Source organism: Lytechinus pictus, chromosome 14, assembly GCF_037042905.1.
Source record: "Lytechinus pictus isolate F3 Inbred chromosome 14, Lp3.0, whole genome shotgun sequence".
In the NCBI taxonomy this organism is placed as follows: domain Eukaryota; kingdom Metazoa; phylum Echinodermata; class Echinoidea; order Temnopleuroida; family Toxopneustidae; genus Lytechinus; species Lytechinus pictus.
The window spans coordinates 13,791,848-13,915,132 of record NC_087258.1 but is presented as its reverse complement, the minus strand read 5'-3'; the positions used below and the strand labels follow the sequence as shown (position 1 = coordinate 13,915,132).

Below are 123,285 nucleotides of genomic sequence, written 5' to 3'. Positions count from 1 at the left end.
TTAATAATGCGAGCGCAAAGCGTGAGCAGAAATTTTTTAATATTCTGATCTGAAACTGGATATATAGGCTCATAATGATAGAGAACAAGCTGCGTTTCTGAATAAACATACGTGCGCGTGTTTCAGATTTCGATCTAGAATCTGGGCATTCTAAAATACCTTTTTTTATCATGAAAATCAATAAAGCGAGCGCGAAGCGCGAGCTTAAAATGTTTGATATTCCGATCTGAAAAGGGGGTCAATTTAAGCTCTGTATTTCAAGCACTTTGTAGGAAAATTGTGAGTGATATCAATCACAGTTAATAAAAAGATCTGATATGTTTCATTATTTTTACTTTGAGTTTTGACGTAGGACAGGGACATTCTAAGAACATTATGTCATGATATGAAAATGATGACTATCTTCCTATTTCTCTTCCTAAGCCTGAGAGCGCAAACTTGCCGATATTCCATTCTGAAAAATGGACAATTTGATTATCAAATCTATATCTTAATTATTTATTCATCTAATAAGCCTAATGAGAGCGCGAAATCTGTTAACTTATCATGGCCTGAAAACTGGACATTTAAAGCACTTTTGTAATTATGAATAAGATGCATGAGTTAATATATTTTCAACAATCAATGCGAGCGCAAATCGTGAGCCGAAATTTTTGATAAACTGTCATGAAATGGGAATTTTAGGTATAGTTTATTGTTATAGAATTAATATTTAGATATACATATCAAATCACCAATCAAAATGCGAGCGTGCAGCGCTAGCCCAGCTGTTACGTTTTGACGATTTGACCTGAATAAGGATATTTGAGAACTTTATGGAATAAAGGAAAATGATAGGTACTTGACAAATCAAATTTTGCGAGCGCGCAGCGCGAGCAGAAAATTTTAATTTTCAGAAGATAAAACATAATGTTTTACAGAGCACGTTTTAAAAATCAATTTGTAAATCAAACAAAATATTGAAAGTTCGATTTCCGAGCTGAAATGTGTTTTGTATATTGACGTCAAAATTTGATATTTATAAATCACCTAAAAGGCAATGCGAGCGTGAAGCGCGAGAAAAAAAAATTGTAATGTAAAGTGACATGAAGGTCTTCCCCTCATCCTATTTTATTCACTCGTCTTCCTCCTCTTAATAATTTTGTTTCCCCTTCTTTTTTCTCCTCGCTTTTCCCTTCTTTTTCTTTCGTTCCCCCCTTTTTTCTTTTTTTGCTCCGCCAATAGGGGGGCCCGGGCCCCTCGGTCCCCCCTGAATCCGCCTATTCTTTTCGAGACCCCATGGTCGCGCATATCCACTCGTCAATGGAAGTGGCCCCCGGGGTTTAGAGTCCGATTTGCGTGAGGTGTGGCCAGGGGGAGGTGGGGGTAGGTAAAGGTGAACCGACGACCGAAGTCCGTGACATAAAACAATTAAATCACTATAGTTGTTTAGGGGTTCAGTTCAGAGAATACTTGTCAAGGGTATCGTTTTGTTTCCATTACTGGTTAGGGTTTTACACGCCAATAGGCCTACTTGTTAAGAGGTGTAGGCCCTATTTTCAGAATATGGAAAATACTTGTTAAGGGTACTCGAGACCCCATCTGGTCGCGCATGGTATCCACTCGTCAATGAGAGTGGCCCCCGGGATCTATCGCTTAAAGTTGATTTTACTTTTTATTATTATCTTAATTAGGGAGTATGACTATATTCATAATGACTGAAGTTTTAAGCACTTTTAAGCTTTAATTTTACAAACAAAAGATTTGGTATTTTAAATAAATAATGCGAGCGCAAAGCGCAAGCTCAAATATTTCGAGAATTCATGTATACTATTCAGACCTGAAAAGGGACCTGTCATTGATTGCTTGCAGTGACTCTTGAAGAGGATACAATAATCTCACCAATCAAAATATATGCGATCACGAAGCGCGAGCAGCATTTTTTTTTTGTCTTTGTTCCTTGTTGTTATTGTTGTTTGCTTGTTTTTGTTTTGTTTTGTTGGGTTTTTTTTGCTTGCCGATAATTGATTTGTCGTTCTCGCCATGTCACGGTGAGCAAAGGTCAGAGGTTCAACTGATGTCCTAGAGGTGGGAGATATACTTCCCACCCCTGCACACACTTTCAAGGAGATCCACCAAACACACATTTATCGAGAAAGAGAAAACATTTTATTTATGCATAATATAATAATTTTATTTTTTATGTCACTGTAGTCATTGTGTTGTTGCAAACGATTTAATTGGGCATTTTTTTAAAGCGCAGTACATAATTAATAATGATAATGAATGATAACAATAATTTATATTAAAATGTTTATCGATAAAAAAAAAGACACGGTCACAAACCCACGACACGAAATTTCTTGCTCGACGGTACTCCCTCGCTTGATCCAATAATCATTTTTGGATCCGACAAAACCCTAATTTAAAGAAGGCCTTGTTGCAAAGGCTGATCATGAAAATATTGTTCAGTGGATCATTTTATCAGAATATCTATATAGGCTTGATCACTAACTTGCTTAAAACAATGGAGAAACGTATAACAGCAGTCGACGGGGGGGGGGGGGGGGACCCGGTGGCTTCACCGTTTTCCGCAGGTGTCACGGGCCTCACCTTTTCTTCCTCAATTCTACTAGAAGCCAAGTAAAAAATAATTTGGTAAGCACCCCCCCCCCACTCCTCCGATTGCATTTATAATTATGATTAGTTATATGGGCCTACATTAATTAACCTTTTATTTTTCAAATTGATTTCTCCAATATAAAGATTTCTCAGAATGTGATGGATGCTTATGGTTTAATGAACAGAGTACATATGTGTTGTAACATTTAACACTTGCAGGGGCGAATCCAGCTTTTGGCAACGGGGGTAGGGTGGCGGAGAAATGATGTATATCCATATTACCCCCGATCGGCTGCTACTAAAGCTGATTTTTTTTTTTTTGGGGGGGGAGGGGCGTGTTTTTTTTTGGAATGGGTAGCCCTAACACTAATTTCTTAGCTTTATTTTTATAAACAAGATAATTGCATCTCTTAACCACTAATTAAATAATTCGAGCGCGAAGCGCGAGCTCATTTTAAAAAAAATTAACGTATTTTGCTTTGAAAATTGAACAGAAAGAGCTTTATGAAGAAAATGTGCGAGCTGAATTTTTTATACATTCAGATCTGAAACTGCTTTTCAAGCACTTTTGAACAGGATAGGTATGTAAATATGGAGCACTCCTCTTTGTTTTATCCAGCAATATGATGGGTTTCTTCCTATATAGTAAGTGAAGTGTGCGAGCGCGAAGCGCGAGCTGATTATTTTCGATATCCAGGTCTGAAACTGGGCATTTGATACATCGGTCACATTTTCCCTACGACCGCCGTATACAGCGAGTTCAAAGCAGCTAATAGCTCCAAAGAATGTTAATACGACCGTTTTCGACTCGCTGTACGGCGGCAGTAGTGGAAATGTGACTGAGGTATATAAAGTGCATGTGTTTTGAATAAAGAACAAGCTGTGTATCTCAATATAAACAGTGCAAGCTGTTTTTCTTTTTTTTTTCCCTTAAAAATATAGATTTAGACCTATAGAAACGGGACATTCTTAAAAAAAATTGTCATCATGAGAAGGATGAGTACCCTCGTGTACTGATGCGAGGGCAAAGCGCGAGCTGAATATCTATCCCGATCTGAAAAGGGGACCAATAATATTGAAGACTATATTTTAAGCACTATATATATAGAAATTGTGAAAGAGGATAAGGATCGCATTTAATAAATCATGCGAGCACGAAGTGCGAGCTGATTTTTTTCCTTCAAACTTAGACCTATAGAAAGGGGCATTCCATCAAGATTTTTGTCATTTTAACAGACATGAGAGAATGGCTATTCCATTCCGTTTCCGGCGAAGAGCGGGCTGATAATTGTCGATATTCCGATCAGAAAAAGGGATAACAATTCAATGACTATTTGCAGGACTCAATTCATAAAAAGGATATGTATCTGCATTATTCAACTAGGCCTAATGAGAGCCCGCCCACTGGATCCGCTTAGTACGACTTGAATGAATATTCCAATTTGTTTATGACAATTTGGGATATATGGGGGAAGGGCATATAATGAATGACTTTAAAAAAATACCCCCGGCCCAATGCATTTATATCTTCTCCATGCATGCATATCGAGGTTCACCTGGACTTCCATCCGAAAAGAAATTTAAGCCGCCCCTTCCACACCACATGGGGAGCTGATCGAGTCATATACCCTTCTCGTCTCCCCTCTGATTTTTTCCCTATACCCTTTTTTCTCTTTTTTTTCCTTCTTTGTTTATGTCTGATATTTTTTTCCTCCGTTGGCGCATTTTCTCTATCTCTCTTTTCTTATTTTAAGTTCCCTTTCCCATTTCCTTCCCCTTAATTTTCTTCCCTTCCCTGTATCACATATATTTTTATCTTTCCTTCTCGCGAACTCTCCCATCAAGTACGCTTGTCAATCACCGATTCGCCGGGCCATCTCCCTTGGACTTTTCATCACTTCGAGCAGGTGCCACCTCGGTTCCATAAAGAGGCAACTTAAAATTCAAAACTTTTGCAGCTGCCAATACCGGTAATTTGCTTTGTTGCCGAGGAAAAAATTACAAAGGGTTTTGTTTTAAAATGTACATGCACAAACTCCGTTGAAATAAAATCGATTTGAATCGCATGACTGAACGGGGTCGGGACAACTCGGACCACGGGACATCTCGGACCGCGGGCCGAGTTGTCTCACCCATTACGAGATTTTTTTCCCACAAATTTGCGTCTATTTTTCCGTCATTTCGAAATTTCTTGTAAAGATTTTCTAGAGATATGGTCTGATGGTAATGTTCTTCACTTTCTATTACTTTTTTTTCGCTGAAATAAATAAAAAAGTGTAATTTTAGGCGTTTTTCGACAGATCGCGATTCCCATAGGCGCGCGTGTATTAACTGTGTTGGTGCTCGGCTCGGCCCCGCTCAACAACTGACTTGATTTTGTGATCATTTCTCCTCAAGTTACCACTTTTATCGCAGAAGATGGACTTTCTTGTGTTCCTATACAAAATGCCCCCCGGCCCTGTAGGGAAATTTTGGATCCGCCCTTGATTATATTTAAAATGGGAATAAGACCGAGTGGCCCTAAAACTTGATTGAAAAAAATGTTCACAACTGCAGGGCAAGGCTTCAGTCTCCAAGCTCACGACTGTGCAAGTACATCCACTTCCATTAGCAATTCCGGCTGAATTCCACCCCGGCAGCCTGACATCCACCCTTACCAAGAAATAAAATTAAAGAAAGTAAATCAGAGAAAAACAAGGAATGGCACAATGAATTTCATCAATTTATCTTAAATTCTGTAAAAAATAAAAATAAGTAATAATTAATTTAATTAAAAATAAGCCCCCAAATGAAACATTTTTTTATTGATGGCTACCCATAGCCTGGCATGCCCACACAGATACACCTAGAACATTTTTACATTTCGGGGGCAGGAGTGAAAATGCTCCGATCCCCACATGGCCACATAAGTATTTTTTCTGTGACTCAAACATCCACACCACAAAGTCAAAGAAATTGAAGCAGTAGCATATGTAGGATTTTTTAAAAGGGAGGGGGGTTCAAGCTGAATGAAATGTTGATCAACAAAAGAAAAAAAAAGTTCTTTACCCCCAATTTCAGGTCGTTTCCTCCAAAAAAATTGACAAGCAAACAAACCCCCCCAAAAAAAATTGGGGGGCCGGGTGATGGGTATAAATTTTTATTTAGGGTGTTTGAACGCCTGTGACCACCCCCTGCGTACGCCACCAAATTGAAGCATAATTATTGCAACTTAAATCTCAGCTCTACACCAGCGAAACTCAGTATAAAAAAATAAAAATAAAATGTATATAAAAAATAGACCGAAAAATAAGTAATTTAATAAAAAATTAAGCCCCCAAATGAAACATTTTTTATTGATGGCTACCCTCATCCGTCAAAGAAATTGAAGCATATTAATTACTGCAACTTAAACTCAAAATAAAAAGTAAATGTAAAAAAAATATATAGGCCTAAAAGTAATCAATTTGATTAAAAATTAAGCCCCCCCCAAAAAAAAAAAATTATGGCTACCCTCAACCCGGCATGCCAACACATTTACAACGCGAATATTTTTTCACATTTCGGGGGCAGGAGTGAAATCGCCCAGAGCCCCCACCCACGTAAAAGTATTTTTTGTGCGACTCAAACATCCACACCACAGTCACACTCAGTCAAAGAAATTAAAGTATATTTAATTATTACAATCTTAAAGCTCTACACCAGGGAAAATCAATATAGAAAAACTAAAAAAATATATGTATATATTTACACACAAAAAAAGGCAGAGCCTATATATACGACAATGCCAGCGCCAAGCTTCAAACTGTAGTTCACTCTCTCTCACTCAGTCAAGCTCGGCTCTTTAACTGTGCACGCCCACTTCCATTGGGGATTCCGGGCTGAATCCCACCCCGCCAGTTTAGGCGGCCGAGCTACGTAGAATTGCGATGAAGAGCAGCGGACCGTTCATCGGTTGTTCGCTTCTTACGACCAGAGAGAAAAGGTGAAAAACTTTAAGAAAATCGTGCAAATACTCCAAATTTTATCCTTTTGATGAGAAAATGGAGTTAATGGAACACAAGAAAGTCCATCTTCTGCGATAAAAGTGGTAACTTGAGGAGAAATGATCACAAAATCAAGTCAGTTGTTGAGCGGGGCCGAGCCGAGCACCAACACAGTTAATACACGCGCGCCTATGGGAATCGCGATCTGTCGAAAAACGCCTAAAATTACACTTTTTTATTTATTTCAGCGAAAAAAAAGTAATAGAAAGTGAAGAACATTACCATCAGACCATATCTCTAGAAAATCTTTACAAGAAATTTCGAAATGACGGAAAAATAGACGCAAATTTGTGGAAAAAAAATCACTAAACGGGTGGGACAACTCGGCCCACGGTCCGAGTTGTCCCGTGGTCCGAGTTGTCCCTGATTCGACTGAACGTATTTCGCAAATTAATTAGTTCACGAACTGTTCTCTGTTAGCCAATGAGAGTGCTGTATTTTTGACACATGTAGTTGTATTGTGAAAATAATTCCGTTTGAAATTTCCAGCGGCAATAATCGATCACAAGAAAATAGTCTGCTAGGTCAAAACGCCCCTATTGTGCCTAGCATGCGTGCAGTGGATGTTGGATTTGCGGTTTCTAAACGGAAACTCGCTACTTTTTCTTGAGATTCAATACTGTTTGGTTTGATCAGATCTTACAGAAGATTTCAAGGGACAGGTTCGTTATTTTTTTTTAAAATTACACTCGAAAATATTCGTAAAATATAATCAAATCTGATCGAAACAATTCTCTCATCATGTCATGATTCATGATCACCGCGAAACTTGGGCGGTACGGAACGGTAGGACAGTGGCTGTCTGCCCCGCTGGGTCGGGGTGGTTGGCTGGTGGAGCTTGGTGGTCGGCTTTGAACGTGTTTGTATTTGTTTTTTTTTGTGATACTTGATTTACGCCTTACAGTACTATTTGTGATACATGATTTACGGTACTATACCCAGGCTAGACAGGAATAACCGTCGTTTCTGGGGATTTATTCAACAATTTCTGACATTTTACTATATAATTATAATTAATATTATTACTATATTTAGGTCAAAGGTGAGTCACTGAGTGACTGAGCCAACGCAGTTCAGCGGAACAACCAAAATACAGAGACTGAAGCTTTTGGTCTATACCCAGGCCAGATGTGTGTGTTTTAGAAAGTCATTTGGAAAAATTTACAAGCGAAGTTTCATCAATAATTCAATTTTACTTTTAGTACAAAATGTTACTGTTAGGAAATTATTAAAGAGAACAATTGAATTCATATTTTTAGTGTAATCCAAAGACAAAATTGTCAAAAAGGCTTCAAAAATATAAAGCCTCTGGACACCGGAACCCCCATCGTACTACAGTACTGGAGACGAGTGTACATGTATGCTCTGAGTAACTCAGTAAGACTCAGTCTCAGAGCTGAGTAGACTTACAAAATACAAGACACTGGATAATTGTTCGAGGTCAGTGTCATTTCATAATTTGTATTTATGGTATCCTATTCCTAGTATGGTAGTATCCTATTGGAGTACCGTATTACTGACACCATTATTATTTCACTTTTTAATTTTAGTGCGTTTGACAACTAACAAGAGGAAGTTGAGTCTAGACTCTACATTCAAATTCAATGTCTGTCTCTTGAGTCTTGACATAATTTCAAGAAAAATTTGCACTTGCTTATAGTTAGTTGCTATTCCAAATTATCAAATATGAAATTTGTGTAAGAATGAATCAGTGGGATTTTTCTTCATATTATGCATAAGTTTTTTTTTAAAGTTTATGTTTGCTTTTTTCATATTTAACCTGAGCAGATGTTGTGATTGTTGGTAAATAAGTTTGTGTTTGCTAACTAACGTTAATGTTAGTTGCATATTCCATATCTTTCCATTATCGTTTTTGACGCTCATCAATTTCTAACTTCATCGATGGTTGTAATACTAACGGTATAGGTAAACCATGCACACGTTATGTACCATGAGTAGGGCCTGTAGTACAGCCGTTGACAATCATACTAAAAATAGATCTATTTTAATACCACACCTCTCGGCTCTCAACATTTTATCGAAGGCGCGGACGAGATTGAAATTCAGCAAATCAGGCCCATGTTTCCATCAGATATTTATATCAAATGTTAATGCAAAACTTTGTCATGATATTTTAAGGTTTAAGCATTTTCTGTCATTTCAGAGATCTATAAATAGGATAAAAGATTTTTTCCCTTGTTTCTGCAATCTCGTTCCATACTATTGATTTTTTTTTCTATGGTACAAAATTGTTTTCGTACGCAGTATATGCGTCCAGAATCATGATAGTGTCAAGTAATACAATACATGACTACATGTATTATGTACAACCATGTAGACCTCTCCTAGTCCTACTCCTAATCCTAGAAGGTAGCCCTACAATGTAGTAACACCATGAAGCCAGCAGGGGGAAAAAGCCGGGGGAAAAACAATAATATCATGACATGAGAAACATTCCAGTGAGTAGAGGTAGACCTATCTATAAAATTAAGGCCAAGGCAAGGGCATACCTAACCCAGGGAGCTCCCGCCCGCGCAGCGGGCGAGAGCCCAGGGGCTTACCGTGTATTTGACCATAGTCACCGAACTAGGGTGATTTATGGTCTAAATATTTCTCCAAATGAATTGTGAAAACAGGAAGTATACAATTACCACGATTATATGGATGAAGGTCTAACGAGTGGCAGTTTCCTGACATCTGGGCACAGACTGGAACCTCAAAAAAACGAAAAGTTCTCTCCTTCTACCCCCGTCTCGATCGGCCATTTTTGTTAAAAATCGTAACAAAATGGCCGATCGAGACTGGGTAGAAGGAGAGAACTTTTCGTTTTTTTGAGGTTCCAGTCTGTGCCCAGATGTCAGGAAACTGCCACTCGTTAGACCTTCATCCATATAATCGTGGTAATTGTATACTTTCTGTTTTCACAATTCATTTGGAGAAATATTTAGACCATAAATCACCCTAGTTCGGTGACTATGGTCAAATACACGGTAAGCCCCTGGGCTCCCTGGGTTAGGGCATACCTTGCTGCACATAGCAGCGGGTTGCACTTAAAAAAAAGTATTACAGTCACAGTCATTGCATTTTTGTTTGGTGTTAATATACATGTATATATGCTTTTGATGCATAACAAAATCTGCACATTCTTCCCTTTAAAATAGATGTTAATGTTATCTCTGTCAATATTTGACGTCATGAGTTGGTGTAACAAATTCTTTTCCTTATTTTACACAAGCTTCAAATGGTACCAAATTCGTTGGGATTCCTTCAAGATTTCAAAAAGTCACTAGAGTCACATCTCGGATCTCCCTACTCAAACAAACCTTCTATATATTTTTTTTTACGTCTATGTCGACTCCCTGTCGTTTGTTGTAAAGTTACCTATTACAATACAGTAATAAATAATTAACACTTGTGTATCCCCTCCTTTGCCTGCCACCCCCGTGCATATTAGGATTATAATTCCTCTGTTTTTCCCTTTCTTTCATTATGCTTGGTTTTTTTCCTCTTTGTAAACTGGGTAAGCCCTTGCCCTGTTTATGGTAATCAGGGGGATAGACCTCAATGGGCCAATGGCTTACTGTCTTTCCCCTTACAGCAGAGATCATTGTTCTTTACTATCTCATCTCAATTTCATGAGCAATTTATAGATATGGTGAGTAATTATGAGCAAAGAGAAAATAAATTACAATATGGATGTTCAAAAATCATATTCGTGGACCTAAAAAGTCAAACATTTTCTCTTACATTATTAAAATGTAAAGCAGTTCACCCTACCTCATTATTTTTAATGCCATTTTTCTGAATCCTCATGAAATTTTCTTTTCAGAAAAAGTATACTTTTGTACGAAAAAGTAAATATTTTTAAAATTATGACCATTTTGATACCAGTAGTGTGCTCTTATTAGATTTGGGTGATGTAACACAAATGAGGAGAGTTCAAAATGCATATTAAACCAAAAAGAAGCAATTCTGTGGAATGAGTGAAGTTCAGTGAACAATAATGATAAAAATATGTCATTGTTTTATGTGGAAATGTACTATTTTTATAATAAGAAGCTATCCGACCCAAATTAAATCATGAAGAGCATACAGAAATGTAACCCAAATCAAGAAAGAAAGAAAAGAAAAAAAAACGAGACAAGATCAGATTTGCCTAATTTGTCAGTGTAATCATGGACCTATGAAGAGATGGACGATTAACGCGAGCATTTCTTTGACCCAATGATAGTCACCGTCACCTGGTTATGCGCATCTTAATGAGAACATACAGGTGTTGTAACAATAGCAATTACCATGACTACCAAGGGTATCTGATCACTCAAAGACGGAACAGTTTCCCGGTCTTGACTTTTGTTGGCTGATCCCCTGTTTCAGTATGTGCCTTTCAGTCAATTTGCTTCATATATGGATCAGCAAACTTGAGAAGCAGACGATTTTTATGATATAAAATATGATATTATTCGATCCGCTAACTACCGCTCACACATAAGGACCTCAATAACATTGAAAGATACACGATCTACACATGTTATGTGCCACGTATATCTGGAATATTATGGAGAAACTTGGGAAAATTGAATTTTAAATGGTAAACAATCAATCACAATATTGCCTCTATATCAAAATATGCAGACATTTCCCCAAATAAAACACATGGAACTAAGATTAACAAAGGTAAACAAAAACTGCACATCGATTATCCATTATTTCATTGATTTTCTATCAACTGCGCATATAATTTGTGAAATATAAATGTCCAATAACGAACTAATTCAGTCCCTTCTCACGGTGACGATCATAGGACCAAAGAAGACTAGTATGAAGAGAATGTTATTCAGATGACAATTACCGTCACCTGTTAGTGAATTCATTATCTAAGCGATGAATGTCCATCTCTTCATAGGTCCATGGTGTAATGCAGAAGTCCTGCTTCTGAATATGTACTGGTACATGTAGGCCTACAATAACTACTCATTCATGTTCAACAATCAGAAGAGGTTCTTTTTTGTTGTTGCTGTTGTATATAATTATGATGAATAAATTATTTTGTATCTGGGTCTTAACTTTTCAGGGCAATATAACAGCTCAAATAGGGAATAGGCACACAATGCACAGTATTTAATGCCAATTTAAGGGCATTGATACCAACAATACCCAAGGTCATGGCCCAGAATTTAAAGGGGAAGTTCACCCTGACAAAAAGTTTATTGTAAAAAATGAAAAAAATATTGCTGAAGTTATGAGAAAAATCCACCAGAGATGAAAAAGGTTTTTATTATTAAATTTTGATTATTTGATTTGTGACATCATACATGTATGTGAGCAGCTTTCCTACATAGTGCATGGTAAAAATCAATGAAATGCAATTTTATCAGAACATTGAAAATGTTTTTTACTGTACCTTCACTATACATGTACTGTATCAATAGACAAATAATTTCACCAACCATTTCTAAAAAAGAAAACAAAAATAAGTCATCATGAACCATTAAGAATTGAAATTTATCCACTTTATATTACATATGGGGCAGCTGCTCGTTTATGACATCACAAATCCCAAACTTAAAATTCTAATAACTTCCTTAATCTTTTATTGATTTTCCTCAAGCCTTCAGTCCTTCACCAATATTTTTTTATTATTTTTTCCGATATATTTTTAAGCCCTGTTATTACTATATTTTTTTTCACTTCACTATTGTCTATCAGAGAATAAATCCCAATGATAGTTTATTTAACAAGAATAAAAAAAAACCATGTGTACATGTATCTAGTCAAACAGATGAGACAATGAGTTCAACACTGGTAAATGATTCTAGAATACCTGAGTGATGAATGAAAATTGTTTACTTTTTATAATACATAGATGTACAAACATGTACATGTACATGTACTGTACAATGTAAAGTTTTTCATAATTTATAATTCCATTTCTATAGATCATGGTCACTTGCTCAAATGGGAAAATCAATATTTTGGCGTAATCTCTATTTTCAAGTGTCCTTCAAAATGACAGAGGATACAACAGATCAATATATAGTTTTCCTTCTCAGTATGAGTAAAAAACTGGCTCTCGACTCCTAGTATATCATAATGTAGTCCTTTAAGCTCTGTGTGTAGTTTATTGGAATAGCGCCCTCACATGATTCATGATAGAATGCTTAGAGTTTCAGACTGGGTCAATTATCTCCTTTGTCTTATTAAGCCAATTGGAGGGTTTCTAAATTTTTGTTTCATATTTTGATGTATGTAAAAGTTCAAACTTGTACTTAGTTTTAGAAAACAAGGTTGCTCATATTTTCAAAATATTGTATAAGATCCCTATATATTTTGTAAGTTGCCCTATTTGTTTCACAGAGGTATAGGCAGCAATAAATACCAGTATTGTGAAAAAAATCAATCAAATGATTTGATTGACTTCACAATACATGTACATTGATAAAGAAGAGTTTGTTTGGTGAGTTATCTTTTATATTGCATATTGCCTCATTCTGAGCATAATAAATGTCATGGGAAAATAAAATTCACACTGCATATGTCAAGGTCAGGAGGAAATTATGATAAAATAAAGCGGAAAATCTGAAAACTTGTGTGCAAAACAAATGGAGGGTTGTCAAAAAAAATCAGCCATTTTGAAGCATGTTTGCCAATTTGAGGATAACCATAGAAAGTACAACAGGACTTTTTGAATGTCGATAACTTGCCTATTTCATAACCGATTTTGATAAAACTTGTTTTAAATTGTTCTTTTTTTTTACTCTTTCCAATATTAAGTTCGCTTCACTTCTTTTAAGTTTTGGTTTCATTTAAGAAATAATCCACAGTGGGTTTTTTTGTATGATGTGGATATGCATTGATAATTTCTTTGCTGTTGTTTTCTGCTCCTTGAAACAAACCACAAGCATCATTGATCATTTGCTTTTGTTTTTCAAGTCACAAAATACAAAGCAAATTGATTTTGGTCAGTTTTTTAACCTTAAGAGTAAACAAATCAACAAAACCGCTGAAATAATCAATATCATTCTTTGTCTTTATACTCTTTAAAAGCCGCTTGCATATTCATAAACAATGTAATGTTATGCCAATTTCTATCTCTTTAAAAGTACTCTACTGTAATTAATTAAACACTGCAAATCCATTAGTTTTCATTTTAAATTCTATCAGCTGCTTTTACCTTCACCCTCAGGTGTATGCTTATTGCTGGATGTTGACATCATATTCATTTGGAATGAGAGACTTTCTATTAATTCATGATTTGGGGAGGGCACCTAGAATACTAAAAAATACTAGAAATGAATCGAAATACTCATGCAAATGGTATTATATGTCTTACATGCATTGGTGGCGGAAGCCAAAAAATTTAGGGGGGGGGGGTCCACCTGAAATTTTGGGATGGGCACAGGTAAAAAATTTGACAAGCAAAAAAGAAAAAAGGTTATCAATCAAAATTTTTTGACAAGCAAAAAAAAAAAAGTTTATCAAACCAAAATTTTTTTTTTTTTTTTTTTGGGGGGGGGGACGCAGGAAACAAAATTGACATAAAAAAAAAGTTATCAATAAAAAATTATGGGGGGGACCGTGTCCCCCCCCCCCCGTCCCCCACGCTTCCGCCACCTATGCTTACTATGTAACACCTATTTCAAAGAAAAAAAAACACCACAATAACCTGAGTGGAATGTGTAGAGATACATTACAAAGTATCAATTCTAATCGTAAAACACAACTGTTGTCTTTTTTCCAGAAACTGCCTTGGTGTTTATAGTGCGGTAGCCCGATGCTTATTCTTGAAGTATTATTTGATCAGTTGTTCTTTACTCATATGTCATCACAACTCCCATTAAAGTTAACCTCTGGTCCAGCTCTGGATCACACTTGGCAATAACCTTCCTGAAAAAAAAATTCATGTTTTTTTTTATTTTTTTGGGTTCACATAATATTGATCCACTGGAAAGTATGGGCCCTACCATGTCACACAATGTCTGAAATGGTTCATAATCAATTTCAAATTTTCAAGTCAAGATTGATTGAACTCTCAATCAGTCATAGTGCAGTGATTATGTTTTCAAAATCTAGATACAACAGTTTGATTTCTTGTGTACAAAATATGTTAATGAACTTCTCAATATTGATTTTCATACTTTGAAAACATATTTATACAGGGTGTATATTTGAAATAAACATTTGTGCTTTCTTTTGCAGTTGCAGGTGACAGCCAACTTCAACTATTGTGTAAATAAATGTAAAATGACATTTGCCTAACAAACTAGTGAGTGATACTTTAGTATACATGTAGGCCAATGCACTGCTCTTAGAATACATTTTTCATGGATGGAAATTACATGAAAAAGATTCAGTTTAAAAAAAGAATGATGAGAAAGAAAAAAGAATAAACTAGATTGTGAAAATCAATATTTTCTAGAACTTCTATTAAAGTCATGATGTGGTCTGAAATAGGAAATTGAATTGCTGCCATTTGATTCCTTCACTCTCCATACGTTTCCTTTTATTATAAAAAGTTACCTATTTTGCATTAATGAGAAGTAAGTATGAAGTACTGAAAGTATTAAAGCTAATGGTACAGTGAAGTTATAAAAAGCAATTTTTGGATCCTCTCTTTGCACTTGAATTTTCTTACGCAATGACTCTCAAAATATCACAAATTGTAAATAAAATTCACCTTCACTTCAGTCCTCTCTGACCTGTAGTTGAACGCATTTTCATTGATTCTCAAATTAATTATTTACTTGACATCGTGCTATTAAAAGTCAACTACATGCGGTTACTGACCCTGTGCCAGTGCCTTTTTGAATGGGAGGGATTTATACTTTTGTTTCAGAAAAGAAAACATTGACTTTTTAATTTATAATGCTCATTCTGTACCATGCTCCATTTGAATGAGTACCAATTTGACCAATAATCATTGGTGGTATATTAGTGGTGGTGTTGTGGGGGATCAGTTACAGAGAAGGGACGCTATCCTCTTTTGTACTCGAAACCCCACAAGGCTAGCGTCCAACCTTACCAGACATAAAACAAAACCACACTACCTTTCCTCTCCTTGGCCAAAACACTCAATGAGAATTCTGATCAAATTCAGCTTGCTTTGTATTTATCTGATTTGGATAAAAATAAAAATGTATTTTTCTTCAGCTTTGTTTTCTTAAATCTGCCTAGAACTGAAAAATCTGTTAACAACATCTGTTGGACTTACATGTTCATGTAGGTGAAATTTAATCTACCACCGAGCCACCGTACATGTACCCCCCATGAATATCAACACTAGCAGTGCACGCATAGATTTAGACCAAGAGAACACATTGTTCCTCCAATTTTAAATTTTATATTAAGAGATGGAGTGAAACTAAACTAGTATCACCCCCCCTAATTCACCCCCCTAAACCGATGTGTTGGCTCAGTTGGTAGAGCGTCCGTCTCACAACCGGGAGGTCGGGGGTTCAAACCCCGGCCGCTTCAGACCAAAAGACGTTAAAAGATGGGAGTTGCTGCTACCGTTTGGCGTTCAACGATTAAAGGGATAGAGCCTCGTCGATCTGGCGCTGCACAACGGCTGCTGGGCCCACGATCAATCGGGCAAAGCAAATTTTCGGAGTATTTCATTTCATGTCTATTTCGAAAAATAAAATATGGATAGATGGAATTCAATTAGAATCTTTCAGGAGGACAGAAGGCAGTCAATTATCCAGGGGTCCATCCTTAATGCAAACTGCTGGGTTGGCTTCATGTTGCCATGACAACATCAGCAGGTAGGCTTGAGTTGCTCTGGCAACGCAAAGCTGAAACCTTCACATGGATTTGTGAGTATGAGTGTATCAGGGCTGGTTTGATTGGAAATTACTGATGGGTGGTATGGGGATTCTGGTTACCCCCCCCCCCCTATACTGAGCCCTGTATGCAAACCCTTCATTCAAGAAAAGTGGTCTGAATACTGTATGCAGCCTAAAGTCCATTCCAATGATTGAGTATCTAGGTCCCTCTCTTTCAATCCAAAATTGAAACAGCAAGTTTTATTTGTGCTAGTCTTTTGTGAAGACCTACTTCAATCAGGGTCTGTGTCTGCAGGGTGGAGTTATTCTTTTTCACATTAAAGACATGTGCATGTACCACAATCTTATTACCAACTTGCACTGGATGATCCCTAGGGGCGAAAGAGAAAGATGAAAGAAAGAAAGAAAGAAAGAGAGAGAGAGAAAGAAAGAAAGAAAGAAAGAAAGAAAGAAAGAAAGAAAGAAAGAAAGAAAGAAAGAAAGAAAGAAAGAAAGAAAGAAAGAAAGAAAGAAAGAAAGAAAGAAAGAAAGAAAGAAAGAAAGAAAGAAAGAAAGAAAGAAAGAAAGAAAGAAAGAAAGAAAGAAAGAAAAAAAGAAAAAAAGAAAAAAAGAAAAAAAGAAAAAAAGAAAAAAAGAAAAAAAGAAAAAAAGAAAAAAAGAAAAAAAGAAAAAAAGAAAAAAAGAAAAAAAGAAAAAAAGAAAAAAAGAAAAAAAGAAAAAAAGAAAAAAAGAAAAAAAGAAAAAAAGAAAAAAAGAAAAAAAGAAAAAAAGAAAAAAAGAAAGAAAGAAAAAGAAAGAAAGAAAAAAAGAAAAAAATATATTGGATTTATGAAATTCAATAGTCAATATTTACTACAGGTACATAATATTGAGATTTTAGCATAGTTTTTCATTCAAAGGTAATTATTGAGCATCTTAGAAACGAAAATTATGAAAATTACGTATTGGTTGGAATTCAAAGTTGTATTTTAAATCTTGGGTCAATGTTTGTGAAAAAGATCTTATGTAATTGAAGCATATCCGTCTTTCCATAAAATGAAAGGATTAGGCCTTTTTATATTGATATAATAGACAATTAGACGTTGAGAAATCCTGATTTGACTATTTAAACTCACATGCATACAGTATATGGAATAAATGTCAATCATAGTATCATACCTACAATGTAGCATCACGGTGGAGATCTAATAAATAGAGTTTGTTCCCAACAGATTAAAGGTTGAAAATTAAGCCAAAGTACATTTGCATGATCACTCACATTGTATTTGTTATGTTGACAAAACCTTGAAAAGGATAAGAATTTAAATACAGTCTTATGTGAAAATGATTGCATAGATTGTCTACTATGTCAATTATAAGGAAAACTAATTGTTTTAAATTACTATGCCCCTTCAAATGTGAAGAAAATAATTCCAGCATTACCTTTGAAATTTAACTGACCATCATCTAGTATATTATTTTGTAGATAGGGATTTAATATTTCAGAGACATGTATGTGCCAGAGCAGACCATACAAGTGTTTGATCAAGTAGCATCAAGAACCTCCGTCCTTCTTGTAGCTCTTTGGTTTTATGTTTGATATAATGGGTTGTGTGAAGATTATTTAATTATTTCTTACATACATCGTTGGAGGTGGAAAATATAATTTATTTATTTTTCTTTTAATATTGGTTTTCCTTTTTATCCTGACTGTCATATGTTCTATGTTACATAGTTATGTATGTGAGAATCTACACATTTTTCAGTCAAATATTAACAGTAGATATTGAAGTATTGAATTAAAATATATTTCTAAAAGAAACATCTTTGATTGCATCATTTGATACAAACCTCCACAAGATTTTTAGAGTTTTTATCATATGACAGCACATGATGTACACGTATTTCGGTTTTGTATCATTTAAACTATGCATTTAGCTGTTTTATAACTCTCTGCTTCCAATTCAAACTTTCCAAAAATGATTCTATATCCCTGAAATGTGACACAATAGTGAACCCCAACCTCCCCTTCTTCTGTAGTGTACTTTTATTTGTTTTGATCCCAAACTATTTGCTTGACAAACAACTGGTAGCGTCCCCTTTACTTTGTTTATTCTTCCCGTCTTTACATCAGAGATGCCCAGCGTACATCTATAGGATCTCAATGTTATTTACAGTAGAGAAGTTGCTACTGATCAAAGATTTTACAAAGCAATGTGCATTTCATTATTATCAGATTTGGCAATCAAACTAAAATACAGTATAGGGAATATCAGAATGCTTTCAAGATTTGAATGAAAACAAAAATTGATTATTTGTATGCAGGAATTTGATGTCATTTCTAAAAGTAGTTTATAACCCATATTCCATGATCAGTGCTAATCAGAGTGTTTTGATCAGTATTTCAGATTTAGAGATTGTTACAATACATACTTGTTACCAAAATAATATTTGTGTTTGTAAATACCTCTTGATAGTTGCCTATTAAAAGCCAATAGAAGCTTCATGGTCACTAGAGTAATACTTTTGAATTATGCTTATTTATATCCACTGAATCCCTTTTAATCTTCCATTATCAAAATCAATTAATATTGGTTTTGGTAGTTGCCCATTATCTCACCAGTGTGTAGTAATTTAAAAGGACAATTTCACTTTAAAGCCTGCAGCTCTCTATTAATGGAAATATCTGTGTCAAAATATGTATGGATTTTATTGGCTGTCGGCAAAAAACAATTAAAATTGAGTGATATATGTCCATTGATAGTGCAAGGCTTTTCTCATCATGCATGCATGGGCAATATTTCTATCAATACCCAATCAGTTATTGACTATGTAGTCTCTCAGTCAGACCTTATAGTATGAGCTATCTCTGTTCTGACTTCTGAGTATTCAAATAAATCCATAGGCTATATACATTTGTATAAAAGTCTCTGAAATGATCATAAGAACTACATTACTAATTATTGGACAAACTTGGATACACACTTTTGACCACATAATAATGGTATTTACCCAGGGTAGCCACTTTAGTTCCGAAAACTGTTCTCCCAGCTGGCCCTGCTATTATTATCTACACTTTTTAGACTTAAGTTAGAGATCGATCAGAGGATTGGACCGCAAATAATTTTTTTGCTGGTTTGGAATTTGACAGGGCTGGAATCATTGCTCAGATAACTAGTTTGGACTGTTTGAAACTGAATGATTTCAAGAAAATGAGGAGAGACCTCCTAGACCTACACTCCATTTCTACAATGAGATAACAAACTGGATGTAAGAAATGGAGAAAACATCCCCTCGGGTTTTTCTCCTTTATGATCTGGGGTTTTGATCCTCAAAGTTAGACTGTGCAATCCTTTTTAAGTATTTTTGTTACTGTTTTTATATTGTTCATAAATGTCAAACTTTGATATTTGACATGATCCATCCATAAATGCTGTTAGTATACCAATAAAATAACATTATTTATAATTTCTAAACAAAATTGTCCCTATGGTCCTTGCCCTCAGTGGTGCGATAAAGGGACTTGCATACCAGTAAAACTATGTATATCCGCACCCCCCCCCTATCCATCCATTTGCTGCAAATAACTACACAAATAAAATGAAAGCAGTTTGAATTTTGAAAAATAAATCTAATAAAATTGCCCCATCGGTCCTGACACCCTGGTGTGATAAATGGACTTCCACACCAGTAAAACAATTTATTTTGCTTCAAATAATGATTTGAAATTAACACCTCAATTTGAATTTCTAACAAAAAAAATTGATGAAATTGCATGTTTGGTCCTGACCCCCTCCTCTTGGTTTGATAAATGGACTTCCACACCAGTAGAATTCTAGCCCCTCTTTACTTGTATACAATCAATTTATTTTCCTGCAAATAGTGATACAAATAAGTACCATCAATTTGAATTTCTAAAAAAACAATCTAATAAAATTGCCCCCCCTGGTCTTGGCCCCACTAGTGTGATGGATTGACTTCAATACCAGTACATATATGCACAACTCTAGAACCCCCCCTTCTCCCCCATGCAAGAGGTGTCAGGAGAAGGGCAGATTTTAAAATGTGTTGATGGATGGAAGGTGTTTGGTGTATGTGTGGGGGGTAATCCTAAACCCCTTGAATGAAACCCATGTGAGGGGAAAGATTTCATCATGCATGACCTTTGACCTAAACATGAATGGAATTGAACTGCGGCATGTTACAACACTGCGGCTGAAACATGAGAATACTCATTAGAAATGACTGCATAACCTGATTCGACTTATCAAATCTTTCATCTTGTAATGTATGACATATTTCATATTCTTTGTTGCAGGAATTCTTTTTCATTTAAAAGAAATTGAGTGCGAGGCAAAGATTTTCATGGATGTAGTAAGTTGATAATGGGCCATGATAAAAGCCTGTAAATGATGGCTAGTTTGCTCCAAATACTTGTTAATCATTTTTACGTTTGTATTGTATAAAGAACTATTTTTGTTTGAATGTGTTGCATTTCCCACTTATCCGCTCTCTGAACTTGACTAGCAATTGTAGGTTGAGGGCCCATTGTTTTCCTTTATATCAACATCCTCATGAAACTAGTTTCCATTTCAGAAATCTGTCATAGACCCCTATACAGTTCCTGTTCAATGATTCTGATCATATTTCATTATACTCTGAAAGCCTGGACGCAGAAAACAAATCTCCATCCTGCCTAAAGATGATATACAGCTAAAGGACGGCAACAACGCTTTGGGGGGAACTTGCCAATTGCATCCATTGTCATTCTATTAAACGTAGCATAATGTGGGAGTAAATATTATAGAGGGAAACTAGTCATCTGAAGGACGTATTGACTAGATGAGTGTGTGTCTGCGGAAAATAAAAGGATGAGCTGATATATTGTCAAAAATCTGTGCCTTTCGGAGGAATAAACAGTTTCTCCGAGTGGTATAGTACTTCCAGGGTTTGTGACATCACGATGACGGGTTATCCATGAAGACACCTCCGTTGACGGAGATGGGACAAACTCAGTGATTATCTTCAGGTGTGCTGCTGTTGTTTCACAGGTGATGCAGTTTCAGGGCCTGTGCCACTTGATCTCTGTCATTCAATGTTTCCTTTTTGTCAAAGAGGATGTCATTATCAATGCATGAGATGTGCATGATGGGATTCATCGAGTAATCGTGTTGCAGTATATAGAAAGTCCTTTTTCATGTTTTGTGCTGCCTTTAGGCTCTTGGGAATGCAGATTCTAAAATTGCTGGGACTGAGATCGATTACGTACAACATTTAAGTGTTCAGTGATAAATTCTTTTGACTTTGGCTCATGAAAACATTTTTGTTCATGGTGAGACAATAGGATTCATGATCAGGAACATAATCATGCCTAAATATGGAGGACACCCTCTACAGGCTTATTCTGGACAGTGTTTATGCTCTGTGAAGAGATGCCACTTTTCACTATTTGCATAACAATGATTGTAAGTAAATGTGGCAATTATCATTTGATATGTAATATTATCCTATGAATTTTAGTGTATATAGGTTCTTTGTCTCTGCTCACTTGAACTGTAAATTGCTTATTTTCATGTTGTAAAAATGTGTCTTCTGGAAAATGAATAGATCAAAGCAATTGCAACTGTGGATAATGGTCATTTATTCAGCAACATGCTAAAAAGTGAATGTTTAATGAGCAACTGAAAGGTTGGAGCAGTGACAACCTTTTCCAAATGTTACATAATTGAAAACATTTTAATAGTTTGATCCAACACTTTATAGTTGTTGGATTCAGCTCCGGCAAGGTAATATACTTGTCCAACATTTCAATTGCTGATCATATATTATTTCAGTTTTTTGTGTGAAAGTACAACACTTTAAAGTTCATCTCAACAATTTAAAGTTTGAGAAAAGTCCTTTGTAAATTATTTCATTATTTCATTAATATTGTTTTCATCATGGCAGAGTTTAACACAGGATTGCTGCCTTTCTATTATTCATTCCCAAGGCATGCTGATAGCTGCAGTTTTAATATTATAATCCATTTCTTTAAGATGAATCAGATATTAAGTTTACTTTAATAGTTGGTCTAACTTCATATTTTGTTAATACACGCTGACCCTGAATTGTGAAAAGAGTGTGAAATAACCATGATAACAAGAACTTGAGTTTACTTTCCCAGCAAAAGATTTCAAAGACACTCTTCTCTTTGACAGCCTTGGGCAGTTATGGGCACTATTGACCACCGGAAATTGAGATAAATTTACATTATGGGAAAATGTGTGGAATAAGGAATATATCTATTACTTAATAACATTTGTTTGAATTGTTTATAAACCTATTCAAAGTACCTGTTGTATGTGATGTAATCCTCCATTATATTTTTAATTGTATTTGATATCTCATTGCACTATAATCCTTAGAGGCTTGGACTATCACATATTAACATGTAAAGATCCAAAATTGAATCAATTTGAATTTAATTTGTATTGTGAAGTTATTTTCTTTGAAAAGTGTTTTTCATTTCTTTCTCATCATATCCCCACTTCACAATATTCACTGAACTGTAAATTCATCCTATAGTGTGCCAAGGCTGTGTATTATAAAAGTGCAAACAAAGCTTGTATTGTACTTTAATAATTAGATGGCAAACAAATATCTCACTACTAATGAACAGTTTTTACTCTGATGTGCCAGCACATAATAATAGGCATTTGCATGTCGATGACTATATAAAGTAATTTGTTCCAAGACACACACTTATTATTAGTAACCAGCCTAAGGCTGGAGCTGTAATTTCTAGTGATCTGTGCATTCAATGAAGTAATCCAACAGGAGTTCTCATTCACAACACAAAGTTGATTAACCTGTGGCTGAAGGAAATATTTGTTGTACTATTTACTACAATAATATTAATAGTGAGTCTTGATGATGATGATGGCAGTGGTGAAAATAATGATAATAGATTAATAATGATTATGATGATGATTATTATCATTATTATTATCATTGTTATTATTACTGTTATTAATTATTATTGTTATTTTTCATTGTTGTAATTATTATTGAATGATGATAATTTTGTAGATAATTTTGCAGAATAAGTTTAATTTCACGGGAAACACATACATACATTTTTTTGATGAAAATAAGAAAATTACCACACCCCCTGAAACAAAAGTCTTGAAGTGCAGCTAAACTAGGTGAAAAAAAGAGTGCATGTCATGATGGCTAAATCAAATGTGAAAATTAATAATTTTTAGTATTAAACACTTCCCAGATTTATTTTTAAAAATGACTATAAATGAAATGGTTACGCAGAGACCCAATAAAAGGTTTCCTGCTCCTGTAATCGTACACCTTCTCTCTTGAATATTGGGTATCCCCCCCCCCCCCCATCCACTGCAGTTTATCTCATCTTATAAGTCCCTCTCAGGTTTTTGAATTGCTTTTAGATTTATTGCTTGAAATCATGTTTATGTTGCCACTGAGCTACCCTTCGACCTAATGTTGCAAAATGACACCCGTTTTCCCACTAACAATATTCCCATCGTATAGCCTTGTACTGCCCCATTCTATTTACAGATGTACAGCTCCTTATGAATATGCATGAATCAAGGCATGAAGCTGAGATTAGAGATAATGTATGGAAAGATGAATGAAATGGTGAAAATGGTCTGTTTGGGCTTTCCATTTTTTAAATCAAATGCTTGGTAGATATCCATCTCGTTATATTAATAGCCCACCTCGATTTCTTTTGGAATACGTGTGGATTTAGATAACTTTGTTATCTCATTTTTGTGGCTTTACCATACATGCAAGTTTATCTTTTTAATTCTTTTTATCCCAAATGCTAAACTGTTGAATGTCCCGTTAGATTTACTTTTGAGCTCAACGTAAGTTGATCTACATGTTTCTGCATAAAACGTTGGTAAATATCGTTTGCTATCCGGCTTCTGCCAATCTATGCTCAAGTTCTTAACTCGTTGCCATGCAACGTAACGCTTGAATTCAAGAATCTGCTGGGGGCCGCGTGGGTACCGCCTACCGTAGATCAACCTTTGACCCGACGATTCCCCGATATTTCGTCGATCGTCGCGTCGCGATCCAATGCATTGCATTGCTCATTGCACTCACGTTGGTTATTTTTTACCAGTCCGCGAGTGCAAAGAGCGTGGGAAAGGGGGTGATTCGCCAGTATTTTTGTTGATACCTTGCGTTCACCGATGAGTATTCTATATTTTTTCCGTTCATCGGGATACAACGATTGCACAGGATTTTCAATCCTCATCACGACCATATTCAGTTACATTTGAGAGGATTTTTCATTCCATCAATCGGTGTACGCTTTTGTCTCCCATCGGTCTACGGGCCAGTATCTCCCCGCAACTTCCCCCGGTGTTGACGTACCGGATGTCGGACAGCTGCTAGCATCTATTTTCCTCACCGCGGAGGTGCATGAATTGATGTGTATTTTGACCGGGCGCGGGCTTTATCGGTGTTTATATAGTTTACAGGTCATCATGCCCTGTTGAACATTTGACATTGGATAGTTTGGTCAGTAAAGGCCAATCTTGAACTATCTGGAGAAAATAGGAGAGAAAATGTCGGATAGAGAAGAACGACTCGAAAGAGTAATTCAGGTAAAATGCGTCTGCTGTAAATTGAGTGTGTGGTCCCGATCGTGCATTTTTGTGTTTGTTCACCCAGCTCAGCCTCTGGCAGAAGAGAAACGAGATTATTTGAATGTAATATAAAGAAAAATGAGTCATAGAAAAATATCAAGATTATTTTTGGCCTTTGTTTTGTAACATGACTATGAGAACTGAACCAATGAATGTGAATATTTGTGCATTGGCTACGCCTACGTTTTGACTAGACTAAGACTGTCAAGTGAGACCCACACAAAAAGTCACAAGTTTTTTCATAAGTTTATCACTTTACTCATCTTTTCTACCATTAAACGACAAAAAGTAAATTAGAAATATTTAAATTGTGCTTTTGTAAATTTCATTACAAGTGGCAAATTTTAGTGTAGTATTGTTAAACTGAACTTGTGACTGTTAGTAATAGTAGGGAGTGTTAGATAGAAATATTATTTTAATTAATTAATTTAATTGGCTTAATTCAATGTGGCAGCTACTGTATCTGGTTTTTTTAAACCAGTTTGGAAGTCCATATTTTAGTTGTTTGAAATCTGGTGAAATTTAGCCCAGTTTAGAGCTCTGTATATATCCAACAAAACCGATTTTGATGTTGATATAATTAAATGATCTCACTCAAAGTCAAACTTACAATCTTTGTGATATTTGAACTTACAATCAGCTACACGTACAGTAGTGAAAGTTCTAAACCCTGTCCCCCCATTTTCATATTTTAATTGAACTTAACTCTACTTTACAGATATATTTTGATGAAACAGTAATTAACTAATTTGGAATGTTTTGGTAAACTTTTTTGTAATATCCAGTATCTAGAGTACATGTAGTACTAGTCATGTGCTATAAATCATGCATTGCTAGTTTTATGTATCATTACATTTTCTACATTGTTGATTTGGTTATTTTTTATTCTGAAAAAGGAAATAATGATTAAATAATTTTAATCACACATACATGTAATGAGTTGGAAAGACACCAATTTCATTGATCCAGCCTAAGGATAAGCCAGTGATCATTGTAAGACTTAACATTTTCAGTATCATTTCGAAGAATAAAATGCAACTTTTATATATCTACATACATGTATAGATGGTGAATTAAAAAGAATAAATCATCATCAAAACATTTTAATAGTCTACCTCCTGCACTCAAGTAGAATCATGTAGGTGCATGTTTTTGTGTTTTATTAGGGATGCGAAACGTCTAGAAAAGTCTTTCTTTCATAAACTTGCAAGAAACTGGTAGGGAGTTCTATGAACAGTGTACATGTATAAAAGCCCCCCCCCCCCCCATCCTGTACGGTGTGTTCGGTTTTGGATCTGAGCATCTCCCATGATCTGAAGGTGGTATCCCTGCTGTACAGAGTCTGACATATCATGTACACTGTAGATGATTAATCCCCATAATCAGATGTGATCATTACAAGCATTCGCTCACTATTTCTCATTTACACATAATGAGTTGGAAAGACACCAATTTCATTGATCCAGTCTAAGGATAAGCCAGTGATCATTATAAGAATATAGATTTACTACAGGCATCCAACCATGTACATGTAACTGTAAGCTTCTAATCCTAATCCCCAGGGTACAGTTAAATCAGCTTAAATTAAGTAGTCTGCTGATTCAGACAGTGTTTGGGACTTTGTGGTATCCAAGTGTAATGTTTGCAGACATGTAATGTAACACAGTAGATCATGGATGTTAATTCTTCATGACCCCCATACAGTATATTGCTGCGGCACTTCTTGGTAGAAATTTAATTGAATATTGCAAATGATGTGTTTTATAGATCCGCCTACATGTATGTGGGTATGTAGATTTACATGTATACCTCAGTACAGTATGCATGAAAACCAGTAGTGTATCAATCATGCTACATGTATTTTGGGTAAATTGCCGATTCATCTACTGCCAACTCGTCCACTCATCACTTTGTCTACCTTCATTTAGTCTTATGCCATTCATCCATCAACATTTCGTCTAACAGTCATTTGGTCCAATAACCATTTGGTCCTATAAATGTCTAATCACCAGTTCGTCTATGACCATTTCGTCTCATAACCAGTTGGTCTAATACCCATTTTCTTTTCAATCATTTTGCCCAATAACACTTACATGTAGTCCAATTAGACCAAATGGTATGGATATTGGACCAACTGATTATTAGATGAAATGGCAATTAGACCATGTGGATAGTGGACGAACTAATGGTAGACCAAATCATAGTAGACGAGTTGGTCATGGGACAAACTGGAAATAAACCGTATTTTGTACACTACAAAGTTGTACATTCACTGTACATTTTGGCATAAATATTACAATTTGTTTGGATGGTATTTTTGCAGTACATAGTAGAATGAGTTGATAACAGTAATTTTGACATAAACTTGTGAAAAAAAAAACCTTCAAAACTCTGATGGGTCTGCACGCTAGAACTAACCCAAATAACTAGATTCCAATTTTATCAATGAAACCCTTTACTCTACAAATACTTGCAAAGTACACAGAGGATTTGTAGTTCACTACAGCTCCTCTTAAAAGGCTTCTAGGGGTAATGTGTACCCTATTATTTACCATGGATTAAAGGTCCCTTGTTATTCAAGATTCTTGTATTGTTTGAAAACTTTTCCCCATGTTGACAATACAATGTGTGAGAGCATCATTTGTATGGATTGATTGTGACTTTGATGTTTCATCTAATAGGGCTGCTGTCTTTTGTATTCCTGAGCTTGTTTTGTCACTATTATTGATCTCTCACAGCTGGCAGAGAGAACATGAATGGAACATACTGAAGTAATTAATTATTCATGATAATGAGGTTTATTCAACAAGCATGATGACTATCAACATTGTTCACCCAAGGCCCTTCATAGGGTGTACAATGTCTGTGCATATATTGCATGTTGTACCTAGATGGTAATTTGATCTTTAGATTATTATTTTTTTAAATAAAAACAGTCAGTCATTCCTTTGATCAAATCGAGAGTTAGTTATTAACTCTCAGAAAGTGGACGAAATTAAAAATTCAATTTCATGAACTTCATGAAGTGTTCTCAATGACAAAACTCATTGTACATGTAAATCCTGTATGCATTTTTTGTGTGTGAATGTGAAGTACATGAAGGAGCAAATTTTAGCTAATCTCTGGTTTTAGTGTATATTGGTCAATTGTGTTATCATTCCATTCCCACATCAAAGAAGCAGTAAAATTCTAATATCAACACAAATTTGTCTGAAGTTGTTTGCTTTATCAGCAATCTTGTTTGACAGGCAAGTCAGGCATACCATTGTTTCTAGCCTGGCTGGAAACTCACAGTTGGAGAGAAATGTCGTTTATCATTGTTGCCATCGGCAACCCATTCAAATTAACATTTATTGACACCTGATGCACAGCACAGGTGGTACTGCAGTGTTGCTTCCTATAAACACTATACAGGCTGTATGTATTTGTAAATTATAATTTTCTTCATCATTACATGTATGTTTGTCACCCGTTCTATTGAAAATTTTCAGCATAATTTCTATACAGTAAGGCACATTAGAATTTATGTTACATAAGTCATGAGATATGAAGGTTTGATCCTTTTTGCTTCCATGGTTTGACCTTTAAAATACATGTAGCTCAAAATTTTGGCCAGCCCCAAAATCATTTTGGCTGGCCAACAAGGCGGTCCATCTTCATATTACTAAGAAGTGGGCTGGCCTGGTTCATACATGTAAATACACCCTGATGTCACAAAATGTGTGTGGATCATGTGTATAATTTTAGAAAGTTGAAATGCTAACTAACCCTTTGTACCCATTCTCAATCTCAAATGGAGTTCCTGGTCGGACTGAGACAAGCTCTATGCCAGCCACGCCAGGGCAATTGTTTAGGCTGACCACATTGTTTTCACCTCTAAACTTTGGCTGGCCAAGAGGCTCTTCATTTTATAGTCTTGACCTAGTGTAACTTTGAATGTCCGCATGAGCAAATTTCTCACCTTGGGTTATTTGACATCTTGTGATTGCGCAGCAAAATAGCTTTGTTTAAATGTACACTGTTAAGCACACATAGTACTTGAGCAACTTGCAGTATTCCTGGCATCCCCCAAGGCTCAAGTTTATTTTCCTTAGGTAACATGACAACCTGTCTCCATATCGTTTTAGTTGAGCCAGTAACAGTTCCCTGGTTTGGGAATAACGGACTACGTATACAGAGTAAACTGCAGATCTGTAAACTGAGTGAGGAATTCTTTTCATGTGTATTTCGGCTATGATTCTAGAGTTTCACTCCGCTGCATTATTCCCAATGTTGGCTCCAAATTAGAAGACAGGATTATTATTTTATACAGTATATGAAGCAATATAATCTTTTGTATTCAGAAAATTTTTCTTTGTAACCAGCTTTAATAAAAATCATGATTATTCTTCAAATTTTCTTTTCCCCTCCTAGAAATTGGAACAAACTGTCCTTTCCCACGAAAGTAACAACGGAGATCTGACACCACCTGTGAAAGGAGAGGGGGACACCACCACCAAGGTCCCGGCCCGCATCCGGGAGATCGTCACCAAGAACCTTGCAGCCGACGAGGACTTTGACGACGGGATGGCCGGGAGGAACCCTGCCCTGGGGAGTCTCCAGGAGGAGAATCGGATGCTGCAGAATGAGCTGAGTAGGGTTGAAGATCTGCTGTCTTCCAGCAGGGCAGATAGGGATGAACTGGCTATCAAGTACCAAGCACTCTCAGACAGGGTGAGTAATGGCAATGCATGGATAACACAAGATGATTATGAAGAAGGATCCACACTATTGGCCCATGTGGGATACTCATTGATCTTTTCATTCAAAATACAATGTGTGTACATGTATGCTGCGTAGATACAGACCGAGTTGTAATTTGCTATTGATATCTAATTCATTTCATTATTTCAATGCGCTGTGAAATTCATTTGGAATTTATTTACATAAAAAGGCATCCATAATATTCCCACCCCCATAATAGTACTGTACCTTCAAAATCTTTCTGAAAATCAGACTATTTTGAAAAACTTTCCTGTAAATATGACTCTTGCCCAATTGTACTACTTCCTTTCCTTTCTTTACTTTGCCATGAGGACTCATGACTACTGGCACATGACAAATGTACATTATTAATATTATTACAATTATTATTACTGCTATTGATGGGGGCGTCATGGTCTAGTGGTTAAGTGGTCTTTCAATCTGAAGGACGTGGGTTCGATTCCAAGCCATGACGTGTATTCCTTTTGCAAGAAATTATCCACAATGTGCTGCACTCAACCCAGGTGAGGTACATGTATGGGTAGTGGCAGGAAGTAATTCCTCAAAAAGCTGAATGCACGGGAATCGGTAGACTAGCTTCGTGATATACAATTTAGGAGCACATTGAGCACCTAGCAAGGTGGATACGTGCGCTATACAAATCCTACAATGGGTTATTCCACGGTTACTCACGTTACATTTGGAGACACCTTGACTCATACTTGGAGCTGTAACTCCATTATCACAACATAGTACGCAGTCTGACTATCCTTTGTATAAAAACAAAACTTGGGAAATTTCATTATGCTCCTGGCAAATCTTTGAAATGTGTCGGTTACTCATGTTACATGATTTGGACATGCATAAAATGAAAAGTGTCCTCATGCAAGGCTTTTATGAAAGTTGATTATATCCATTTCAAAGAAGTATATTAGGGAGACAAATTTGTATATAATTAAAAAATAAAGAACACATGGTTTTTACAAGGGGTGCAGATAAAGTGGTTATTCACGTTACGGTTCAGATGGGCTATATGTACAAAGACACATTGAGCTCATGTCCACCATCCTATGGAATTGCCCCAATGTATATTATCATTATTATGCAGCCAAGAGTTGTTGAATGCAGTAGAAGTTGTAATCAGGGGAGCTGACATTTGCTCAGAGTTTAATTACATTCAAGGATATCAGTGATTCAGTGGCTTATCACAGGCAATGCTTCCAAAGGATGGGTACCTTTTATTAGTGGTAAAATGTACTATTAATGAAGGAAAAAGATGTTTTAATACTGGTTTAAAGTAGCCTTTTTACACTGTTTGTAATTAATTAAAGAAGGAGAAAACAGCAAGAAATATTTTTATTTTTATTCATGAATACAAACTGTACAAATAGCTTTTTACCGTACTTGTACTTTTTTCTTCTACGACATTCATGGGCTAATTACTGCCTCTTATATGATGAAGGCAGAAGCACTATCGTTCTGTAAAGATAAGTTTATCCACGTAAATGTAGCTATTATTGGGTATTAAAGCAAACGTAAGCTCAAGATCACCAAATATAAACTATACTCTTTCTAACTTTTAAGACATGTTATTTTTTGAAATTTGATTTCCTTTAATAATAAGACCTTTGTAGATGCAGACATTTCACTAGTTTCAGCATGGACTTATTATTAACTCCAGAGTTTCAGTTCCAGTGTTGTACACTTATTACACATTCACAGCAACTACTGTACACACGTATGTATACATGTTCATATAGGAAATCAAATCTAATTTTGGATGTATTACGAGCATGTCATATTGATAGTTTTCACATCTGCAGTTTTGTATTTCTCTGATTGAAAGTTGAATTTCCCAGGTCAACTTGCAAATGCTCCAAGTAATTTGTCTTCATGCTGAATAATGTTCTCGTCTCGAGTCACTCTCTAGATAGAAAGTTGTTGGACCGTTGATTTTCTTTATTCAATGAAGATGAACTGTTAAAATAAAATTAGAAAAAAAATTAAAAAGGAGGAAATGCACAGTACCATATCTGCTCAAGAAAAAATATTTTATGCTGTATATCTCCCGTCTTTCTCTTTTTCATTCCAATGAATTGTGTGAACCTCTTTCTGTTTTAGAGATGTGGCATTTTGTATCTATTTTCTCCCCAAAAGTTTATTTATTGTTTTGGTTGCCATTTTCTTTGAAGTTGGTTCACATACATGTACAGTATGTAGGCCTACTTGTAGGGCTATGTAAAGAAAGAATTTTCATTACCTCACACAATAAAATCTATTTATTTGAAACGATTCTTAATGCAGACATTAATGTGAATATTTGTTCGAATGGTCATTATTAAGTTAACTTTCTGTCCTGAGTAGCCAGTTCCTGTTAATTGCACTTTACAAACCTGCCGCCAGAATTCACTTCCTGAGGTTGATTGCGAAAGCAGGAAATACCTTATATTATCTATGTGTCACATACAGTTTCTGTATCCTTTTAGCACTTCGTACTATCTTATTAAAGCGTGGGATGTGTAGCGTGTAGGGGATACGCTGAACTTGTACATGTACGTACATGTATTGTTTTGTGATGTACGTGGCAGCCTTGAACAGTCTCTTCCCTTTGTAAACTTTTCAAACTCTCTCTTGGAAATTGGAATATACATGTACCACTGTGCCTAGATGAAGTTTGAAATCTACCAAGATGGTAAGAAATGTTTTCTTGAATTTTCGAAAAGGAGTAGAATTTTAAAAGGTGGGAATATTTACTTCTAATCAGCTCCAGGTACTTCCTTTCATGGTAAATATGGTTGTCCCGGTTTAACTTTCAACAAAATTGTACACGTGTAGTTTGACAGTTAAAAAGTTGACCTTTGTGTTGGTTTGTTGACATTTCTTTATTACTAATTGTACAGGTACAATGTACGCTACATGTAATGATGCTATCACAAATTCCCAATCACACATGGGGCAATTCTGAATGGGTTTCTGAAAGACATACAATAGTTTTGTTCATTTTCACTTTTATACATGTACATACCTGTAGTCCCACATACTAGCATGCAAATGAAATGCAGTATACAATTGCTTTTCTTGCATTTTAGGGGAGCATTAATACGGTACTATTTCATTTCTAATAACAAAAATTACTCCATTAAAATGTGCCCATGTCAGGATTCACCCGTAGCCCCAAAAAGTGTGTGCTTTGTAGAATAGGGGAGGGGGGGGGTGTTTATGAAAATATGCTTTCTTTGCAAAGTGAAACACACTTTCACATCCACCGAGTAGTGAGTTGTTTAATGCTTCTTCTTTTCAAGGTTTGTCGCATTTAAGATTATGTTGGCCCTAAGATTAAAATTTAATTTTTGGGGCTACTTTTCACAGTCTAAAATCTGCATCATTGGATACAACATTGAGATGGATAGGGATTTTCCAGGGTTATTTATTTTTTACCAGGGCTCTTTTGAGCCGAGCCCCTGTGTAATTTTTTTTCCCTGTTTGGGAGGAAAGGTCAAAATTTGGGCACATACTTTCTGAGAATTTTGTTATTCAGGGATCTCAATTAAATCAGAAATGTTATTATTGGAACATTATATTTTATGTTGCTTTTCAAAGGCTTGTCTAGAAATCAACTTCTAATTTGGTACAACTCTAATCGCTGATCGTAGACACCCCTTTTCGTGAGTTTGTGCTCATGAATTTTAATGCAGGTTTTAACCCAAGAATGGGAAGCAAGGATGCACCCTGTAAAGTGTCCTTGGAGAGTTGATGAAAAACCATCCTTGAACATGTGCATGTTCCACAGACATTGTTTCCTGTCATTCATTCAGACATTCAGAATCAGCTACAAATTGCTACCTGCTGGGTTGCCAGGGGGAACACTTGCACTTTTAGGACCTGACATTACCCCAAGGGGATCAAACAGCCAACATGGATCAAGATCTGTGTTCTAGTCTTTGAACCTTGAACTACATGTATTAATATTTTGGGATGAGAGTTTGTCCTGGAAAGGGAATCCATTGAAAATAGGGACCAGTTTTATCTGACCCTTCTTCCTCAACTTCCCATAGTCCACACATAGAACTGATGCTTACATTTGCCCATGGATTGATAAGATAAGATTTCAATTTTTTTTCATCCACAGTGTATACATTGTATGTCTGTACACGTACATGTACATGTAGGTGCTACTGTACCGCATCCACCTTTAATCTTGCCAGTAAAAAGCAAAGTACCCCTGAAAATCATTAATTACAGTTGATACTTATAGATTTTTCTCAGGGATATATCTTCATGTTGGCTGGGATTTTGCATTGTGATATAATAGAACGATTTTAATTTGTAATAGTGAATTGGGGGCGTCGTGGTCAAGTGGTTACGACTCTTGTCTTTCAATCAGAGGGACGTGGCTTTGAATCCAAGCTTAGGCGTGTTTTCCTTCAGCAAGAAATTTACCCTCATTGTGCTGCACTCAACCCAGGTGAGGTGAATGGGTACCCAGAAGGATTTATTCCTAGTTGAATGCACCAAGCGCGTTATCAGCTGGAGCTAAAGCCGGGCAATATATAGTGTGCCATTGACTAGGCAACTACTAGTATATGTAGATAGTCAGCGCCTCATAAATGCTACAATGTACAGGGTGTATTAAGAAAACTTTTCATTTGAGGCAAGGAGAACAGGGAGTTTAAAGACTACTCTGCATAAGTCTTTTGTATAGCATATTTCTACATAGGACTGTACATGTACATTACTTTAATAGTTGAGAGCTTTTCTCTTAATATGACCAAATGTGCTATTCAAATAAATATTTGTAAAGCAAAATTATTCCCTGGAGAATGCATCCTAGGGTTGCGAAAGTCTGTGTTGCTGCTGGCTGATGCATTGTACACTATTAACTACAATACTGTACGTACAAGAACTTTACTTGGTCAAAAAAAGTGCTTGAAGTGATGAAAGTGTAGCCTACAACACAACGTTAGAGATTTTCACTGTGAGGACCTGTTATAAGCTACTGATATCCTTAGATCTGATTGGCTCAGACCAAATTAGTCCATGAAAATCACAAACAAGATGCTTTATGAATCACTCCCTGAAAGAAAAAGAAAAAAAAAAACCACACTTTATAGCTGCCCTTTCTCTTTTTGGCCTGTTTTGGGGGTTAATCAGTCCCCGGGGGGGGGGGGGGGGGGGGTACTACCAAAAAAGTAGTGGGTATGTGCCACGGGCGAGACAAAAAACGGGGGCCTTGGAGCAGGCTTATTGTAAAAAGGAGGGTCCTCGGAATGGGCTTCGGAACTACAAATGTTTGTGAAAACGGGGGTCCTTGGAACGGGTCGCCTTCGTGTGAGTGCGTATATGTATGCATCCCTATGGAACGTGCATGCAGCTAGCCCGGCGGCACGGGCGCCGGGTGCGCTAGCGCAGAGGCGATGGTCGGACAGCACTCTGCGGCCGCTTTTCACCAAAAATGCGGCTTATTGTAGCAGATCAATGCGGACGGAAGATATGCGAAGCTTTGGAGCGGATTTCTTTCTTTTGTCTCGATAAGAAGAAAATGCTATGCTTTGGAGCGGCTTTCTTTGTTCTTTTTCTCAATAAGACAAAAATGCTATGCATTGGAACAGAAATTTGAGTGTGAAAATGGGGGTCCCCTCCGTGGCACATACCCACTATGCATTATATACTGAGTGCCCCCTCCCCCCCCCCCCCCCCCCCGGATCAGTCCCCTACCAATTTCCTACTCTTAGAACCTCTATACATGCACAGGTCTCTTCTATTATATACTGAGCCATGTTTTCTATTCATGTTAATCAAGAACAGTTCACACCCAAACAATAACCAATCCCCCTGCCTTCAATCAATTTCTCCCCTATTATCAGCTTTATTTGGAGGGTGAAACTGTTTCATTGTTGGGTGCCTGTTTGCCATTTGCCTGGATGAATAGCTGTGAAGAATACAGAACCCTCCTCATTTCTTTCTGGTCAAGGGGCTATCATAATTAAACTTCTCTACTTTACACATAAAATTAGGATGGAGATGTAGTGCCTCCTCTCATTCTTTATTTCATTCCACATCAAGTGAGTTCATTACAAGTAGAATGGATTCATACTGATCCTGATACTTTGACCAACTGATAACTGTAAAGGTACATGTACATAATTATTTCAAAATGTTTTTGATAGAAATTTATGAAAAAAGATCAAAAATTATTACATAACTTGTTATTTTACATCTGATTTTGTGCAGTATGCTTGCTTGCCTTTTCTCTCTTTTTTTAATATTCAAATCATCTTCCGTTCGGTTGGCTTGACCTAAAGTACTGGAAATAAGCATTTTTTAAACCAGGCTACTGAAGGTCAGCTGTCATTTGAAATATCAGACCTTAATTTCCCAATAATTTTAGACCAAGGCCTCTTTTTACAGGGCATAATTCTGTATTCCAGCTCAAGTGAAAAAATAAAAAGGGGGACCAAAATATTTGAAGGCACAGTGGCCCATGCAGGAATTGCTGCCGACAAGTAGGTCATCCTACAATGTAGACCATAAAGTGACCCTTCATTTTAAAAAGGCAGGTAGATGTGATATTTTGCATTATCTCATATTAATTATAGTCCTCCATTGTATGATGCTAGGGAAAGTGCATTGGACTCAAATTGTCCATGGATAATACATTGAAAAGTCCACCACCATGACCATTGCAAACTTCAAATGCATAAATATTCATCAGATGAAATGACTGATAATTTAGCCAATGAAATTGCCTGTAGGCAATTCACAGGGCTGCTTCTTCATCAGATTGAGCTTAAAGCTACATGCATATCTTTTTTTATTTCTGATAACATGGATTGCACCAGAGTAGCGTTTCATTCAAGGAATTGTCAGACATTTTGTCCGACAAGTCCCATTTTATCTGACAGTTTAATACCATAATGCTTCTTAGCCAATCAACATCAAGGAAAGTTGTCAGATCTGACAACTTGTTGGACAAAAATGTTGATGAAGTATGAAACGCTCCCCTGGGTTCCTTCATTATGCTGAAGAGCAAATTAGTTTGCTGTTGCATTCGATTGAAGTCACCCAGATCTGGAAGATTATATGCAGACTTAAATACATGTACAGGTACATGTAAAAGTGTTATCTTAAACTTCAAGAGCTGAAGTACTCAATGCCATACAAATGTTTGATGTACAACATATATGGACATTGAAGTTAATTTCAAGCAGAAGTCAAGATACATAAAAAAAATCAAGCTTGAGCTGAAATCTGTCAAGCATCAGTTGAGTACATGTGTGGCTAAAAACATTAAAATACATGAGCCCTTTACATCATTTGCTGAATAGTATTGATCTTCAAATGTATGCTGAAAGTTGCTGAAGTTTAGTGATCCAATATTGATAGGAGGCCTGTCCTTCTTCAACATACAATGAATAGTACACTCCTTCTGATGTGAAATGATGGTTCTTAATCAGATATGTTCAACCCTTTTGCAAGAAGTTGAGGTAATCTGAAAAATCCTATAAGAGCATAAGAGAACCATCAGCTAAAAAGGCGAGGATTAAATAAAAGTACCAAGGCACTTGAAGGTTTTGCAGTGATGAAAAACCTGCCCCCGAAAGGAGGTAATCTATACAGAATTGCCATAAGGGGGCAAGACTAAAACTGTTAATTTTGTTATGTTGAGGTTCTAATCCTATCTAGATCTGTTTAAACTAGAAAAGGAATGAGAAACAAGATTAGGCCAATGCAGTACCTACAAGACCATTTAATACAGAGCTCTTGGTTTTTCTGAATCTGTAAATGAAGGAGCCATTGCTGTCCAGAATATCATCCTCTACGAGAAGTGCCTGCAGAAATATTCCAATAATGCAAGGATTCCGATAGTGAACTGACAGTGCCCTCTTTACCCTGTTCAAAACAATTTTAATGAATGGGCATTGTGCTAACCGATCCCGGCTGATTTAAATAATCAATATTCCACTATTGTCCCCTAGTTGTAGGGGACGCTACTTTATTGGAATGACTACCACACGCATTAACAATATTACGTTTGACTTTAACTGCTTGCTTTTATATATTTAATATGATAAACAACGAGGACATATCGCAATTTTTTTCATGCATTGTGCAGCTTTGAACTTCAGTTTAGTCTGATGTAGGATCATGAAGCCGATTGGCCGCCGTTTTTATTATTTTATGACCGAGTGGAAGAGTTAATGGTTTGGTAACTTTGGTTATCCAGTTGAAAGCAAGATGGATCAAAGGGGTGGAGCAGCTGATATGGAGGAGCAAGGATGGGTCAAAACTAGGATTCAACAAGCAAGTTTGATTGTGATTTTATTTGCACTTCACCTTTCTTTTCTTGTGATGGACTAACAATTATTGCACACTTAAAAAGTTGTGGACCTTTATTTGTTTCTTTACTTTATTAGAGGTGATATCTCCTTGGTATAACTGTGAGTCTATGTTGGATGATAACATTACATGCTTTGAAACATGTGGGACATCAATGCACATGTGCAATTTTTTTTTCTGCTTGTGTGTGCATGAAGTAAACATGTACATGTATGTGATTATTATTTGTTGTGTTTTAATAAAGTCATTTGTTTTTGTTTGTGTGTTTATAATTTAATACCTAATGGTAAATGTCTTTTGATATTTAATTTGAACATTAAAATAACAGACACAGGATAGGAAATTAATGAAATGGAAATTATCAATATATGTATATTGCTGCACTCGCACTTGTTACAGTACTTTCCCCCTGACCGAGAAATATGCACACAATTATTCAAATCTCTTAAAATTCCACACAAGATTCCAGGTAGCATTGATGAATTTGAGAGGAATTAATTTCATCAGCAGAGTAGGTCAATCATAAAGAAAACTTTCAGACACACACTAATTCATTGCTAGTTTACAAGAATATTTCTACTAAAATTGCAATTAAAAATGTCTGCTGCAGTTTATTTGTTTTTTATCCTGATTACCAGTTAACCACCATTACTTGGAGATAGAGTTAATAATGACACTATTAAACTTTGCACATCATAGAGAAAATTAGTACAAGAGATATTATAGATTATTAATATTTCAAATTTCTAATATCTTTTCCAAACTGTTCATACATGCAAGTTCAGATTACAGCATTTAAAACATTTAACACATAAAGCGAACATACAACACATTCATGAAGCGAACATCCATGTAACAAAATACATGTATTAGTTTCAGACTTTCAAACATAAAGGCTTTGATTGTACATAATTTGAAAGTTGAAACTGCACAAGTGACATTCTTTTTACATTAATGCACTCTTCTAATAATGATACTTGTATAGATGAGTGCACAACTGTAAACATATCTGCTGATATTCTGCACAAGATACATGTAATCCAGAAGTTATAGATTACTATCATTTAATGAAATATCCTGCCTGCCTCTGGATTCTTTTATATTTTATACCTGCTTCAATCAACTAACAGCTGCATAACAACTGATTCTTATCCAAAGAAACACACAAACATTGTTGCAATCAGAAATAAAGTAAAACGAGGCACAGCTCACTAATGCTGGATTGGTTAAACAAATTATTTTGCAGTGTGTGGTCACTAACAATGAATCCCAACATTGTTTGGGTATTTCACCAAAGAGAAAATTTGAAATGCAAGTGCAAAAGAGTTTTAAGATCAAAGGCAAAGTTTGAAAATGAAAGAAGAAGTGCTTTATAATAGTTGAACAACCAGTCATACAGAATGTAGAGCAAAATGTAAGAGCAATCATCATGCTTGAATATTTTTAGTCTACATTTTCCAGACATTTAGCTAAAATTAAATAACTTGAAAATAAAATTGGTGTAGCCTGAAAATGCAAAAAATCAAAGGATTCTTTTATTTTTTTTAATGAAAGGTATAGAAAATTCAGTTTATTTCAGTACCGGTACATATTGCATTTCAGAGTTTCCTTTTCTCATAGTGAAATCTAATATATTCTACTATTGAACACCACACACATGCACCCACAGTGGGAAGACACCATCCAAAAGACTGACCCAAATTACGCCGATGCTACCGACGAGGAACTCACCGAACGGGTCAAACAGCTTCTCGATCGCCATGGTTACTCGCGACGTCATTCCGACTACAGCCTTATGGGCTTCTCCTACACCCCAAGCTCCACAAGCCCCTCCCCTCCCAGCCAGGGGAATTCCCCTCGGAGACATTCAAACATTGCAGGGTATGTTCCAAAGATGCCTATATATGAGGAGGGCAGGATGCGCTCCATGGAACTCCCAACACCCCGGGAGGAGGATGAATTTGAGGAGGAGGAGGAGTATTCAGGGGATGATGTCAAGCATGAAGGGGGTAGGAAAGGGGAAGGATGGAACGAAGAAGAAAAGGAACAAAACTATGATCAGTATATTAGTTATGAGAATGAATACCCCATTGACGATGATTGGTACATTAAGACGGAACCAAGGGCACCCCACGAAGGGGTCGATTTTGATGAAAATTCAGAGGATGCCATTTCTGAAAGGCTACTTTTTCGCGAGATGGTTGATGCCAGCTGCGACACTAAAGAGGTGCTTACAATTTTGTTTCCTTTTTTTTTGTGTTGACATATTTTCCTACAGTTTGTAATGTAGAACTTAAAGAATACCTAGGTTTTATACATGATCCTATTGTAAATACAGTATGACATACAACATTTGAGTTCCAAGACCACGTTTCTTCAGATTTTGAAAGGGGAATGGAGTATTGAAATGCCTTAATAAAAACAAAATGCAAATTCATGACATCCTGCCAAAATCAACTTTTAATCTTGGATGTACATTAATTACACTGCCAATATTATTTGTGTTGTGTTCTATGTTGTGATGTAAAAGCATTCTGATCAATAGCAGGATACGTTATGAACAACAAAGACAAAATGAAATTGAAATTGCATTTGACAATGATATTATTCTTTTCATCAGCAAGTTTTATGCTACTTCTATAGCCATTTCTACTCATCAGTTTATTACCTGATCACAAAAGTCATGGGTATAATAAAGACTTTTTTGATGTGGTTTTGATGATTGGATGACGATCAATCATTTCATTGAAAATATAAAATGTGATGAATGACAATTTCCATCTGTCTGTCAGCTGAAATGAAAAGAATAAATATTGGCCCCTCTCCATTTTATTTCATTATGAACTTTGAACTTTATTAAAAATCTATATACTGTACTTCAATGATTTTTTTGTGTAAGTTTCTCCATGGTAATGATCAGTTATTGCTCCCCTGTCCTCCTTTATTCAGTTACCATCTAGTGAACATATTCATATTCTCCTTCTTTCTCTTTAAATGCTCTTCTTTTATCTCCTTGCATTTTCTGAAAGCCTACGTTTGTTCAATAAAAATATATTTATGATATAGCTTTTTCAACTGATTTATTTATTGTTTATACTTCTCTACATAAATCGTCTGTGTTATGTTTGAATTTTTATTGTTTTTTTCTTCCCATCTTCTTCACTAGTTCAATTTCTACTCCAGCTTTTGACGTATGATTTTTATAGAATCTTGATGACCATAAAAATGCAATTTCGTTTTGGAGAATGTTGTTGATGGAAAGGGGAGGGTGGCCTTTTTTGCCTTATTACCACTTGATATGAAACAATTTTAGTTGCAACTTTTTTGCAGAGTATACAATGGTTGCATTGTATACTTTCTGAATACATTATTAACAAACATTCAGGGAGCTTTTTTATTATGTCTCCTTCAAAATCGCCTTTAACAATGATACAGCAACAATGCATATGAATGACAATAAAGGCAATTAGATATGAAAACTCAAATTTCCAGTTTCATTTTCACTTGGCTATTTGTGAAAAAGTTGCTTTGGTCTTTACCCCCTATTGTCAAGCAATATCATTTGCAATTTCATAATAGTGTTTAACCTTGGGGGAAATACAGGAGGAGCTTGTATATGTAGTACTAAATAGGAAATTAAATTTATTTCATCATTCAGTACTAAAGTATCAGACAAGCTAGCGAATAGTGCATTGACGTTGTCACCCATTTTGAAATAATGATTAAAAAGGTGTACTTTTTTTAATAGTAAGTACATGTAATGTTTTATTTGTCCATTTCTGTTATCAACCACATTTAAAGTCATAAATCTGAATGTTTTTATTTAAACTGCATTTTTAAGCAGCATTTGATTTTTCTTGAAGTTGGAGAGAACTCTTTTACTTTCCTCATATGATAATTTCTTTAGTGGAAACCATATTTTTGTTTAAATTAATTCTGTGATTCAGTCATTACCCATTCACACAATCTAGATTCAAGGATGAAAATTTGTCGTAAACCACACGTTTTAATCGTTTTCCCCAGGCGTGTTGGCTTGTGATTGGAGGCGTGCTCGATATGGCTGAAAATAATTCATAAGTTCCATTTTAGCACGGCCTTGCTTGGTGGGTAATAATCTTTCAATTTTCAGTCCAAACCCTGTAAGGGATGGGCATTCACCGTGTAAAGTTGGCTTGGCTTTCAACGGATCATAATCCCTGGATTTAATTAATTAACAGTAATATCTAGAGTGGGCACAGCCAAGGACAGTGCTAATTGCACTCTGTGGAAACGCTCGATTAATGTACTGAATAGGGTTGGACTGGAAAATAGAGCAAAATTGAAGTACATGTATGATTTTTTGGTGTGTCTTTAGATCGTTAATCCGTCTTGGTTTTATCTTCATACTATATCTTCGCCCATGATTTGGACCATTCATTACGCTGCTGGTCTCTCGTTGGCTGTACTTGTGGAAATATTGTGCAAGATTTGAGCTCTTCATAATATCAAACTGAGAACGTATCAGTCTAGCATTTGGCTGTGATTATATCCAAGACGTTCTGTGATAAATTTTTGTGATGTATCTTATAACTTTTAGAACATTGGCGGAGGTGAGTGTCAAGGAGTGTGATTTTAATCATCTCAATGAAAATATCCTTACTTTCATACACAGAATCAGATGGGAACAATGTATTTCATTATTGATTGCTCTTTTTTCTGCCGCTCCCCCCCCCCCCCCAGATTAAAAAAAAAAAAATTCAGCAACCTATGGGAGGTCGCCTCCCTCCCCTGCTAAAATGAAATGTGAAGAATGTGCATATATCATATTAATATGACTTGTTAATGATTAAACTTCATCATTCGTCATGGCTTGTTATACTGGAAAGGAGAGAAAAGACACTTGATCAACAATTAATGAGATTAATATGAAGTTTCAGTGGTACTACTCATTGCTGTTATTATCGCCGATGAGAGAAAGCATTTTTTGTTATGCATGCCATCAGATGTTTTGTCAGGCTTGTTATTTTACCGTCTGACATGTACAGGATCTCTCAATCATATTCTAGTAGCAATAAGAACAATAGAAATATTAATGTTCTTTTACTCATGGTAGCCACTTCATTTCCAAAAACTGTTCTCCCAGCGGGCCCTGCCTTAAACATGATTGAAGTTTGATTTTATCTCATGTTCCATTGTTGGAAATTCCCTTTCAAAGTGAATGTCAGTACATGATCTGTGTAGCATGCTCGCTTGAAAAAAGCTTGTCTGAGTGGAATGGTTCCCGAGGAGTGGGGTGTGTGCAGTATTTCTAGAATAGTGAATAGTGGTGAATATGGTTTATACTCGCCTCTTTTGAGGACTTTGACTTCACCTTTGTGAAAGAATAAATTATTGTACTACATTGAATGATAGAAATAAACTCTTTTTATTCTATAACTCTTATTCTAATTTCAATCATGAAGTTCAACGAATGTGAAAATTCATTGGAATTTAATTATAGAATGTAATTTTAGAGATGACTGTACAATTGTAATTATTTCTATATAGTATTAGTATGTATTATATCAATACACTTGTCTTTTAAGTATTAAGTTGAAGCAGAGTTTAATGTACAAGGCAGATACCGGTATCAAGCGGGAGGATCAAAATAGTAGACTGGACTTTCAAAACATTTTATAGCTGAGGCAGAAGCTTTAATATGAACACAGTGGCTATTTTATTTGTATTTTAATGGTTATTTAATACACTGTTCTTTAATCTTATTTTATTTCAGTTGGAGCAGAGTTACAAGGCGGATACAGGTATCGAGCGGGAGCGGGAGGAGCAGAATCGTAGTCTGGTCTCTCAGAACGTTGAGCTGAGGCGGAAGCTTGAAGATGAACATAGCAGCTACAAGAGGAAGCTCCAGGCGTACCAAGATGGCCAACAGAGACAAGCTCAGCTTGTACAGAAGCTACAGGCAAAGGTAAGCCTTGTTGTCAATAGGAAATGCTGATTTTCTTGCTTGTCAGCATATCAACTTCGAAAGAATGAGAACAAAGATATTGAAGGGACCTTAAACATTTTTTCAACAATGTCTCCTATGATTTCTTCAGAACTACATGTAGGTGTCCATCTGCATGTAGTTCTTTCTTTCAAATCCTTCTGGAGCAATCGCAGCCTTTGGCGAGGCATTTATCTGCATTTGCCTAGAGCTCTCCATCAAGGTGTAAAATAGTTTCCTTGTATGGAGGGACTCCTTGAATGCTTGAGTGCCAGATAAGGGTAGTTCTCTGCTAAAGCCAGGGTAATAATGTGTGCATTGTGCTTTAGTCATTTGTATTATATCAAAAAGTGATTATTAAACAGGCTCATAATAGTATTGTGTCCTTAAATAAATCGCTCTGATCTTTTAGAAATTAGTGTAAAAAGAGAAAAGCTGTGTACAAACGTTTACTAGCTCCTCTCCCAATAAGAGCTTCATATTAAAATCACTCGCAATTTCTGAAACCTTGCATGTACAGTGTAGTTTTAATATACATTTATATATCTATTATAAAGCTATTTGTGAGTGTTTTTGGCCTGTAGAAAGCATGATACAATCTTTGGTATTGTCTATTGTTATTGTCCAAGGAATAATTTTCCTGGTATCGCATCGCAATTTGTAAGTCTGCTACATGTATGCATAAAGTCTTTTGTATAGCATACTTTTACATAGGACTTTATATTACTTTTAGTTGAGAGAAATGCTGTTCAAATTTGTAAAGCAAAATTATTCCCTGTTGTCAATGTAATTGCCATTAACATTGCTTTTAAACAAAACTTTTTTTCTGGCTTTCCAATGTAGTGAAATTATATATTAACTCTTTATCTTGACTTTTGAATATATTTTTCAATGTCATTCTTTCAGGTCTTGCAATACAAGCGGAAATGTGGAGATCTAGAAGCCTCTCTTCATGATAGTCTCAACGAATCCGATCGAGAAAAAATATCTGTAAGTCCTTTTTTCTCTCGACGTTTTTTCTTTGCCATAATGTAGCCGTCTCATATTACAGTGTTGGAACACTGCAGCTGTCCAGTATGTGATAATTGGGATATGATCTAAGGAACTAATTCTTTGTCCAACGTTTTCCTCTATGACATGGACAATCCCACACACACATCCTTGGGATAGATTCTATCATACCGAAATTATTCCCTGATAAAATGTTACAAATGCTGAGGAAGTTCTTCTGTCCTCTGGGGTGCTCCAATATCACTGGATTATGCAGGATCAATCAAATATTGGAGAGTTCAACAAAACTCAAGCAAGGTTTTGTCAATCAAGCATAATGAATCAAAAACACATTTTTCTTTTTCAACAATAACTTTTGTGAATTATTTCTCATGCCCATTTTAATGTGTTTTTTTAATAGTATAAAAAATAGTAGACCTCATTGTGATTTCTTTATTGTGGAACCATCTTTTAATATCACAATATTTATATGGATACATATTTTCATACAATAAGGTTTCACTGGAGAGCTTTTCATGAAGCCTTTTTCACGTTGCAAAAATAAATCTTAATAGAAGCTACCCGGTGCATTAATATAAGGAAATCATTGTTTCTGATCAGCCAGAAATAAATTTGTTGGTAATGACTAGTAAAAAAAATGCCCCTTGAATCACTTTCCAGATTTACCTTTTCATGGATGGTATGGTAAAAGTCAATCGCAAAATTTATTGACAAAATCCAACAAAGTGACAAGTTGATTTTAAAGACTTTCCCCAATTCATTGCGGATTGTTGTTCAGGATGTGTGCTGTGTAAATCCACAGCCATCAAAGGTTAATATGGCCATGAATGCCCCTCTCAATGGCCTTGGAGATATTTTGTACATATACTCTCCTGTGGTCTAGTGGTTGGTGCATCAGACTCATGATTGAAATGTTGTGAGTTCCAATCCCAGCTTGGTCATTATCTCCACTTTAAAACAAAATAGGCCAGAGAGTAATTTCTGTTGTCTGTAACGGTTAGCCACTATGACTGATTATCAAACTTAGACTTATTAGTTTCTTATGTAATTGGTTATACAGTATACCAGCTTGGCGTTGGTGAAAGTAGAAAACTGCTTTGACGAGTCCCCACTCCTCAGAAACAGAAAAACTTTGTTCTCATTTGTGCTGTTATATAGAAATGCGCTTGCTGTAAAGGAGCCTTGCCCTATTAATATGTTTGCTTCATGAATTTATCTATATATTCCCCCTATCGTGTCAAGAATAGATTAAAGAGAATAAACTGAGAAATTTCATATGTTTCATATAGCTCCAGACCACGACTGAGAGTTTGCAAACTCAGCTAGAGAATGCCGAGACAAGACTTAAGATGCGAGAGGATGAGCACGTCTCAGAACTGGAAGGCACACTCATCAGGCTGGAGGAGGAACAACAACGGTAAATATCTTCAGTGAAATACGGAAATATATACCAGTAATCTTAATTGATCATTATACTGAAGAAGTTCTTCTATTAGACCCAATGTGTACTAAACTGTAAACAGGGGCCTGTTTCATAAAGAGTTTCAACTGTTGTAACTTTGCAACTACCATGGTAACAGGGCTCAGCAGTCAATCAAAATCAAGGTTACCATGGTAGTTGCCAAAATGGCAAAGTTACAACAGTTAAATTCTTTATGAAACGGGGGCCCCAGTGTTCTATCTATGGATAGCAAAGAGTGATAATGTAAAGTATCAGTAAACATAATAACCATACAGTGAAATAAGTTTTGACATTTCTTAGTAGATTAGTTAAGCACAGATCTGAATCCAATGCTTCTTTTAAACCAGAGTAAAACAAATGATAATGAGTCAACAATTATTGATTTATTTTTATACTTCATTTTTTATTTTTATTTGGGGGTTTCTTATCTTTTTTGTCGGGGAGGGGGGGGGTCCCATGATATTCAAAATTGTATTCATGGATTTACTTCAATTAAACTTTCGTCTAAAGTCCACCTTCCATATAAAGTCAAATTTTCGCCCAATACAAAGCAATTTTTTCAAACCAAATCATGCAAAACATATGTCGAACATGTGGGGGCCCAAAGGATTTGATTTTGGCAACACAACTTGTACTACTTCCTTAATTTGAAAAAAATGTTCTCTGGTATTTTGTTTGACCTGATAAAGCAACCTGCAATTAGAACTGAAAGAGGAGCTCCAGAGGTAACACAATGTTTCCATAGCACACTGAACTTTCATGTGATCTGTCATTCTTTGTGTTACCGTCCAAAACTTCCTGTAAATTTTCTATCATTTTTTACCATGTCATTGTAGTGCCAGTACTGTTATATTTCAATGCACACTGTATAAAAGCTGTGCACTTTCTTGAATAAAATTATGTGATGAAAATATGAAAATATAGGCTATACAGTGCGTATCAAAAAAAAGTTTACACTTAAAAAAAGTCCTGTAAAATTATACATTTGTAATATCCTGAAGATTTTTCCACATTTTAACATTGGTACAGATCCATTTAAGCAAATGACGATATAACTGTTGAAAAATATTTCCGCTTGAGTGACCACCATTTACTTTTGAAAAGTTAGTGAAAAATGATTTGCGCAGAACTTTGAAATAGTTATGCGAACAAAAGTAGACCTTAATCATGAAGAACACATGGAATTTAGCTAGTAAAATTGATTTGAAGATATCTTTTACCCTTTTTAACTTGTTTCCTTGCCCAAAACACTTCAAAGAGTGCATTGCGCCCCACCCCGCTCCCCCACACACCAATGCCATTGTGACGATATTTGCTTTACACTTAGTTGTGATTTACATGAAATGGCTTAGGCTTGATTTTCATTTTGTTAATCATTGTCAAGCTTGGAATAAGTGTGGAGAAACAAGTATTGAATGAAAAGTGAAATGTAAACCCACTTTACATGATAAAACCTTAGTGAAAAATGCTGGAGATGTCTGATATAAACTTTTGTTCAGATTCAGTTATGTCTTCAGATCCAGCTGGCACAAAAATGGTAAAGGTTGTGCTTACTAAGTGTTGAAATTTCAATTTGGGTGGCAAAATTGTTACAAAATGTTTGAATGCATCCGTTTTTAATCAATTGACTAAAAGTGCAAGGGAAATGTATGAGAAATGTTTCGCAGGGAAAGTTTGATTTCGCCCTTTCCCCTTGACACAGCGTGAAAACGAGCATTTCTGCGCAAACAGATTTCTGCGAGCTTTACAAAAATGGACAGTGCTCACTCTAGTGTAACATTCTGTCAAAACTTTTACTTTCATTGGATAGATGAGACCCAAACCCAAGGTTATATGAGAAAAAATTACCCACATGTTGTATATTTTTTAATTCCCAGGGCTTTTTCAAAGTGTAAACTTTTTTTGATACGCACTGTATAGATCAGCTGGAGATAATGTAGCAGTACAATTGGGATAGGTAAGGTGAGAGGGTTATTGTGGACCTAAAAACAAAACAAAAAACAAAAGAAAACCAAAAATGAAATGAAAGCTACATTTCCAGTGGATGCAATTCTATTTTGAGCGATATGATTAGGACAATTGTCTATTCTGGACCTGTGTATTTATTGTAATTCATTAAAAATTGAATGATTTTAGGAATACAATTTTATCTCTAGTTTAGCAATACAATAAGTATAATATAAAAAGCGGAGAGGTTTATTTTGGACTAATTGAAAATTAAATCCTAAATAGATTAAACTTTCTTCAATTTTACAAGTGTTAAAATGTATTGCACAAGTTGCCTTGTACTTAAAATTGTCAACATATTGCTAACACTCGCATTCTCAAATTTCTACATTTTGCTGCAAGTCCTTTAATACTTCTGCAAACCAGCTCACACACTCCTAAATGAAATCTTTTGCATGTCTATTTTCAAAGCTTGTCTGTAATTGACATTTTTCACCCACTACAATAATTGCATTCAGTATTTGGTGTACTTTTGATGGTGTTGTGTCATACAGATCCATGCTATCAACACCAACGCCTGCACTGACACCAATGCCGTATGTAAATCATCATTGATGTACGGATATGAAAACAATAAACTCTAGAAAAAAAATATAGAAAAAAAAAGTTGATAATATAGTGAATAGAGCTGATAATACCATTCACATTCACATGGGCATTATTTACATACATATGCAAGCAAGATTTTCTAGGGCAATTCACACTTTTTGAGACAGAATATTCAGTCAAATAGTTTAGTCAATGGCTTAATATTAAAAGTGAATGTTGGAATCTTGTGATATTCCAAAAATGATTTTTTGGAAGTGCTTTTATTTTCTGTGTTATGATGTGGGTTTATCAACTGTTTATAAATTTCATGCAGTGACGTTGAACTGAAAATCTCTCTTATTTGTTTGCATGTTGATTGGATTTGACAGAAATGTATTAATTGGGACTCTTGCAAAAAGCCGTATAAATTTTTTTTTCAGTTGAATGTTTTTTTTTTAAAAGAATGGTGCAGTGGTGAATGATTTCTACACACATCACATTGTGTCTCCATATGTATGTCTTTTATATTAAGAAAATTCTATCCCAAATACAGATCTCGTATTTATGATGTCCTTTTGGCAATTCACCTTGTTTGCTGGCCAAAGATTTAAAGATTTCTAATTCCAAAATAAAGAATTGTTATGTTTTAGATTACATGTAGTTGATAAAGGGATTACATTATGCATTAATACAAGTGCATTATTTGCTGGTATACTTTGCACAAATATATCCACTGGGTAAAAATATTTCGTCTTTTGCATGCTGCTTTTTTGTCTGTATACATTATGATTGGTCTTTTCATGCAAAGATCCTTGTATATTGCATGTGTGCAAAAAAAAAAAAACTTTTAATATGTTATCTTTGCTGAATTATAAAATGTGAAATACCTGTAGGCCTACGTTGTACTGAAAGCAGCTTGTCATATTAAAAGCTACGCTTGAACACGTAAAGTAGGTGGAGATTTAGAAGGGAAAATAAGTAATTATTCTGCATAGATCTTACTGTGCCCTTGTGAAATTTGATATAAAAAAATCCTCATGAAAATGATACAGGGATTTACCTGTGTATTTCACTTTAAACAAGTGAGAGAGAAAAATTGTGACAATTTGCAATACTGTGCTTTCTGGAAATGTCACAAATGAGATGGTGCGTGTGCTTGTGCATTTATGTATTACTTACTAATTTTTAGGATATTCCTCAGCCACAAATGTAATTTTGTTTTAAGGAATAACAGTTACAACAATTGTGTCCATATAAAAATATTTCCCTTGATTCCATCACTTTATCATGAGCGACAAGATGAAATGAAACATTTTGTTTTCAAACAGTTCTTTTGCAGTCAAACATGAATATGAAATTGAAACAGTTTTCAACACTTTAATCAGTTTTTAGAATTTGTAATATGTAACATTGAAAAGCTGTCAATTTGATTTATTATTGTGCACAAGGCTTGTGTTTCTGTTTACAAACATTAGCAAGGAAGCATAGTAGCGGTCAAGTAGGTCAAGGGTTCCAGCTGGCCGACATCTTGGTCAGACTCCTTGCGCACCCCTGCGCAGCAAAAACCCCAAACTCTGCATTATTTATGAACGTAAACAAAACCCGACGTTTTGTTTCACACCTTGTTTCATAACATTGTAATCAATAATGTGTTATGGTAATTGATGTTAGCTATTGAAAAGGTTGAATTTGAATGGCCTGGAGCAGTTTATCATTGAACTCATGTAGTTATTATTGATTGCAAGGTTTTATGTGATTGGACCCTGGTCAGTGGTCTCTTTATTTTACAACCCTTATCCTACATTGCCAAAAGGCATCATGACCCAAATTATTCAGTTCAATATTTATTTTGAGATCTCTTTATTAAGAAAAACCTTATACTGTACATGGCATATACATGGCTTACATGTATTTACATGTACATACACATGGCAAATAGGAAGCATCTCAGTGATTTAAAAAATAGACTTATTGATGTATTTTCCTACAAAATTACCTTGTTGTGTGCTCCTCTGGGCTAAGCTTAATACAGTAACACTCAATGTGCTATATGTACAAAGATGTATTGTTTCAGGCATAGTATTTCAAACCTTTGCAACATGTATTTGGAGAGAAAACAACAACATGGGAGGGGGTGGAAGGGTTGACGTGTCCATTCTCATTGACTTTGCAACCTTTTATCATTTCTAAGTGTCATCCTGGTATATGACTTTATTAGAGATACATATATATATGGTATCTTCCAGTGTGAGATTTAGATCTTGGACTGATGGAGAACCACTGTGATCCATTTCCTCTTTTACACAAAATATCACTTGGTTCCTTTTATCAATGAAGTGCAAATATTAAGTCCCCTGCAGTGTTGACATTCTCCAAACCGCCAAGTGTAAATGAAACCTTGGATATTGGTAATCAATACATTCATTCTTCTTTGATGGTCATTGACAGGAGCGCTAGTCTGGCCCAGGTCAATTCAATGCTGCGGGAACAGCTGGACCAAGCCACAGAGGCCAACCGGTCACTCAACCAAGAAATAGATCAGCTGACCAACGAGGTCAAGAGATCGCAGGATGATCTGGACAACAGAGAGACGGAATGGAGGGATGAGGAGAAGGTGAGTGGAAGATGCAGAGAAGAAGTGATAGTTGAAATTAAATTCTCTCGTGCTTTTAAGATATGTAATGAATGAATTGATGAATACGTAATTTGCAATATTTTAGGATGAAATATGATCTGTACATTTGAGAATTCATAGTAATTAAACTGTTCTAAAATTTGAAAGATCTGAAAAAGTCACTATCCAAGTTGCAAATTTTGATTTACTTTTCATTGATTTTAATTATGAATGATTACAATGTTTAAAAATAATCATAATTATCTATCATGCAGTAAACAGAAAAAAAACCAGCTATATATTTATAGTAATCACCAAAAAAAAAAACCTCCTCAACCCAGTAATATATCTAAAGAGTTGATATTCTATTCCCATATTAATCTTGCATTTGGCAGATTTGTTTGTGTTATATATACACAATTATTATTACATATATATAACATTTTTTGCTTTGTATTTTTTCCAGTCTTTCAATGAGTACTTCAACAATGAGCACAGCCGTCTCCTTGTTCTGTGGCGTCACATTGTCGCATTCAGGAGGAACTTTGCTGAGATGAAAAGCTCCACCGAGAGGTAAAACATTTAATTTCTGTTTTATTCATTTGTTCCAATGCCAAATCATGAAAGATAAGTGTCAGTTGTGGTAATGATTTGAAATGAGTTCTTATGAAATCCAATAAAATGACCACCCAAGTGTCTGTTTGCAGAAATGAAAAATATGTGCCAAAGGAATTTGGAAGAAACTGTGTCATTGATGAGAAAATAAGCATATTATGATCTGAGGAAATTTTTTTTCCAAGCAACTCTTTTTTATATATCTTTAACACTTATTGTGACGTCATTCCCTCATGTTAATCAAAGGAGACAGCATTGTATTCAACACCTAGTATCTCACCAAAAAGTGATTTCATAATTAACTTAACACTGCATATATCATGGAGTCCCACTGCTACTCCCACTGATCAATCCATATTCTTTCCTGATTCATTTAAGTTTGATTCAATACTTCTTTTATAAATAGTCAATGCTCCTCCCACAGGGCTTAGGTATTTTTTGTGCCCTATTAAATTTTTTCCCCATTTGTGCTGTAATTCTTAAAAAAGGAGTGCCCTTTTGAAATGTGGTCTTGCCCTGATTAAAATAGAAATGTAATGCCTGTGGTCCTTTCCTTTCCAGGGACCTTGCTCAGATGCGATCGGATTTGACCCGGACATCACGCAACACCCATTCAGCCTGTCAGAACCTTCAGTCAGCTTCCAAGGGTAGCGAGACCGGTGCAGCATTGGCCCTGGAAAGGGAAAGGGGTGAGAAGATGCAGCTAGAAGCTCAGATGAGGGAGAAACTCAAAGAGATGGTGGACATGCAGGCAAAGTTTGATTCTGAGAAGGGAGATCTGTCATCCAGGTGAGTTCCTCAAGGCTCTCCCCTGGGCCCAGTTTTATAATATGGTGACTTTGCCATTATATTTTAACTATTTGCATTGAGTTGAGTTCCTCAAGACAAACGGAGTAATGCAAGAAAATGGTTACAATCAATTGCAAATATCAGCAGCAATTTTACAGTAGATCACTTTTAGCTAAAGTAAATCGGTTATCACTCCTGTGTTAATAAGCATATCTGTAATCAATTGTTGCTGTCATTCGCAAGACATATGATTAATTTGAGGACCCCAAGTAGATTTTAAATTGATTGCAATTTTCTTGCAATGCTCTGGTAAAATAAAGCTCTGGTACATGAAGTCAATTTGATACTTGAGCCAGTTGGATGGATACACATGGAATGTAGCAGGATTAAAGTTATGCTTCATTTCTGCCTTCACATGCAAGTTTTCCATGGGAAAAATTCTTGATTTAAATGTCATTGGATCAGTATTCAAAATTTAGTTTAGTTTTAAGTATTCGTTAAACCTGAAGTTGGCAGAATTGTATCAAAGGATTTGGAACGAAAACACGAGTGAAAGTTTTCGCAAGTTTTCTCTGCCTCTTGTTTTTCAGAATCAATGAGTTGACCATTGCTAACGAGCGCTACAAGATCCAGGTGGCCGAGAAAGAGAACCAGCTGCGGCAGCTCCAGATGCGTCAAGGCTCCTCCTCCGCGGCCGGTGGCGACCACATGGATTCCGTCCACTCGGAGGCCTCTCACGAATCCTACATGATCCCTGGAGCGGACGGTGGCTCCCTGCGTGCGGTCCAGGAGGAGTGTGAGGCCTTGCACACCGCGCTGCGGGACATTGCCCAGGCTGTCATACAGGATGCGGATGCATCCGCGGCTGATATGACCGAGTTTGCCGGTCAGGAAGGTGACTTCACGATGGATGTGAGCCTGGCTTCACCGTATGCCAAGTCAACTCCACTCAGGTAAACAATTATGATATTAGCATACCCAGCAATTCATCCCTCTGTTTTTTTAGGAACAATCATTATTTTGGCAGAAGGAGATGCCCATTTTCACATCGTACACCACTTTTTTTGTGTTAAAAAATCTCTTGCTCTGTTTCATGACTTGAGTAAAGGGATGAAATCATTGACCATTACATACCACTTTTTTGTTGTGAAAAATCCATCCCTATCTTTCACATGGAAGGTCCATATTTGGATTTGGGCAAAAGGATACAATCACGTGACCACTACATACCACTATTTTTGTTGTGAACATCTATCCTTTTTTATATGTACAGTCTCTATTTGGGTAAAAAAAATTCCTTTGACCATCATGTACCACTAGTTTTTGTTTTTACAAACCTCTTCATCACCTTGTTCATAAAATTCTGCTAGTCCTCTTTTTTTCTCATCTTGGCTTCTTGGGTTTGAAGGCATGCATTGTGTATTGATCTGATTATATAAATAAGTCATACGTTCTTCATACCGTTTCCTGCCATGTTTTCATAAAAGGTACGGGTTTTGATATCTATAGAGTAAAATGAATAACAACAATGCCTGTGATAATTTTGCAATGGATTATTCTTTATTCATATATCGTCAAATTAAAACAATAAATTTTGATATGTTGCTTGTTATTTGTTATCCTTCTTTCAACTCATTGTGTGGGGAAATTCCAATACAACCAAAGCCCAATACTTGAAATTGTTTCTAGTAGTAGACAGAAGGTAGAAGGACCTTCTGTCATTTTCATATTCGTTGAACCTCATGGAAGATACCATCATTATTAATGTATTTTTTGTGTGTCTCCTTCCTTTCTTTTCTTCCATGCCTGCACCCGGATTTCATGCACCTGTTGTCATGTAATATAATATATTATAAACTCACGTCTCTGTATACGTTTGTTGTGCTTTGTGTATCCGTGTGTATAATATCCTTGTACATGTATGTTAATACTGAAAATGTCACTTATTTCATATTGTCCTTTATGTTTGTTCATTTATTAATGTTCATTGTTGTGTATATCGGCATAAAATATAATTGAATACATTTTTATTAATTTCATTGTCATTAATGTTATACTTTTATATTGGTTCTCCTTGTGCAAATTTGAATGCACTGCCAAATAATTTGAAATATAAACTAATCACGTACATGTATATTATGTCTGTGCACTTTGACAATATTGGAAATAACTTATGTGTTCTTTTTAACTATTTCAATGTTTACTATTAATATATCATATCATCTCCTGAAATTGTCGATGCAAATTAATAAACTAAATATACGTGCCCTAAAATTGTCAATGCAAAATAACAAACTTTGATACACATGTCCAAAAATCATTAATGCAAAATAATAAATGTAATACCCTTGTCCTAAAATTGTCAATGCAAACTAACAAAATTAATAATACACTGTCGAAAATAATCAATGAAAAACTTAATACCCATGTCCAAAATAATAAATGCAAATAAATAAACGTAATACACTTGTCCTAAAATTGTCAATATACATGTGTGATCCCTTTAACCTCCTAACCTGGCCACCACCAATAGGCCTTACTCCCCGACACGTTACCACCGTCACCGTTCCCCCTCTCCCCGCAGACCAGTTACCCCGTCCCGGCGATCTGCGTCGCCCAGCAGAGCCCGCTCTCCAGGATTCCCGGACTCCACCTACTCCGCCGTCCAGGCCGCTCTGCAGAAACGACAGCTCCAGGTCCAGGTAAACATGCATTGATAATCATGATATAGACCTATAGGCCCGTATTCTGATGTCGGGTTTAACTTAAACTCAGGTTTAAAGTTGTGGTTTAAGTATGGGAAGCCAAAAGTATCAAAATTGTTATTAAGTTGAATGTTTCTTATGTTTACTGTGCTCTTTCCTGATTCATTGATGATGAAGACAATCATCTATTTATACTTTATAGATAATTATGAATGATTTGAGAGCCAAATGAGATGAAGTATGATATCCTTACCGTTATTTAATGTAACAATTGGCTATCCATACTTAAACCACAACTTGAAACCTGAGTTTAAGTTAAACCCAAGTTCAGAATACGGGCCATAGAGTACTGTGACATCACTTGCCATGGTGTCATGGCGGGTTGGTTCTAAACAGAGTCGCAGCTGATCGTCGTCTGTACACTTTGGCTCATCTGAAAAATAGGTTGCAAGCGATCAAATTCCGATAGCAGCCATTTTCTTCTATGAGAAACACACGCTTTCATTCCGCGGGTTCATTTGTTTAGAACCAGGCCGCCATGACACCATGGCAACTGACGTCATCACTTCGGAACTCTGTAGTCCTTATGGATTGATGTCATCATAGAGGCTGAAGCCATTGCCTTGCATGCGTTGACGATCTGCAGATGTCTGATTTACATGTATTGCTATATCCTCTGAGGGATGGTACTGTGAGATTATTGTGTCATTTGCATACGGTCTATAAGAAGTTCCTCAATTCATACTCACCTGTATTCTGTACTTTGATTGAATCTGAACTCTGTTTAAACTTGTGGTTTAACTAGGGATAGCCAAACATGACACAAATCTCTGAAAACAGCACAGGTTTAACTGTTCATTTGACACACAAACTATTTGTATAAGAACTCTGGGAATGGTACATGTAACTACTTTTTTTCCCACCTTTAAAGCATAGTGATAGAACACAGTAATTATAAGAAACCTAAATTGTAAAACAATATTTTTACATTTTTCGGCTTTCCCTAATTACGAGCACAGAATTAGACCGTATGCCATGTTATTAGCCCATGTTTTATCTGATAATGATATTGCAGTCACTGATAGATCAAACTTTCCTGAAGGCCTGGGTATGACCATGATGATAGTAATTATACATGTACTTGCTTATAAAGCTCTTAACACAAGTTTTTTTTTATCAGAAGTCTCCAAGTGCTTTTACAGTAATGCAGCATACTTACCCTGGCTTGAGCTAGGGCTGGTTTGAAAGTAGCCTGGGAATGATAATTTACCCTGTCATCCTCATGAGCAGTCAATATAATTATTATACCACTCATTTTGATCTTGAAACCCAGGAACTGAAAGCCAGGCTCAACTCCACGCGAGACCAGGCTAGCACCCTGAAGAAGAATCTCGAAGCTAGTGAGAACGAGAAGAGGCAAGCAGAGAGGGCGGTAGACGCGAATCGAGACAACCTCAGTGTTGCTCAGAGGCAGTTGGAAGAAGTCAAGAGAGACAGGGATAGGTTGAGGAATTCACTGGAAGCTACAGGAAGGTGAGCTATAAGAATTACTATTTGTGTTACCGGCACCGGTAGGGTAACCACTTGGCCCCGGAACACAAAGCTTCAAGATTGATATTCTTATTTGATTTTCCTTTGTGATTAATGCAATGAATGTACATATTTGTTCTATGATTAATAGCTTTGCTGTTACAAGCTGAGGTTGATTTGAAATGCCAGTTGCAATCTTATTCCCAAAGCACATGTTTTTTTTATAGGTTTTTCTGCATTTATTGATAATTCAAAACATGGAATTACATAATACAAGAGATGATCAAATTACAAATTGTGACATTTACGTAAATAATAACAATAGATAATAGATGTAATTAAATATGTATAAATATAAACAAGTGCAAAATAAACAAAATGCAGGGGCCAGCTATCAAAAGCCAAACGCCTGAAAGAATAGCAGCGCTGTCATTATTATCATGATAAATTACTTCATGTGCACCTTGGCCTAAGCAACTTCAAAAACAATATTGCGCTGAAATTGATGGTAAATTTCAAAGCTCATCCCATATAACAAATTGTGCATTGGCAACTTTAGCCTATCCTGTACAAGGTAAAATCTAATTTTTGTACCATTTCACATTTCAGTGAGAAGTCTGGTTTGGAGAACCTCCGTCAATCTCTGAATGCTCAGATTGAATCCCTGAACGTAGAGAACGAGAGACTCCAGGCCGCTAACTCAGACCTTCAGAGACAGAGGGACCATCTAGAAGATGAGAGGGAGGATAGAGAGAAGGATAGTATCAGACAGAAGAAAGAGATTGAGAGAAGGTATATACATGTAGTACTAGTAATGATGATGTTGATGGGGAGGAGGAGGAGGATGATAATGATGACGATAATGATGATGATGATGATGATGTTGAAGATGACGTAGTTGATGATGATGATGAGGATGATGATGATGATGATGCTGATGATGAGGATGATGATGATGTTGGTAATGATGATGGTGGTGGTGGTGATGATGATTATGATGATGATTATGATGATGATGATGACGGTGACGGTGATAATGATGGTAATAATGGTGATTATCATAATCGTAGTATGCAGTTCTTGCGTAGCTCATATCCTGTAATCTGTCTCTATGCGCTTACAAAGCAACTTTGGATACTGTTATCCTGCTTTCTCTCGGCAAGCATTTTACAGTGCAGAAGCATTTCAAATAATTCTTGCCAGATACCAATATACCTCACCTGGGATGGATGGGAATGATTGAGATCACCAAATCATAATCAATTATTCAGTTTTGCCAAGAGATAAACACACTTCACACATCGATACGTGTATGGGACTATATATAAACTTTGAGACCGAGAGAAGGTAAAGTTGAAGGGGTGATTCTCTTATCTACTTGTATATTTTATTTATTTTTAACAACATTTTGTTCAAATACATTTGTCTATATTTCTTATATGGAATTGATGTTTTTAAAATTTCCTCCTCTTTTCAGTCATAAGCTTCTTGAGCAGATGGAAGGGAAAAATTCAAATCTAAAGGAAGATATCGTGACCTTGAAAGAAGCTCTTAACAAGGCGGTCCTTGAGAAAGAAGTTCTAGAGCAAGAGAAGGCAGAGATTAGTAAGTCATTTCAGATCAATTCCATTCCATAGAATTATTGATATGAATGAATAAAAATCCATCAAACATGTATAATCTTTAGCAATTTCATCAAAATCAGATGCAAAATAAGACAGTTATGGCATTTGCTTTGTGAAACAGAAATGTTATGTGCATAACACGGTGTAATATAAGATTGAACTTAAACAGATAGGCATCAATTTTGCAATCAGACATTAATTGCAGACATTAATCTTGCAATCAAATGGACTGTTTTGGTGCATGGTTTTACATAAACCTAAAAGCATAATATATGGTTAGTTTAATTTATCTGTAATAGTGTAATAAAGTCAGGTACCACAATATACTAAGAGAAGAAAATTTGTATTAGATTTTATTGGTCTAATTGATTTTAGTTGTTAGAGTATCACTTGAAATGGGGGGGGGGGGGAAGGGAGCCTTTCATGAACATTTTTGTCTGACATACTGTCAGATATAAAAACTACTTCACAAGCTGTCAGCTTGTGATTGATTTTGAAAGACTTGTCTATGTGTGTCAACTTGGTAACTGAAAGAGATTGGCAAATGGTCAGTATTGAAAAGCTTTATGAACAGTGCCCTAATCTTTCTGATTTGATTGCTTCCAGGTGAAAGCCTGTCTCGTCTTGAGGTACAGCGAGCAGAGCTGGAACTGGAGTTGAACCGTCTCAGAACAGAGGAAGCCGGTCTCCGGGATTCTCTCCTCAAAATGCAGGCACTCAACGAAGGTCTTGGTCAGGATAAGGTTGAACTTAACAAAATCATTATGCAGGTGAGAACGCCTATATGAAATCTCTATGTGGGCATGTCATGGTCTAGTGGTTCTGACTCTGTCTTTCAATCAAACTTTTGTGGTTGTGAATCAGCAAGAAGTTTCCCCACGATGTGCTGCACTCTACCCAGGTGAGTTGAATCCTGGCAGGATTAATTCCTTAAATGCACTGAGCACTGGAGACTGCTTGAGGTAAAGCCAGAGTAATAACAATGTGAATTGGAATATATTCTATGTTAGGGAAGTTATGTATATTAATGCACCGTTGGCTAAGTTAGGTCAGGAGTTTGAAGTGTTCTCTTGATATCCAAATCGATTATCCTTTTTTCGTGTTTTTTTCAGCTTGAGGCAGAGAAGAACCGCCTGATCGAAGACAAAGACACCATTAGCCGAGAGAGGGCGGCAATCCGTGACGAGCTGATGAGGGTGGAGAGCGAGAAGGTGGATACGGAGACGGAGAAGATGGGCCTGAATCAAAGTCTTAGTCTAATGGAAGATAACCGGGTTAGACTAGAGGAAGAGATGAGTCTCCTGAACAAAGAGAAGGGAGAGCTTGGGGATAGCCTTTCTCAGGTAGGCCATCTCCTTGGACGGTGCTTACGCTACCTTTTTTCTGTAGAAGCTACTTGTTAGCTCACCCAAATTTGCTTGATTTTTTAAAATGGTTAACATCAGACCTTAATAATAATGATGATGATGAGGATAACAAAGTCACATTTTCCCAGGGAAGTTCTAAAAACTTCCAACAGTCCCTGCTTAACACGATAATGTCATTACTACCTTCTGGGTATTTCAGGGACCCTTAAAAAAAATTTTCAAGGTATTTGGGGGTCCAAGCCACAGCTACACCTACATGTAACAAGAAGGGATGAAATAAAAATGAAAGCCCTGTCATACAGCTTGTCTCGTGAGTCACAGTAGATTCACTCTATAAACGGATGGCATCTTGTCTCTTTCTTGACCAACAGCTGAGCAGACAGAAGAACTCTTTTGCAGAGGAGCTTCTGCAGACCAGGAGAGATGCTGATAGGCAGATGGAAGCAGCCACTCGCATCGCCAAGGAGAAGGAGGAGCTCACGAAGGAGAAGGCGGAGCTGATCGTTCAGCTCACTGCCTCAGAGAGAGAGAACAGAGCACAAGCAGAGGTATGAATTCACACATAGAATATATGATCCGAATATGATAATTCCCATTTTGCTTTGAGGGTGTCTTATTGTACAGAAAGCTCTCCAGTTCAATGTTGCTTATTGTACAATTGCCTCAAATATGACCAATTTAAGAAAGACTGCAATGTTATCTCCAAGTGTGTATAGTTCAGTTTTCAAAATAGAAGTTGTGTTTTTACCAATTAATCAGAAAATAAAATTCCTCAATATATGTTTTTTGTAGGTGATAGCTGCGATGAATACTGATAAAGAAAGCCTTGAGAGAACTCTTTATGAATACCAGCAGACCACTGCCAAGCTTGAAGCAAAGAGGACACAACTGGAGAGTGAGCTTCAGGAACAGGGTGTCTCAAAAGAAGGAATAACAGGTAAAAAATGTTTACAGGGTGTCTCAAAAGAGCGGTTCATACATAAGAATGTCTATCAAATTGTCTGTTGCTTGTGATTCAATGTAAGAGATGTGAAAATACTGAATATATATCGTTAGCAAGGAAGAAATATAAATGAAGCTGTAATCGCTGAAAATAGATTGCTATCTCTGAAAATAGATTGCTAGATTGAAAATAGATCCCTCATGCTCTGTGTTACTGTGTTCCATATCTTTCCTCTCCCCTTAGTTTTGTGATTCTTGTGGATGTTTCAGAAAGAGATAAGTCTGAAAAAAGAGTCATGCTTGCATGCCAACATGCACATGATATTCAATGTGTTTTCTTTTTTTATTAATATGCAATCAAGTGTGTCCTATTGAGCATGGAATGCAATGATAGGTTGTATATCCCATGCAACTTAGTAATTAAGTGCATTCTTTTTAGTTAGCCTTAAATCTTGGGATCGTTTCACATGAATATTTTTTTTCACTCTTTTTGTCTTCTTGTCATTAATGAAGTGCAAATCGAGAGCTTTCTTTTCCCCATGCTCCCCTTGTCCCATTTTATCTATGTTTCTATATCTTTGCTCTCCCCTTAATTCCCTGATTTCTAATGATTTCTCATTGTCTCTCCTCCTGTAATCAGTTGAGCTCGCCAGACAGCGCAAGGAGATGGAGATTGAGACAACCCGCTACCAGAAAGATCTTGAGCTTCTCAATCAGCGTATGGTACAGCAGGAGAGGGACACCCAGCTGGCTCTCAAACAGCGTCAACAGGCGCATGATGAAGACGTCGAGAGACTCAACAGGGAAAGGGTTAGCAATTTACTCTTTAAAAAAAACTTTATGCTTGGGAGCGTTTCATGGAAGGACTTGATCCGATAAGTCCTGTTTTATATGACAGTTACCATAGTAACAGTGCTTCTAAGTCAATCAGAATCGAGGAAAGTTGTCAGATCTGACAATTTGCCGGATGAAACGCTCCCCAGGTTGAAACAATGACATTTCAGGTTGTGAAAAACTTTATAAATTTTTTTTTTTTTAATTATAGAACATGGTACTTTTATACAAACCTCTTAAGCAGGTTTGATTGAACTTTGAATTCTGTAATTACTTTAAAGTTTTAAATATAACCTCCTAGTTCCAGAAGGGAACAGTTTTTATCTATTGATGAATTCAATTCTGTAATTCCCATAGGTTTTGTACAGGGGCCACCAAGTTCCAGTAGGGAATGGGTTAACCAGAGTACTGGTTTTCAGTAATTATTACTGAAAAATGAGAAAGAATACTGTTGGTTTCATGCAAATTACTGATTTATAAAGTTTCAGTTCTATGTGTTGTCCTCGGGTATTTCTGTGAAAATACTTATTTTCTTTACCAAAATACTGATTTTCAGCCTTTATAATATCGAACTGTTCTTAATCAGGTTGGCATCTCTGGTCAATCTGTTGACTTCTGAATTCAGTGATTCCCATAGAATTTATACAAAGACCACGCACTTTGAGTAGCAATGGTTTATTATGTATATTTCTCTTCTTTCTCCAGGAGAGTCTGAAACTCGCCATGGAGGCGGAGAAAGAAGACCTTGTGAGGAAGACCAACCAAGAGAGGGAGGAGCTGAATGGCAGATATCTGCAGGATAAGGAGGAGCTCACGGAGGAGCTGTTGGGGCTCCAGAGGGAGAGAGACGAGAGCTTGCTCCTGGCGGAGAATGACAAGCAGCAGGTAGATACTATGGAACAAGTTGATATCGTACATCCCTCCTGAAACTTCTCTTACTACCTTCAAGATAAAGCTTCGGACCACATTAGCTCAACACCTATTATAATCCCCCCTTACTGCATGCTACCCCCCCCCCCCCCCCCACCATCCCCCATCCCACTTTTTTTTGTTTTTGTATAAGTTGTAATTTGTAGTCGTAACTTACATGTACCTTGTATAGGATTGATTTATGTTTCCTTTTATATATGTATTTGTTTGTATATTGTATGTTTGTATTTTTAAACGTGTCCACTGGACCCCTCAGTAGAACAGCCTGTGGCTGAAGAGGGCCATCCAGCCCACGAGTGGAAAATAAATAAATAAAAAAATTAAAAATAAAATAAACTATTACATGTGGGGCCTGTTGTGGAAAGAGATGTGTTTGAAAGCAACCCAGACAATCGAGCGCAAGTCCTGAATGTGTGCCTCTGATTGGTTGACAGTCAAGTTTGAATTCATTTTTGCGTTTGAATGCAACTCTTTGATGTAGAGTCCCGAAGTGATGACGTCACAAAAGATCATTTGCAATTTCAGCGTTTTTGATACCATATTTTGGTAGAGCATGATGAAAAATCCCCACAACCCAACTTTGGTGATAATTGGTCCATAATTAGCCCCATTGAAGTCAATGTATTATTGGCCTGGTTCCTAATATTTAGAACCAGGCCTATAATACATCGATGATACTTATCATGTATTCATTAGGTCATATCTTGGGGCCCACTAAATTTGGGTTGTAGAGGTACATGTATTTCATCATGTTCAACTGAAATGTGGTATAAGAAACGTAAAAAAAAGTTAATGACGTCTCACTTCCGTACTTTGTAGGAACAACCTCTTTTTCTGTGAAGCTCAACTAATTCCTGTCTGAACTAAAATTATGCAGTTGTGATATGAAAAGTAGTTGGAACGAGGATTTTTATTTTGAATGTAGTGCCCTGTAACACGACAGAATTACTAAGGATTGAAAATTTGAAATTGGCCATTTGCCATTAAGCAATTAATAGCAAACGTTTGTGTTACAGAGCCCTAGACAAAGTTACTAGCCTTTGAGGAGTAGAGGGGTATATCTGAGAATAAATCAATGATTAATTAAGTTGATCTTGCATTTATTGGATTTTAATAATTTCTATTTATCTTGTCTGGTGTAGTCGCTATCTTTGGCTCAGACGGAGAGGAACCAACTGGTTGAGAAGCTGAACTCGTCTCAGAGAGACCTCGCTAATGCGTCAATGGAGATGGACAGGATCAAGAGGGAGGCATTCACAAGAGCTGAGACAGACAAGGTAATATACACCATCTCTTATTCTCTTGTAGGTGGTCATAAGAATCATCATTATCACCTTCGTCATCACTATCATCGTCACAATCGCCAAAACATCATCATTACCATCCACAACCATTATTAGTAACAACATTATCAAAATCATCATCGTCATCATCATCACCACCACTATATCATCATCATCACCACCACTATATCATCATCTTCACCACCAACAACACTATTTCCATCATCATCAAACATCATTATCAGCATTGCATTTCATTTGAAACATCAAATACACAAGGATTTGACCTGCTCAGAAACCTTCACACTTAAAAAAGTGATTTGTTTTTCTTTCATATTGGTGTGATAAACTTTAAAGTATAGACAGACACTGCAGTGTACTTTGTCTTCATATAATGCCTTATAATTCAAACAGAAATTAGATACTTTTATGTATGATATTTCTATTAATTACTTGGTTTTCTACAGGAAGCTATCCGAGATGTACAGGATGAGCTCAAAGAATTACGAGCACGATTCGAAGAGGGAACGTAAGTCAAACCACCTAGTCTATTAAGAAAATAATTATACATGAATAGGCACTTTATTGTGGTGCATGCTTTATACAGCCTGTCTAAAGGGATTTATCACCTAGGGAAGAGGATTGGAGTGAATCTCTTGTTGATATATCAGCTACTCATGGAATTAAATGGAAATCAATTAGGTGATGCCAAGTGAATAAACAAGCAGTTTACATCGCATGCAATTTTGAAATCCCATGCAAGATGTAGAGGTGAAAATCATGGTTCCTAGCCCATCAGGGAAATCAATCAGGGAACATTATTTAACTTTTTTCCAGTCCAGGAAAAATCAGGGAATTTGATTTAAAAAATACCTAGAATCAGATAAAAATGCTCCAAATGAGGGAAAATTCTGAGAATTTTGATCAGCCCAAAAGTCAAAAGCACGGTAGTCATTCAGATTCTGTCACTTTGTTGCATATCAAAACAACATCCATTGAATGACGGGTTATGGTGGTAGTAATTAGTTTTACATTATTGTTTGTATACTGAAAATGAATGTAATTCACTGCAACAACTTAGAAAACATGCGAAAATGGGAATGGGTTTAAGTAATTATCAGGGAAAGTCCGGGAATTTTGTTTTCTTGAAAAGCTGGGAACCCTGAAATGGAAATCAATTAGGTAATGCCAAAGTGAATAAACAAGCAGTTTACATCGCATGCTATTTTGAAGTCCCATGGAAATGCAGACAAGATGTAGAGGTGAAAATCAGGGTTTCCAGCCCATCAGGGAAATCAGGGAAAATTAGTTTTCTTCTTTCCAGTCGGAAAAATCAGGGAATTTGATTACTAAAAATATTTCAAATCAGGGAATGCCACAAATGAGGGAAAATTCTGAGAATTTTGATCAGCCCAAAAGTCAAAAGCACTGTAGTCATTCTGACTCTGTTATATTTTGTTGCATATCAAAACAACATCCATTGAATGACTGGTTATAGTGGTACTAATTTAATTTTACATTATTGTTTTTATACTGAAAATAAATGTGATTCACTGCAACAACTTAGAAAACATGCAAAACTGGGAATGGGTGTAAGTAATTATCAGGGAATTTTTAGACTTCATCAGGGAAAATCAGGGAACTATGTTTTCTTGAAAAGCTTGGAACCCTAGAAAATGGTTAAAGGGTTCATATATCTAACCTCAAGTAGACAGTTATTAAATTTCTTACAGAAAAATCAATTTAGCAATGTGCATATATTTAAAATGGTGCCAAAGAGTGATATTGCATAAAACTTGCCACTAATGGTAACTCAGAATAACTTCAAATGCCATGGTAACACTACTTAGCAACCAGTCATGTCAAGTCCGAATTAATTCTAATTTTTGTATGCAAAAGAGGCCTAAAATAACTTTGAGTATATCCCATATTTTTTAACAGTAATTTAAAATGTCCCTAATTTTTCAATGGTTGTTTAAAGATATCCCATACCTTGTCTGAAAAAAATTATGTATGTATTGACTTTGACAGGAATGCTCGAGAACGTCATGCCAAGGATCTCAGCAATCAAATCAAAGACTTACAAAAGGCCAAGGAAGCTCTGCTGAGAGAGGTCAACGAACTTAAAACACAACTCAAGATGGCCGAAGAGAGCAGAGATGGGGTCAGGAGAGAGCTTATTGAAGCGCATCGCAAAATCAGAGAAGGTACGCAAGATCACACTTCAAGCAATGGTTTTGCCACAAAAGTTCCACAGTATTTACACATGTTTAATTAAAAAGACTAGACTGCACTCAATTGCAACTCTTTTAGATTTTTTGATTAAGAATGCTAATCAATGCCAAATGATCAAAAAGATATATTTATCAAACATGATTCTGCCAGATGGATAATTGCTATATGTATATACATGTAGGTCAAGAATGATGTATCTGAATGAATTTATGTAACGATACAGCAAGATTTTTTTATTAAGAATGCTAATCAATGCCAAATGCTCAAAAAGATATATTTACCAAACATGATTCTGCCAGATGGATAATTGCTACATGAATATACATGTAGGTCAAGAATGATGTATCTGAATGAATTTATGTAATGATACAGCAATTTTGTTGTCATGAATTCAATGAATTCAACCATACTGTATCCGAATCCAATCCATCAGATGTGAAATGCCTTGGATGGAAAACTAAAATTATATTGTACATTGATCAAGGCAAACGTCAAGGCTAGATTCAAGTCAACCTTGAACATAAGAACATATTGTTGAGTGTAAGATTCAAGTGCATTACCTACTGTTTTATATGTACAGGTGATGAAGGCCGGGAGATCCAGCGCAAGGAGAACATGGAGCTGAAGCGACAGATGAACGACGAGGTCCGCGAGAAGGACGCCATCAATCGAACAAATGAAGAACTGAGACAGAAGGTGAAGAAGGTGGAGACGGATCGCATCCAGCTGAACAGGAATGTGGAGGACAAGACGCAGAAGATTGCCGGTTAGTGTTTGATAGAATTGATTGTGCTGATGATGCCATTTTGGATGGTAGGGAGCTTTAAATTTATCATCCATGACGTAGAATCTTCAGGGCCCGTAGCACAAAGGTTAGCAATTAATCGCGAAGTTGAAAGAACAACTCTATTTCCTAGTCGGTCTACTGAGCAAAATGGGCCTGCTACAATGGTCTTGCTATGCGATGTCATTTAGCGATTAATCACTATCCTTGTGTTACGGAGCCCTGACTTGGGGAAATCAGCCTTACTGCGAGTGAAGAAGGAGAGTATATGGCGTTAAGGGAGAGACTTTTGCATCATGGTATAGGTTATGAAGGGATCATGTTGATGATGTTGATAGTGTTGCACTCATCAAGGATAGAGCAGAGAGCGATGAACTTTCAATCAAGATATTGCACAGTGTACTGCACTTTTTATGTTACACTCCCTCCAAATGTTGATGCCACATTGTGATATTATGGATCAGAGCTATAGATGGGGGAGGTTAAGTGAGGGGCAAATGATTGCAATGCCACATCACATAATCATATCTTTTGTGATCTGCGTTAATCTTTCGTCTTTAAACCATAGATTCCATTAGATATTCAAAACTTCTTATTTACTTTGACAGTTTTGGAGGAGAGTAAGACTGCTTTGCAGAAGGAATCTGGTGATCTTCGAGCCAGTTTGAGGGAAGTTGAGAAGTCACGCCTGGAAGCGAGGCGGGAGCTACAGGAACTGCGAAGACAGGTGAGGATGATGATGATGATGATGATGGTGATGATGATGATGGTGTTGATGATGATGATGATGATGATGATGATGATGATGATGATGATGATGATGATGATGATGATGATGATGATGATGATGATGATGATGATGATGATGATGATGATGATGATGATGATGATGATGATGATGATGATGATGATGTTGATGTTGATGTTGATGATGATGATGATAATGATGGTGTTGATGATAATGGTCTAATCATAGTTTGCCTCCAATCAGGTCTAATGGCCATTTAGCCCATTGTCTATTTTGTCAAGTTTTCAGTTAGGTTACACCCATTTCATCTAATATCCACTTGGTCTAACACCAGTATGATAAGATGAACTTTTTTCTGAACCAAATTTTCATTTGTAAAACGATAAGTAGAAAAGATGGAAATGAGACCATCTGGACATAAGACTAAATGGCAGTTGACCAAGTGATGGTAGAACCAAATTTTAAATAGACTGAATTGAAAGTAGTAGACCAAGTGGGTTTAGACATGATGGTTGTTAGACAATCTGATAATAAGACCATCTGCTACTTGAAGTGGACACAAGAAAGACCTCTGCCTAGGGGTAGTTCACCCTGACAAAAAGTTTATTTAAAAAATACCAGAAAAAAAGAAGTAAAAATATTGATGAAGGTTTAAGGAAAATCCATGAAGATTAGGAAAGTTATTAGAATTTTATTTTTTTGATTTGTGACGTCATATATGAGCAGCTGCCCCAATGTTATGTAATATAAAATGCAGTTTTTAATGGCTCATGATGGATGAAAATTTTCTTATTTCGGGAGCAGGTGTGAAATACTTTGTCTGTTGATATACTGAAGGTACAATAAAACCCATCTTCAATTTTTTTTTTTGAAAATAAAGTTTCATTGACTTATAATTCATGATACATGTAAAGCTGCTCGCATGTGATGTCACAAATAAAAAAAATTAACATTCTAATAATGTAACCTTCAATATTTTTAAACTATTTTTTCTTCTGGTTTTACAATAAACTTTTTGTCAGGGGAACTCTCCTTTAACAATCTGAAAATTAAACAATCTTATCTCAATCTTACCTAACAACTAGGTGAAGACCCTGGACACTGATAAGGCTAAGCTCACCAAGGACATTCATGATCTCCAAAACCGTGTGGCTAGGGACGACGAGAAAGAAGATGAAAATAGGAAGGAAATCTATGCCCTCAAACAAAAGGTAAGATAATAGATGTTAGCTTTTTCTTCTGATGATATATGTGAATCAAATATTCATGTTACTGTTTTGCTATATTGTGCTGCACTCAACCCAGGTGAGGTGAACGGGTATTTGGAAGGATTAATTCCTTGAATAAACCTAGCACTGGAAAGCTGGGGTAATAAGTGTGCCATGGAATAGATGGTGCTATTCATATGCCTATTATTATTACTACTATTTGTATACATTTAAAAGTAATTTTGATTGATGCACTGTGTTTAAAGTATGTGCTGGTATTAAAGCATGCTTCATAATAGATGGCACCATTCAAATGCTGCCTATTATTATTGTACATGTATGTGTATATTTTTCAAATAGATTTTGATTGATGTACTGTTTTTACCCTGGGTATGGGTTTTGGTTTGATAACTTTCAAACTAATGTGTTATCTTCTCTTTTAAAAACAATTTTAGATGTAGTTAGATAATGTATTCATACAGTCCTGTGTCCTTGAAATGAATTAAGAATTTACAAAGTACAAGTCATTTAATTTTTCAGAAGTAAATAAAAATACAAAGGTATTGGATATCATTGTACATGCAGTTATACAGACTTATGCCTTAGAAATAGACCTAGATTTTATGAAGTGTGATTCAATTTGCGTCAGAACCAACCTTTAACCATCTGCTTCTATTGTTCTGTTGTAGGTGATGGAGACAGAGGCAGAGCGGGAGTCAGCTCGGAAGGAGGCTCAGAACCTCAACCGTCGCTATGGCGACCTGGAGGAGGAGCTTCGTCTCAAGGAGAAGGATTACGCCATGTCCGTAGACGAGGCACGTTCGGCCGAGAGACGTATCTCAGAAAGGCTACGCACCACAGAGAACTCACTTGACGGGACTAAGGCAGAGCTGGGAGAACTTAAACTAAAGCTGAGCGCTGCAGAGGGAAGGGTCAATGGTTTGGAATCCCAGTTGGCCCAAGTGGAAGGTAAATTTCACCAAGCTTTATTAATTTTATTCTATTTGATAATGATTTATTAAAAGGAACATCTTTTGTATAATGAGCATGATTTGAAGAGGTAACATATGTCAAGCACTAAATCTACTAAGACAATAAAACAGTTAATACTGATTAGCAGTTATTTACATGTAGCTACAAAAGTACAAAATGATTACTACCAGCAATGCAGAAAACACATTGAATATCAATTAACATCTGAATGGACGGTCAATATGAGCCCGACCAGATAAGAGTGTTCGTTAATTTCCCTGACAAAAATACTCTTGCAATTTCAGCATTTCAGCCTTTTCCAGCTCTTCTTATTTGTTGTCTTTCATAACCCTGTTTCCAATTTCCGTTCGTCCCAATCTAGGAGCCAAGCAAGAAGTGGAGTTCAAACTCGGAAGCCTCCATTCCACCCTACGGCGAACCCTAGGCATCGGAGCGGGTGGAATGGGCAGCTCAATGAGTCTAATTAGCAGTACTTCACCAGGAACAAGACAATCACTCCGAGATAGGAGTCCTAGTCCGGCACGAGGACGTAGGACCAGGTCTCCTGTCAAAGGTAAATCCGACATCTGTACGATTGTATTTAGATCTTAAAAACCTTCACCGGGCCTTCACCTAATCCAGCACAAGGGCAGTAGGACCGAGTCCTATTCTTACATCTTATTACATTTTATTTAATCCTATTTAAAATCGTACGACTCTTTGTCAGACCATTTCTCAGAAATAAGAGTCCTAGTCCTAGTGGTGTAGTGGTTCTGACTCTCGCCTTGTAAACAGAGGGTCGTGTGTTCGAATCCCACCGCGGTCTAGCGTCCTTTGGCAAGGCGTTAATCCACACTTTGCCACTCTCGACCCAGGTGCTAAATGGGTACCCGGTAGGATGCGAAAGATATTGTATGTTTGATTTTGCCAGCGCCATAATGAGGCTGCGATGAATGCAAGGAATGCTCCCCAGGGAGTGGAAATTGTGCACTTTTCGTGCGGGATTGAAATGAATCCAATGACCGGGGTAATAATATTCTGTAACGAGTTTTGAGCCATTCTGGGAAAAGCGCTCTATAAAAATTGGCTATTATTATTATTATTATTATTAGTCAGGAAAGGTATTTGGACTAAATCTGTCAAATGTAGGCCTGGAGATTTGTTGTGCTTTTACGTAGTTTTTTATGTAGTTTGTAGATTCTGTATCTACTCAAATGTCTATGTGTAGTGATAGGGTTAAGAAGTCATTTCAGGTAAATGCTTAGAAATGTTTGATGAAGACATTACCTGTAGCAGTGTGATGTTTTTGACTTTTTTTTTTACTTTTCAAGTCACAACTCACCCCATTTCTACTTATTTATAGTAGCTGATAATCTATTACATTTTTCAATTATTCATCAGACTTTTAAATATGAGCATATCCTTACTTTCTCAGCAACCAAAATTGTCCTGCAACTGATTACTTTACAGGTTTTGACAACACCTTTGCCTCAACGGCCGATGGCTTTGGAACCCCAATCCCCCGCACAGGTTCCCCCGAGCTCCAGGACCGGTCCGGTAGTCCTCTACCAACCCGTAGCACCTCCCCTACTCGTATGGAGCAGCTCGTTGCTGATATCGACCCTGAGACTGTCAGGATCGCTCTCAAGGACTTCTCCCAGCAACTCAAGGATACAGAGAGAGAAAGGGTGGGTTCAGGCTTTATTTTGTCATCTTTATTTAAGTGAAATCACCTTTCGGTTCAAAAGTCCCCATTAGAATTTTTCTAAACGGCATTTAATTTCCATACTTTTTCGCACCACAGGGCTGTTTCATAAAACTATATACTTTAAATCAAAATTAGTGAGGCACATATTTGGCGTGCCATATTCCAGTTGTGTGTAATGTTGTGTATAACTTTATGAAGAGTTTTGTGAAACCCTCCCCAGGGCAGAAATGCCCTAAGCAACTCAGTTCTGCAAATTGCAACAGAGTAGAAAAGCTGTTAGTACTGTAAATTTGCTCATTGAATGAGGGCATTTCTTTGTTAAAGAGATGTTAAAGAGATGTTCTCAAAGCTTTTACGTTAAGTTTATATTATACACCTTTTATACACACTTAACCTACATGTAGTTTGCTTAAAAATTTTATGTTTTTAGGATGAAGCCTTTGCCCGTATTCGTCTGCTCACCCAAGAGCTCGCTGAGAATGAGGCAGCCAGGCATCGTGTCGACCAACGTCTTCAACAGTTCCAGAAGTCACTGACGGAAGCTGAGGAAGGAAAACGCGGTGCTGATGGACGTCTTAGTAGTGCACAGACTGCCCTCATGCTACAAGAAGAGACCATCCGTCGTAGTGAGAGGGATCGCAAAGGCATGCAGGTAATGATGGTGATGATGATAATGTTGGTAATGATGATGATGATGATTGATGATGATGATGATGGTGGTGATGATGCAGACCTGCCAACCAGTACGTTTTAGCCGTATTTAGTACGTTTTTGCAACCAAAATACGGCAGTACGTTTTTTCTTTAAAAAATACGTTTTTTGTAAAAAAAATAAAAATCATCTCTATATGTCTCTATTTCATAAAACGTACACAAATATGGTTATTAGATCAATGTAATTTCAGGAAACTTGTTTTTTTTTTTTCAATCACTTTGTAAAAACCAGGGTGATATATGCACAAGTTTCAATGGTTTTTTTTTTCATCTGCAAGAGCAGTGCGCTTGTTAGCTTGCATGCAGCTTGAGCGCCGTGATGGGCGAGTGCGCCAAGCATTTTATTACGAAATACACTTTTTTGGGGAAAAATACAAAATCTTTATCTCACAGGGTAAAAATACTGATTTTTGTGTCAAAATACTGATTTTGGGGGATAAGAATACTGAAAATGCAAAATACAACTTGGCAGCTCTGATGATGATGATTATGTTGATGATATGATGATTATGTTGATGATAATGATGATGTGATGTTCCTGATAATCAAAGTGGTTAAAGAAAATAGCTATTTTATTCCATCCTCAGCAACCGTCTCAGGAACAATAACATTTTAATTGTTACACTTTGTTCCATTGCATAAAAGTTAATATTGTGGTATCTTTCCCATCCAATGGAATCTTCCATGGAGTCCTTGGCCCGTATTCTGAAGTCAGGTTTTACTTAAACTCAGGTTTAAAGTTGTGGTTTAAGTATGGGAAGCCAAAAGTATCAATTTTTTTCATTAAGTTGTATGCTTCTTATGTTTACTGTGCTCTTTCCTGATTCATCGATGGTGAAGACAATCATCTATTCATACTTCCTAGACAATTATGAATGATTTCAGAGCCAAATGAGCTGAAAGATGATATCTATATCGTTAGTGATTTATGTAACAGTTGGCTATCCATACTTAAACCACAACTTTAAACCTGAGTTTAAGTCAAACCTGACTTCAGAATACGTGCCATAGACTTTGAATGGCTATTGGCCATGATTACCATTGCAGTTAACCATTGGATGGAACAATTGTCATTATAGTAACTTTGATGCTGCAGGGCGTAGGAGTTGTTTTGTTTGAGGGGATTTTGAGCTGAGACCATTAATCTTACCTTGTGACATCAGGAAATTTTGTTATTACAAATTGTATATCTTGTACCAAGTTTTAATTGTAATAGCAAAATTAATCTAGATACTGATCAAATGATTTCCATTCATTATAATCTTTTCTATGCAGGAGAAAATCAACACCCTTGAGCGTTCCCTGCAATCAGCCGAGGCCGAGAAGCGTAACTTGAGCGACCGCATCGCCAAGATGAACCAGGGCTCCCAAAAGATGGAGGGGGACAAACGGTCCCTTCGTGAGACCTTGGAAGCCTCCGAGAACCGCTGTACGCAGCTGGAGCTGAAGCGACGGGCCCTTGAAGGTGACCTTCAGAGGTCTCATCTATCAATGAATGATAAGGAGACAGAGAGCCAGGTCTTACAGGATAGGATCGACGCCTTGATGAGACAGATCCAGGACCTGGAGAGCAAGAACACATCGTTGCAGCTGACCATCGATAGACTGTCAAGTTCTTTGGCCAGGTCTGAAGAAGGAGAACATACTCTAAAGGATCAGGTTAGCTTTGTAGTATCTCAAATCTGGTGGACTGCTGTGGGGATTTTCTTTGGTTTCCCCTCATAGATGTCTTGAAATTATTCTATAGCTCAATCATAAAGGACTTCATGGCCCCCCACTTGATTTTTCAGTAATGCACAAATATAACGCCAACAAATTTCATGGCTTTTTTCTTTGAAGTCTCACTCAACTCCTGAAGGGAGTCGATGATCGATGACTGGGTAATGATAAATCTGCAGGGTGCGGAGGGACATTGATTTGATGTATACATGCTGTATAAAAGTGAATAATATTAGTGTTCAATTTTTATCTTCATTTCAGCTCCAATCACTATCCCTGTCACTGAACGACACTGCAATGGAAGCTACTCAGAAACAGGAGCAATTACATCATCTACAGCAAGCCGTGGCAAACAGTGAGAAGGATAGGAGGGTGCTTCAAGAGAGATTAGATGCTGCCAGGTAATAAATCTATAGATAGTATTATTGATTGAGTGATTTGTCAACCTGAACAGTCAACCTGTCCAAATGTTGAGTCTTCATTTCTGCTACGCAACTCCACTCGCCATCTGAAACCAGCCATCTCTCCCCTTTCCAACTACCCGAGCCTCTCAACCTCTCTTGTTTACAGTCCTTTTAATGACTACAATCATTTTTAGAAAAGAACACTCTGCATTTTTCTGAATTTCAATTAAGATAATATTTTCTTGTTTGAACTCTTTATATTTTATGCAAAATGTGATTGGGGCATATTCGTATTGCATCGTGTCCAGCAGGACTTGGTACTATAACAGGATCTGAATCCTGGACCCACTGTTTCACAGCTCATCTATCCTTTTGTTAACAGACATGCAGCTAGTGATGCCAAGAAGCAGAACCACCAGTTGATAGAGAGGGTACAACAGACACAGAACGATCTAGCCGAGTGTGAATTGAGGAGGGCGGAGCTTGAGCAACAAGTCAGATCATCTCAACAGGTTAGTTCATTGTAGAGACGAAACCCCACCTTGGTCCAGTAAAACAAAGATTAGCGATTAATTGTACACTTGATTTTCACGATTAATTGAACATTGTAGTCAATGCAATCAATCGTTCAAATCTGTTCTACGATCATTGCTAAGTTTTGTCTTACAGGCCCCTGGTGGGGGTTTCATAAAGTTGTTCATCAGTTCCGAATGAATCTACACACGACTAGTGACCCTTTGTTCAAACTTTACAAAAAAGAGCTTTATGAAACACCCACCTGGTCTTAACCCCACTTTGTCTAAAAGGGGGCAAAGTAAATTACCATGTGTTCTACACCCATGTCTACTCTCCATTTGGTCTCATCCCGTATGGTCTAATCCTAGTTTGTCTACTATCTTATGTAGTCTAATTTAGCCATATTATGTAGTTTCCAGTCAGGCAATACCCATTTCATTTAATATCCACTTGGTCTAAAATCACTTTGATGTTTATATGATTAGATGAGCTTTTTATGAACCTAGCTTTATTTTACCAGGGGCAAAATAAAAAGGACTGCTGGTCTAAGGTGGAATTAGACCATAAGGGCATTACACTAAATGGCATTTAGATCAAGTGAGGTCCCAACTGTAGTGAGTTTAGCCATGATGGTGTTACACAATACTAGAATTACACCATCAGATAGTAGACCAAGTAGATTCAAACCCCACCTAGACTTTTTCAAGTTACCTGTGAGAATTCACAGCTGTGTTCAGAATATCAATGAAACTATAGATCTTCATCTCTGCCCCCGATACAGCTTGTGAAGCAACATCAAGAATCGGAGGAAACCACCATGACTCAGATCCAGAGACTACAAGCTGAGAAACGCTCTTTGAAGGAACACGTCACCACGCTGCAGAAGGCTTACGGTAATCTAGAGACGGAGAAGAGAGAGGTCCAACGCAGCGCAGGTCGTCTGGAGAAGGACAAGACTGCTCTCAAGAAGACCCTGGATAAGGTGAGGGGACCATTTCATAGTACTTGTTAGAAAAGCACATTTGAAATTACAGTATAACTCTACTGAAATCCTTTGGTTTGATTGGTTGATAGTGAACTTGCGATATAAATTGGCCATTTGTTGCTAAAACAATTCTTTATGAAAATAGGGCCAAGGTTCGGATATTGTCTGAGGAGCCTTCTCATGAAGCATTTTTTTAGTAATTTTCACTAGTGAATTTGCTCACAACCAATCAGGGTGAAGGATTTCAGTAGCTTTTAACAGTTGTCATTGGAAATCATTGATTGAATCCATCACGAGATACTCCTTCCTCAAATGGCTGTTTGCGCTATAATGGATGTGTATGATAATTCCCCCCCCTAGAATCCCTTGCTAATTGTGGGACATAAATTCTGCAGATTAAGATGAGTTCCCAATACATTGTATCTTCTTCATCCGTCAAGTACAGTCCTCTGTAGAGTATAGTCGTACTACAATGTTATTATTCCTACTATTATCATAATGGATATGAAGAGAAAATCAGTTATTACAATTCCTGTATGTACTCCTATCTTTATATTCTTGAATGTGCAGGTTGAGCGAGAGAAGATGCGCCACGAGGAGGCGGTGATGAGGGCCACATCAGAGAAAGGAGCTCTTGACCATTCTCTCACCTCCCTAGACCAGGAGAACGTCGAGCTGCAGAGACAGATCCAGTCCCTACAGGCTACTCTGGCTGAGACGGAACAGCAACATGCACAGAGGTTAGGATAGAAGCCGTGTAGAATACCAGATTACTGGGAATTTTTCACAAATGTAGAGTATAGTCGTACTACTATGTTATTATTCCTACTATTGTTATAATTGATATGAAGAGAAAATCAGTTATAGAATACCAGATTACTGGGAATTTTTCACAAATGTGGCGAAAAGCAACTTGTTTCTATCAAAACTTGTATGGTGCGGTAACCTCTTATCAAGTAATTCCAGTTTTCCGTGGGCCTCTCTGTACATATTTAGGATTGATTCAAATCAGTCTCTCTTTTTTTTAGCTGTTTATAGCAGATGTAAGTTACAATCAATCTGAAATATGCAATTAGTCAGAATTAATTCAAACTCTTAATGGATGATTTACATCAATCATAATGTTTAGATAATTTGAATGGTGTACTTTGATATAACCCCTCATTGACTCCATTATTTATTTTTGGAACATGTTAATTTTCACGGACAATCTTAATTAAATCCTTGTTTTATCGCTAAAAAGCACACCAATGATAATTTTAATGAAAGAATATATTTACATAGTATATCATTTTCTCCAATATTCTTCCTATTACTTGAACTAATACTTTTATGATAGCTTTAAGGATAAATGGCAGTTGTGGTAACGATCTCAAAATGACTTTATACAGAATCTAATATAATGACCACCGAAGTGTCTGTTTGTATGAATAAAAAACATGTGCCAAACGATTCTGGAAGAAATTAAGTAATTGCTGAGAAATAAGCAAAATAAGCGCGGATTCGGTTGCTTCCAGTCTTTATTCCAGCACTAATAACACACTGTCCCACGTGTGCCTATCTGTGTTGACGATCTTCAGTGTGATCGTTTTTCAGCTTAGATTTTATGATTTCACAGAGTTCAGTCTATGTAACTGTACCAGATCTAGATCCACGACGGTATAGTAACACTTAACCTTGGTTTTACAGACTTTCTCACGAAATCAGTGTTTTACTGCAGCTACTTTCATTTAACTTTAATGAAACAGATACCCTCTCAGTTTCTCCAACATTTCTTTTCCAGATTAATTGAACTAACAACAAGACACAGACAGGAGACAGAGATCGAGACTGAGAGATTAAGAACAGCTCAGCTTCAGGCAGAACGGACCCTTGAGGCGAGGGAAAGGGCTCACAGGCAACGGGTCAAAGGACTCGAAGAACAGGTCAGTATAAACACCCTGGCCCCTATTCTGAACTTTGGTTTAATTCAAGCTGTGGTTTAAAGTTGTGGTTTGACTACACTCGTAAAAATGTTGGTCAACATACTGTCCACACAACAAGTTGATAAAACTATCCAATTCTGGGTAATTTTAAACCAATACTGTGTGCTTTGGGTGAAAACTACACAGTATTGGTTGAAAACTACCCAGAGTTGGATACATTTTTTAACCAATTGTTGTGTGGACAGTATGTTGCCCAACATTTTAAGAGTGCATGGAAAGCCAATTGTGACACAAATCATTAACAACACAGGTTTAAGAAAACATTGCAAAACGTGGAGTTTATTTATTTATTTTATTTTATTTATTTATTTTTTTTTGGGGGGGGTTCTTCATATATGTTTCATTATTTCTTTTCTGATGTATATATTTGTAATTTGTGCCCCAAATTTTAATGTCCTTCTGCACCATATTGTACTCACTTTCATGTTTATAGTCTGAGGACATTTTTTTTCTTTAAGAAAAGCATGAAATATGATTAATTGAATTTAGATGTCCTTCTGCACCATATTGTACTCACTTTCATGTTTATAGTCTGAGGACATTTTTTTTCTTTAAGAAAAGCATGAAATATAATTAATTGAATTTAGACTATTTGAACTAAATTTGCTGGTCATGGTATGGGGTAGCAGTATTTGATATATGATTTTCGTATCCAATCTTTCTAACAGACAGTGTCTTATTGATAGCTGTGTGTTGATCATGTTTTATTCAAGATCATCGTCAGTGATTCGGTTATCTTCTTTTTATCCTTTTCCTTCAGAATTCCACCTTGAAAGATCAGATGCAACGTGAAGTGAAGAAACGGCAACAGTACATCTCGATGAGTTCCAAGACCAATGACGAGATCCAGGACCTCAGGAATATGCTCAGTAAGTCCATTATTACAGCGATACTTTACGATCCGATACAACGCAATTTTAATAAATTGTATTTTGCATTAAATATGAAAGTACCAATGAGTAAATTTTTTGTATCTAAAGTTTGGCCTAGTGTTAGGAATAACAAAATCATAATTTTACTTTGCGGCAAGCACTGTGGTCGGAGTAATGTCCACATTGGCTTCAAGTCGCAGCCGACGGTGACTCATTACGATTTGGAATTGAATTTGCTTTTATTCCTACAAGGAGGGTCGAACTTGACTGAATTTCGATGTCAGTCCTACCCCTATTTTAAACTCTGATCACTGAGACTTTATTGGTTCAAATCTTATTATAATTTCTTTGAAATTTGGATCGCAACGGAGCGCTTAGTGTGCGGTGGGCTTAAGATGTTTATAAGGCCTCAGTCTGACAAACTTTGCTATTGATGTTTCCAGGGATGTAGTCAAGGCCGGTACTTTGGAGTCAGAAGGCCACTGGAAAACCTTCTCCCATAGACTCTGTCCACGTGACTCGGCCTGAGGTTACGACAAAGGCTGGCAAAATGTGTCCTTGACGCTGGCCTCGACTACATTCCTAGACTTTTCAATTCAGTGTCTGACGTGCCTCGACTGGTCACTATTTACCTGGCCGTGTCTTTAGACCTCATTCCTGCTGTCATGCTTCTGCCGATCCATCAAAGTGCTTCATCACCAGCAATTTTTATGTATGATTTTATTGTCGCGTCAACCTACTGGAACGAATGGTTTTAATTTACGATCATCAACAGTATTACTCAGCTGCAATTAATTTGTTACGTTATTTGATAAGGTATGTATATATGTTTTTGAACTGAATAAACAAATAAAGACTACTACATAACAAAAACAAATTCCTCCAGCCTGTACATGCAAATGCTGCCCCGCTACGTTAATCTTGCGTCCAGCCATGTCACTTATTGGAAGGGAAGCTCGTCCTGATGCGACCAGAGGAGCGAGGCTAAATTCCTGGATTACCTTAGATTTAGTAATTGTGTAAAATAATGGTTTTTAGCATTAAAACAACAATGTGTGTTTCCATGACATTCTGTCATTTTTAACTTTTTTGTTATTTTTAGGTGAGTCTCTGCACTCTGTCTCCCGAGACCCGACCCTTGACCCCGTACTCCTGGAGCACGAGACTCGGAAGCTTGATGAATCCATGGGCTACTCGTCCGCCATGCGATTGTCAGCCAGAGGGGCGTCGCCCCCTACCAGTCTATCACCACGCCTAGCCAAGGACCGCACCCGTAGTATATCCCCTGTTCGGCTTGGTAAACCAACCAGCACATCCACACCAGGCATAGGTAAGTTTTCATCGGGTGGTGTGTTTGTAACGTGGGCACGTCTTTATGCTCGACTGGTGACCCTTTCTTAGTTGCTAATTCAGATTCTCGATCACTTCTTCCTTACAGCTCCACCGTTGAAATCCGGTCTTTGTACATGTAGATTAAAATCGCCATGTTACAGTATTCAAATGGGATATTCAATGTCTTTCAAAACTTTGATTTGGTTTAGGTCTGTAAAAAATGCACTTCAGGGACCCGTTTATCATAAGTTTAGAGCAAATTTAAGAACGACTGGCAATCCTTTCTTGTGGTAAATGATGTTCACCATTATATGTTCATTGGTGATTATTTAGCGCATAAGAAAGGTTCACCAGTCGTTCTTAAAGTCGCTCTTAATTTACAAACAGCTTTATGGAACACCCACCAGTTCTGGAAAATCAGAAAATTGGGGATATTGTATTAAGCACAAGAAAGGGTCACTAGGTTGTGCGGAAACTTATGGGTAACTTTCAACGGCCTGATGAAATGGCTCCAGTTCTCTTTCAAGATAAAATAGGCTTACTGTACCTGAAAGAGAATTGGATAAGTTTAATCCTTATCTCAAAGCAGCCAAATTTTGGTATCGAATATCCACCAAGACTCTTAAAGTTACAGTTTCACCAATGAAAACTGTTTTCCAGACTGATAAAAGTTATTAAGTTATTTCCAATGGAAAGACATTGGTTGATCTGGAATCGGCTTCTATGGTGTGATTGCACTATTACCCCATACCTGCCAACGGTTCCTATTAAGTATTTATTCCTAATTTAGTGAAAAAGCAGAGAGAAATCTTAACCCGTTTGTTCCTATTTTGTACAAAATTGTCTTTCAAAAACGTATAGGATATTTAGGAAGGTCCTCTCCTCCCCCTATTATACTGTATCTTACCTATCTTGAATGCCTCTTAATTTCTATCAAATAAGTTTATTCCTATTTGGGTGGAAAAGTGAGCAATCTTAACCCATTTGTTCGTATTTTGTACAAATTCAAAATTACATAAGAAATGTAGGAATGTTTTTTTTCTCTCATGTTCTTAAGTTTCTTGAATGTCTCTCAGATTATTATTTGTAACGTATTAGGTCTTGCATCTCACATTTGTATTTCTGTAAGCATTCAACTTTGTACCAGTCATATTGTCAATGGATTTAGGTATTAATACTTTTTCAAAAGGAGAATGTTGAAATAACTTCCATGACATTTACAATATCTGAAATTAAAAGGTCTGTTCTTTAAATATTGTTAAATGTCAAGTAGTCGAAATTTATATTTAAATCATTTCCAACATAATTTATGACATCTTATTCACACATTGACTTTTTGCAGTAGTTTTATGCCCCAAACGTTTGTGATTACATCAGTTGGGAGACAATAGCATTAATTTGAGACCACTTGATCTCCCAAATAACAATTTGATCGTCAATCAAATATATTCTCCTGGTAGTATATGTATTCCACTTTCTCATTTATATATTTCTAGTCTGCATCTGCATCTATACAAGGCCTTTTATCAGTGCATTAAAAACATGTATTTTGTTCAAAATGATTTGCCCTTGCAAATATCCAAGGGTTTTGCACTATGCGCTGATATCTGAAAATTCCACATCAGCTTATGTACAAAACCTGCTGTGCAATATCACGGTCTTAAGAATAATGATCCCTAAGGGTAATAATATTTATGCTGGATTGCTTTTCTTTTCTGTGCCATCCAATATACTACATTAATTATTGTATTGCATGTTTTTAAAGTTAAATATCAGTTGTGGTAACAATTTCAAAATTAGTTTGAACAGAATCAAATAAAATTACCACCCAAGTGTTTGTATAAAAAAAATAAAAAAATTTGTGCCAAATGGCTCTGAAAGAAAATGTGTAATTGCTGAGAAATCAGCAAACCAAGCATGGAATTCCATCAACTGTTGCCATCAACTGTTGGGTATTTTTCCACGCAATATTGATACACTGTCCCATGTATGCTTTTCTGTGTTAGTGATCATCAGAACTACATGTATAGGTTTTGAGCCAAGATTTCATGATTTCACAAAGATAAGTTTATATTAATGTAACATGTCTAGATAGATGATGATATTGTGACCAATAATCTTGATTTCAAAGACTTTCTCATGAAATACTTGTTTGCTGCAACTACTTTCTTTTACCTTTAACCTTTTCTACTTTCTGGGATTTTTTCTGAACTAGATTCCAAGCTTAGGAGTAGTGGTAGCAGGACCCAGTCTGCACGAGGCCTCAGTCCGTCTTCGCTTCGCGGCTCGTTACGGAAGTGATTCGGTTGCGTAGAGTATCCATGCAATATGTACAGAATTCACTCTGCATTCCATTCTTCAAGTGCCGCCCAACCTTCCATCTCGTGGGAGACATCGGGGTTTTAATCAGTGGCAGATTTGAGGAGTCACGCCCTTCTGGATCCAAAACAGATAGTAGCATCATGACTTGTCATGTGGTATTTAGAGAAGATTTTTAAGAAAGTAGATTATGTAATTAAATTATTCATTATTATACGAGATGTAAGAAATCATAGTTCCAAAGTGTTTATAACATTCCATAATTCATGGCAGGAGTTCTTTGTTTTAGGATTAAGTCCGTTTGACAGTAAGTAGGTATATCAAAGCCAGTTGAGAGAATAGCTTTCCCTCAATTGCATGCAGTCAGTACCTAAGCCTGTTTCATAAAATTTGCAATCAACGAAAGAATGAAAACAAGATGCAACATGCCTGATCTGTGATGAGCTGGGCCCTGAATTACAAAGACAGCGATTGATCCGATTAATCACAACTATGGACGGCCAGCAACATCAACATCTATTATGCATGTTTGTTCAAAAATATTTTCTAACTATGATGTATATTCATGCAATGATTGTTTTCTGGAAAATTCACTGTGCTTCTCTTTGTTTAAAAAGGACATTGTGCAAATTTACTATAGAAAAAATTATGACACTAATGGATTTCCATAGAGTTACAATTGATTGGATTAATCGTAAATCTTTGTAAGACAGGGCCCAGAAGTAGCTGTGATAAAAAAAATAAAAAAATAAGCAACTGGTCTGGGATTGCATGGTTATTTTTTAGATAATCAAATGTGTTGTTGCCACTCATACATGTAAGTATACATGGAAAGAAGAGAGCTCCACGGTTAGATCCTGTTTCATTTCCTATGCCTCAACCACATGTTTCTCACTTAATACCCATTATCCTAATATTGCCATTCGGATGATCAGATAGAAATTACAATGTATTCTTTATGATCAGGAGCTTGTTGCAGAAACAGTTGCATTTGATCATATCACAAAAAAATGATAATTTGCTATTCCCCAACTCTTGCTTCTGATTGGTCGACAGCCAAGTTGCAATTGATTTATGGAAATGCGATTGATAACAACCCTTTCTGCAAAAGGCCCTTGATAAGACAGTATTGCAGTGCAGTGGTGCTGTACATTGAGGTGTAGAGACATCGTGCTCCGGCAACTGCCATTTGCTTGCTTGAACTGCCCCATGTGATGAGCCAGAATTTTTCTAGGACCGATCGGATATGATGTGCTAAAAAAATTAGATTGTTGTAATTAGACAAGAGATTAGTGTAAGTTAAGGCAACGTTGAAGTAATTTGTATAGTTTTATGCATGGCGCACATAGGGGCATGGAGTTATTTTTGTGTGGATTTTATCTCATGCCAATAAGGCACATGAACTTATTAAAAGCATGAAATATCGCCATAGTATAGAACCCCCCCCCCCCTCATTTTTAAGCAATAAATAAGCATACCCTATGTGTAACCTCAACTTATCCCCAAAAAGTGTAATGTGAATTTTGAGAAAATATAAATATATACAGAGATACCTACTGTTCAGATGGGGAAGAAAAATGAACTAGTTTTGCTGGAAAGCCAGATACAACTCGAAACACTGGTTTATTTCAAATGCAGACAATCAACTAAACTTGACAGTAAGAACACTTTTGAAAATAATATTAATAACAGTAATAATCATTATTGATAACTCTGGTTATTAATTCTTTAACTATTAAGTGCATGTATCCATGCTGCTGAGTGCTCAAGGCAATATCATTGTAAGACAAGGGAGGCTTTTCTGGTCACATATCGGCATTTTTAGCAGAAGTTAATGTAATTATTATATCAACCAAAATGAGAACATACAAAGTAATATTACAATAAAATACGATGTGAATAATATTTGACAAACCATATTTATATTGAATGATGAAAGTATAGGTAGGTATATCCAGTAAACATAATTAGGCCTATATGGATGTCTCAACTGATGAATATTCCTGCCAGGTGTTCATTATTACATTGAGTGGAGAAAGATAATGATGAATAAAATGCCTTGCCTAAGGATTCAAGAAATATACCACAGTAATGGCTGTTGGGATCCCTTTATGATTATGAGTATTGTGTGAGGTAATTATTGGCACGTGCAAGATATTCAATATACTAGCTGTATAGGATTGATCAAGAATCAGCAAAGGTTTGGTGTTAATAAGGATTAGTTCTGGCATGACAAAACAGTTTCTTTTGATGCAGTGTGGTTATTTATTTTAGATAATGTGAACCGATATGCTTCATGATGTGGACATGACAGTGGATTTTTTGAAAAGTGGTATTTATTAGAATGAGGTAACTTGAAGTTGTTGAGATTTGATAACTTTATTTTGATTTGCCGGTAATAGACATGCATGTGGTCTCTGTTTACTTTGGAAATTCATGAGAGGGTATTCAAAGATGATGTGATTGGATGAAACTTTACTTGCAGTTAGAAATAACAGTTTTTTTTTATGTAGCTACAGAGATTTTGTTTAATGTATTTTAAAGCTTTATCAAAGACAGGTTTGATGTGGATATTAGAAAGGTATTTCCAATGTTTGCTTGAATAGTGAGTGGTAAGAATTGAATGCAATAACTTATTATATTCTCTCTTTACACATTTGCATTATAGTGAGTGACAAGATTTGAATGCGATAACTTATTATATTCTCTCTCTTCACACATTTGCATTAAAGTGAGTGACAAGAATTGAATGCAATAACTTATTATATTATCTTCCTTCACACATTTTGCATTAATCAAGAGCATGGTACAACAGTAGCTCCTATCTTGGTGGAAATTTAGTCTGTATGGGACATTTTCATTTATATTTAGATGTTCCCATAATGTGCAAAGCAATCATAATGGAAAATTGGTTGGTCTATTAATCGCATGGTTTGGTAGTATGGTGATCCGATACCTGGCACTTAAAGCAGATTTCTTTCTCTTCATCTTTTGTTCTTGGTTTCCTCAACATATTTGCATAACTAGCGCAAATAATTGTGAAGGGTTGTGGATTCTATAATGTTGTCTGACATTACTTTAAAAAACTTAATGACATTTTGCTTGCAATTACTGGGTATACTTGCATGGGTATGAACAGGAGACGTAAACAACAATTCAGATTTACGAGAATAGTTTCATTGAATTTGGACCTACATAGATTACCTCACACAGTTTTTAGGAGCAGTAGGGCCCTTTGTCATGAAAAAAACATGGGATCGATGATAAATACTACAATTCTATCACACATTTCCTAATAGCCAATCAGATGGCATGATTTCAATAGCTTATAACAGTAGTTGTTAATTGGCCATTGAAAGCAAGGTTTGTGAAACATGACCGCATGACCGGGTTGTGATAAACTTATCTTTAGTAAACTCCATCAGTATTACTGTTACAAGGATCATTCCGTGCGGAGTGTGATTTTGTTTGTTTCGACGAATTGATGTGATTAGCGTGCAGTAGATGACCCATCAGCAATTTCTTTGTGTGTGCAAACGATTTGTTTTCTGTTTCTTTGTGCTGTTTTATTTTGTGAAAATCGTAGTGAAAAGCTGTAGTTTTCTTTGTTCCGTAAAAAGCATTAGAATGGTGTTGATCTCTTGTAGTATGATTCTGTTTTATGTCCGCGACTGGACTTGCATGGATTGTCTTACAGAACATGCAAAATGTAAGAAAATAATATGTGACTTGTTTGTTAGCAATTGCTTTGTTCTCAAATTTCTCAAGCCTGTCATTGTGAAACTGTCTGCTTGAATATATAGGGTTATTTTGTATTTGTTTGTTTTTGAACTCCAATTTCCCTCACCTCATCTTAGTGGCCGTAAATGTGCTATAGCAAACTTCATGGTATTTTACTGTACAACATGTGATTGATGTAAGTGGGCTCAAAAGTTCCTGTTCATTAGATAGTGAAATCAGGAGTTTTTCATGAAGCATCTTGCTAATGATTTTCACTGACAAATATGCTCTGAGCCAATCAGATGCAAGGATTTCAGTAGCTTATAACAAAAGTCAGTGAAAAACCACTGGCTTTTGGTTTCATGAAATGCTCCCAAGCTCCTAGATATGAAAGTAGATAATTCATTGACCATGAGAGGTATGGACATTTCATGGCAAAAGACACAGACAATCGTTCCATTCAGCCATGCCCGTTATTGGAACTTAACTTTTGTTTTATTGATTTGATACATAACCTTGATATCTATCCGTCCAAGAAGACCTTTGACAGTTAATTTTTGTTTTTTGTTATTTTCTATCATGTAAAAAGGAATTGTTAGTAGGATAAAGCCATAGTTGCAGATAATTAAATTCAGATTTTAGATTTCAGTTATCCAAGTGCAAGGATTCTTTTCCATATGGCTCATTTCTTTTTCTTTTATTACAATACAAAGGGAGAACGTTGGAAGGGGCATCACTAATTTCCAATTAAAGGGTTATGGCGATCAGTCAATAGGGCCTCTGAAGCAGTGGCCTTAGATGTATCTTATCCCTGCATCTTTGACCTGTAAGAGTTGTCCCGTTACACACCACTTGATATCGTTATGCCGTTTGATATGGAACTTAAGCCATTTCCTACTGGAATCGGGTGATCCCTGTGTAAAGTCAATGGGAATCACTGAATTCACTAGTCAAGTGGTTTAATAGTGTAAAACCAACGGTTTTGTATTATTAAGTGCACAGAAATGACAGGATGACACAGTATGAGAAGACACAGAAATGAACCCTGAAGAAAAAATCCAATATTTAATTTGGTTGAGACAAGAAAACGTCTGGTATCTTGTCTTTCTGTCTTTTTGTTCATTTGTATGAGACCGAAAGCCTTGTCTTATAGATTTACTTTGGTTGTGTTTACATCCTGAAATTATTTCTTCTTGTTGGACTTATGAATCTTCTCCATACTGTTCCGTTAAAAAGGGTTTAATCATCCCTGTTGTAAAGTAGAATAACCCACCTTTTGCTGGTAGTGAGTTGAAGAAAATGGGTCAAACCATTACAAAATAGGTGTGAAAGTGCCCTTACATTATGTCCCTCAAAAATAGGAAATGAAGTGTCATTGCAGTAACCAGGGGAGCCTTTCATAGTATATTGTCAGTGATTTTCATCAACAATATTGTTTTCAGCCAATCAGATCCAAGTATTTCAGTAGCTTATAACAATTTTTAGAGAAAATCACTGTCAAGTGACTTCATGAAATGCTTCCCTGAAGTAGAAATTATGTAAAGTGATCTTATGCAGGGTGATTTCCAATGCTTATGCCCTTAGTGAATTTTGTAATATGTAGTTTGTTTTATAATATTATGCAAATCTATCTTTTTATTGTATAAATATGAGAACAAATTTGCTTTTTTCATACAATCAGGATTTTAAAAAATTCTTATGCAATCTTTCAATTGTGATTCTGCTATTTTTGTGAAGATTTATTCTGTATATAGAGAAGAAAATCAATCAGATTCTTTTGTTTTTTAATTGAAGATAATCATTATTCTGTGTGCTGTGTTTTAGAAAATATATTCTCTGTACAGTATAATATAGTAGGAATAAGTGTGTGGTGCCTTGATAGATAAATAGGTTTGCCAAACTGTTGGAATCAACGTTTAATACTGGACTAATCGATAGAGAAAAAGGGACTCCCTGAATATGATGTGTATTTAAAAGTGCTTTGTTGTGTAATGGTGTATGGAAAGAAATCTTTGCTGCACATTCTTTTTCTCTTATTGATGTGATGTAATGAATGAAATAAACTATAACAAAACATCCAATTTATTATGTGCTATGATTTATCATTTTAGACTTCCGTAGTAATGAACACACTTTTCTATTTCAATTCATTTCATTTCCATTTCTCTGTGTTTGGACTCAGTGTTCACTCTAGAGAAAATAAACACCCCTCCCCCACACACATATATATCTGTATATATAATAACAATACCATCAATCTTGCTTGTGAACAAAGTAATCCTCTATATAATTGCAATTTGAGAATTTCTAAATACATGCGCCACCAACGTTCATTATAAGGGGCCCGTAACACAAAGCTTAGCAATCATTGTAGAACTTTTTTTTTACAATTGATTGCATTGACTACAATGCATGATTAATCGTAAAAAATCAAGTGTTTGATCAATCGCTAATTAATTGTAAAAAATCAAGTGTTTGATCAATAGCTAACCTTTGTGATACGGATCCTAGGAGATGCTTGCTTTTCCACTCGAAGGTCAACTACTTTATTTGCAAGTGAAATTGAGTACATAAAAACGTTAGTGAAAAATAAATCCCAATTGCATGGAAGATGTCCTAGGGGTGGATATCCGGGGGGGGGGGGGGGGTGTGGATGTCCGTGAATATTGTCAGCATAAATCTCGGGATTAATACACAGAAGTGACGTCACAATGATAGGATGCAAGGATTGGACAGGGTCTCAAATAACAGGAGAAATGTTGCGCAGTAAAACCAGGTCATACAAAATATAATGGACGGTATTCTGATAAGCCTGGATTAACTTTGACCACACTATTATGGAGTGCCACTTGTCAACTCATCCACCAATTAAAAATCATCCTTTTCTTGCTGCACATAGTTTTTCAAAAATTGATTGAGTCGAAAATTTGAAACAATAGGAAAAATATGAGTTTTAATGAATTATTTCATGGGCGGAAATCCCAGGGGGGACGCATCCCACTGCCCACAATATCAAATGTCCCCCTTCTATTGTTGGTCTTTTATGATGGAAAGAAATACATCATTCCAAATGGAAATAATACATGTATTTTAATTGGACGAGATGACCTTACTTCTTCCTCGATATACCCTTTTTTCTCTCTTTTTTTTTTGCTTGTCAATTTTATTTTGGTCAAAACGACCTTACATTTGGGGTGATAACCTACCTTTTTTTGCTTGTCAAATTTATTTTGGTCAAAACGACCCTACATTTGGGGTGATAATCTTTTTTTTTTCTGTGTCAAATTTTCCAACCCCTTGCTTGGTCCCCCTTCTTTTGGGAAGAGATTTCCGCCCTTGCATTAATTGATACATTATAATTGTCACGAATATGAAATTAAAAATCCAGCTTTCCATAGAAGTGTTGTTTAAAATTCTAGTTTGGAGTAGGGTTAAACCTGGGTTTAATTATCCGCATACATTCGTAATTCCCAAGCTTCGTTATTCCGAAGGTTCGGATATTCCGAAGGTTCGTTATTCCGAAGGTTCGTATTTCCGAAGGTTCGTAATTCCGAAGGTTCGTTAGTCCGAAAACAAAATGAGATTCGTAATTCCGAAGGTTCGTTAGTCCGAAAACGAAGTGAGGTTTGTAATTCCGAAGGTTCGTTAATCCGAAAAAGAAATGAGGTTCGTAATTCCGAAGGTTCGTTAGTCCGAAAACTGAATGATTAACTAACCTTATTTCGTTTTCGGACTAACGAACCTTCGGAACAACGAACCTTATTTCGTTTTCGGATTAACGAACCTTCGGAACAACGAACCTTATTTCGTTTTCGGACTAACGAACCTTCGGATCGAACAACGAACCTTATTTCGTTTTCGGATTATCGAACCTTCGGAATAACGAACCTTCGGAATAACGCCACAAATGTTCGGATTAACGAACCCTTTTACGTTTTCGGATTAACGAACATCGAGGTATAGGTAATTTACGTGTTTCGGAATTACGAACCTTCGGAATTACGAACCTTTGGAATTACGAAGTGTAACCTAATTATCACGGAATACAATATAATGTCCCTCGGGTGAGGGGCGGTGAGTTATGGGGATATGTCGTATTTACCCCCTTTTTTAGGGGGGGGGGGGACTTGTTCATTCTCCCTGGCCTGGATTGATTCAATGTGTACAAGAGCACTTATCATTAGGGATTTTTGCAACCACAACGCAGACGCATTCTGCAACATAGGGAATATATTGTCAAAACCCGGCCTTCATGACAAAGCAGCCTTTGTCAAAAATCGGTGAATCAAAATACAGCAGTGTCGCCCTGCACTCTGGACAAACGACGTATTTGCAATTTTACGTCCGGTCCGAATATTAGGACTATCTGCTGTCCACCAACTTTCGACAAAAACCTCTCAGCTGTCCATTGTGAGTTGATTTGCATTTTCAATAGATTTACTATGTTGCAGAATCCGTAGCAAATGCGAAAACTCCCTACAATCATTTATAACATTAGAAGTCCAATGTCAAAGAGAAATGCATGTCGTTGGGAATTCCCACTCACTAAAAATAGTCTGATCACTCGAATTTGTAAACAACTTGTACACGATTCAGTGCATCGTCATTGTGAATAATAATAGACCAAGAATAGCTGCAATGTTCAGTGAGACTACACCATATTGCAATATTGCTTCGATGAATTTCATATCTACATATCGTATTAATGGATATATAACGTAGATCGAGGTATGTAAGTAGAACCATTCATGTATTTTTCAAAGATATATTTCTCTGTTTTCCTTTTTTTCCACAAAATAACATAAGGTCTGTGTTCATAATGTCTATTTCAGGATACCTTTCAGATCAGTTTTAAAGTTACACTCTTTGACTAAAAATGTGAAGATTTTGATTATTTAATATCATTCTAAAGGGATTTAACATGTCTATTTTGCTAAATTCCGTTCAAGATACATAATAATGATAATAATAATTGGCATTTATATAACACTTTATCAATCTACGACTGCTCAAAGCGCTTCACAGTTATTATTACCCGGTCACTGGATTCATAGCAATTCAAGCAGCCTGTTAGGCGCACACTTGCCAAACCAACCACAATGACGGTTGTTTCCTACCGCTACCCAATTAGCAACTGGGTGAGAGTGGCAAAGTGTGGATTGACGCCTTGCCAAAGGATGCTAGACCATGGTGGGATTCGAACACACGACCCTCTGATAACAAGGGGAGAGTCAGAACCGCTACACCACGGCGCTTCCATACCTCTAAGAACGAAGGATAGGAAAATCATTATATCACTCTGATGAGGAAACATAATCGAACTTAGATCAACATCGTTTGGGAGAATCAGAGGTAAACCTGGAAGTAATAGAGAAAATATACGCGTCAAAAGTATTTAAAAAAATACATCATACATATGACAACATTATATGAACATGATTCTTTATGATTGGTGACAAGATAAGTTTAGATACTGAGACATTTTTTCCTGAATGGGGGCCTACCCACCCCCCACCGAAACCCAAACAATATAAGCTTCATAAACATCATGTATCGAAGTACACACCAATGAGCGCGCGATTAAATTAAAATCATACTTCATGCTTTACAAATAATTCAATTCAATTGTTTTTATTATCCACTTTCAATGTTTCATATTAACAATTATTATACAGTATAAACATATAATCACATTTGAAGTAAATAAAAAAATAACTTATTACAATAGACAATTATCAAAATAAAATATAGATTGAAAGGGAGGTGGAGCCAACTATTGGCGTGAAATAATGAATATATATATATATATATATATATAAACATGATAAACATAGTGTATACAATGAAGTACAATTTTCCTAATTAGCACAGTAATTTAGAAGTGATCAATGAAATAATATAGTAATCATTCAGAAGAAACGATTTAGGTCTGTTTTTGAAAATGTTTATTGAATAATAGCAGGCTGTAGGCCTATAGCGAATGTGGGTATATAATTATATAATCTGAATTTGTTTACCAGATGAATTTTCCTTTTTGATATTCGATGCAAGTAAAAGTACAGACATTCTCATTGTTTTTTTTTTAAATAAATATTTTCCTTTATTGTCTTTCATTTTGCAGTAGAGTTTCCATCATGGCTGACACATTAAAAAATGTCATCTCCCAGAGTACAGAGTGTCCTGTATGTCTTTCTACCTTCACTGATCCCAAGATCCTGTCTTGTTCTCACACCTTCTGCAAGACCTGTCTGGACAACCTCTTGGAGTGCCATGGTAATCACCAGATCCGATGCCCTGTCTGCAGAGCTGTAACCCAAGTCCCAGACCACGATGTCAGCAAACTACAGGTAAATCTTGCTTTGAAGAATCTAATAGAGGACATGAAGTATCATCCTCAGATTTGCATGAGTTGTAAATACGATGACAAGTCTAGTGCTGCTGTCTACTGCCAAGACTGTGGCAAGTATCTCTGCACCACTTGCCTCAACGCCCACTCTCAATGGGGTGACTTCATTGATCATGAAGTCATAGCCATGAGTGAGATCTCATCAGGGAAGGTGACGATACGTAGATACCGGAAATGCAGGAAACACCAGAGAGAAGACGAAGAGTGCTTCTGTTCCAATTGCAGGAGATTCACATGCTTTAGATGTGTTGTCATGGCACATACGGGGGGAGAACACCAAGTCATGGAGGCAGCTGCTTATGAGAACATACACCGGGAGAGCATCGAAGACATAAAATCAAAGGTGGATGAGAAGGAAACATACTTCAAGAAGTACTTAAATTTCATCGATGAACAGAGGAAACTTGTTGCCAATGCTAAGAAAGGGTGTATAGATGATATCAACAAGGCTTACGATGATGCAGTCCGACAGATGACAGAGAGAAGAGACACCCTGCTTGGAGAAGTTACGGAAATGACCGAACGAGTAGAGAAAGAACTGGAAGAGATGAAGACATCGGCTCAGAAGTACATCAATCAGTTGACGACCATTGCTGACATGGTAACCAACAGAACAAACATACCGTTCGATATGGATACTTTGGCTGCACACGACACTCTCTGTGACGAGATACAAGAGGCCTTTGATCAAGAGGATCCTGACTACGAGAAGCCCAGGAAATCAAGCAAGAAAGGGAAAAGTGTCGGTTTTGAGAGAAACGTTCGAAAGGACGAGCTAGACTTCGGTAAGATTGTTAACGTAGTTGCAAAGGACGTCGCACTGCCTACTAAGGATAGCATGAATGTCATGGTTAGTACTCCAGACGGTAGGATGGCAGTAGGATGTGTGAAAGGTGGCATCAACATCTTCTTTCCTGACGCCAAATTCCAACAGACAGTTCTCAAGGATGTCAAGATATATGGGGTAGGGTTCCTCTCTGACGGTCGATGGATTGTGATCGATTATGAAGACGATATCACACTCTACACACCAGAATACGTAAAATTGAATGTAATGTTTGAGTCTTTGGGTGTAGATGAAGGCGGGATTTCTAATCTCACTGTTGGTGGTGATGATCTGATCTATGTGAGTTACAGAAAAGCCCCCAAAATCCTTGTATTTTCAGCAGCAGGTGGGCAAGCAGTCAGGGAGATACCATGCACTGGATATACGCCTGAGCAAATCACTAGTTACCATGGCTTTCTTCTCGTTAACATAGTGGATACTCTACGATTGATAGACAATGAAGGTGTTGTACAACATACATTAACGAAACCTGGTAGTTCCATTTATGCTGCTGTATCTCAAGGTAATCTAATCCTGGTAGCCACGGTGAAGCATGATGAAGGATTGGTGAGTATTGACGAGTACAACAATAAGCTGACACACATACGAAACCTTGTTAATGAGTACAAGATCGAAAAGCCTCATAAGAGAAATTGGTATTATCTCCAGCAATACCGATCAGGCGATATCGCTTTCTGCACCCCGGACAGACTCTATATATTCCACTGATAATAATGGATCAAATTTGATACACTTTACAGTGTTACGGTATCTAAATATCTCGAGGAAGGGTGGGGGAGATGATGTTTACTGAACTGCTTCTTTGTCTGTCATGGGTTACGTTTTGTTCATTTAAATACTATATTTATTTTCTATTAAACAAAGTCCCGCATTACGAGTCATTTCAGTCTTTGAAAACATGTAAAATGGAATTTGTGTAATTGCAATTACTGAAATATGGTTAAGCTCGTCAATAAATGAGGGAGAAGTTTTATCGATGGATATTTTGTTTTGATCTGAGGTAGTGTAGATAAACATAGTGATGGAGCCTTCCTTTACATTAGAAATGAAATACTGCATAAACCTCAGAGAAGATCTTGCACTAGATTGAATGGTATCGAATCGTTATGGATTGACATTCATTTCATCACACCATAGAGTCTATTACGTTAAGTGACGTCTACAGGCCAGAGACAATTATTCTGTTGATTCTATCCCTGGTATTACTAATGGAGCGACACAAGCCTCTTCTTCATTAATAGACTGTGTCATAAATATTAATCAAGATCGTATTTGTCAAAGTAATTTTTTTAATTGGCCTTAGTTGTCAGTTCTTTAACCTTTTGCTCAAGAAAGAGATCTGTATCAGTTGGGATTGGGCTGTTATAATGTAAATAAATATATACATGGATACTGCGGTGTCAAACTTAAAAGACACATTTTCCTAACAGTAGTCGTTATTGTTCAACTTTAAAACAAGAGTTGGATGAATGACGAAATTATTATCTTAATAAGAGAATGTAGGTATACATAAAGTATGAAAAAATAATATTGATAATTTGGTACTCAAGAAATTTAAACCCTTCGTCCAAAGTCCCCCCCCCCCCTGACTTTGCCGAAAGAGTGCGTCGGGACTTTTTTCACGAAATATTATATATATATGTTTTGGAATACGCCATTCTGATTAGTTTCCGTCGAGTTTTTTTTTTTATATTTAATCTTTTAACAGCCATTTCAAAGAGGCTATCTTCAGGATCGGTTTACTACCAATTTGTCGATATAGTCATTTGGTCTAAGATAATTTAGTCTAATTGCCAGTTGGTCTAGTCATCATTCCGTCCAATCAATATTTGGTATGATCTTCTACTAATATATATATATATATATGAATATTAAGTTTTGTCCATGGGAATACGATAAAAAGTCAGTTTATTTCGTTGAATGTGGGAGAAAAGGTTTCAAAACTATTTCTTTTCATAGCCTGCAATCGCGGATTTCCAAAATGATAAATAGGTAAATAAAAAAAAGTAGGCCTACTGAAGCAACAGTGAAATTTATTCCCCACTTTAAAGTAAATGTATGTTATGTCTTTTTAATTTCGTTGAAGCACTTATCATTATAATATACATATTGTATGAAATCAATGAACTATATATAACCAACGTCAAATATCATGATCGTTATTTTCATAATCCCTTTTGTCACGTTTATGATTTTTCCTCTAAGTTTTACGATTGTCTTGTTACTTCAGTGCTCAAGATTTGTGTGACGTTGTTTTTAGTTGTACATGTGTGCTTTATTTAGTATATTTCGCTTGTCATCCGTTACTTTGGTAAGGACTCCATTACAACTAATCCATATGGACTTTTGTGGGATATTCTCTCAAGGTATTTTTATACTCTAAATCATATTTGTATTTTTATGTCATGCTTGGCGAATAATAGTCAATAAATATACAAACTAAAGATAAATTTATACAAACAATTAACATATATATACTACCATAATTTTCTTTTAGCTTATATCCTTTTACATATGTATATATCATATGAAGTTATAATTATATAAGAAACGTGTATTGTAATTTAGATTATAATTTTCATAATATTTTCTGTAAATAGTGTATTATCCATTGAATTATGTTTTGATTCCACGCATTTTACACGTCTTTTTTTCTATAAGTTATACCATTATCTTATTACTTTAGTGCTCAAGATTTGTAAGACGTATTTTTTAGCTGTCTTGGGGCCCGTAACACAAAGCTAAGCAATTATCATACAAGTTTTTTTACGATTTATTGCATGGACTACAATGTACAATTGATCTTGAAAATCAAGCTTACAATTAATCGCTTACCTTTGTGTTACGAGACCCTGTTGAGTCTTATTAAATATATTTTGTGTGACATCAGTTACATGGGTTACATCCCATTGGAATTTAAGCTATACTGTATATCGGCTTTCATGTGATATCATGTGTAGTTATTTTTATACTCTAAATTTTATATTTCTATTTTTTATGTTATGCCTAGTGAATATAATCAACTAATCAATCAGATGAAATAAACTAGTGTATAAATAAACTACCGTTGAAACAGTCTTTCTTTTTTGTTGAAGTTGTGATTACGAAATAAGTGTCGACCATAATACTTCATCGAAATGATATAATAATATATTTCACATGAAGAATTTCCCATTTAGACACCACCTCTTTATTTGGTTTTTATACAGATAAAAACGTTAAAAAAATAAAAACGTCATAATGCTAGTTCCCTGTACATCATCATTATGATGCAAAATTATTTGACTTTACTGTTTTAATTTTGAATTCAGAATGGGGAAAGATCGCGACAATGAAAGTGTGCACACTTCCGTGAATGTGTATTATTGTTCATATTCCTGTTAATTAATAATCTGTTAAACAGTTTCAATTTACCAGGAACATTGGATGATTGGTATAGCATTATGTAATTTATGCTTTATTGATCCTTTCAATTTCAAAACGTACATAACAAAATATTCACAATAAGAAATAGATCATTTAGAAAATATCAATGACGTGAATATACAGTGCGTTTACAAAAAAAGTTTACACTTACAAAAAATCCTGTAAAATTATACATTTGTATTATCCTGAATATTTTCCACATTTTAGCATTGGTACAGATCCATTTAAGCAAATGATGATGTAACTGTCGAAAAATATTTCCGCTTGAGTGAGCACCACTTACTATTGAAAAGTTAGTGAAAAATGATTTGCGCAGAACTTTGAAATAGTTATGCGAATAAAAGTAGACCTTAATCATGAAGAACACATTGAATTTAGCTAGTAAAATTGATTTGAAGATATCTTTTACCCTTTTTAACCTGTTTCCTTGCCCACTTCGAAGAGTGCATTGCGCCCCATCCCACTCCCCTACACACCGAGGCCAACGTGACGATATTTGCTTTACACTGAGATGTGATTTACATGAAATGGATTAGGCTTGACTTTTATTTGTTAATCATTGTCAAGCTTGGGAAAAGTGTGAAGAAACAAGTATTAAGGAAAAATAAAATGTAAACCCACTTTAAATGATAAAACTTAGTGAAAAAATGCTGGAGATGTCTGATATAAACTGTTGTTCAGACTCAGTTATGTCCTCAGATCCAGCTGGAACAAAAAGGGTAAAGGTTGTGCTTATCAAGTGTTGAAATTTCAATTTGGGTAGAAAGTTGTTACCAAATGCTTGAATGTATCCGTTTTATTTCAATTTACTCAAAGTGCAAGGGAAATGTATGAGAAATGTTTTGCAGGGTAGGTTTGATTTCGCCCTTTCCCCTTAACACAGCGTGAAAACGAGCATCTCTGCGCAAACAGATTTCTGCGAGCTTTACAAAAATGGACAGTGCTTACTCAAGTGTAACATTCTGTCAAAACTGATAGATGGGACCCAAGATTATATGTGAAAAAAATTACCCAAATATTGTATATTTTTTAATTCTCAGGGCTTTTTCAAAGTGTGAACCTTTTTTTTTAATACGCACTGTATATATACATATGTATATAGTATATAAATCAAATTATATTTTTGTTCACACGGTACACAGCGAAAACAGAAAAACACTGAAATAAAGAAAACCATGCAAAATTAGACTACATGTATAAGAAAAAGGGGAAATTTTTAAATTTTATCCAGCGTATTCCGACGTTCGTATATGGCACTTCATTTTATCTTTTAATACACACAATTCTTTGATATCAAGAAATAGAACTGAATGGTAGAGCGGCTTGTATAATGGCACGTCACTTAATCGGAAATACTGAGCAAATGGCGGGTAATATACAGAGTGAGTCAGAAAAATGTTCCACCAGTTTTGAAGTCGTCTTGTCTGAAGTATGAACATTAATCATTGATTTATTGATATGTTCTGACAGAGTTATTCTTCTCGCATATTTTGGTAACCACATTTGCATGCATGACTGGCTACGAGACAATCTCCAGAATTTCGTAAAATCTCAGTTGCGCCAAGTCTCTTGGTGAAGAATCAAACAAAGTGTGAAAAAAGTAACTTGTGTGTATACAAAAAGACACCTAACCTTCATTCCACACACCCACACCTATGCCGTCACCAGCTTTTTCCAAAGGGGGTGCTTTTTTTGGGGGGGGAGACAAAAATTACAATTCCAATGTCAAGCAGTGCAGCCGGTGGCCCTGAGACAAGTCTTTTTAACAGGGGGTGCTGGTTTAAAATTAAGGAAAAAAAGTTTCAGATTTCTTTACTAAAACGAAGGTCATTTGGTCAAGTGAAATTTGAAAAAAAAAAGTTGTCTTGAGGGGGGTGCATTCGCACCATCCGCACCCACCCCCTTCGGACGGCCATGCACATATACCATCACACTCACCCCTACACACACACCCACCCACACATAAACAACACATCACCTCTCCCACACATACCACCATCCATACACACACACATTTTTAAAGGGCTGAACATAAGTCTGCTTCAAAATCAGGCAAATCATTTTGAAGTTAAACAATGGAAAATTTGGCCATTGTTGAAAAAAGAAAGACATAACCAATGAGATAAGGGAATGGGGGAAATGTAAACACTGATTAATGAGGTGTTTATGAAGCTTTAATGAAGCGTGTTTGTTGGAGGAGGTGAGGGTGTGGGTGAATGTGAGAGAGGTGATGAGTTATGTGTGCAAGGGGGGTGTGGGTGGAATGATTATTATTACCCTAGCTAAAGCCGGGGTAATAAGCAGTGCCCGCTGGGAGAACAGCTTTTAAAACTGAAGTGGCTTCCCTGGGTAAATATACCTATATTATTATTATAAAGATGGGTAGGTGGTTTTTTGCCTGCACAAATATTACCCTTTCACCACCTTCATTCTTTGCTCAGCAACTTGGCGCAATTGAGATTGTACGACCTTCTGGAGATCGTCTCGTTATCAGTCGTGCATGCAAAGATCCATATGAAATGGTACCAAAATAATGTGGGAAAATAACTATATTAGAAAATGTTAATTAATCAAGGATTAAATGTTCATAGTTCAGACAAGACAACTTCAAACTGATGGAACATTTCTTCTGACTCACTATGTATATCGGCATATGATGGCTTAACCGTATAGGTAGCTGTAATGATGTCGGATATTTGAACCGACAAAGTATTGTGTGTTATCCGACAGTTACCAAAGTAAAAATCAGACGCATGAACTTCTAAGCCAATCAATTTCAAGGAAATCTGTCAGATGACAACATTAATTTTGATGAAACGCTCTTCAGATGTGACATCTATTTTACATTATTAAAGCAGAATAAATGTATATCCATGAAAAAATACAAAGTAGAATGAAGGTATATCCATGAAAAAACACATGTGCGATCATGATAATGCCAAGCTGCCAATATGCTATGAAACGCAATTCGAAACATAATCAACTATATAAGCATCCACGTCACACCAATTAAACCATTACAAACCGACCAATGATCTGTCATTTTCGCTTATGTCGATCAGGGCCCATAACACAAAGGTTATCGTTAAATGAAGTGGCCTATCATACATTTTCTTTTCTTAGCAGAAGTATCCGATTAGCATAACAATGCTTGCGTGAGGAGTGTCTGAATTCCTAAACGATTCGGAATTCATTGACCGAGTTCGACACAGCACAGTACGGATGTCTTATTATCTACGTGTTAAAGTATATAGGCCTTGTCGTTATAACTCTACGTATGGATTCGATGTTAAATTTGATAAAATAATGTCGAATCAAGAGGCAGGTTCAGAAAATTCTACTCAACAATCTGGAGTTCTTTCGCCATCCTTAGTAAGCAATGCAATAAAGGAGGCATTTGGCTCGTTTAAAGAATATTTTGACTCTTCCATTGCCCAGGTCAAGGAAGAGGAAGAGAAAAAGCTTTCAGCTGCTTCTACGGAGCTTCAACAACTAAAAGTGGCGTCTGAGTTGTCTTTCAGATTTAAAGGTAATAAAGTTCAATACAAATTCAATTCGAATCTTCAGGAGAAGTTGGAGAAGGGAGTTGCCTTACTCGAGAAAGGCAATCAGGTTACAGCCCTTGCTTTGCTGAAGGAAGGTATCGCAGATATTACAAAAAGCAAGAAGCATATCAGAATAGCAGATAAATCTGAAGCAGGTTAGTGTAATAAAGATGAATAAATGTTAAAAAAATCAAACAAACAAACAAACAAACGACGCCAGTCTTCAGAGCTAGGCCTATTGCTGAATTATCCGTGTGAATTGTATCATCGGCTGTAGGTATAATGTTTTTTTAATTGAAGCTATTCGTTTTTGACGGAATTACTTCATTACCTAATTATATGACATTAATTAAGTAAATAATAAAGATATAGTAATCGGATTCATCTTTTAGGTTGGTCCGCAGTAGAAGAATACTTGAGTGACGAACTAGCAAGCGACTCAGAAGATGAAAATAGAATTGGGCAAGCTCAGGCTCGTGCAGCCAGAAAGCATAAGGCATCCCGTTCGTCAACGAACAAGGGTAAATCGGCCAAGAATGTTGGAAGTTCTCAATGTCCTTCTACATCTACTTCTTCTTACAATTTTTTTGTGGCTTTGGGTCAAGAAATAGATTTTTGCTTGGGAGTGGCACCAACCCATCTACAAGCAGGTGGCGTGGGTATGCAATTGGCCCCAGACCCACCGACTACTGTTTTGCCCGTGGTAAACAAGGGCATTGGAGGATAGGTTGCCCAGGTGGCAGGAACCAAGGTTCATCCTTCAGAGATGGCCAACAGAGTTAAGGGATCCCTTTATCATAGTCAAATTGAACAAGGTAAATGTCAGTTTTGTTATATACTCGATGGAGTGTGGTACACGAAAACGATCAAAAAGTGTATCAAGGAATTTATAATTTAAGTAAAATTCTATCTTGATGAAGAAGTCTATATATATGCTACGAAATATATGTTCTTTTGGTTAATTCCAGCTTTAATAAAGAAAGAACCTCAACAGGGAGATGTAACAACCTCACATTGATTCCTGTAGCTCTATAATTTATTTATTTATTTATTTATTGTTTACCTGTTTACAGGTTACCCTCGGTGATTGTGTTGGATTGACTACACTTCTCTCATTCTCTTTCTCTCTCCCTCTCTCTTTGCCTTTCTCTTTCTCCATTTCTCCCTTCTTCGGATTTTCGCAGTTTGTGCAGCAATGTTTGTTTATTTGTACGCTGTTGTTTTGTGTGTCTTATCTTTTGTTGTTGTTGTTTTGCTTTGTTGTGTCTTCGTGTCTTTTGTTTGTCTCTGCTCACCTTTAATATTAATTTCATTTATTATAATTATTTTTTCATATCTTTATAATTATTTTTTTTTATATCTTTATTAAATTATCTTTTTTGTATTGCTGCTTTTTTGGCCCATGTAGATTTAAGTGTTATACGTTATACTTCTTTTTTTCTTTTTGAGTGGTCCACCCTTTACAAGCTTTGCTTTTGGTGGGCCACTCCATTTTTCCAACATAACCTGCATATTATTATTAAATTGAAAATATCTTCTGTATCATGTGTATATTTTTTATGTTTGGTTTATTTGAATATTTATGTCATTTATATTGTCTGATGTTATGTTTGATATATTGTAATTATTGCATTGTAAAATTTGTTGGAAAAATGAATAAATGAATGAATGAATGAATGAATGAATGAATGAATTAATTAATTAATTAATTAATCAAACTGGAATATATTGAATACTCATGGTCCGTCTGCGGGTCCTTCTAACGTAATACACGCAGAAACAGCGTCTTGTCGCGGTTGCGGCGAAACATCGAGTAACGTCAGTGTTGCTTCGACAGGATATGCAGGGTATGAGGAAGAATTTTATTTGAGAAGTTATTATGAGTATGAACAAGGAAATTCAGAACCTTTTGTGAAAGGTAGATTGAAGGCATCCTTACAATTTTGGAAATCAGTTGATGCACCTCAATTTGTTATAGATGTCATTGAGCACGGTTACAAGTTACCTTTTTTTACATACACCCCCTCAAACAAAAATGAAAAATAATAAGTCCGCATTGACATATCCAGAATTCGTTTCTGAAGCCATTAACGATTTACTTAAAAAGGGTTTGATTGTTGAATCCACTAATGCACCTTTTGTTGTAAACCCCCTATCAGTTCAGAGCTCAGGTAAAGAGAGGCTTATTCTTGATTTACGTTATGTCAACGAACACTTGTGGAAGAACAAAATTAAGTTTAAAGATTGGAATGTAGCAATGTCTTATTTCAAAAAGGGAGATTTTATGATTTCCTTTGACCTGAAATCAGGTTATCATCACTATGAGATCTTTCAAGAACATGAAATATTCTTAGGCTTTAGTTGGGATTTTGGAAGTGGCACTAGGTTTTTCTCTTTTCAGGTTTTGCCATTTGGGTTGGCAACTGCTCCTTATGTTTTCACTAAATGCCTCAAGTCTATTGTTAATTACTGGCGTAGAAATGGGATTTTTATTGTTTTGTATTTAGATGATGAATGGGGTGGTGCACCTTCATTTGATTCATGTGATACTATGGCCAAGACAGTGAAAAGGGACTTACTTGAAGCAGGTTTGGTACCAAGTGTTGAAAAATCTCAATGGACGCCTGTCCAGTCTTTGGATTGGTTAGGATTAACATGGGACAGTAGAGTAGCTTGTATAAAGATTACTGAAAGAAGGATAAAGGATATTGAGTTATGTTTAAATTCATTTCAAGCAGAATTGCCTGAGGTTTCAGCGCGAAAGATCGCAGTTACAGCTGGAAAGATCAATTCACTATATCCACCTGGTTTGAGTATAGCTGCATAATAGCTATTATTTAATTTTGCTGTCATGGCTGGAAGTGATGAAATTCTGAGAATTTGATGAGAATGACTGAACTTGAGAATTTATCAAAAATTAAATATATTGCATTGAGATAATATGTACAAGCTTAATTTTTGCTTAATTTTTCTTAAATCCACAAATTCTCTACATGAAGGATATGATATAACTTTGAAAAAGTTCTTGACAGCTTCGAGAGCTGATAACACTATGAGTAAATACAACAGAGCGTTGATTACCTGGAGAGATTGGTGTAAGCAAAATAAGGTAAATTCTGACACAGTAGAACCAGAAGATATTAGTCGCTATCTTATTCATTTGTATCAAAGAGAAGCTCCTTATTCTAGGATAGAGTCGGCTTTTTACGCAATTAAGTGGCATTTTGACTGCAAGCCAAGGATAAATATTAATCCCTGTGATCGCAAGTTCATACATATTGTTTTACAAGGTTTAAAGAAATTACTAAACAAACCGATCGTTAAGAAAGAAGTTATGACTCCAGACATTTTGAAAGCAGTTGTTGAGAAGTATGGGTCTTCAACTAGTCTATTAGATATCCGATTATGTGCTATGATTTTGATTTCCTACGCAGGCTTTCTACGATTTGATGAAATGATACATATTCGTAGATGTGATTTTGACTTGTATTTGTCTCGTGAATATTTTCATCATGAAAAGTAAAACCGATATTTACAGGCAGTGAGCATGGGTTCTCATAGGTGCTACAAATTCTCCCACATGCCCAGTATTTAGCTTTGAGGAAATATTTGATTGCGGCGGGGCTTAACGATGCCTCTGATGAAGAATTTCTTTTAGGGCCTCTAATTTACTGTAAATCCAGTAATAGTTGCAAGCTAAAACATGGACAGTTGTCTTATACTAGATGTTTAGAATTATTGAGAGAGGCGTTGGCGAAAGTAGGGTTGAATCCAAAGAGTTTTGGCATGCATAGCCTCCATAGTGGCGGAGCCACAGCAGCAGCGAACTTTGGTGTTTCAGACAGGTTGTTTAAGAAACATGGTAGGTGGTGGTCGGATGGATATTTTAAAGACAATATGAAGGATCGTCTTTCAGTTTCTATGAATTTCGGGCTTTAGAATCATTTTTACACCGGGTAAATTAGCCTCAGTATGATTATACGTATAACTTTGTTAAAGATGGATTTTAGGTGTTCGATGAGATTGTTGAACAAAACATGTATTATTTTCATTATACATTAAAATCGGTTAAATTGAAATGATTGCGTTGTGTAACTCATTTTCTTGTTTACCCGTTCTTTGATTGACTGAGAGGGGGAGCTATCATGTTTAGCTTGTCTTGCCGTCGAAGCTTGGTGCTCCCCTCGAAACAGGTATGTTTTTTGTAAAGTATATAAATGTTTTCTATTTCAGGTGTTGATGTTGATACACTGGTTGTGTTTAAGGATAGTGAGGCGTGACTGAAAATGATTTATTCACGATTGAGAGTCGAATTAGGGAATAAATCAGAATCAATCTTTGAAATTAACGATTAATTGTTAATCTTTGTGTTACGGGGCCCTGGAATTAGTTTTGGCCAGTGTGACTGTAACATTATTCATGTTAAAATATGTATTGATTAAAATGGATAAAGAGACTCTAGAGTTGGATCGTCTAGAAAATAAAACTTTCAAGAGCAACACATGCATGTTATGATAATTTTACATGATAATAATTTGATTAACATACTTATACGTGGTTGCTATGTCATTATTGCATTATTGCAAGTTCATCCTTAATCCAATAGAAATCTTGCAAAGTTGAGTTGACACCTTTGTACTGCATCCCTGATCAAATATAAATTCTACTGTCATTGCATTTTGATATCTTGTCGGCCATATTTCACTGACAGAATAGTACTCTCTGTCAATCAGATAGAAGTATTTCGGTAGCTTATAACAACCTTCAGTAACAATCATTGACAAATGACTTCATGAAATGCTTCCTTGAAGCAGAAGTGATATAGAGTGATACAAAAATGTTATTCATACAGTGCAATATCCCATATTTATGCTCTCCAGGTCGGCTTCAATTATTTCCGAATTCCCCCCCCCCCCCGTCTATGGAACAAACTCCCACCATCTCTCCGATACATCTCTTCTCTCGACCTCTTAAAAAAATCTTAAAACACACCTGTATAACTCTAAACCTTAGCCTGTCCTATGCCATTAAAGGACAAGTTAATGTGAATAAAAAGAGAAAAATCCAACAAGCATAACATTGAAAATTTCATCAAAATCGGATGTAAAATAAGAAAGTAAAGACATTTTAAAGTTTAGCTTAATTTCGCAAAACAGTTATATACACATCCTGGTCATTATGCAAATGAGGAAACTGATGGCGTCATCCACTCACTATTTCTTTTATATCTTATTAACTGGAATATGAAATATTGTCATTTCCTCCTCATTGTCAAGTGAAACAACGATTAATTCCTCCCTGAACATGTGGAATTAGCATTGTTTAATACTATATAGTTCAGTCAAGTTGGTTCCTATTGTCAAATTTGTAAACAATTAAATATTGTGTAATTCAAACAATAAAAAAACAAAACAAATAGTGAGTGAGGGACATCATCGACTGTCTCATTTGCATGTCAATGAGTTGTGCATATCACTGTTTTGTGAAAAATAAGCGAAACCTTAAAATTTCATATACCTTTCTTATTTTACATCCGATTTTGATGAAATTTTCATTGTTATGCTAGTTTGATTTTTTTCTGTTTATTCAAATCAACATTTTTCTGTGGTGGACTTGACCTTTAATAGCGCTTCGTATCCTCTGGAAAAAGCGCTATATAAATCCAATTATTATCATTATTCATAGTAAACTTTGTCATACGCAGATCATTTCACTTTAAGCCCCTATGGGAACAAAAATTGATGTGCTTTTTCATTCCATTAAGGACTATGAAATTCTCATGCATTCCAATTTGTCATTGTGACCTCTGCTTTTTTTTGTGAAGAAAGTGTATCAAATGAAGACAAATAGAAACTCCAACAACAATTAATCATCACGATTATTTGTAATTTTTTTGTATATATTTATTTATTTAGTTTTTCCATTATTATAATTTTTTTTTTTTTTGGGGGGGGGTTGGGCAAAGTCGAGTTCATTCCACGGAATACAATACTTTCGGGGGAGGAAGTTATTAGGACATGTGTTGTACCACCCCCCTTTTTTTTGGGGGGGGGGGTAGGGGGAGCTTGTTCTTTCTCCCCGACCCGCCTGGATTCAATCCAACCTCTACAAGGTCACACGTATCATTGTCATTAAAACTTTAAAAGTCCAAAGTCAAAGGGAAATCTGGTTGGGAATTCCCACTCACTAAAAACAGTCTGATCACTCGAATTTGTAAATAACTTTTACACTATTCAGTGCATCGTCATTGTGAATTATGTAGACCAAGAATAGCGACAGTGAGACTACACCATATTACAATATTGCTTTGATTTCAACTTTATATCTATATGTTGCATTTACGAATATAGGTAGATCGAAGTAGGTAAGTAGAACCATTTTATTTTCCCTTTTCACATTTTCCACAAAAATAAAATAAAGCCAGTGTTAAATATGTCTATTTCAGGATACCTTCCAGATCAGTTTTAAAGTTTCACTTTGACTGAAATGTTGACAGATATGTATTCAACATTAGAAAACATGTTTAATGGGGATTAGGAGGCTGCTCTCTACAAGCTCCGCTTTTTAGCAGCCTGATATGTAATAATCTTGAATAGAATTTTTGTATAGGAATATCATTTTTGTACAGGGATACTTGAAATATGTTTTGTTATTTGTATGTCAAAATGTAAAAAACAAACTGTAATTGTTCAAAATGGAAATAAACGAAATGAAATTTCCTCAATTTTGTTCAGTTATATACATGTAAGAACAAAGGAAGGGAAAATCATTATATCAGCCTGTATGAGGAAACATGATAGAACTTATAGACCGGGGGCTGGGAGAATTTAGTCAGCTGATCGGGTACATAAGGTTTGTTGGGTGGGTGAGATACTTGTTTGTCAACCCAGAAGTAATAGAGAATGATATACGCGTCAAAAGTATTTTGTATAAGCATAGTACAACGCAAAATATCAAGAGCACATGATTTTCGATGATTCGTGTCAAGATAAATTGGATGAATGACCCCCCCCCCTCCCCGAGATTCGTCGTATGTAAGCTTCCTAAACATCCTGTATATCATAGGCCTACTAACACGAGCGATAAAATATCATATTTCACGTTTAACAGTTATATAGAAAATGTGGGTAAATAATTATATAGTTTTCATTTGTCCCAGAGATGACCCTTTTATTATTTTCGATGTGCGTGAGTCAAAGTACAGACATACCCAATAATTGTATATTTTCCTTTATTGTCATTTATTTTGCATTCTTATAGAGTTTCCATCATGGCTGACACATTAAAAAATGTCATCTCCCAGAGTACGGAATGTCCTGTATGTCTTTCTACCTTCACTGATCCCAAGATCCTGTCTTGTTCTCACACATTCTGCAAACCTTGCCTGGACAACCTCTTGGAGTGCCATGGCAATTACCAGATCCGATGCCTTGTCTGTAGAGCTCTAACCCAGATCCCAAACCAAGATGTCAGTAATCTACAGGTAAATCTTGCTTTGAAGAATATAATAGAGGACATGAAGTGTCATCCTCAGATTTGCATGAGTTGTAAATCCGATGACAAGCCCAGTGCTGCTGTCTACTGCCAAGACTGTGGCAAGTATCTCTGCACCACTTGCCTTAACACACACTCTCAATGGGGTGACTTCATTGATCATGAAGTCATAGCCATGAGTGAGATCTCATCAGGGAAGGTGACGATACGCAGATACCGGAAATGCAGGAAACACCCGAAAGAAGACGAGGAGTGCTTCTGTTCCAACTGCAGGAGATTCACATGCTTCAAGTGCGTTGTCATGGAACATAAAGACGAAGCTAAGCACCAGGTCATAGAGGCAGCTGCTTATGAGAACATACACATGGAGAGCATCGAAGACATAAAATCAAAGGTGGATGAGAAGCAAGCATGCTTCCAGAAGTACTTAGATTTCATCGATGAACAGAGGAAACTTGTTGGCAATGCTAAGAAAGGGTGTATAGCTGATATCAACCAGGCGTATGATGATGCAGTCCGGCAGCTGACAGAGAGAAGAGACATCCTGCTTGGAGAAGTAAAGGAAAAGACCGAAGGAGTCGAGAAAAAACTGGAAGAGATGAAGACATCGGCTCAGAAGTACATCAATCAGTTGACGACCATTGCTGACATGGTAACCAACAGAACAAAGATACCGTTCGATATGGAAACTTTGGCTGCACAAGACACTCTGTGTGAGGAGATACGAGAGGCCTTTGATCAAGAGGATCTTGATTACGAGAAGCCCAGGAATTCAAGCAAGAAAGGGAAAAGTGTCGGTTTTGAGAGAAACGTTCGAAAGGACGAGCTTGATCTCGGTAAGATTGTTAACGTAGTTGCAAAGGACGTCGAACTGCCTACTAAGGATAGCATGAATGCCATGGTTAGTACTCAAGAAGGTAGGATGGCAGTAGGGTGCTGGAAAGGTGGCATTAACATATTCTCCTCTGACGGCGAATTCCAACAGACAGTTATCAAGAATGTCGAGATATATGGGGTAGGGTTCCTTTCTGACGGTCGATGCATTGTGATCGATTTTGCGAACGATATCACACTCTACACACCAGAATATGTAAAATTGAATGTATTGTTTGAGTCTTTAGGTGTAGATGAAGGCGGGGTTGCTAATCTCACTGTTGGTGGTGATGATCTGATCTATGTAAGCTACAGAAAAGCCCAGAAGATCCTTGTATTTTCAGCAGCAGGTGGGCAAGCAGTCAGGGAGATACCATGCAGTGGATATACGCCAGTGCAAATCACTAGTTACGATGACTCTCTACTCATCATAACAGCAAATACTTTACGATTGATAGACAAAGAAGGTGTTGTACAACATACATTAACCAAACCTGGTAGTTATATTCATGCTGCTGTATCTCAAGGTAATCTCATCCTGGTAGCCATGGTGAAGCTTGAAGAAGGGTTGGTGAGTATTGACGAGTATACAAATGAGCTTACACCCATTCGAAACCTTGTTAGTGATTACAACAAGATTGCAAAGCCTGGTAGAAATTGGTATTATCTCCAGCAGTACAGATCAGGCGAGATCGCTTTCTGCACTCCTGATAGACTTTATTTATTCCACTGATAATAGTGGATCAACTTTGGTGCATTTTACAGTGTTACGGTATATCACTATCTCGAGGAAGGGGGGGAGGTCATATCCACTGAATTGTCCCTTTTCAAAAAAAAATTCTTGAAACTGATTTATAAAAATTATTTAATGATACCTTAGAAGTCGAATTTCCGCATTACGAGTCAACTAGAATTAATGGGTTTGAATTCAGTGTGCCTGAATTGGCTTCGGTATTGCTTAGCTAGCAGATGAGTGACGTGTCTAAATCTAATTCCAGGGGGTGTTTCACAAAGATTTGATTTAATTGCTTAGATATCACAAGAACATGAAATCAAGACACATTTTTTATTTTTCATGTTTCTGCAATGTTTATTTTAAAATGCAAATGCAACGTGGTACAAGTATAGGCAAGGTAAATCAGAAAAGTTTAGAATATTGAAATTCAAAGGACACAATCAACCACAACCAAAGGCACAATCATGTAAAGAACATGCATTTAACTTGAAACAGTTGTCTTCGTCGACCTGAGGTCGTAACAATTTTGTATTACACTCCCCCTAGACTACTCCATAGAATAAATTCTTCTATTCAAATGTAGGTCATTGTACATGTAACTTATATATAAAAAAAAATAGCATGGACATGACACCAGAAATAGTTTAATTTCGTTGTACTTATACTGACTCAAGATAAATGTTTAGAACTTCTTTATTTTGATTGTCTACAATTTTGTCAAATTCCCTCCCTGAAATTGATAAATTAATTAAAAACGATCACACTTTGAAATAGTCCATATATTAAAGTCTTCACTCTTTAACTTAAAAGTATCTTTGCGAGTGAGATAATGCATTAAGTTCTAGCAAAAAGCTTTTTCCAATGAACAGTTTTCGACGCAACCTCGCGTCTTCTTCGGGGATACGAAATTTACAGAGTTGGAACTTATCTTGTTTATGCATTATCTTGCAAAGATATACTATGTCTCTTTTGTCTCTTCATCTTTATCCAACACGCGAATTTAATATTACAATAATTACATATATATATTTATATACTTCTTATAGTTTCACATAATGGTTTAAAGAGGGTGGATAGTTTTGGTAATTCCTCAAAATCGGCATGTCACCATTCTAATTAATTTGTATATTATATGAATGTGTATGTCCTAAAACAGTCATGATGTGGATGATATGAAATGAAAAGGTGTTTTTCATGATAAATTATGCTCTTACATGTGTGGATTTTACCTTGCCGGGATACCCAGCTTTTTGAAACGTAGCTGCATGCAGACACTCAAAGTGCGCACCACCGCCTCTGCCGTGCGTGTGCTACGCGAGAACGATAATGTAGTCCTCGCTACACAATTGCGTTGTCAATCAGTTTTACCATAGAGCTATTACAGCTCTATGGTTTTACGAAGCTCATATATAGTCGTAGATACATTGCCGTTTCCAGACTTTCCTTGCATGATATATTGCATCACATTACAACGAACGGCAGAGCAGACTTTAGATCTTAACAGCCTTGATCGATATTAGGAGTACGTACCTCATTCCTACCTTCCTTGAAGTTTGAACTTGCCCTTGGCTGGGGGCCGCTTGCATATAACAAACCTCGACCGTCCCATCTTCCCCATTAAAAAAATGCAACCACGATATTAGCTGTTGCAAATAAGTATCTGCTCTCTGATTGCTAATATAACACTGGAACAATTTATAAATCAGAATGAATATAACGTACAGAATTAGAATTGGAAAAACTTCTTTTTTTGGTTCTTCTCCGACTTCCCGCGTATTAGCCTCAGCTCATGTTGTTTCAGATTGACAAAAAGGTTTATTTTACGATTCTAATGATTCAAAAGAAATGTATGTTCTGTGTATGCAGTAGGACTGGCCGGGAATTTCTTCACTTGTGCGTGGGTGTACGGTATGCGTGTGTGTGTTTGTGTTGAATAGTGCGTGTGGAGACGTTACGTAATAAGGTCAACATATACATTGCATGCAATGATCTTGTATACCGGGCCTCCTAAAGGTCATGAAGAGTTCAGTTCATTGGTCATGTACATGGAGAGATCCTGCGTGTCCCGAGATAATTTGATTCAATCGAAACCATGGGCCTAGTATACAGCTCAGCATGCCGAGTTTCAGAAAACTGGCTATCCTATGGAATAAGTAATTTATTGGATAAAGTTCTGTAAATAATGTTATTCAGTTTGATCGTATATCTTTCCATAATATGGCCATTTCACATGGTAATAACCACTATCTCACTAACTAAATAGGCCTACCAAAAGAACAATAAAAATAATAATGTGGGTCGGGTGTAACGTCGATATAGGGCCTCGATATCATTTTATATATTTCCCCATAATTTTATTTTTTTCCTGAATATGTGGAATAACCGCTGAGGATTATATCTATGGTTCAGTCAAGTTGGTCCTTATTTTCAAATCTCTAATTGAAATATAATTCAAACAAGCCAGGGGGGCGGTGGGGGCGGTCGCCCCCCCCCCAAAAAAAAAAACGTCCCCAAAAAGAAAAAAAAAGAAAAAAGAGAGGAGAAAAGGAAAAGGGAAGGGAGGAAAGGGAAGAAAGGTAGCTTTGAGGGTTTTTTTTTCTTTTTATTCTTTTTTTTTTCTCAAAAGAGAAACTCCTTCACTCTTGCTCTAGATTTATATATGAATTTTGCTTCCGCGCTGCGCGCGGTTAAATGACAATATTGAAGATCTCCATTGTTCCCCCCACCCTTTCTCTAACCCTGTTTTTCCACCTCAGCTATATATGTGTTTCTTGCCGGGTAAAGTTCAAATGTATACATTAGGGCATGGTTAGGCCGAAGTATATGAAGTTATCTTTTTTTTTAATTGATCGCGCAACTTCTGGTCGGGTCGGCTCCGGTTGGGTGAAATCTTTATATCAATTTCTGCCGTCACCTCCATAAAGTCAACTTCTCCCGCTTTTCAGCTCATTACTAAACAACCATAATTTTTGGGGCAAACAGGTTCCTAATTTAAAAAGAGGAAGGTATAAAATTCGTATCTTATTAAATAAAAAAGTACAATATTTTTTATCAAATTCTATAAAACTTCATGTCATTTCCCTGCACATTCATCTCCTGTCCTGTTTTGCGCCCTCAGTTTGAAATTTTGAATGACACCAAAGTTTCTTTATAATTCAAAATGAAGCGCTTCAGGATAAGTCAAAGAAATTAGGTATCCTTTTTATATAATTTCAATAAATCACAGAAGTTTCAACTTTTTGCGCACTATTTTCCTTGTAATGAAGTTCAATAATCTTAGAAAATTAATTGAATTAGAGCCGATCGGGTATTGGAGATATCTGCATTTGATGAAACGTCTGCCCTTTGAAATTTCAGAGTTTCGTTGTTCTGCGCGGGGAGGAATATCTTCCTCCCGGCATATACACTTCTTCTCCTCTGTTTTGCGAGTTAAAGATATGCACTGTCGCTAAATTGTTTGTAATCAAATCTGATCTTTCCAAGGGAAGTATCCAATATGTGTTTGAGAATACCGTTTTCTCGGGACCCTTTTCATGGCAAAAAATTGATAAAACGCTTTAGTTTCCGCGCTTCGCGCGGGGTTATTATCATTTTAATTTCCTCCATTGTATTCCTTTTTTGTGCGTTCACAATCTTTTTTGAAAACAATGTTCAAAATCACAATATAGTCAACTGAATTGGAGCTAATATATAGGTACTAAAGACAAGAGAGACGGCTCCTTTTCATTTTAATTTATGAAACACCAAAAGCTTCGCAAGGGAGGGGGAAACTCCCCCTCCCTGCACCCACCCCCTAGGGAGCGCGCTTCGCGCGCTCTGTAAGTGTTGGCACGCTTCGCGTGCATTTACCGCCCCCTCCAAAATGAAATCCTGGCTACGCGGTTGGTAGTGATCGAGGGACATCATCAACTCTCATTTGCATAATACTGAGTTGTGCATATAACTATTTTGTGAAAAATATAGGCTATGTGAAATTTGGAAATGCCATACTGATTTAATCATTTTTACATCCAATTTTGATGAATTTTTCAAAATTATGCTTGTTGGATTTTTTTCTATTGATTCAAATCAAAATTTTTTTTCTGGGGTGGACTTGATCTTTAATTAAACATTGAACTGTGGGAGAGATGCAAAAAAAATGGCAGGGACAATGATTTACAAGCCAAGCGCTGATCGATTTTCAAGTCATTATCAGAAAAAGGAGGTGAAAGAACGGGAAGGGGAAAAAATGCAATGAAAGAAAGAAATTATATAGAGAAAGAAAGAACGTAGGGGAGGGGGGTTGGGTGGGGATCGAGCTGCATGGGAACGAGTCGTTGGGAATTTGTCTAGTCTGACAAACTTTATTATTGCAATTCTTTGTTTCTAACTTGACAACCAAACGATACACGTCCCTCATGAATAACCGGATATATATTGTCACTCGGACTGTTATGAGTGAGAGAAAAGCAAAAAAACCCAAAACAAACATGTTGCGATATCGGCCTAAATTAATTGCATCATAATTCATAGTGCATTGAAGTAATATTATTTCTTCACACACACTTTCTTGTGAAAATGCCTATTTGTTCAACTGCATGGCCTATCCCTTCCCCAATAGGCCTACCCCCCCCCCAACCTCACCAATCGCATAGGGTGGACAAAATAATACTGCACGAGCAAGTATTTGGCCTTCGGCTGTATAAAACGTGTAATTTTTGTTTGTCAACGAAACAAAGTACGAATCTCTTGTAATGAAAAGATCTCTGACTTCATGATTTTATAAAGTCAAAACTTATTCCCAAAATATTTTATGAATGTGAGAAAGACCAGCGGTCGAGAATACAGCATATACGCCAGTTTTCCCAAATTTTTCTTTCCACATGTAAATTGGCGGATCAGGGCTGGGGGCGACCAAGGTATATTTTGAAAATTGCTCATAGACATACATTTTTATTTATTTACTTTAATAATTGTATGCATTTATTCATTCATTCATGCATGGTCATTTATCATATATTCTGTTTCATTTCCCCAGTGTAAGAGAGTCTTGCACAATAGAGCTAAATGTACGAAAATTGCCATTATAAAATATGGGCCCGTCTGTTTTGCTGTTTCCACCAATTTTTATTTCAAAATCCAAAATGATACATTTTCTTTTGTTCCACGTTCCAATAAATAAAAAATCTTACTTGACATCTAACACGAAACGAGTGACCATTTTTTAACTTTCTTCACAACGTAAAATTTTATAAGAATCTTTTTACTATAATTGGCGACCTTGCCTGACACAGTCCAATTCGATATTGCCATAAACTATATAAATCGCTCTTGTACCATGATTGGTATACCCTGGCCAAATGGCACTGGATGCATGATCAGTTTCAAGTTTCCAATTTGCACCTTTCTAATGAGTCTGAGCAGAAACACAAGTAAAGAACTGTATATAGCTCCTTTATAGAGGCATATTTACAAATGATATGTTGGGTACAGGGGCGGATCCAGCTTCGCTGATATGGGGGGGGGGGATTTTTCAGTCACATTTTCCACAATCGGCCGCTCGAAGTTGATTTATGTATGTTTATTTGAAGGGGTAGTCCATTAGCTGTATTCCTATAAATCAACATAAATATTTAATAATCTCATAAGCCTTATATAAATAGTTCGAGCGCGAAGCGCGAGCTAATTTTGTATTTGAAATTTTAACATTCTGGGCAATGTTTGTGAGCCTGAACGAATCGTGTATATATGCAACTAAATAATTACTGCGAAGCGTGAACAGAAATTTTAAATATACGTTTTGATCTGATCGAAAAGGAACCATGCACCTGTCAAGGACGTCTTGCAGTTAGCCATGAATGCGTTGCATATTTCAACAATCAAATAGAAGTACATTTTTACCTAAAGAAGGGAAATTCTAAGCTTTTTTGTAAACGTAAACAGGATATGTATATCACTGAACTATTGATGCGAGGGCGAAGCGCGAGAGTAAAAAAAAGAGATTTAGACTAAAACGGGACACATCATTCATGTTTTGTAAATAATTAAAAGGATGAGTAATTTGGGATCTTTCTAGATTAATAACATGAATAATGCGAGCGCGGATCCAGGGCGAAGTTCCCGGGTCCCTCTAGAAGTGGGGAAAATAAAAAAAGGGAAAAGAGAGGAGAAAAAAAGGAGGAAAAGAGGAGGAAGACAAATGAAAAAAATAAGGTGAGAAGAAGACTTGGAAAATACAAAAAAAATAAGAATCTTTCATATCACTATATGAATTTTTCGCTCGCACTTGCATGTTTGATATCGAGATACAAATAATCCTCAATGGGCTGATATTGAGCTTAAAATATCACGTTGCTTGATTTACAAATTGATTTTTTTTAATGTGCAGCCGTAGTCCGTTTATGGTCTGATCGAGTATCAATGCAGCTCGCGCTACGCGCTCGCATTATTTGTCAAGTACCCAATCTCTAGTCTTCGTATTTACAATAAATTCTCAAAATATTCTTATTCAGGTCTGATTGTCAAAACCTATCAGCTAGCGCTGCGCGCTCACATTTCGATTGGTTAGTTATTTATCTCTATAACAAACTATTTAAAATCCCTTTTCATGACAATTTATTTAAAAAAAATCGGTTCGTGATTTGCGCTCGCATTAATTGTTAAAGATATATCAACCAATGCCTTCTATTCATAAATAGAAAAATACTTAGAATATCCAGTTTTCAGAAATTGATATTAACAAATTTCTCGCTCTTATTGGGCTTATTAGAGTAATAAATAAGATAATAACAATAACATTTCATGAATTGCTAATAACTATATTGTCTTTTTTTATAATTGAAAGAATTTTCATCTCGCGCTTGGGGACACTTAATAGGTAGATAATTTCTATTTTCATATGACAAAATGTCCTTAGAATGTTCCCGTCCTATGTCAGAATAATTTCCGAAAAATATCCGCTCGAGCTTCGCGCTTGAATCATTTATTGAGTGCGATCCACATCCAGTCAGTTTCATTTTCAGTGTTTGAAATAGTTTTCAGATTAGAATTCTGCTCGCACTTCCCGCTCGCATTACGTAGGAAGATGCCTAATTACCCATCTTCACGCCTTACAAAACATGAACTATAGTGTCCCGTTTTTAGATCTAAATCTTAATTTTCCCCATCGCGCTTATCGCTCGTATTGTCTAGTTATATACCTATTCAGTTCAGGATTAATGCTTAGAATGTCAATTTTCTTGTTGGAATGTCAAAAATGTTCAGCCCGCACTTCGCGCTCGCATTATTCCATTCTTGAAATAGGCCATCATAATTATATAGGCCTATGTATCGTCTTCATGGCTACTACAATCAGAACAGGTCCCTTGTTTATCAGGCCAGAATATATATGAAAAAAAAATCTGCTCGTGCTTCGTATTTGCAGTATAGTTATTAGTTAGATGTTTTATTTTCAGGACAAAATATGACATTTACGAAAAATTTTAACTCGCGCATCACTCGCACTATATTGAATAGTACGTATAGGATTATACATTTCAGGGGTCGCGGAAGCGAGGGGGGGGCTCCAGCCCCTGCTTTTTTCCATAACCGTGTTCAAAAAAGTAAAAATGACCATTTGATTGTGATTTTTTGCATGGTCATGCACCCCCCCCCCCAAAAAAAAAAAACATTTGACTCAGCCCCCCCTCACTTTGAAAACCATTCTGCGGCCCCTGCATTTATGTTGTTTTATAAGAATAAAGCTGACTGTTAGGTCTACACCTTCAAAGAAAGAAACAAACAAAAATCAACTCAGAGCGGTCGATCGTGGAAAAAAATGGGTGAAAAATTCCCCCCCCCCCCCATATTCGTGATATTGGCCGCGAAATTGATCTGCCTCTGCTATCATGTTAGCTCGTTCCATTCTTATTTCCTGTTTCCCTTGCCTCATTTGTTCTTTCTTTTCCTTTACTTGTTATCCTCTTTTTTTTTACCTTTCCCTTTCTTCTTTTCTCCCTTTTCCCACTTCCAAATTAATTTCCCTTCCCCAATGCATGCGCTGAAATATGACGTGAAAGACATGAACACATCGTACACGCAAAACTGTGTATGAACAGAATGCATAGAGTTGGATAAAGCGTGAGAGAATGTCAGGCCGAAGCGCCGAGCTGAGCGAGCGTGACCAATGTCCATCGCATCGCATCGCATGCAGCATGCAGTATAATGTATCTCGCAGTTTCAAGAACCATGAACCAATCTTGTCGCACGTGGAAATTTGTAGCCAAAATTTTGACAGACTCATCTCTAATACGTTTTCATGAACGTCAAAATAAACTACTGTAACATGTGAACTACAGGTTGGAGGGACAGCATAAGGGGTAAGTTAGTCCACATTTTTTTAAATAATTATCTAACCCATCTAACAAAAATTCAACGGTTTCCTGTGCTCCTCGCCGAACTCGCTGGGGGAGAAACTCGACGGAGGCCATGCTAAAACTAAGAACAATGATCGACGAGCGGGTACACGGAATTAGCAGACTACGCTCGCAGGGATATTTCGGTTTGCTAAAAGTGGAACGGCTAGTGATCAACTAACAGGGGGAAAAATCAGTCGTGGACGAAAGTGGGCGCTATATAAGTGCGCATGAATTCAGCGAACTGTCTTTGAAATTCAGCCGAGGAGAATGATTTTATTTCTCGGAGTTTATTTAAAATTTAATATTTCCAAGAAGAAATTCTGTCAATTTCGCATTGAATCATCATCAGCAATCGTTATTCAATAGGAAAGATCCATTCAACTGGAATTTTTGTATCCTTTACCAACACTATCCACGAGCTTTAAGTTTTAACAGCACAAATCCAGTCAATGTTTCTTCGCGAATAATTTTTCAAAGCCTCAAATTTTCGACGATCCTTGGCCTTCTTCAATAGTAAATCAGAGGGAGCATCCTCAGAAAGACGTTGTTATAACTGGCTGAGAATTCAATCCTTTCACGTAAATAACATTAATCATAGTAATGTATGTTTTGTGATGATCAAATTTTGATTATGATTGATGTGATCATTGCCCTTTACTCCTGAAGAAGACAGAGGATATATCGTCGAAAATTTGAGGCATTAGATAAAAAAAAAGGGTGGCAAAAAAGCATTAACTGGATTTGTTATATATATCATATAAAATTATGAACTCTATAACCAACAGGTATTTATGATTGTTATTTTTGTAATCTTCCCTGTAAATAGTAAATAGCGGATGCGTATATAATTCTTGATTTCGCACTTGACAGATGCACCTTTCTCTTTGTTTTCTATGTGTTCTAAATTGCAGGGATTTTAAAGAAATCCAGATGGATTTAAGTTGGGGACCAATCGAATTCTGGATTAAGTATGAATACATTTGATTTAGTTTAAAATCTAGAAGGATTTTAATTTGAATCCTTTGTGATTTAAAAATAAATCTGTATGATTGGTCTCTAACCTCTAACCTAAAACTTGTAGAAATTTCAATAAGTTCGACGAGCTTGCTTTTCAAATTGATGTGAGTAACATGTCGTGGGAGTCTGTTTTCAAATGTACTGATCCGCAAGCAGCCTACGAATGTTTTGTATCTTTGTTGTTAAATATCATTGATAAGCACGCCCCCTTACGTAAGCTTCGGGTGAAGCAAAAAGAGTCTCCTTGGTTGAATAGAGATATCTTTAAGCAGATCCGTGAAAGAAATCGATTGAAAGCCAAGGCTAAACGGACTAATTCGTTGTCGGATTGGGTTGCGTATAAACGAGCCCGTAATCATGTTACTTCGTGCATTCGAGAAGCAAAACGTTGCTTTATCACAAAAAATGTTGAATCTGCAAATAAAAACACAAAGATGATTTGGAAATCGCTCAGATACCTGGCACCCCAAAATAAGTCATCTTGTAAATTTCCACCCTTAGTATCTAATAATTCAGTATTAAAGGGACGTGAGTTGGCTAATGCTTTCAATGATTTCTTTACCGACATCGGCAAAAAACTTCAGGCTGAAAATTTACCAGTGAATGATCCAAACGCAACCAAGTGTCAAACTTGCACTGTAAATGATTCTATTTTTAGCCTTAAAGTAGTAAACGATGATCAAGTCTGTAAGATAATAAGTAATCTCCCTTGTAATAAAGCAACAGGGCCTGATAATATACCCTCTAAAATGCTTAGTTGTATATCTCACTCAATTGCACCCCCTTTGACTTATATCATTAATCAGTCTATACTTTTGAGGACTGTCCCTAGTCAATGGAAGTTAGCGAGAGTTACACCAATTTTTAAAGGAGGTAGTAAATCATGTTTTGATAACTATCGTCCGATTTCCGTTATTTCAGTCTTGGGTAAAGTTATGGAAAAAGTAGTACACGACCAGTTGATGCATTATATAACAAACAATGATATTTTAACTCCGTGTCAATCCGGCTTTAGACCCAAACACTCAACGCAAACTGCATTGATAAATGTAACAGATCAATGGCTTTCTTCAATTGACAAAGGGGAATTAACTGGCTTGGTTATGATTGATCTAAAAAAGGCCTTCGACACGGTGGACCATTCGATCCTGTTGGAAAAAATGAAAATGTATGGATTTGATCATCACACCATTGAATGGTTTAAAAATTATTTATTCCATAGACAACAGTATACGTGTATTAATGGTATATCATCTCTTACAAGGCAGGTTAACTGCGGTGTGCCACAAGGCTCATTGTTAGGGCCCGTATTATTCTCATTATATATAAATGACCTACCTGATAAATTACACTGTAAAGTGTCTCTTTACGCGGACGATACATGTATATTTTATTCTTCAAAAAATCCCGAAGTCATAAAAAATAAGCTGAATGTAGATTTATCAACTATTTCATCTTGGCTAAAAGATAACAAATTAATCATTAACACCACTAAGTGTGAAACCATGTTTATTGGTTCAGCCCAGAGGCTTAAGAAGAATGAGACCGAACTTAATAGATGCAATGTATGTATTGATGACTGTGAAATAAAAAGAGTTCATGTTTGTAAATATTTAGGCATATATATTGACGAGTCTCTACTCTGGAATGATCATGTCCAGTCTCTACGTAAGAAAGTTATTAAAAGCCTATATCTCCTTAGAAGAATTCGTCACTACATTGATCAAAAAACTGCTCTCTTATATTACAAAAGTATCATCCAGTCTCAATTTGATTACTGTAGTACGGTTTGGGGTAATACGGGTAAAAACAATTCTAAACAACTGCAAATTTTGCAAAATAGGTCCCTTCGGTCAGTCCTTAAAGTTGACCATATGTATCCCACTAAAGTATTGTATAATACCCTAAAATTTGATAATCTTGAAGACCGTAGATCAAAACAGTTGGCTCTTTCTATGTATCGTGCCGTCTACAAACTTGCTCCTGATTATATTTGCAATACATTTTCCATTCGTAACACACCCTATAATACCAGATCTGGAAAAACCCAATTAAGGTTAATGCATCCAAAGACGAATTATGGTAAAAGATGCTTCGTCTACCGAGGTGCCCAAATATGGAACTCTATTGAAAAGAAAATTCCCCCTTGTATCACTTTATATTCCTTTAAAACACATCTTAAAAACATGCTCATCCCCTCTCATCCTGATTATTGTTGTTAGCAACGCCTGCATCATTTTCCCTCCTCATTTTAATCCCTTTGCCCCTGCTTGAGTTTAGGTTTTATTTAAGTTATTTTTCTATTGGTTTACACTTTTTTTTTCCCTTTTAGTCCCATTTTGCTTTTATATATATTTTGCTTTTATTATCATATTGTATTTTGTTTCTTTCGCCATTATTGTATGTTCTTATGATTTATGTCATATGATTTTGTGCTTGTGCTTTTGTCATTACCATGGTTGATTGTATATTGTACATTTTTTATTGTTGTGTGTATGGACCCCTACGAAAAACAGCATTTGCTGATAGGGTGTTCCATCCCACAAGTGGTAAATAAATAAATAAATAAATAAATAAAAACTACAATTCGTCTAGATTTAATTCAAATCCCTGCAATGTAGAGTGAAGGTTTCATGATTTTCTTGTTACGTAAGTGCGCAAGACTTGCTTGGCGGATTTTGAAGCTGTATATAGTGTTTTTATTAAGTATATTTAGCTTATCATCATACTTAGGTAAGGATCAAACATGGAAATAAGACGCCTCGGCTTTCATGGGCTACCTTTTCAAGGCATTCTATTCTCTAAATCGTATATTTGTATTAGTAATGCCTTACGAATGAAATCAGTCAATCAATGTGATACATGTAAAATAAACTGGTGTATATATATCACTGAATTATATCATATGAGGTTACGAAGTATGTAACCATCGCATATTATAATTATAAATGCTGTTTTTATGTTTTCTGTAAATTTATAACTGTTTTGTATATGTCTTGATTTTACACATTTACACGTATTTGTCTTTTTCTATAAATTTTATTATTGTCTTTTAGTTTAGTGATCAAGATTTAATTGATGAAGTGTGTAGCTGTACTTGTGTCTTTTTAAGTAAATGTTGCTCGTCATCAGTTACTTAGGAAAGGACACCATTAGAATTAAGCCATATCGGCTTTCATGAGCTATCATGTTAAGGTTATACACTTTAAATCTTACACTTATATTTGTTGTATGTTTCCAGTGAATAAAATCAATCAATCAATCTGAAATGGAATATACTAGACGGTATATATAAGCATACAACACTAATTTCAGTTTAACACATATATCTTTAATGTACCACCATATCATATGAAGTTATGAGCTATATAACTATATATAACCAACGGTGTGAAAGTGCCCTTACATTGTGTCCCTCAAACATGGGAAATGAAGTGTCATTGCAGTAACCAGGAGAGCCTTTCATAGTATATTGTCAGTGATTTTCATCAACAATATTGTTCTCAGCCAATCAGATCCAACTATTTCAGTAGCTTATAACAATTTCAGAGAAAATTTATGTCAAGTGACTCCATGGACTGCTTCCCTGAAGAAGAAATTATGTAAAGTGATCTTATGCAGGGTGATTTCTAATGATTATGCCCTTAGTGAATGTTGTAATATGTAGTTAGTTTTATAATATTATGCAAATCTATCTTTTTATTGTATAAATATGAGAACAAATTCGCTTTTTTCATACAATCAGGATTTTAAAAATTCTTATGCAATCTTTCAATTGTGATTCTGTTATTTTTGTGAAGATTTATTCTGTATATAGAGAAGAAAGTCAATCAGATTCTTTTGTTTTTTTTAATTGAAGATAATCATTATTCTGTGTGCTGTGTTTTAGAAAATATATTCTCTGTACAGTATAATATTGTAGGAATAAGTGTTTGGTGCCTTGATAGATAAATAGGTTTGCCAAACTGTTGGAATCAATGTTGAATACTGGACTAATCGATAGAGA

The 123,285-nt window shown here is 36.3% G+C and overlaps 4 protein-coding genes across 7 annotated transcripts; all 4 read left to right on the top strand.

The window, feature by feature from the left end:
* The first annotated feature begins 24,485 nt into the window (after positions 1-24,485).
* Positions 24,486-34,876, top strand: LOC129275832 (rootletin-like). The gene is made up of 2 exons (XM_054912311.2): positions 24,486-25,014; positions 29,470-34,876. Exons 1-2 carry the CDS (start codon positions 24,976-24,978, stop codon positions 29,893-29,895), a joined length of 465 nt encoding a protein of 154 aa, XP_054768286.1. The 5' UTR covers positions 24,486-24,975; the 3' UTR covers positions 29,896-34,876.
* A 2,896-nt stretch (positions 34,877-37,772) lies between these two features.
* LOC129275833 (rootletin-like) lies at positions 37,773-88,641 on the top strand. 4 transcript variants are annotated; one of them, XM_064109540.1, is made up of 39 exons: positions 37,773-38,100; positions 39,806-40,363; positions 43,889-44,080; positions 45,005-45,088; positions 46,399-46,526; positions 47,261-47,296; positions 51,555-51,720; positions 52,187-52,293; positions 52,897-53,124; positions 53,715-54,077; positions 55,709-55,826; positions 57,163-57,362; positions 57,969-58,151; positions 58,837-58,964; positions 59,591-59,754; positions 60,097-60,327; positions 60,723-60,899; positions 61,144-61,288; positions 61,934-62,103; positions 62,833-63,012; positions 64,200-64,334; positions 64,808-64,869; positions 66,372-66,547; positions 67,156-67,341; positions 67,968-68,086; positions 69,193-69,318; positions 70,005-70,284; positions 70,670-70,861; positions 71,758-71,975; positions 72,426-72,647; positions 73,984-74,367; positions 74,689-74,828; positions 75,214-75,343; positions 76,129-76,329; positions 76,903-77,072; positions 78,116-78,257; positions 79,078-79,186; positions 80,292-80,519; positions 82,737-88,641. In XM_064109540.1, exons 1-39 carry the CDS (start codon positions 38,035-38,037, stop codon positions 82,820-82,822), a joined length of 6,930 nt encoding a protein of 2,309 aa, XP_063965610.1. In that variant the 5' UTR covers positions 37,773-38,034; the 3' UTR covers positions 82,823-88,641. The 4 variants fall into 4 exon arrangements, with proteins under 4 accessions (XP_063965610.1, XP_063965611.1, XP_063965609.1 ...); XM_064109538.1 differs by having other exon boundaries at positions 37,996-38,100; positions 55,658-55,826; XM_064109541.1 differs by lacking the exon at positions 47,261-47,296 and having other exon boundaries at positions 37,784-38,100.
* Positions 88,642-91,197: 2,556 nt separating this feature from the next.
* LOC129275830 (tripartite motif-containing protein 59-like) lies at positions 91,198-95,322 on the top strand. Its single transcript, XM_064109506.1, has 2 exons — positions 91,198-91,288; positions 92,682-95,322. The coding sequence occupies exon 2, from the start codon at positions 92,695-92,697 to the stop codon at positions 94,519-94,521; it is 1,827 nt and encodes a 608-aa protein (XP_063965576.1). The 5' UTR covers positions 91,198-91,288; positions 92,682-92,694; the 3' UTR covers positions 94,522-95,322.
* Positions 95,323-108,054: 12,732 nt separating this feature from the next.
* Positions 108,055-109,884, top strand: LOC129276219 (E3 ubiquitin-protein ligase TRIM38-like). The gene has a single exon (XM_054912631.2). It carries the CDS (start codon positions 108,055-108,057, stop codon positions 109,882-109,884), a length of 1,830 nt encoding a protein of 609 aa, XP_054768606.2.
* The last annotated feature ends 13,401 nt before the right edge of the window (positions 109,885-123,285 follow it).

Excerpts from the sequence above, each read along its gene's own strand:
- LOC129275832 (XM_054912311.2), top strand. The coding sequence starts at position 24,976 with ATGTCGGATAGAGAAGAACGACTCGAAAGAGTAATTCAG. Across the intron at positions 25,015-29,469 it reads GACTCGAAAGAGTAATTCAG|AAATTGGAACAAACTGTCCT; the intron begins GTAAAATGCGTC and ends TTCCCCTCCTAG.
- LOC129276219 (XM_054912631.2), top strand. The coding sequence starts at position 108,055 with ATGGCTGACACATTAAAAAATGTCATCTCCCAGAGTACGGAATGTCCT.
- LOC129275833 (XM_064109538.1), top strand. The coding sequence starts at position 38,035 with ATGGATCAAAGGGGTGGAGCAGCTGATATGGAGGAGCAAGGATGGGTC. Across the intron at positions 58,152-58,836 it reads AAGAAAGAGATTGAGAGAAG|TCATAAGCTTCTTGAGCAGA; the intron begins GTATATACATGT and ends TCCTCTTTTCAG. Across the intron at positions 74,368-74,688 it reads AACATACTCTAAAGGATCAG|CTCCAATCACTATCCCTGTC; the intron begins GTTAGCTTTGTA and ends TCTTCATTTCAG.
- LOC129275830 (XM_064109506.1), top strand. The coding sequence starts at position 92,695 with ATGGCTGACACATTAAAAAATGTCATCTCCCAGAGTACAGAGTGTCCT.